Raw genomic sequence first — 137,278 nt, forward strand, 5'->3', positions numbered from 1 at the left:
ATGATCCTTGGGTCCTGGATAGAATCCTGCATTGGGCTCCCTGCTCAGCAATGAATCTGCTTCTCCCTCTCTCTCTGCCTCTCCTTCTGCTTGCTCTCTCTCTCTCTCTCTCTCGCTCTCTCAAATAAATAAATAAAATCTTTTTTAAAAAGTGCCTGGATCCAATGTTGTGTCTGTTAAATCATTGTACTAGGACTTACTTCCAACAATTTGCTACACTTCCCACACATTGACTACGTTTTGAAATGCTCATGCTTCATCTTAATCTAGGATCAAGTAAAATTGACCCTCTGCTCTAATTCATGGTTAACCATTTTCTTACTCAACCGGACCACTAGTTCCCAAAGACTAGGGATTGACAGGTGAGGAAAAGAACAAACAGAAGAAAATGAACTAGAGAAAAAGCCAGCATACCTAAATAAAACGCCAACACAATGAAGAAAACTTTACACAATGTTTGTCTACACTCTTCACATAGACTGGCTTCCAGGGCTGCAGATTGAAAGCTGACACCTAGGACTCACTCTGATCTCATTAAACAGGTGCTCCCTTTTGATTTTTTTTTAAGCAGGCTCCACACCCAGTGCAGGGTTCAAACTGGACTCAAACTCACAAATGTGAGATCCAGACCTGAGCCAAGATCAAGAGTTGGGACAATCAATAGACTGAGACACCCAGGTGCCCTTCCCTTTTGACTTCTGGCTTAGAGGTATTTCAATTAGAAAATCCTGGCCATAGAGCAGCCCCGATGACTTAGCGGTTTAGCGCCACCTTCAGCCCAGGGCGGGATCCTGGAGACCTGGGATCGAATCCCATGTCAGGCTCCCTGAATGGAGCCTGCTTCTCCCTTTGCCTATGTCTCTGCCTCTCTTTCTCTCTGTGTCTCTCATGAATAAATAAAATATTTTTTTAAAAAAAGGAAGATTCCTTTTGTAGCTACTTGGGACACTGAAGTAGATCAAGAATGGAACTGAAAGGGTGCCGGGGTGGCTCAGTGGCTGAGTGTCTGCCTTCGGCTCAGGGAGTGGTCCCAGGATCCTACGATAGTTTCACATCAGGCTCCTTACAGAGAGCCTGCTTCTCCCTCTGCTATGTTTCTGCCATTCTCTCTGTCTCTCATGAATAAATAATAAAAAAAAGAACGTAACTTGAACGTTCTTTTTTTTTATTATTTATTCACCACAACATCATTTACAACAGCCAAGATATGGAAGTAACACAAAGTGCCCATCAACAGACAACTGTATGAAGAAGATATGGCATACAGGGGCACCTGGCTGTCTCAGTCAGAAGAGTATGCAATTCTTGATCTCAGGGTCATGAGTTCAAGCCCCATACTAAGTGTAGGGCCCACTTAAAAAAAAAAGTAAGATGTGGTGGGTTGTACACATAATGGACTATTACTCAACTACAAAAAAGAATGAGACCTTGCTATTTGTGACAACATGGATGGATGTAGGAGGTATTATGTTAAGTGAATTACGTCAGAGAGAGAAAGAGAAATATAATATGATTTCACTTATATGTGGGATGTAAGAGACAAAACAAATGAACAAACAAAAACAGACTCATAAAAAACAGAGAACTGGTGATTGCCAGAATAAGAAGGTGGAGGGCATGGGTGAAATTGGTAAGGGGATTAAGAGGTACAAATTTCTAGTTATAAAATAAGTAACTCATGAGGATGAAAAGTACAGTATAAGGAATATAGCCAATCATATTGTAATAACATATGGCAACAGACGGTAACTACACTTACCATAGTGAACATTGAGTAATATGTAGAATTGTTGAATCACTATGTTATATACCTGAAACTAATATACTACTATAAAAACTAATATAATATTGTATGTCTACTATAATTCAATTTAAAAAAAAGAGTGGAACAGGAAAGCCACTTTGAGGCTGTTGAAGTGTTCCATACCTGGACCAGGATTGTGCCAAAGGTAAGTGGCAAAGGAGGACAGATTCAGGATATATCTTAGATAAAGAAAGTACTAGACTCTCCTGTAGGGGTGTGGGTGGCTCAGTTGCCTAAATATCTACCTTCAGCTCAGGCTGAGATCTCAGGGTCCTGGGATCAGCCCTGTGTCAGGCTACCTACTCAGCAGGGAGTCTGCTTCTCCCTCTGCCTCTGCCCCTCCCCCTGCTTGTGCTCTCTCTCTGGCAAATAAATAAAATTTTTTAAAAAGGTGGGGGATGTGGGCAGCCCCGGTGGTGCAGCAGTTTAGTGCCGCCTTCAGCCCAGGGCCTGATCCTGGAAACCCCGGACCAAGTACCACGTCAGGCTCCCTGCATGGAGCCTGCTTCTCCCTCTGCCTGTGTCTCAGCCTCTTCTCTCTCTCTTTCTCTCTCACTCTCTCTCTCGTTCTCTCTCTCTCTCATGAATAAATAAATAAAATTTTTTAAAAAGGGGGGGTGCCTGGGTGGCCCAGTCGGTTGGGTGTCTGCCTTCCACTCAGGTTCCTGGAATCAAGCCCCACATCTTTCCCTCTCCCTCTGCTATTCCCCTAGCTTGTGCTCTCTTTCTCTTGCTACCAAATAAATAAATAAAAGCTAAAAAATAAATTAAATTTAAAAAAAGACTCTCCTGTGGACTAACATGTATGGGCTGAGAGAAAGAAGGAGACTTAAAAACAACTCCTAGCTTTGACTTGAATAATAGGGTCAACAGGATCATCATTATAAACCAAAGGTTTTTAAATTTTTTATTTAATTTTTTCAAGATTTTTCTTCTTGCTCACTCTTAAAAATAAAGGTATGTGTCTTTGGGTTTCAAACTCTGATATGCATTGGAATCCCCTGTGGCTTATTTTTTTCTTTACTTAAAATACAGATGCCAGGGCCCCACCCCTCTTGAATCACAATGAGGGAGCATAGGGCCCAGGCATATGCTTTTATAACAACCTTGGCAGGGCTCAGATGTATAAGTGTGAGACCCACTGGTTTAAGGCGAAAAACATGACATGCGGGGTCACAGCAAGTTCTTTAAGAATAGATAGTGAATCAGATTTACCGACAAGTTCATGGAAGCCACTATTTCTAATTACCATAAAAATGGTATTCAGGTAACAGTGAACTCATGAATAGTCTCACAAAACAAAATGTGTTTCTAAAAGATAAGTTGGAGGACATGGGGAAGGGGCAGGTGAATAGCAGTTTCTAAAGGAATTATCTACTCCCGAGATGCTGTCTGCACACATTTGTTTTGTGTAAGTAAGGATTTCTCAGGTAGTATAATTATACACAGACACACACACACACACACACACACACACACACAAACCTGAGTAATTTGGTTACTCAATGACTATTTCTGATCCCGCCAAAGTTTGTAGAGCTCCAAAGTGTTATCAATATCATTAAAAAAATAAGAATAGGGGATGTCTAGGTGGCTCAGTGGTTGAGCATCTGCCTTTGGTTCAGGTCATGATCCTGGGGTCCTGGGATGAAGTCCCTCAACAGGCTCCTGGTGGGGAGCCTCCTTCTTCCTCTGCCTGTGTCTCTACACCGCTCTCTGTGTCTCTCATGAATAAATAAATAAAATATTTTTAAAAAATAAGAATACATTCAAGGGGGTGCCTGGCTGACTCAGTCAGAAGAGCACTCTGGATCTCGAGGTCCTAAGTTCAAGCCCCACGTTGCATGTAGAGATTACTAAAACTAACTAAATAAATAAATAAATAATTTAAAAAAATAAATTCAGTAAATATTCACTGTGAAACACTACACTCAGTACCATGAAATGTTAGAGAATGGGAATAAGAGGCACGGCGATGGTTTACAACGATGGCTAAATGTGGGAAAAAGGAAAGAGTGCCCACCGTGTCACAGATTGTTAGCATCAATTATTTCACTGAGCCCTTACAAGTCTACTGTGAAACAAACATCACTGTGTTCTTTTTCGTGATGAGAAAACCAAAGCTTAAAGACATATGTTACTGCGTCTGAGTATTGCTTCTAGTAAAGCAGCAGAACCAGAATCTCAGCCCATATCTGCCTGGTTCCAAAGCCTGTCTGTTCCATGAAGCCCATGAGGAACTTAAACCAGTGAGGGTGTTCAAATCTTAGCATAAAAGTCTATCTTTATGCCACCAAGTTTTAGAAGTGCTATAAAATGGCCCTTTCCCCTGGTGGGCAGCATGGAGGCCGCATAATGTCTGGAATTACTGCAAAAGATGTGAACCAGCAGGAGTTCGTCAGAGCTCTGGCAGCCTTCCTCAGAAAGTCTGGGAAGCTGAGGGATGCCTAGGTGGCTCAGTCGGTCATGGGTTTGCCTTTGGCTCAGGTCATGGTCCCAGGGTCCTGGGATGGAGCCCCCATCAGGCTCTGGCTTAGCAGGGAATCTCCTTCTCCTTCTGCCTCCTCCCCACCCCCCACCCCACCCCACCCCTCCCACTGCTCATGATAGTGTGCTCTCGCGCTTGCTGGCTCACTGTCTCTCTATCCTTCTCTCTCTCTCTCTCTCTCTGATAAATGAATACAATCTTTGGGGAAAAAAGAAATGTCTGGGAGTCTGGAAATCCCTGAATGGGTGGACATTGTCAAGCTGGCCAAGCATAAAGAACTCGCTTCCTATGACAAGAACTGGCTGTACACACAAGCTGCTTCCACAGCACAGCATCTGTACTTCCGGGGTGGTGCTGGGGTCACCTCCGTGACCAAGATCTACAGGGGATGTCAGAGAAATGGGGTCATGTCCAGCCACTTTAGCGGAGGCTCTAAGAGCGTGGCCTGCAGAGTTCTCCAAGCCCTGGAGGGGTTGATAATGGTGGGAAAGGACCAGGATGAGGTCCGCAATCTTACATCTGAGGGACATAGAGAGGTCTGGATAGAATCATTGGACAGGTGGTAACTGCCAACAAGAAGCATTAGAACAAATGCTAGGTTAATAAATTGCCTCATTTGTTTAAAAAAAAAGGTAAAATAAAACGTACTAACAGATTTCTAAAACAACCCAAATCATGTGGGTACATCACTGGGGGAAAAAAAAAAAGCATACCAGACACCTTCTCTTAAAATTTTCAGCTACTCCTTGATGGAAAGGTAGGATTGTGAAAGAGTTGTGGAAAGCCAGTCCTTCTTCCTCCCCAACATCTTAGACCTTTTGTCACATCTGCCAGGAAAAAATAGGACTTCGGCATTACCACAAGATAGACAGAGCACGCTAACAAGAAGCACATATACTCAATTGTGTGGGACTCAATTGTGTGGCAATTTGCTGCAAGAATTGAATCTTTCAGGTTCCCTGAATCTTGACGTAAACCTAATACTAAAATAAGTAAATATATGATTTCCATGGGAAAGCAGGGGTAGGTTTGGGTCTTGTCATGTCAAATACAATTTTAGGTTAAGTACAAATTTGAGGACAATAAGGTATTAAATACATAGGAGGTTTTTGCCTCTGGTGAGGCATGGACTCCCTAGGGGATACTATTTATCATTCAAACACAGAAAGGGCAAAAGCAAATTTTTCCAAGCTTTTTTAATATCATGAAGGTGGCAGAGCCTTATGAAAATCAAACTATTTGAAATGCAGAGTTTCCAGCAATTCCACAACCTGAAAAGGTTAATTCTTTATTCTCTATGAATTATTGCTGGTTTCCTTGCTCTCTCTGTGTCACAAGATAAAGTCAGACTGTTGGAAGGACACGAAGGAGCCCTCTCTCATGAATATTCATATGTAAGAACCCCTCATCCACAGCAACCCATCATAGTGGATCATTGTATTAGTTACCTAGGGCTGAATAACAACTCACCCCAAACCTTGATGGCCTAAAACAACAAATATTTAAAAGTTTCTGTGGGTCAAAAATTTGAGAGTGGCCTGGTGGGTAGTTCTGATTCAGTGAATGCCCTGAGGTCATAATCAAGATGTTGGCCAGGGATACAATCATCCTACACTGAAAGGGAAGGAAAGTCTGTGGCTGGAGGATCCAATTCCAAGCTCACTCATGCAGCTGTTGGCCAAAGGCCTCAGTTCCTACCATATGGGTCATACCAGAGGGTGGCTTGAGTGTCCTCACAACATGGCAGCTGGTTTACCCAAGAGGCCATGATCCAAGACAGTGAGAAGCAAAGAGGAAACCACAGTGCCATTATGACTTAGTCTTGGAAGTTAGCATCGCTTCTGCCACGCTATTCATTAGAAGTGAATCTCTAAGTCAAGCCCACACTCAAGAAGAGGAAATCCAACTCCACACTCTGAAAGGAGCACCAAAGAATTTGTGGACCTATTTTAAAACCACCATTAACTACCTGAAGCAAAAACAAGTGTGCTTCCCTGTGAAGCAGAGGAAGTTCTTATTAAATATTAGTGGTGTTCTCTTGTGATTCTCAGTGAAGAGTAGGGAGTTGCTTGGTAAGAAAACAAAATAATGCCTGGGTGGTTCAGTGGTTGAGTGTCTGCCTTTGGCTCAGAGTGTGATCCCGGGGTCCTGGGAATGAGTCCCATGTCAGGCTCCCCACAGGGAGACTGCTTCTCCTTCTGCATGTGTCTCTGCCTCTCTCTCTGTATCTCTCATAAATAAATAAATAAATAAATGAAAGAAAGAAAGAAAGAAAGAAAGAAAGAAAGAAAGAAAGAAAGAAAACAAAATAATGGTGACTTACTCTATCATGTGGGAAATCATTTTGATGCAATCATGGCCATCATCACTATCAGGCAAGGTATCCCCAAACCCCAGAGGTTACAGAACAGAAAGATTCACAAAGCAAATTAAGATACAAATAATTAATACAGAATTTATTGAATCAGTTTAAAATACAGTGAGGAACAAGAGAGAAGATATGGGGTAGCTTAATACACTTAGAAGAGGATACAAGCAGGGTGGAAGGGCCACACACTTAAATCCTTAGAATGATCTCCTTTTCTCTTCTCTCCCTCTCTCCCTCAATATTTCTCTCTCTCTCCCCTACATCAGCCTTCCCCCTCTGATGGTGTAGTTATAAACTATGTACTGTGGTCCCTAAGCCCACAACTTGAAGATTCCTGAGACCAATGGTATACACTTGCTCAGCTGGAGAGACACAGGGACAAGCACCCCTGGACATGGATACAGCTTGTCAATAAGCCTGCTCAACAGCTATGAGATTCATTTGTTTTTCTTGGGAAGAACACATGTGAAGCCATCATTTTACCCTATCGGGTCTGTTACCAATGGGTGGCCAATTTAGAGGTGACGTAACTGTCAACCAGAGGTAACATGATCATGCTTCGGTCTTGATCTTTCCATCATCACCCTCTATTCATAAGAACAGTCTTGTCTGTTCCATTATAAATTCCATTTATTCTATCTTTCTTTAAAAAATATTTTATTCATTTATTTGAGAGAGAGAGAGAGAGTGAGCACAAGCAGTGGGGCAGAGAGAAAGAGGGAGAAGCAGGCACTCTGCAGGGCAGGGAACCTGATGCAGGGCTCGAGCCCAGGACCCTAAGATCATGACCTGAGCTGAAGGCAGACACTTAACTGACTGAGCCATTCAGGTGCCCCCATGTATTCTATCTTTTAACATCTTTTAGATGACTTACTACCTAAATTTAAAACCTCTTGCATATTCTGCCTCTTTCACATGATCACTCATTATCTATACTTAACACATCCTATGAATTTTGCCTATATCCTATGAGTTTGTAGCTTTACTATTTATGCCTAACACTTATGACTTTCATCTATCCCAATTAATTTCTTTTCTACAGCAGAACTCAATCACAGAAATAGAGTACAAATATGAATGATAGCAGTTGTATTATTCTCCAATAATAACCCCAAGCCCCACATTTTCCACTGTCTCAAAAAGCAGACAGCCAGGGCAGCCCAGGTGGCTCAGCGGTTTAGCGCCGCCTTCAGTCCAGGTTGTGATCCTGGAGACCCGGGATCAAGTCCCACGTTGGGCTCCGGGCATGGAGCCTGCTTCCGTCTCTGCCTCTCTCTCTCTGTCTCTCTCTCTCTCGCTCTCGCTCTGTGTCTCTCATGAATAAATAAAAAAAATAATTTAAAAAAAAGGCAGACAGCCCTTTATTAACTGGGGGAATCTTTTTTTCCCACTATGGATTTGGATTGTGTGATTTCTTTTTTTTAAGATTTTATTTATTTATTCATGAGAGACACTCAGAGAGAGGCAGAGACATAGGCAGAGGGAGAAGCAGGCTCCCTGCAGGGAGCTCGATGCAGGAATCGATCCCAGGACCCTGTGATCACCACCTGAGCCAAAGGCAGGCACTCAATCATTGAGCCACCCAGGCGTCCCTGGATTGTATGATTTCTAAAAGAAGTGAATGCACTTAGGAGAGGCACTTAGGTCGGAGCTGTTAAGGCTGACAGCTCTCTTGGACAACAGGAGGTCTGTAACCCATTCACATACCCTAGCCGCACTACTGCCTGCTGACCAACCAGTGACAAACATCAAGGTCTGCCCAGAAAAATGCAGGATACTTAGTGGATGATTTCAGGAACCAGACAGGATCCCCTCGCATCATACAGGATGAGTTCTCTGGAAACAGATGCTGTGACAGAGCTTGGGGTGCAAGATGCTTATTAGCAACCAACATGTTTGAAAGAAAGGCAGAACAGAAGAAGCAGCTGAGCTAGAGAGGAGGCTCGATACAGCCTAGTCCAATCCAAAGGGAATCTCTGAAGATAGAATTGCCCAGCAAGGAGCACCTGGCTGGCTCAGTCATAGAACATGCAACTTTTGAACTCGGGGTTGTGAGTTCTAGCCCCGTATTCCAAAGAGAGACTACCTAAAAAGAAAATCTACCAAAAAAAGCTGTCTGCCAGAGTTGTCTCCCATCTGGCCAAAACAGCAGGCCTTTTAGACCATTGTCTCCCTCAGCCATTGGATGTGGGCTGCCCTGGAAGGACATGACCCCCTACAAGGCTGCTCTCTGCACATCAGGCAGACCCTGGAAGCTCTGAGAGCTGGAGGCTGCCTGCTGATTGCACTCTTTACCCCTGGGTAGCAGATCTTTCCTTGGAGAAGGATCTGGGTGGTACATCTCTGTGTTGAATATGGAGACAGATCTTTCCCCATGAAATGGGATGTGGTCTTCTTGACAAGGAGGAGAGAGGATTCAGACAGATCCCAAACAAAGGGTACTTGGGAAGCAGAGGCCAAACCTAAGGGTAGAAAAGCCAAGTGGCAGTGAGGGGAAGCTGATGAAGGGTGGCCTGTTTTCCAAGGGAAGACCAAGGTCTCTGGGTACATCTCTCAGGAAATGGAAAGTCAAATGAAGTGAGAACTTTAATTTCTATCTCTGCTCTCTGTTCCTCTTTTCTTTTTTTAAGATTTTATTTATTTATTCATGAGAGATACAGAGAGAGAGAGAGAGGCAGAGACATAGGCAGAGGGAGAAGCAGGCTCCCTGCAGGGAGCCCAATGTGGGACTCATCCGAGGACAATGGGATCACATGCTGAGCCAAAGGTAGATGCTTAACTACTGAGCCACCCAGGTATCCCCTCTGTTCCTCTTTTCTGAAACTGCTTTATCCCTTTAGGGACAGGAGAGCCAGGGGATATCCCTCAAATCTCCAAGAGAGGAAATAGCGGTGATTTCTGGCCCTGGAAATCTTCCCATACCTAAGCCAGATGCCGCAGGCAGCACTAAGCTTCTCGAAAAAATGTTTTGGAGAAAACATGCAAAAAATAAGACCAAGCCTTCTGGTTATATTTACAAATAAGCAGATGATCCCTCTTCAGAAAGGGAGAGATCCCAGCAGATCCTGGTTTACTTAACAAACTTTCCACCCCATGGAGTAAAGTAGCTTTTTCTGAAATGTTTGCCAAGGAACCAGATTATAATCCAAACTTAAGTTCTAAATTTTCAGTTCAGTCAGAGATTCCTATCCATGGTGATTGGATTAGTTAGGAAACAGTAGCAAATAAACCCTGACCTCTCAGAAGCCTAACACAACAAAAGATTATTCTTCACTCAAATGAGAAGATCCGTAACACTCAGTGGGAGACTATGCTACACATGTAAGTGACCCATGGCATAGGAGCCCCACCATCTTGAACCTATACCATTCAGAAAATACATCTTCCACTCAGTTCCACATGCGACTCATTATCTGGAATCCAGTCACCTAACTGAAACCTAAACACAATGGAATTTCGGGAGTGTAGCCTTCCTGTGTATCCAGATACTGAAAACTGAAAGGGGATATGGTGAGCACATAGCATGGCCTCTGACTCAATGAGAACAGCTGGCTGTCGGGTTCTGCACAAGAGCCTGGCGAACTGTCAAACCCACTGGTCAGGCACTCTTACTTTTATCTGGATTAAATAATCTCAGACTTGGAACTACATACTGACAACACAGAATAATTGCTTTTGGAAAGAGGACATTAAATTATACTTTTGAGACAAACTGGTACCCAGGGACTACTGCCTTAGCTTACCTATAAACCTTGAAATTACTGAGGTATAAAAATGCTGAGCACAACTCAAAATCTCTGTTAATATGTTCAGGCTGAAATAATATTTTAGAAATAGTCTTAACAATTTCAAGAAAACCAGAATCAACAGAGGACTGGTGATCTGTCAAAATACCAAGAAGCAAGATAATCATTTCCCCAGAAGACAAGGTAGCTCCTTGTAGTTTCTGTGAATTATCTCCTTTAAAACTATGGATAAATAGAATGTTTCCAGAACATTCATGTTATCTGAACACATGGATAAACACAGTATCTGAATATCTTTTATTCTCTCAGTTCAATAAGACCATGATAAAAAGTTGAATCAATCACTGCGCTATACTCTTGAAAGTAATATAACACTGTGTGTCAACTATACTCAAAAAAAATTTTTTTAGGGCAGCCCGGGTAGCTCAGAGGTTTAGCACCGCCTTCAGCCGAGGGCCTGATCCTGGAGACCGTGGATCGAGTCCCACATCAGGCTCCCTGCATGGAGGCTGCTTCTCCCTCTGCCTGCGTCTGTGTGTGTGTGTGTGTGTGTGTGTGTGTGTATGTGTGTGTGTGTCTCCCATGAATAAATAAAATCTTAAAAATATATTTTTTTAAGATTTTATTTAGGGACACCTGGGTGGCTCAGTGGCTGAGCGTCTACCTTTGGCTCTGGTCATGATCCTAGGGTCCTGGGATCAAGTCCCGCATCAGGCTCCCCGCACAGAGCCTGCTTCTCCCTCTGCGTATCTCTCTGCCTCTCTCTCTGTGTCTCTCATGAATAAATTAATGAAATCTTTTTTTAAAAAAGATTTTATTTATTTATTTTATCAGAGAGAGAACACATGAGCAAGAATGGGGAGGAGGGCAGAGAGAAAGAGAATTTCAAGTAGACTCCACACTAACCATGGAGCCCAACTCAGGGCTCAATCCCACGACCCACGAGATCATGACCTGAGCCAAAACCAGCGTTGGACACTCAGCCGATTGAGCCACCCAGGTGCTCTGAAAAAAAAAAAAAAAAAACCCAAAATATAAATAAATAAAACCATAATAGATAGCCACCAGCAGGTTTCATCACAGAAACAAGTAGATGATTTACTTTCATTCTGCAAATATTCTAGGGCTTGAACACCTGCAACTTGCTATAGTGAGAGATTTTGCTTAGTGGTTGCCATAGCAACCAATTATATTCTGGCAAGACTAGTTTTCTGCCAACTATGCAATAAAAAATTCTTTAACAACATATACAATATTCCCTTTTTGCTTTAAAAAAAATCCTGACTTTTGCTCCCTTAGTGGGACACCATATAGGTTACTACCCAAATCTCTGTACCTCGAATTGCAATTCTTTGATCCCAAATAAACATTCTTGATAAATTATTGCCTCCTGACAACTTTAGATTGACAAGTTCATGCACTCATGAACCTTACATTGTACAGAAGGATATAGGTAATTAAATAAATGGCTGTATCAAATCGTGTGCATGCCATTACTGAAAAAAAAAATTAAAGAAATACACGGCAGGGAGACCTAAACTAGAAAAGACAATCAAGGAAAGCTTCTTGAAGGAAGTGATTTTTCAGCCTGGTAAAAGATGCTGTAGATCAAGATAATAAAGGAGAAGGGGCAGTTATGGTGGGGGAAAAAAGGACAATTTTATTCTAGACCTCTTCAGTGAACTTCTAGGGCCTACACATAAGTGATAACATTTTGGTGACAATCGGATGACTCTTGTCTGGAGAGCACATAGAAAGATCTGAACTTGGGAGTCTTCACCCTGTGTTTGGTAAAGGAAGCCAGATGAGAAAATGAGCTCATGCACTCAGAGGACACATAGTAAGAATAAAGGATGCCAAGAGCAATCTCATGAAAGATAAGAAATAGCCAGAAACAGGTAGAAGAAAAGGAGTCAGAAAGAGAGCTGCCAGAAAAGCAGGTAGAAATCCAAGAGTGTGGTGCCCCAGAAGCAAAAGGGAGACAGGCAACAATGACTGCTGTTGAAAGCCACAGAAAATGAGAGAACAAGGAAATGGGAAAGAACTGAATAAGCAAGAGGTGAAGCAGGACAAGACTAAAAGAGATTTTTTTTTTTTTTTTTTTGCTATTGCTTTGGTCGACACAAAATGAACAAACCTCTTAGAATCTCTAAAACTAACAGAGTTTTATTGGAGCCTAAGTTAGGACAGCTGCCCAGGAAGCATGCTGCTCCGGAGATGTAACAGTTACAGGCTTACATGCTTTTTTTCATCTCGTAAAAGCTCGGGAGAGTATAGATTGACATACAGGCAGGACTCAGAGGAGTTTTTAACATCATGGAATGCGGAGAGTAGGGGCATTGATGGATATCTCAAGGACAAGATGGTTTTCCTTAGGCTATTCAGTCACAAAGCTGGTGCGCAAGGTATGCGTGGTGGGCCATATATCAGGCTTTTGGTTTAAACAAATTTTATGTACAGTCATGCTGACTTAGAAGGAAATCTATGGGCCACCTGGGTGGCTCAGTGGGTTAAGCGCCTGCCTGGGCTCAGGTCATGATACAGGCAGGGGTCCTGGGACCGCATCAGGCTCCCTGCTCAGCGGGGAATCTGCTTCTCCCTCTCCCTCTGCCCCTCCTCCTACTCCTGCTTTCTTTCTCTCTCTCTCATATAAATGAATAAAATCTTTAAAAAAGAAAAAGAAGGAAATCTAAAATGGCTTCCCTCCTATCTCAGGCCATCAGGAGTTTTTTTTTTTCCGCATTCATTCTTTAACAGGAGAACCTCTTGCCTCACTCTTTGACGGGAGAAATTTTGATGGAGAGCATTAAAAAGAAAGAGTTAAAAATACTGGGGAGGGAATGCAGAAATAGAGAGGAAGATAATAAAAATACCCAGAAATAATAGTAATTTAAAAAGAAACAAGCCCAACCTGGACCGATTAAAAAAAAAAAAGTCATTTGCCTCCCAAGACAGCAAACCAAGACTGTATTTCAGCTTTAACCTCTCCCAAGAATGACACCTTGTGACGGTGGATCTGAAATTCCCGGATCAGCACTAGGGAGGTATAATCTGCCGGTTAAAACCCGGTTTCCTTAAAAAAAAAAAAAAAAAAAAAAAAAAAAAACTGTTACCTGCCCCATCCCACCCCCACCCCCAAAAGCAGCCGCCCAGGACTGAAACAATCCTTTCTTTTCTTTTGCTAATAACTTCCTTGTCTCGCCCTCCTGCCTATAAAAACCTTCCATTCTGTACAACTCCTCAGAGCATATTTCCACTTGTAGGATGGGATGCTGCCAGAGTCCTGAACAGTTTAATAAAGCCAAGTCAATCTCCCAGGTTTATTCGGTTGAGTTTTATTGTTCCACAATACTAAAGGAGATAGGATCCAGGCTACAGGTTCTACTAGAACAAGAAGGAAGGAGGGGTGCCTGGCTGGCTCAGATGGGAGAGCGTGTAACTCTTGATCTTGGAGTTGTGAGTTTGAGCGCCACATGGGGCATAAAGATTACTTAAAAATGAAAACTTAAAAGAAAGAAAGAACCACAGGTGCCTGGGTGGCTCAGTTGCCTAAGCATCTGCCTTTGGCTCAAGGCATGATCTCAGGGTCCTGGGATCAGGATCCCCCCAATCAGGTTCTCTGCTCAACAGGGAATCTGCTTCTCCCTCTCTCTCAAATAAATAAATAAGATATTTTAAGAGAAAAAAAAGAACGAACGAACTGGAAGGAATGAGAAGACTGGAGGAATGCTGATAAAGATTTGTAGATTTAATCACAGGGAGTTGACAGGACTTGTTACCTCAGTCCAGGCCTCACAAGATTAAAAACAAGAAATTTGAATGTGTGGACTTTGGGGCAAGTTCACTGACTGTAAAAGTAACAGTGAACCTTAGGGGATGCCTGGCTGGCTCAGTCTGAGGAGTGTGCAATCCTTGATCTCAAAGTGTGAGTTCGAGTCCAACCTTGGGTGTAGAAATTACTTAAAAATAAATAAACTTTTTAAAAAGAATATTTGTTTATTTATTCATTAAAGACACACAGAGAGGGGTAAAGACATAGGCAGAGCGAAAAGTAGACTCCTCACTGAGCTGCACTCAATCTTAGGACCCTGGGATCACACCCTGAGCCAAAGGCAGACAGACGCTCAACCACTGAGCCCCCCAGGCATTCTAAATAAATAAGTTTTTAAAAGAAAGTAACAGTAGATCTTAGAGGATCTTCAATTGATTTATTTAACAAACATTCACCTAGTACTAGAGTAGCTTTTATGAGGATACGTCAGTGAAAAACATACTGCCTTAATCTTATGAACAAATGAAAAAAAAAAAAGAGCTTCTCCCCTCTTCAGTAAATGGTAGCTCTACCGTTCCACCATTGATCTAGTTGCTCCTAGGAGAAACCAGGAGCCAACCTGAACTCCTGCCTTTCCCTCAGCTAGCCTCTGCCTCCTGCCTCCCCTCTGCATGCACATATGCACCTGTGCACCTATGCACGTAGACACACAAATACGCACACGCACGCCACAGCCAACTCATTGGGAAGGGCTGTCAATTCTAATTCCAAAACAAGTCTGGAATGTGCTATTTCCAACTCCACTGCCTCAACCTTGATCCCAGCCATTAGCACTTTCCACATGCACTACAGCCATAGCCTCTGTTAAAGAATTTATTTTTTTTTAAGATTTTATTTATTTATTCCTGAGAGACACACAGAGAGAGGCAGAGACACAGGCAGAGGGAGAAGCAGGCTCCATGTAGGAAGCCCAATATGGGACTCGATCCAGGGGCTCCAGGATCACGCCCTGAGCCAAAGGCAGCTGCTCAACCGTTGAGCCACCCAGACATTCCTCAGTTAAAGAATTTCAAAAAAAAAAAAATCAACTGAGTAAATGTTAAAGGACTTATTGGCTTTATCCAGCTATTCATGAATCAGGCGGCATCCAGTCTAGATAACAGAAAGTTCTAAAGAACTATACCGGCAAGAGATTTTACAAGCAGAAGGAGCAGGAACAAGGAAATTATACTAGGCAAAAGTCAGATTGGTTATTGAAAGACTACTTTCCTTACAGGGGATGGTAGGGATTTATCAAGCTGATTACCTAACTCATGTTGGTCAGGCAATTCCTGGTTAACTGGTTTAAGATTCCACCTCGGGCACAGGAAAAACTCTCCGTTTCAGTTTGGTGACACAGGGTTTAAGAATGAGCAACTCCATTCCTGCTGTGTAGTCTTTAACATCCCCTAACTTGTCTTCTCTTCATATGCGTTCCTAGCTCTTTCCATCCGCTCTCCACACAGGGACTAGAACATAGATTACATCACTTTTATGACCCTACATACAATCTTGTAATCGCTTCCAACTGCTCAGAAAATAAAATCCAAAATCCTCACCATGCCCTGAAAGACTCAACATGACTCTTCTGTTCACCTTTCCAAATTCATCTTAGTACATTTTTCCCTTCTTCAAAACATCTCCTCCACATGGGCCCCGTCTAAGTTTCTAGAATATGCTAAACTCTATATCAACTCCGAGCCTCTGAGCTTCCTGTTCCTCTGCATAGAGCATATTTCCCCTGGCTTTTTGCCTGACTGCCTCTTATTTAATTTCTATCTGACTCCTGAAAAACACGTTTGTGCGACTCCATCAACAGTGTCTCACTTTGGGGCCACTGGGTGGCTCAGTGGTTGAGCATCTGCTTTCGGCTCAGGGCATGATCCCGGGGTCCTGGGATGGCTCAGGGTGTGATCCTGGGGTCCTAGGATTGAGTCCGGAACCAGAATCTCTGCAGGGAGCCTGCTTCTCCCTCTGCTTGTGTCTCTGCCTCTCTCTCTGTGTATCTCATTAATAAATGAGTAAAATCTTAAAAAAAAAATGTCTCACTTTACTCCTTAGGGGCACCTGACTGGTAGAGTATGCAACTCTTGATCTGGGGATTGTGAGTTTGAGCCCCATGTTGGGTGTAGAGATGACTTAAACATTTTTTAAAGATTTAGGAGTGCCTAGCTGGCTCTGTAGGAGGAGCATGCAACTCTTGATCTCAGGGTCGTGAGTTTGAGCCCCATGTGGGATGTAAAGATTATTTAAATAAATAAAACTTTAAAAAAATAAAATTGAAAAATAAATTTAACTGTCTCACTTTAATCCCTCTCTTCATTTTAAAGATTCCTATCCTAAACCCTAGGACAATCTGTAGTACTTTCGTGTGTTTACTTTTGTTGTCCGTCTTCCCCATGTAGATTCCATGAGGGCAAGGACTATATGTGTCTTGTCTTCAGTTCTTAGAACAGTGCCTGGAATACAGCAAGTACTAAAAAAATGTAGCTTGAATAAATGAATTGATGAAAAACAATTAGCCAATGAACAACAGAGCAGAGTCAAAATGGACTGAATTACGTAAAAGTTGTGAGAGAGTAAGAAGAGATAATAAATTCTCCTTGTCAAATAAAAATAATTATGGGGCGCCTGGGTGGTTCAGTCAATTAACCGTCTGCCTTTGGCTCAGGTCATGATCCAGGGGTCCTGGGATCAAGCCCCACATCAGGCTCCCTGCTCAGCAGGGAGTCTGCTTCTCCCTCTCCCTTTGCCCTTCTCCCTGCTTGTGGTCCCTCTCTTTTTCTCTCAAATAAATAAAATCGTTAAAAAAATAATAAATAATTATAATGAGGTAACATTTAAGGCAAAACTCATCTATGTTACTAGAAGTCAGGATGATGGTTTCTCTTAAGGGAGGGTATGTAATGACTATAAGGGAGCATGAGTCAGCCTTCTGGAGTGATGTTAATGTTCTGTTTCTTTATTTGAACACACCTGGTTGTGTTCAGTTTGTGCAATTTTCTGGATACACAGTGTATTTCAACAGAAAGTTAAAATGGAGAAAAAACACACAGTTTATATGGAGCACATGATATCAAAGTACAATGGTGGATATTCACAATGGTGCCTAAGTCACCAAAAAGATTATGTTTATTGTGAACTACTTTCAAAAACTTCCATGTATTATGTATCGTGTAGTTTCTGAAAGATGTATAATGTATAACAATAAAATGTATAATGTAGTTTCTAAAAGATTTCCACTCAAAATAGGTTACATTAGGCAATATAGTAGATGGTTCTGTTACCTGAAAAACTGACTCAAGTGGAACACCTTGTGTTTTAATGATATTCAAGAACTAAGATATTTAAAAAAAACTAAGATATTAATACACTGAAACCATTAGAACAATCGCAAGAACCAGGCTAGGATACTGCTCCCATTTTATAGAAGAAAACACTAAGGTTCAAGGACATTACCTGATTTCTTTACAGTTGCACATGGAAAAAGTCCAGTCAAGTTCCTCCAACTCCAGGAGCAATGCAGTATGCTTCTTACTACTCTTGGTGTGAGTCCATGGAATTCTGGAAGAGAAGAGGTAGAGTCAGTAGGGTTGGGCCATCTCAGGGAGAAAGGTCTGTTAAGATGCTTTGTAGGTGGCCCTCATCTTCAACACTTGCCTTAACATCTTCCATGACTCCAACTCCCACTTACCTCCTATGAGTGGCACTTGGCATACTTTTGAACAATAAATAGGATCCTTCAACAGGCATTCACTGAGTCTTACCATAGATATAGCTAAGCTCTCAGAAGAACCATCTTTTATTTCTAGGAGCCTCTGGTATATCTATCTGTTCCCTGGTTGAAAATAGTAACAAATACAAACAGAAAGGACCTTGCAAAATGACTACCTTCTGTTGGGGCCTAGAAATTTCACCCAAAGCTGACAGAAACATTTAAGCCAATGCTTGGGTAGCAACTCCTTCAAATTCCAAGTCCAAGACTGATTGATTTATGATCTGATCAAAAACTGTCAGGTCTAGGTTAAGGGAAGATGTGGGATGTCAGAGGAAAAGGAAGATGTGAGGCCCACTTTGGTATATAGAGGTCCTGGGAAGATCAGTTTTCCCAGGATCCTATCAGATTTGGATGGCTTGGTGCAGACCTCTTCTCAGGGCAATGAGATGAGTATGTATAGTTCACATAAAACATAGCCACAGAACCCCAACATGAGCTTCAGAAATTGTGATCCTAAGTCCCAGGAAGAACCTGAACTCCATCCAAAGTTCTAAGGTAAAGCACTGGATAGGACCCAGAATGCAAAGAAGACCTGAGAGCAGATTAGGTTTAACAAAGCCACAGTCAACCCCTCTCAGGCCTGTGGAAGACCATATACTGCAGAGAAGAAGTTCCTTGTTCCCCCCCAAAACTGTGGGTCTTGCCAGCGTTTTCAAGCCTGTTATGATCCATCATCCCAGATTCCACCTTGAGGACTGAGACATTTATTATCCCAGCTGCCAGGAACATTGGTGGCTGGTATATCTCAGTTTAGACCTGCCCAGGAGTTGCCAAAAGCCAAAAAGAATCAACTGCCTCAAGGTCATGCTCCTTTTCTTGGAGTGGACCTCAACCACTGACTGGACAAGGTTAGAGTGGAAAGCCTGGTCCCCTCATCTCAGGGTCAGTAGCAGCTCCGAAGGGACATCCCAGCTTCAGAGCTCCCTGGGGGATGAGCTGAGTCCTTTGCTATTTCTCTAGCACAGTTCACCTCCACCAAGCCTTCCTCCTTCACTTCCTCAGATGTGGATCCTAAGAACGATCCTGAATACACTTCCTATACACTAAGACATACACTAAGCTCTGGCTCAGGATCAACTTTCTGGGGACAGGGCTTCTGACCTCACACAAGCCCTTACAAAATGTAAAAAGTATTTTAAGTTGGGGGAACAGAAAGGGCATGGGTGCAAATAGCTAAAATATGAATGGAGTAAGGGCACCTGGGTGGATCAGTGGTTGAACGTCTGCCTTTGGCTCAGGGTGTGATCCGGGGATCCTGGGATCAAGTCCCGCATTGGGCTCCTTGCACGGAGCCTGCTTCTCCCTCTGCCTATGTCTCTGCCTCTCTCTCTCTGTGTCTCATGGATAAATTTAAAAAAATGTTCTTAAAAAAATGAATGCAGCAGAAGGTATCTTCCTTAGAACATTGTTTTTAGGAGTGGTAATGTGAGAAACTGAAAAGTGGTCAATAGGATGCTGCAATTTACAAAATAATGTAGCTTCAACTTAGTTTTAGTTTTAGGTTTGTTTCAGTCTAGGGTTATTTTACAACTGGAGTCCCAGGCAGAAGTGCTGAGTTTCCATTTGTGGTAAATTTTTCATGGGTAGACCAAGGGTTGATATTTTTAATGTCTAAGAAGCTCATATACATCAATAAATAAAAGCATGGATACTTCAAAAGATATAAATGTTTAATGGCATGAGTAGATAACTCAAAAGCAAGCAAATATTAAGAATGAATCACCTCGGGATGCCTGGGTGGCTCAGCAGCTGAGTGTCTGCTTTTGGCTTAGGGTGTGATCCCAAAATCCGGGGATCGAGTCCCACATCCGGTTCCCTGCAAGGAGCCTGCTTCTTTTTTAAGGTAATTTATACCCCCAATACAGGGCTCAAAACCACATCCCCAAGATCGAGACCTGGATGCTCTATCAACTGAGCCAGCCAGGTGCCTACACTCGAACTTTACCGTCTTATTTATTTCAATGTGGGATATGGTTTTCTTTAAAGGGTAAGAGGAATTTGGATTTTAAGAACAGGTAACATTTGTTAGAACATTATTATTTGTCTCAAACACACATGTACTATAGTACTCCTATACAAAAAAAAAAAAAAAAGCTTTCTCTTTATTATAGTAATCACACCAAGGACATTTTGCCAAGATTGACACTCCTAATATTCAATAGAATATATGTTTTAAGATTTTTATTTATTTATTCATGAGAGACACAGCAAGAGAGAGAGGCAGAGACACAGGCCGAGGGAGAAGCAGGCTCCCTGCAAGGAGCCTGATGTAGGACTCAATCCTGGATCCTGGGATCACGCCCTGGGCCAAAGGCAGACACTCAACCACTGAGCCACTCAGGTGTCCCAATAGAATATTACAAAAATATGGAAGCACTAGAGCCCTTGTATACTGCTGGCAGGATGTAGAATAGTACAATCACTTGGAAAAAAGTTTGACAGTTTCTTAAAGAACTGAAACATGGAATGCCAGGGTGGCTCAGTGGGTTAGGCATCTGCCTTCGGCTCAGGTCATGGTCGTGGGGTTCTGGGATCGAGCCCCACATAGGTTCCCTGCTCATCAGGAAGTCTGCTTCTCCCTCTCCCTCTTCCTGCTGCTCCCCCTGCTTGTCATCTCTCTCTCTCTCTGCCAAATAAATAAATAAAATCTTAAAAAAAAAAGAGTTGAAACATACTACAACTGTAAGATCCAGGTATTCCACTTGCAAACATTACTCAAGAGAAATGAAAGCACAAGTCCATACGAAGACTTGTATGCAGATGTTCACAGCAGCTCTATTTGTAATAACCAAAGCTATAATCAACCCACAATTCAAAAGCTGAATGGATAAACAAATTGTAGATCTATAATTGCCCAATATCAACAAATACCCAACATCAGTAATAAAATGGAATAAGGGATGCCTAGGTGGCTCAGTCAGCTGAGCATCTGCCTTTGGCTCAGATCATGATCTCAAGGTCCTGGGATGAGCCCCCATCAGGCTCCCTGCTGAGCAGGGGAGCCTTCTTCTCCCTCTTGCCTCAGTCCCTCCCTCCTGCTCATGCTCTCTCTCTTTCTCTCAAATAAATAAATAAAATCTTTTCTAAAAATACAAAAATAAACAGAATCAGCTGAGATACATACAACAACATGTATGAACTTCAAAATAATAAGCTGAGAAAAGAAGCCAGATTAAGGAAAAACAGTATATTCTGTTTGAAGTCAGTGTATACAACATTCTAGAAAAAGCAAACCAATTTAGAGTGACAGAAAGCAATATCAGTGGCTGCCTGGGAGTTACATGTGGGAGGGATGATGAAGCCCATCAAGGAAACTTTGGGGCTGATGGAGATGTTCATTTTCTTAACCATGGTGATGATTTTTGCATGCATACATATGCTAGAACACATCAAATTATACTCTTCGATGTGTGTGTTTTATGTCAATTACACCTCAATAAATCCCTTAAAATCAATAAATATAAATAAGATAGAAGGAATAACATTCCATAGAATGTGGTCATAAAAAAGTAAGAGATTGGGGCACCCAGATGGTTCAGTTGGTAGAGCACACAATTCTCGATCTCGGGGTTGTATGTTGGAGCCCCACGTTGGGTGTAGATATTACTAAAAAATAAAAATCTTCAGGGGCGTCTGGGTGGCTCAGCAGTTGAGCGTCTGCCTTCAGCTCAGGGCATGATCCCGGGGTCCTGGGATCGAGTCTCACATTGGGCTCCCCGCTGAGAGCCTGCTTCTCCTTCTGCCTACATCTCTGCCTCTCTCTGTGTGTCTCATGAATAAATACATAAAATCTTTAAAAAAAAAAATCTTTAAAAAAAAATCTTCAAGAACATAAAAGAGATGGGAGGGAGATAGATGAAACAGGTGATGGGGATTAAGGAGTATACTTGTGGTGACACCTGGGTGGCTCAGCGATTGAACGCCTGCCTTCACCCAAGGATGTGATCCTGGAGTGCCGGGATCAAGTCCTCCATCGGGCTCCCTGCATGGAGCCTGCTTCTCCCTCTGCCTGTGTCTCTGCCTCTCCCTCTTTCTGTGTCCCTCATGAATAAATAAATAAAATATTTTTAAAAAGGGAGTTCAAAAAAGAGCTTTATACATCCTAATTTTTCAAGAAGTGCATGGGGAGCTACATAAGGAATAGTGATAGAGCTGAAGAATCCTGTGGAAGGGACAGTTACTAAGTGACTTTCTATTCACTAGGTCACCAGCTCCGTAATGCCCCTGGGAGAGACCGAGGCTATTGAAATTCCAACCATGACACAATAATCAAAGGACACAATGATCTAAAATTTGGGAAGAGCCAAGTAAAATACCAAGCACATATGATCCTGCTTCAAATATAATCTAAAGTTCATCCACCCAAGAGAGAGGGATATGAAAAATCAAGAGGCTCCTAGACAACCTAGTGGGAAGTCATCTGACAAATCACGGCCTATTATGTAGACAAGGAAAGGTGGCGAGGAAGTACATGTGAGGGCCCATAACATCCTGTGGAATCTGTCCTTTTAATGTAAGCACACCTGTGGACAATTTTCCCAAGCATCCATTAATATTTTAAACTTAAACCTAATTGAAAGATTTTTAGTGTTTCACTTTGGTACAAGCCAAGGAGAGTGAGCAAGAAAAAGAGAGAGAGAGATAACAAAGAAATGCGAGAGGCCTGGGGGCATGCTGTCTCTGATTTAATGCACCAGTCACGGAAGCAGATAGCCTAAACTAGTTAGGAAGATTGGATCTGCCTCCCTCCTCAATGCAAAGGATTAATCCTACTCAATGTATCCTCCTTCTGAGGCTGCTCTGAAACTGCTGTTTCACATCTTCTCTGGATGCTCTTGGCAAATGGCTTGGAGATGACATAATGAAAATAAGCTTTGGGACGCCTGGATGGCTCAGTGGTTGAGCATCTGCCTTCGGCTCAGGGCATTGATCCCGGGGTCCTGGGATCAGGTTCTGTATGGAGTTCCCTGCAGGGAGCCTGCTTCTCCCTCTGCCTATGTCTCTGCCTCTCTCTGTGTCTCTCATGAATGAATAAACAAAATCTTTTTTAAAAAAGAAAATGAGCTTTGGGTCTTGTTAAATGATGTTCACATACACAGGAAGAATAGGCTCACATTTGTAAATTCTGACTCAGCCAGTGGCAAGTGTGAGAAGTAACACAATTGTGCAACAGGCAAGATGAGAAGGATGAAGGGGACAAGAAGAGAGGAGAGAAGACCTTTATTTGGGCATAGGAGAAGGAAAGGAAACTGGATGGCCTATAATGGCAGACCCTTAAAACAACTGGGACCCTGCATTTATTGGAAGATATAGCTTCATAAGGAGATAATGATTAATTTAGCCTAGATTAATAGAGACCATCCAGGCAGAAGTTCATATAGAGAATTAAGCCTAGCCTGCAGCACAAATAAAGGGATGACATCATGAACGTGCACAGAGGCAGCAGGCAGGAGGGCAGGCAGAGAGGGCCAAGCCGGGAAACTGACATTGGATATACAATTAAACTAGACTACAGCTCTATTACTCAGATTTTTTTTGACGATTTTATTTTTGTATTCAGGAAAGACACAGATAGAGAGGCAGAGACACAGGCAGAGGGAGAAACAGGCTCCCTGCAGGGAAGCCCGATGTGGGACTTGATCCCAGGATTCCAGGATCATGACCTGAGCCGAAGGCAGACACTCAACCACTGAGCCACCCAGGCATTCCTCTGTTACTCAGGTTTTACCAAATAATGATGCTTTAAAACTGAAGTGTTAGGGACGCCTGGGTGGCTCAGTCAGTTTCGCATCTGCTTTCGGCTCAGGTCACGATCCTGGGGTCCTGAGATGGAGCCCTACTTCAGGCTCCCTACTCAGTGGGGAGCCTGCTTCTCCCCCTCCCTCTGCCTGGGACTCCCCCTGCTTGTACTTTCTCTCTCTCTGCCAAATAAATAAATAAAATCTTTTTAAAAAATAAAATTGAAGTGTTAGCATTTCTTTTTTTCTTTTTTTAAAGATTTATCTATTTATTTTAGAAAGAGAGAAGAGTGAGGAGAAGCAGAGAAAGAGAGCAAGAGAGAAGTGGAGTCCCTGCTGAGCACGGTGCATGACACAGGCTCAATCTTACAACCCTGAGATCATAACCTGAGCCAAAATCAAGAGTTGGACACTCAACTCACTGAGCCATCCAGACATCCCTGAAGTGTTAGCATTTCAGGAGTGTTATATGTATAAAGTACGACTACCAATAGCTTCTGTAGACCATCCTTCAGAAATAATGCAGTGGTGCTGCTGAACATGTACCAACCTACAACATAAGAACATTTCCTGGTATAAGATACAGATAGGGGATCCCTGGGTGGCGCAGCAGTTTGGCGCCTGCCTTTGGCCCAGGGCGCGATCCTGGAGACCCGGGATCGAATCCCACGTCGGGCTCCTGGTGCCTGGAGCCTGCTTCTCCCTCTGCCTATGTCTCTGCCTCTCTCTCTCTCTCTGTGACTATCATAAATAAATAAAAAATTAAAAAAAAAAAGATACAGATAGCACCTGTGACATAGAAGTTTGCAATCAAATTGGGAAGCTGAACAATGTAAACAGAGATGAATAAAGTTGTTAATGTAAGTTCAAGGCAGAAGCCATCTTGTTGGAACAACTGGACACTTGCCTGCAGTGGTAACTCTGTGTAACCCAAAAATAATAGGGCAGGGAAATTTTAGCCGAAGTGTTGGAAGGGCTATCTATGCCATTTCTGCTGGGACAGCAAGTATTTATAAGCAAACCATGACTATTAAATATAGCAGTTTTGTCCTTTGCTCTTCAATTGTGAGCAAGAGAGGCTTCCAAAATGGTGTAGAAGAACCAATTTTTTCCTCTACCCATCTTGGGTTCTCAACAAGTGAAAAACAAGCAGAAGTATGTTAACATATGCATCATGCATACACCTGGGAGAACTCAGTGACAAATAACTCAAAAAAGTTGTTAGAACTTGGGCTTAAGCAGCATCTTCACAAAGAGCAATCTATCCATAGAGATGTGAAAAGATGAAAGAAAAGGATTTTAAGCTTCCAAGCAGAGCAAACTGGGAAGGTCAATAGATGGTGAAAATTAATGGAAGGTTCTCTGTGGAGGTCCATTTTGGTGCTGACTTTCCATCTTCATGGCCATAAATCCTGCCTAGGGGAGGGGATTTATAGCAGTCCTCATTCCCAGAAGTTTCTGCTTTACTCAGATAAGGAAAGCTCCAGGAAGGCTTCATTTTGCACCTATGAATTCTCATTTGCCTCTAGCTCAAAATAATCTCATACCAATATGGCATATATTTTTTTATTTATTTATGATAGTCACAGAGAGAGAGAGAGGCAGAGACACAGGCAGAGGGAGAAGCAGGCTCCATGCACCGGGAGCCTGATGTGGGATTCGATCCCAGGTCTCCAGGATCGCGCCCTGGGCCAAAGGCAGGCGCCAAACCGCTGCGCCACCCAGGGATCCCCAATATGGCATATTTTGATTGCAGCATATTCTGCTGACTTTCAGTGGAAACAGGAAAAGTAATGGAGAATGGACTCCTCTCTCTGTCCCTGGGGGACAGTGTTCCTAGGAAGACTTTCCATGGTAGTTACTCTCTCCTGGACTCAACAGAAGCCAAATATCTATTCCAATCATTCAAGACGTAATGACTGTGGGGACCTGAGTGGCTCGGTTGGTTGAGACTCCAGCTCTTGGTTTCGCCTCAGGTCATGATCTGGGTGTCATGGAATTGAGCCTGATGTCAGGCTCTGCGTTCAGTGGGGAGTCGACTTGAGACTCTCTCCTTCTCCCTCTGTCCCTCCCCACTCCCTTGCTCGCAAACACACTTTCACGCTCTTGCGCTCTCTCAAATAAATCAATCTTTAAAAGGTAATGACTGAAGTTGTCATTGAGACTTAGAAATCAATGGACTAGAAAACTTTCAATGATTTTCTAAGTCAGAGCTGGTTGTCTAAGGGCAGATCTTTGTGCCATGGACCCTTCTGCAGTCTGGATAATACTGTTTCTAAATTAATAAAGGAAAAGACCTAAGATTACAAAGGAAACAATTACATTGAAACACAGTTACCAAAGTATTAAAATTTTATAATACAATAATATGTGTGATTCTTCTTTTTGAGAATCTTTATTAGTGTATTAAATAGCAAGATCTAGCAGAGCTTTATGACTAATTTTGAATTACTGTGATGAGTATAAAGAACTTTTGAGATAGCTGCAAAAAGTGTGTGATAGAACAATGCATGCCTATGATTCTTATTGGTGACAAAGTCCCAGGAACTGCTACTACTACCGTGGTTTGTTACCTACATGCATAATTGAAGGAAATGCTAATCTTAGCTAGAGGTTAGTAAAAATGCAAATGAACGGTTTTTTTCCCCTTTTGAGATCACAGATCCTCCTGAACTCTATGAGTTGACCTTAAGTTAACAACCCTTAGTCTTGGGACCCCTGGGTGGCTCAACGGTTGAGCACCTGCCTTCCACTCAGGCCAGGACATGATGCTGGAGTTCTCCGATGGAGTCTTGCCTTGGGCTCCTGCATGGAGCCTGCTTCTCCTCCCTTTGCCTATGTCTCTGCCTCTCTCTTTCTTTGTCTTTCATGAATAAATAAAATCTTTTTTTTTTAAAAAAAAAGAACCCTTAGTCTAAAAACCTGTGGTCTTAATATACACACAAACACACACACACACTGGGTCTGTTAGTGTGTCCTGAGAAAGTACCCATTATATACCAAACTACACTCTCAGAGACAATAGCCAGTCTTTCTAGACTCCTTCCCTCCTCAAATCATGGAGAACGGCTCAAGAGACAATGCAATGCCTGGCAATCCTGCTACCTGCACTGTAGGTCTATTCATGTCTATTCATGTCTTTTTATCTATAACTCTCTCTGCTTGCCCTGTGTCCAACACCTTCAGATTACTCTCATCTTTTAAAAAAAAATTTACTGCAGAAACACTTGGCTGCCTTACTTGGTAGAGTATGCAACTAACTCTCTCTCTCTCTCTCTCTCTAAACTAATCTCTGCCCCCCAAATGGGGCTCGAACTCATGACCTGGAGATCAAGAGTCAGAGGCTCTACCAATTGAACCAGACATGTGCCGCATGCATGGGACTCTTGATCTTGGGATAGTGAGTTAAAGCCTCAAGCTGGGCATAAAGCTTACTTAAAATAATTTTTTTGCAATAATCATTTCAGATTTTATTAGTTCCCTCTGGGGAAATCTTTAATCGTAATATATCAGCTATAAACTAGAAGGATTTTTGCAAACACAGGTTCTCTGCACTTAAACCAAGAGCTGTGAACTCCAAGTTTTTTATTCAGAACATGAAGCAATTGAAAATAATGAGGCTGACTCATGCTCACACCTACCAATCTAAACTTCTAAAGAACTTTCACCCTCACGCAAAAGATCACGGTGACTGATAAGAGAAATCAAGTCACCTCTTTTTAAACATTCTTTTTCCAGCTCAGCTGATTTAGAATGGCATATTTACTGTGCATATATACTGTGATTACTGCCTCATTTTTTGAAATATTTTTTAAGTTGTATGTGGAGCCCAATGCGGGGCTTAAATTAAGGATCCTGAGATCTGAGATCAAGAGTCAGACACTTAACCGACTGAGCCACACAGGTGCCCCATCACTTTTGAAGTATTTTTAAGGGACTCGTTTTTTAAAAATATTTTATTTATTTATTTGACAGAGAGAGAGAGAGAGCAGGGGCAGGAGGAGCAGTAAAGGGAGATGCAGGCTCCCCACTAAGAAGGGAGCTGGATATGAGGCTCGATCCCAGGACCCTGAGATCATGACCTGAGCCCAAGGCAGACACTTAACCACCTGAGCTACCCAGGTGCCCCAGGACTCATTTAAAAATAGAACACAGGGATCCCTGGGTGGCGCAGCGGTTTGGCGCCTGCCTTTGGCCCAGGGCGCGATCCTGGAGACCCGGGATCGAATCCCACATCGGGCTCCCTGCATGGAGCCTGCTTCTCCCTCTGCCTATGTCTCTGCCTCTCTCTCTCTCTGTGTGACTATCATGAATAAATAAATAAAATCTTTAAAAAAAAAAAAAAAAAATAAAAATAAAAATAGAACACAGAGGGACCCCTGGCAGGCTCAGTCCATAGGGCATGTGATTCTTGATTTGGGGGTTATAAGTCTGAGCCCCACCTTGAGTGTAGAGATTATTTTAAAATATTTTTTAAAAATTAAGAATCAAAAATAAAGGGCCGCCTGGGTGGTTAAGTCAGTGAAGTATCTGCCACTGGCTCACATCATGATCCCAGGATCCAGGGATCCAGTCTTGCCTCGGGCTGCCTGCTCTGAGGGGAATCTGCCTCTCCCACACACATTCTCTTTCTCCATCTCTCTCACTCGCTGGCTCTCTCAAATAAATAGAGAAAATCTTAAAAAAATCAAAAATAAAAATTAGGGACTCCTGGGTGGCTCAGCAGTTGAGCGTCAGCCTTCAGCTCAGGGTGTGATCCTGGAGTTCCGGGATCGAGTCCCACATTGGGATCCCTGCATGGAGCCTGCTTCTCCGTCTGCCTGTGTCTCTCCCTCTCTCTTTCTGCGTCTCTCATGAATAAGTAAATAAAATCTTTTAAAAAAATAAATAAAAATTAGACGGTGGAAAGTAAACACAGCTCCAAAGTCTTTCTTTCCCTATCAGCAGTTGACCATTAATCAGGGTCCTGATAAGAAACAGGACAAACTCAGTTGGCATCCTTAAATGGACTTTTTCAGAAGGGAGTGTTTGCAAAGGCATGTGCTGGGTTAAGGAAACCGGCAAGGGATGCTGGAGCCTTCAAAGAGACTCGCAGGGTGGGGAGCCGGCCATTGCTCAGGGAGGATATGGTGTTAAGGGAACCCGGCGGAGAGCTGGAGCAGCAACACAGAAGGAGAGAAGTGATTATGACCATGACCTCATCTAAGTGGAGGATGGGAAGAGATAGTGATGCTGATGGTGATGCAATGCACCCCGACCTTTCTCACCAGCCCCTTGGCCTCTTGCTAACCCCCACCCCTAATGGCCCAACCCAAGCAGAAGCTAAAAGGTAGGGTGTCCAGGCCATGCCTTCCAGGGGGGTCAGAGCAAGGCAGAGTTAAGTGGAAAATCAGTGTGCAAGAGGGAGAAAGGCAGAGGAGCCAGCACATGCCCTCAGCCCTTTTCAAGTGTTTATACAAAAACAATTTGAGAAGATTAATGGCAGTTATCTGGTTTATAATTCAAGTCCCTCTTGAGATGATGCTTTTAAGGAAGGTCTTGTTTGCCTGGTGTTCCAGTTCCATATTGATCAAATTGTGTAGATAATTGTTTGTTTACTTGACCATTTCACTTGGCCTCCCTGGTCCCAGTCAGTGGGAATGCCTGGAGCTGCATTTCTTAAGTGATGCCCATTTGAGCTTAATTGTTTATCCACTCTAAAGGGAGCCCTGGCTGGGTGGGTTGTTGTTTTTTGCTTTTTTTTTTTTTTTAATCACTCCTGTTCAAATTCTGTCTCGAAATATTGAAAGTTAAAGGGATGATTTAAGGAAGAGCCTGGACTTTCCATTGCCTACAGCCACATGATTCAGAGGGTTCTTCCAACTATTGTCTATTTAGGCGAAAGAAAGAGTAAACACGTTTATAAATGTCAGACGTGGCCCCCGTAGGGGCGATTGATGCAGACAGCCAGAGCCAGCATTTAAAAAATTATCCAGAGGGCTTGATTCAATATCATGGCTGGCCAGAAGTCTGGCAAAGAACTGATCCTGATGTGCTTGGAAAGCCTTACCTTTCCCCGATCCCCTGTCACAGGGCATAAGAATCTTTAAAGGAACCAGCAGCTCTGGTGGTCTGAGTAGTGAAACTTCATTGTCAACCATGGAGCAGCTGGGAAAATGTGATTCCCACCATCCTGCTCTACCACCCAGGGCCTCACTCTGAACTGAAGTCACCTGTCACGTTTTAAGAAACTCATTCACATACCTTTATATTTCTTCTCGTATCCGGGAGACTCCTCCGAGACTTTTGTTCAGTCTACATAGAGCCTATCTCAGGGATAGCCTCACTGTCACCAGTGTGGCTCCTTCCCAGAACAGGGCTGTGTTTCAAAATATTATTTCTGGTTGTAATCTGTTTTTTTCCTGTACCTCTGTACTCCCATGGGTGCTCTAAGGGCCGATTCCACTCTTCCAGTCTACACTGAAGGTGAAGTTAAGGTACATATTAAAAACCATCAAAGAAACTTCTAACTTGGGATGCCTGGGTGGCTCAGTGGTTGAGCATCTGCCTTCAGCTCAGGTCGTGATCCTGGGGTCCTGGGATTGAGTCCCGCATCGGCCTCCCGCCATGAAGCCTATTTCTTCTCCCTCTGCCTGTGTCTCTGCCTCTCTCTCTCTCTCTCTCTCATGAATAAATAAAATCTTTTTTAAAAAATTTAAAAATAAAAATGTTTTTTAAAAAATTGAAAGAAGTCTTTCATGTTGCAAACCACCTCAGAACTACTCTCTACTAGATGGGGTGCTGCCTGAATCATGAGTTATTTAATAAAGCCAATGAGATTTTCAAGTTTACTTGGATGAATTTTGTCTTTTGAGCACACATGAACATCAGCTGGGGCATTTCTCCGATACTCAGGCTTAGTCCTTTACAAGCAGCCTCAATTTTGATGACAGCAACTTTAGAAGGTAAGAGAGCAGCAGTAAGAAGATTGTCTACCTGTTGGCCTTTTTTGATTGCGATCCCAGAGGACATACAACATTTTAGGATAGTAACTCGAATTACAGTGATGACATTCTACCAGGATGTATCAGATTTTGAGGAGTTTCATGTAATTTCTAGAACAGGTATATACCTATACCTATACAAATACAACATACGGCTTAGTATTACTTCTTTTTTGACAATGCTTCCCATGTAATTTAACATATCAAATAAGCCTAACAAATCCATTGAAGTGTTGCCAGAAAGGTCTGGAAAAATGCTGAAGTTTCTTCCTGGCCAAAAAGGCTTCATTTAGAATTTGCCTTGGGAAGAGGCCACCTGGGTGGCTCAGGTGGTAAAGCATGTGACCCTTGGTCTCGGGGTCATGAGTTCAAGCCCCACCTTGGGCGTGGAGCTTGCTTTCAAGAAAAGGTTGGGTGGATTTGCTTTGGGAATATTGGTCAAAAGTACCAAAAAAGCTTTTAAAGCCATTATCTAATGGGATCACAGAGTATTATAAAACTTAATAATAATTACCTATTAACAAAACGTCACTCTCTTAATGTTAAGACTCGGTTTTCCTAAGCATTCAAAGATCTGATAAAGAGAGCAAACATAGGAAATTATTTTGATAAAATGCAGAATCTTTGTTTTCTAGGAAGAGCACTGTAAAAGTAAAGAACTTTCACAATCTGTTATCAAAAGTAGGCCAAAAGCCAAAAACAATTTATCCTTTTAACAGAGAAAACCAAATTCTAATTTTGCACCAGCTTACTTTTGCAGCCAGGGCGTAGTGGTGTAAGAGCATCTGGCTCCTGGGATCCCAAACAGAACAGGTTCAGCCACTGGCCACTCACAAAACCTGAAGGCAGAGAAAGGAGTGGAAGTCAAATAAGAAAGTAATTTATTTTGGTGAGGTCACCACAGGGCAGACAGCGGACTACTGACTCAAAATACTGTCTCCAAAGTGCTTAAACTTCTCAGTTTCTGTAAGGAAAAAGCGGGACAAAGGGTCAGGGGTACGTGCAGGTGGCCAGAGCATCATTATCATGGGTGGAGTCTTGTTGGCTCAAGATGGTCCTTATTGCTTGTAAGAGACAAGGTTCTGGGTAGTTCCTGTTCCCATCAGGGGGGTACTTTGCCCATAGGGTCTTATACCTGAGTTAAGAGATAGGCTGGAAGGAACTTAATTAGAAAGTTTGAGGTCAAAATGGAGGTAGCTGAAGTCCTCTTTCACTTTTGATATTAAAATATATTCAAATAAATATATGGGAGGCCTGGGTGGCTCACTGGTTGAGCGTCTGCCTTTGGCTCAGGGCATGATACCAGGGGTCCTGGGATCGAGTCCCACACTGGGCTCCTTGCGGGGAGCCTGCTTCTCCCTGTGCCTATGTCTCTGCCTCTCTGCGTCTCTCATCAATAAATAAATAAAATCATAAATAAATAAATAAATCTTCATTTCAACCTTAGTCCTGAACCCACATAAAATTCCTTTCCAAAGATTCCTTCTTCACAAACTTTCCATTTTCTTTTTCCTCATAAAATGCATCTCCATTCTGCATATCTTCTTTTCCCGAAAATATAGCTTATTTCCTTTGCATTTCAAGATTCTCCCCTTACTATTTCTAGTAGCTTTAATTACATATATGAATGAGAATTCTTATTAAGCCTTAGAAACCTTAATTTCTAGTGAAAAGTAAGAAGTAAATGATTATGAATGATATTAGCATTCTGTGGTTTGACAGACTCATAAATACTTTTTATAATTTCTGGAAGCATATGCTTTCTCATGGTAAATGTCTCAGTGTGGCACAAAGCGTGTTTACTAACAGGCAAAAAAATCTTTAGCTTCTCTGTAATATGCTAAATGTGGATAAACCTATGTTCAGTAATGAATTTCTCCATATTTTATACTTAATTTGGAAATGATCTAAATATTCAATAAATTTCCATCACTTAATTTAACTTCACAAAACTGAAATTTCAAGCTACCAGAGATTTAAGAAGCTATTTCTAAGTACATATACCATAAAATATATTATTCCTAAAGATTTGATCTATAAGCTCTTTTTCCCCTTACGTGGAAATCATTTTCTTCCGACAATTACATTTAAATTACCCATGAAAAACATCGTGAGACATTAGACAAAAATCAGCCATCATTCTAAGTTCTTTCTGCTGCCAATTTTCCAAAAGGGATAACATAAATTAAACTAGTAAACTCAGGTAGAATAAAAGCTGTTTACTTGCATTGTATTCAATGTTGATAATAATACTAAAGAAATGTCTGCTTCTATTCCATCAACAAACTTAAACTAGCTTTTATTTACTGGAGATGATCCCCAGATGATGTGAACTGGAAAATCATTTGGGTTAGTTTCTATCTTTCCGAGAGTTTTATAATGTCCAATCCTTACAAGCGCTTGCCTTCAAACCAACTGAATAGGGAGGACTCTTTTACAAATTATTTTTAGCAATACCATCCAGAGGTAGAAAAATATCTCGCATTTTAACACATATACAGTAAACACACACAAACAAACCCAAAGATCTTATAGCTCTTGCCTTTACCAGTTATTTGTGGAGATGTCATAATAAGCCCAATTTCAAAATACCAGTCTCTTTTTTTTCCTTCCTGAGAAACTTCTCCCTAACGTTTACACTTCAAAGAACGGCCCAGGTCCTTGAGAAAATGGGAATACAAAATTTCACAAAGGGACACATTAAGTGCAGGACGATTCCATTTCCAATGTCTTGATTTTTTCCAGCAGTTTCAGAATAAGGTTTGGGGAAATTGGCAAAAGGCTAAGTGAATTTCTGAACTAGAGCCATACCTTTGGCTCTGTAAAGAGTCACAAGACAAAGACAGTTGTGTACAATTCTCCAAAGAATTAGGTTGTGACTTGCTTTAGGTACTTTCTAGCTTTTTGTTGTTAATACTTTTGCAATGAATCACCCAATGAAGCTATTTTGGAACCTGGAAACCTGTTAGAGCCTTCAGTACACTAATTAAAATAGGCAAGAAAACAAAGACAAAACAAAACAAAAACTAGGCATCCCATTCTGTTTCATTTGGAAGCCCTTGCTTTTATTTTTTATTTGGGATTGGGGATCCCTTGCTTTTCAAGTACAGTTTTACTTACTTTTTTCTTAAGTACACTTTTAAAATGATCTTATCTAGGGGTGCCTGGCTGGCTTAGTCAGTAGAGCATACAACTCTTAATCTTGGGGTTGTGAGTTAAAACCCTACCTTAGATGGAGAGATTACTTAAAAAATAGAATCTTTAGGGACACCTGGGTGGCTCAGTGGTTGAGCGTCGGCCTTTGCTCAGGTCTGCCTTTGGCTCAGGTTGTGATCCTGGGGTCCTGGGATCCAGTCCTGCCTATGGCTCCACGCAGGGAGCCTGCCTCTCCCTCTGCCTTGTCTCTGCCTCTCTCTCTCTGTTGTCTCTCATAAATAAAATCTTTAATAATAAAATAAAATAAACCAAAGCCTGATTTATGGCCCACCAAGCATATCTTTGCACACCTGCTTTGTGACTGAGTAGCCTAATAGAAAACCACCTTGTCCTTGAGATATCCATCAATGCCCGTACTCCCTGCATTCCTTGATGTTAAAAACTCCTGAGTCCTGCTTATATGCCAACCTATAATCTCCCAAGCTTTTACAATATATAAAAAAGTGAATAAGCCTGTTACTGTTCTCCGGAGCACCTTCTTCCCTGTGAAAAGTGCGCTTCCCGGGCAGCTGGACTGGAATAACACTCAAATCAAACCCTCTTTACTTTTAGAGATGCCAAAAGGTTTGTTCATTTTCTGCCAACAGGACAAACCAAAAGGCCAGGGTTTCTTTCTGGCTTCCGTGATACACACGTAGCATTAACTTTATCTACACAAATCAAGACAAACACATTCACCTTCACATATCAACAGTAACTAAGAGAGCTGCCTCCTGGCTCCAAGAAGGCCCCCTGTGCACAGCCACCAATGCCGTAGAATATTGGGGGAAGGCCTGGACCAGCAGAGCCCAAGGAAAGGAGACTGCAGACCAATTCCAAACAAATGTGGAACTGCAAGCTAAATCATCAGCAGTTGCCAACATGGAATCCAGAAATGGAGCGAGGGCATCGGGTTTTCCACCGGGGAATTGCAGTCTGAAAGGCTAGAGGCTTGGCTCCACGCAGACCCACCCGGCAGCCAATTGGGCTCCTACTGGAGATGTCTGCCAGGTCAAGCTGACCCGCCCTTTTAAAGAAAGCCAATTAGATCCGAGCCTGAATGCAAAAAAAAAAAAAGCCAAGTTGACCAAGAGGCACTTACCATGGCCCTCGGAAACGGCCAGTAAGACAGTGAACCCAAGAGTTCTGGGGGCGCCACGCACGATTCTCCTTGTCCCCAGATGCCAACAGAGGCTAGCTTCTAATCCCGTTGCTGACACCATATTCGTTAGAAAGCAAAATTCAGCCAAGTAAACTTGAAGATTTCATTGGCATTATTCAGTCATGAAATTCAGAGCAGCACTCCAGCTAGCAAGTAGAGGAATTAAACAAAATGGAAGCCTCTTACAGGAAAAGAGGGAGGGTATAGCAACAAAGTTTAATAACTTTTTAATAACTTTTTTTTAAAATAACTTTTCCTTAATAGGAAAGAGAACAAAGGGTTACTTCATCTTTGTGGGAGGAAGCCCCCCCTCCCCGCCCCCGCAGGGTTTCTAACCAATGCAGATTACTTTACTAGAGCCAATCAGAGAATTTCAGCTTGACTATTTCAAGGTCACATTCCTGGGAGAGTTGACCCTGTAATTAAGTCTTTGGTTTGCCGTGGTGGAGGGCAAATGACTCCATTTTGTGCTTCTTCTTTCTTTTTGAACAATTGAATAGAGAATATCCAAGCAAAAATTCGTATAGAGGGAGAATTTAGGTCAAGAAGCAGCACAGTATAAAAAGTAATGAAACATTTGTGTGGCTCTTGCTTAGAACCTGTGCGTGTTGGGGAGCTGGGGATGTGGAGTGCAATTAGGAAATTGACAATGCAATTAACTAGATGACAACTCTTACTTGGATTTGACCAAATAACAAAATTTTATAAATTGAAGTGTTGGTATTTCAACAATGATATGTACATACATGAAGTATATTTGCTAATGGCTTATATGGACTATTACCCAGAAATAACTTCAGTGATGCTGGTGAGCATAGGTAAGTACATTTCCTAGTCTTGATATTGTACTATGGTTTTATAAGTTGTTATTGTTGGGGGAAGCTAGGTGAAGGGTACATGGCACCTTTCTGTGCTGTTTTTGCAACTTTCTGTTACAAAAACCTTAAATTTTTGTATTAATGTTTCAGTGACTCTTTATCCTATATATTCTGCTTTACATAACTGAGAGCACACCCCAGTTAAATTTTTATCATACTTTTTCATTCAATCTTATATCATAATTTTCTCATGCCATGAAAAAAGTCCTTGTAAACATAATTTTGTTTGGCTGCATGATCTTCAATATTTGTAACATATTCCTATCCATTTCCTTATTGTTGCATGTTCAGTTATTCTGAGCTGTAAGTGTTCTTTTTTGGAAAGGGTTATTATAATAAAAATTATTGAAATAAAGTCTTTATACATAAATCTTTTCTCTGTGTTTATATTTTTATGAACAATTCACAGAAGTAGAACAGTTCAATCAGTAGGAGTGAATATTATTAAGGCTTTTGATACATATCAGGAAATTGTTTTTCTAATAAGTTTGTACCAATCCACTTTCCCAAGAGTTAGTTGTGAAAAAACTTTTGGTCACAGCTAGACCCCAAGACCCAAAATTACTGCTCACCTGCTTGTACGCATAGAACTTTGTCCCATATTTTTCCTTAAGCCCTTCTTTCCAGCTCATCTCTTCAACTCGGGGAAAAGACCTAAGGGGCATAGCATCCCTTGATGGGAATCATACTACCACTCAAGTGACAACAGCTGCCTCTAGGAAGGGCTTTTCCGGCCCAGAACACCCTGACTAGTTTTAGCTAAACTCTCAACTCATGCCTGCTCTGACCCATGGAGTGACTGGCAGTTATCTTTAACTTATTATAATACTAAATCTTGCCCAAGGAGGAACGCAAGCCTCATTTACATCCTACACAAGGTATGGATAAGCATGTTTTTTAAGGAGCATGTGTGACTTTAAGCCAGCCTCTACAGACCATGACAAAGCTCCCCTTTCTAAATATTCATCCTAACCCTAAATAAAAGGAACCCATCCACCCTTGCTTGGGGAGTCACAGCTTTGGATGTCCTTATTTGCTGCAAATAAAGTTTCCTTTGTGCAACAACTCCACCTGGTGTAGTTTCTATCTGCGACTTACCAAGGAGCGAACTCATGTTAGTTTGGTTACACTTTCTCCACACTCAAATTGCCATTTCTGAAAGAACACATCAAGAAACAGTTCAGGCAGCAGATTCCTGAGACTTTGCTGACCTCCAGTTCTAGAAGACACCACTTGAATACATCTCAAAATTTTGATTTTGCCAACTAAGCCTGTTTAGAGTGGATGAATGGCAGAGACTAGGGTTGCTTGCAAGTTAAAATATATTTTTTAAAAGAGCCTTAAGGGGCACCTGGCTGGCTCAGTCGGTAGAGCACATGACTCTTGATTTTGGGGTTTTAAATTCAAGCCTCATACTGGGTGTAGAGATTACTTAAAAATCAAATCTTAGGGATCCCTGGGTGGCTCAGCTGTTGAGTGTCTGCCTTCCGCCCAGGGCGTGATCCTGGAGTCCAAGGATCGAGTCCCACATAGGGCTCCCTGCGTGGAGCCTGCTTCTCTCTCTGTCTGTGTGTGTCTCTGCCTCTCTCTGTGTGTCTCTCATGAATAAATAAATAAAATCTTTTTAAAAATCAAGTTTTAAAACACATTCAGTCCTTAAAATGACTTTATAAAAATTTTTTTAACTAAAAGAACCATAAATTTTGTAAACCTGAAACTAATGTAACGCTGTGTGCTAACTATACTTCAATTAAAAAAAAAAGGCATATACTCTGCATACTAGGCCTGAAAGTGACAAAGATGATGTTTTGTTGTGAAAAAGAAGGTATCTCATTCATAGTATTGGTTTCATTGAAGGCTATCTGTGCTGAATACCTTCTGGTTACCCCTCAAGATCTACTTTCCTCTCTTCCACACCACTTTCTGCATTGAAAGCTGTCTCCTTTTCCCATATGCTCTGGCTTCTTGTTGAGTTCATCCAATGGATAGATTATAGGAAAGGGTAAGTTTGGGTTATTTATCCCATCACTCCTTCCCTGTGAGCTCTTCAGGGGCTACTTGTGTGCCTCAACCAGTGCTCACTGCTCCTCCTGGGGTAATCCTCTCCCTATGACTTCTTACTTCCAGATTCCATGTCTTTCTGGCCCTTCCCAGTGGTGATAACAGCTCTGCTATCACTTCCTCAGGGGTACCTCACTGTCCTTCGCAGTCTTCCTATACCCTGCCCACACGTTGGTAAATATTCTAGTTACTAAATCTTCTTCAAATTATCTCTTAATTTGTGCGTGCCTTCTTTTCCAGGTGGGGTCCTCCTTGAAAGAATGACTAGCTGTGGTGGTCTAAGGGAGTGAGGGTCCCATATTACTTTCAGAGATGTGGTGGGTGCTGTGACTGTGGGTGCTGTGCTTCTGTTGGGAGGGATTAAGTACCAGCTGGATGACAGTGGGCAGGTGCAAGTCTCTGAGGTAGATTTGACATCTATCAACCTTGTGCTCAATGTTTTAGGCAGGTAACTACCTCTACAAAAGGACACAAAGATACTGAGTTTGCAAGCCATCAGCTTCCAAATGGTTCTTTTTTTTTTTTAAAGATTTATTTATTTATTCATGATAGACATAGAGAGAGAGAGAAAGAGGCAGAGACACAGGAGGAGGGAGAAGCAGGCTCCATGCTGGGAGCCCAACGCAGGACTCGATCCCGGGACTCCAGGATCACACCCTGGGCCAAAGGCAGGCGCCAAACCGCTGAACCACCCAGGGATCCCTTCCAAATGGTTCTTATGTCTCATGTAAGCACTCTGGATAACAGGGGGAGGATCAGTAGAGAAATCTAAGAAGAATGTCCCATGGACCCCAGTGACCTGAACAGAGTGACCCATATGCATCTTCTACTTGCTGAGATGAGCAAAACCAATGAACAGCATATGGGGAACACCCAGGAGCAGTGTTGTGCCTAGCAAAAGGAAAACTCAGAATTACTAATCCTGTCTTTATTTAAAATTTGGATATTTTGTTCATGGTTAATTTTGACATTAGCAATTTAAAAAAAAAACTACACTAAAATATTTATCTTGATTACTCAGTATTTGGCGCTCCCTAAACTTTGCACCAGAAGAAAGTGCCTCATCTTCCTCACCCTAGTTTGCTAGCCCAGCTATAAGGAGTTAGCTTTGACTCTTCTCTTTCCCCTCAGAGCCTGTACTTGGCTCTCCTTTCCAAATACTTCCAGAATCTGATCACATCTGGCCACCTCCACGTCTACCACCCAGGCTCAAGCCACTGTCATCCTTCACATGGTATTCTGCTTACTATTCATGCATCACACATTACCCCCCAAAAGGTACTAGTATACAATAACCACTTAATTTTGCTCACGGTTTTGTGGGTCAGGACTTCAGGAAGGGCTCAGCCGGGCAGCTCTTGCTTGGAGTTCATTATGTTGTTGTAGCCAGGTGTCAAACTAGGGCTGTAGTCATCTGAAGGCTCAACTGGGTTGACTGTCCAAGATGGCTCACTCATGGACCTAACAGCTGATGGTGGCTGCCAACTGTGAGAGCTCATCTTGGACTGTTCAATGAGGCACCTAACACACAACCTCTCCAGCATGGGGGTCTCTTAGATGGGGGCCAACTTCCACTGGGGCAAGCATCCTGAGAGAATCAAGGGGAAACTTCATGACATTTTACGACCTAGCCTCAAAGTCACATGTCATCACTTCCACCAAACTCTATTCCTTTAAGTAGTCTTAAGATCACTCAGATTCCAGAACAAGGGCCCTAATTGTCTATCCATCACAAAGTAGCCAGAATTATCCTTCTAAAATGAAAGTCCAATTATTTGACTCTTCTGCTCAAAACTTTGAATGGCTTCCCATCACACAGGAAAAATAACCCAAAGTCTTTAGCATAGAGGCACCTTACTGGCTCCATCACCGGAGCATGCAATTCTTGATCTTGGGGTTGTTAAGTTCAAGCCCCATGTCAGGTGTAGAGATTACTTAAAAATAAAAAAAATTTAAAGATTTTATTTATTTGTTCATGAGAGACACACAGAGAGAGAGGCAGAGATATAGGCAGAGGGAGAGGCAGGCTCCCTGTGGGGAGTCCAATGTGGGACTCAATCCCAGGACCCCAGGATCATGACCTGAGCCAAAGGCAGACGTTCTACCACTGAGCCCCCACATGCCCAAATAAAGTATTTTTTAAAAAAACTCCTTAGCAAAAAAAAATTTTAAAATTAAAATAAAAAAAACACTCCTTAGCATAGTCTACAAGGTCCTATAAGATCTGCTACCCTTACACCACACAATCTTCCACTATTCCCTGAATTGCACACTCCACTCCAACATTCCTAGTCTCCTACCTGTTCCTCAAACAAGATAAGCATATTTCTAGACTTAGATATTTGTACTTGCTGTTCTTCTGCCTGGAGTGCTCTTTCTCGGATATCTTCTTAGCTTTGCCTCTTAATTTGTTGTCATGGTTACTTAAATGTCACCAGATGGAAGAATCCTTCCCTGTCCACCTTATACAAAATATTAAACCCTCCCCTATTACTCTCCTTGTCCTTGCTGTGTCTGATTTTTCTTCAGAGCACCTTTACCACCTGCCATCCTATATAGCTAGTTATTTATTTGTTTATTGTATCCTCTTCTTTTCCTTTTCTAACCTCGTTAGAATCTAAGCTCTATGAGGGCAGAGACATTATCTGTTTTGTCCCCTGATGTGTCCATACCATCTAGACCAGTTCCTAGCACATAACGAGTGCTTAATAAATATTCTTTTTAAAATATTTTATTTATTTATTTGTGTGTGAGAGAGAGAGCATGTATGAGCGAGTGGGGGAGTGGCAGAGGGAGAGGGAGAGAAAGAATCCCAAGCAGAATCTCCGATGAGTGTGGAGCCCACCACGAGGCTCCATCCCACCACCCTGAGACCATGACCTGAGCCAAAATCAAGTCAGATGCTTAACAGAGTCACCCAAGTGCCCCAATAAATATTTCTTAATGAATCAATGAAAGGACATAGCTGTGATTACTCCTGAATGGAATATACATCATTATCGTTAATGGTTATAATCGTCCATTTTATAATCATCCAATTATTTCCTTAGGATAATTCTCTCAAGTAGAATTACTAAGTGAGGGATCCCTGGGTGGTGCAGTGGTTTGGTGCCTGCCTTTGGCCCAGGGCGCGATCCTGGAGACCCGGGATTGAATCCCACGTCGGGCTCCCGGTGCATGGAGCCTGCTTCTCCCTCTGCCTGTGTCTCTGCCTCTCTCTCTCTCTGTGTGTGACTATCATAAATAAATAAAAATTAAAAAAAAAAGAATTACTAAGTGAAAGAGTATCCAAATTTTTAAGGTTTTTAATACATATTATCCTCAAATATACTGCTGAGATTCACAATTCTATCAGCAGTATACAGGAGTGCTTTTCTCCCACAATCCCCCACAATCCCAGCTCAAGGCACTATTTCTTCATTTGTCTACTTCCGACATTGTATATTGACTTCCCTGTATTTTAGGTGTGAATTTAATTCAGTTACACCACTCCCACATTCTATCCTCACTCCCATTATTGCTTGTTGGCTCATTAAATTAGTTTCTCCTTGTATCTTTGAATAAAATACTTAAACCTTTATTTCAGTTTCTACCAATTTTCTATAGTATCTTTTGATACTTGATAAGTATTGTGACACTTCTACACTTTTCTCTACTCCTTTCTTCCCATCGTCTGTCAGCTGTTCCTTTATTTTTTATTATCAAGATCGGTAGCATATTATTTTTTGCCACTGTAACTAAGTGTTCTAAAAGTAGAATAATCAATAAAACTCTTATAGAATAACACAGTCAATTGTAGAGCTGAGTTATATGGCATAATTATATAGTGTTTTCTTCTCTCTAGTTCCATGGTCATGATCCTCATGTCAAACAAAGGAGAATTTGCATCGTGTCAAGATCAAATGGATTTGCTTTTTTAAAATGCAACAAATTGCTCACTAATGCCACTTTTTTGTTTGTTTCTTTGTCTTTCCTTAATTGAGAGGATAATAATAGGTTTTCATTACAATACTCCTAATATGTTCCAATTTATTCATTTCATATCTCCTTTGAGACTATAGTCTTAGAGCTCACTGAATTCTTATTTGGTCCATTTGCTTTCTAGACTACCAACCTATGGTCACTGATATTTAACTGGATTTCCAGTTGGTTCCTTGCCATTGGATAGCCCTCTTTCTTCGTTTTCAGCCTTATTTTTCTGGAGTGCACACTAAAAAAATGTACTTTCAGAAAGAGAGGTAAACTTTTTTTTTGCTTATTTGATGAATTTCTTCTGCCTTCATAATGATTAATAACTTACCTCAGTAAAGAATTTGGGCTCAAAATAATTTTTCTTCAAAACAATTTTCTTCCCAACACTTAATATTGAAAAATTTTCAAACCTACATAAAATTTAAAAGAATATTTTCATCAACAGGGTGCCTGGGTGACCCAGTCAAACATCATACTCAATTTTGGCTCTAGTCATGTCCTCAGAGTCCTGAGATGAAGCTCTGCCTCGGGCTCTGTGGAGCCTGCTTAAGATTCTCTCACACCCTATCCTTCTGACCTCCCCTCCGCTCATGGGAACACACTCTGTGTGTGCGCTATCTCTCTCTAATAAAAAAAAGAATATTTTAATCAACACTAATACATGCTTCACTAGATCCACCAATTGTTGTGCATATCACCACATTTTAACACATTTTCAGTATTTTTTCTAAATTATTTGAAAAGAAGTTGAAACACTCATAATATTCACCTCGAAGAACTTCTGCCTGCATCTCCTAAGAGCAAGAAAGTTCTAGAAAACCACAGTACCATGATCACATCCAAGACCACACTAATGAATAACATCATCAAATAGATAGCCTATATTTGAATCTTCTCAATTGTCACCATGTCTATAGATTTTTTATTTTCCTATACAGAATCCAATCAGATTTCTCACAGTGTTCAGTCTTTGTCTTTTTATTCTCTTCGTCTTCAATAGTGCAAGAGCACTTTCTTTTAGTTTCTAACAAAGACTTTTAAAAAATATTTTATTTATTTATTCCTGAGCAACACACAGAGAGAGGCAGAGAAACAGGCAGAAGGAGAAGCAGGCTCCATACAAGGAGCCCAATGCGGGACTCAGTCCCGGGACTCCAGGATCACGCCCTGAGTCAAGGGCAGATGCTCAAGGAGTCCTGTAACAAAGACTTTAAAAAAAAAAAAAAGATCCAGGCCAGTTGTTTTGTAAAATATCCTTTGTCTGGATTTGTGTTATTGTTTCTTCATGATTGGATTCAAGTTAGACATTTTTGGTAAGAATATTGCACATATGATGGGGCACCTGGGTGGCTCAGTGATTGAGTCCCGGGGTCCTGGGGTCGAGTCCTGCATCAGGCTCCCCCCTGCAGGGAGCCTGTTTCCCTCTCTGCCGCTCTCTGTGTGTCTCTCAAGAATAAATAAATAAAATCTTTTTTAAAAAGAATATTGTGCATATGAGATTGTGTACTTACTATATCACATCAAAGGACATTTTCTATTAGATTCTTTTTTGAGTGAGTGAGCTCTACACCCAATGTGGACCTGAAACTCATGACCCTGGGATCAAGAGTTGCATGCCTTGGGATGCCTGGGTAGCTCAACGGTTGAGTGTCTGCCTTCAGTTCAGGTCGTGATCCCAGGGTTCGGGATCGAGTACCACATCAGGCTCCCCATAGGGAGCCTGCTTCTCTCTATGTCTCTGCCTTTCGCTCTGTGTCTCTCATGAATAAATAAATAAAATCTTAAAAAAAAAGAGTAGCATGCCTTACCGACTGAGTCAGCCAGGCACCCCTATATTAGATTATAAGTGGTGATTTTAGGTTTGATCAGTTGGTTAAGGTGATAACTACTGGATCTCTTAACCACAAAATAATGTTTTTCCTTTAGAGTTAATAAAATAATCTGTGGAATACTACTTGGAAACCATGTAAATATACTGTTTCCTAATAATCTTTCACTCAAGATTTTTAACATCTGCTGAGATCCTTGCTTGAACCAATTATCACAAGAGTTGAAATGGTGTTATTACAAATAAATATTTTCTGGATTTACAGCCTGATAGTTTCTGTAAAGAGTAACTTTACTTTTTAAAACTTCTTTCTCCCAATATTTTATTAATTTATGTTGTCATAACACAATGGACTAATGCATTTTGATTAATCTTTTATTAACATCAAAGTACTTTTGATGTTCTAACTGTTCCAGTTTGATTAGGCAACATTACTTATGGCAAAGCTAAGTGCCCTCTGGTCAGTAAATAGCATGTGGACTGATAGAAACTATGAATGAACTCTAAATACTGGATGTAAATACCATAATTTGGGGTTTCCCTAAATGTGGTGACTGTTGCAGTTGGGTATGTCCCATGTGAGGAACCCTGGATATTATGCCTGTGAGTGAGTAAGTTATTGGCTCCTATGGGGCTTAAGGCTGTTACTCCAGGCTAGATTCTGTACTGGAACTGGAGGGGTATCATTAGGGAGAATTCCTAGAAATAAGAATTCAGTGTCAAAGGGTAAATGCATACATGATTTTGTTAGGCATCATCAAATTCCTCTCTCTCCACAGGAGTTGTAGTATTTTGTGCATGAGCTAGCAATAATTGAGAGTGCACTTGTAGTCTGCAAAGAAGAACATTTTCAGACTCAGTTGATGTTGTCTTCAGACAATGCATAAAACTAGGTCTCTGTGAAATAAAATTAGGAAGCCCTAAGAAGATACAATGAGGGCTGCCTGGGTGGCTCAGTGGTTGAGCATCTGCCTTTGGCTCAGGTTGTGATTTGAGTGTCCTAGGATCGAGTCCCACATCAGGCTCCGAGGAGGGAACCTGCTTCTCCCTCTGCCTGTGGTCTCTGCCTCTCTCTGTGTGTTTCTCATGAATAAATAAATAAAATCTTTAAACAAAGAAGATAGATACAAGCACAAAAACTTTAAATTTCTGCTTATCTAAAATGCCATAAATAATACCAAAATATACATTGGAATAAACTATCAGCAGTGAAAATACCAAACACAAGGTTAATATTTTAAGATACAAATCACTTACAGAAACTAACTACAAAAAGGCATGAACTAATCATTCACAGCAGAAGAAATTGCAATGGATAGTAAATATCTGAAGAAAGCATTTGATCAGTAATCAAAGAAATGCCATTGCAAATAGCAATGCCATGCTGATTTTTCTCCTTTCAAGTTAAGAAAGGTTAACAATGGCTTAATGTGAGAAAGGGGGCGGTGAGAACCTAGGCATTTTTTTTTTTTTTTTTGTGAAGGAGCATTGAGAGTTTTGTTCAGACTCCAGGAAACTAGACAGCCATTCTTAGACATTATTGATGAAGTATAAATTTGTAGGATCTCTTGGGCAAGTGATTTGGCAACTTCAAAGAGCTTTAGGGATGCCTGGGTGGCTCAGTGGTTGAGCGTTTGCCTTCAGCTCATGGTGCATCCCGGGGTCCTGGGATCAAGTCCCACACTGGGCTCCAGAGGGATCCTGCTTCTCCCTCTATGTCTTTGCCTCTCTCTCTGCTTCTCATGAATAAATAAATGAAATATTTTTTAAGAGCTTTATTAAAGTTCCTATTCTTACACCATACTTTTAATTTTAGGACTCGATCTCAAGGAAATTCTTAAAAAGTATGTACAATATGTTATGCACAAAAAGATTCATCCCTTGGGACACCTGGGTAGCTCAGCGGTTGAGCGTCTGCCTTCGGCTCAGGGTGTGATCCCGGGGTCCTGGGATGGAGTCCCATATCGGGATCCCTGCATGGAGCCTGCTTCTCCCTCTGCCTGTGTCTCTGCCTCTCTCTGTGTCTCTCATGAATAAATAAATAAAATCTTTAAAAAACAATCTCTTTTAAAAAAAATCCATCCCCATGCTATCTATTATATTTAAAAATTAGAAAGTATTACATGCATAATGGTAGAGGATACCAGTTCAGTAAAGTACAGTCCATGACATGAATATAACATAGCTTTTAGAAATTAAAATGTGAGTATGTATTGAGTAGTTATCTAAGTATTTTGCATTTGCTCACTGAATTCTCACTATAAGAATACTGTATATATCCTCCTTTGGCCCTTCCAGTGCACCCACCACTCTTCTCTAGCTTCTAACTGGTAACCCAGGGCTGCATCAACAGGATCCCTTGCCTTCAAGCTTCTGGTTGGGATAGGTCAATGGAGAGGTGGGGAGGTAGGCAAGGAAGCTTGGGTATTATTTGTTCTGGCTCCCTCTCTGGGAGTTTCCTGTGGGCTGAAAGCCTCCTTGAACTAAATGCTGAGACTTGTGTCAGGCAGCCCCTACCAAACACCACTGTCACCAAGTTCTGATAACTGCTCTCTCCCTTTACCTCTTCACAGTCATGCCTTCTTGCTGTAACCAGCCTGGAGGTACTGCATGATTCCTTGTGTTTTCTCTTCATCTTGCCCACATCTCTTAAAAAATTTCCTTTATGATAATCTCTTCAAATGAACTAATTAGTTTGCTGTTTCCTAGTGGAACCCTGACAGATACAATGCCTGGGGAGATTCTGTATTTGAGGAGACAGGCACAGAGAAGTTAAGTAATTTGCCCAAGGTCACACAAGGGAGGAAATAATAATTGTAGGGCATGTCGAAATTGTTCCTTTATCTATTTGAAAATAACTTTCATTGTTTTTAATACAAAAGGTATACAAAATACACAATACAAACAAATAAAATGAAGAGAGGAAAATACCCGTATTTCCACTCTTCTAACCCATCCATTATTTATTTAATAAGACTCCCACATTTTTTTGGCCAGCCAAACTCCTACTTCTGATCTTGGGCTTTATGTTCAATTGTCTCCTCTATAAACTTCATCTGGATGTCTCAAAGGCACATGAAACTGAATATGTCCAAAAATAGGCTCATGACCTTCCAAATTCTAGCCACAACCAAGCTCTGTCAATTTTACATGTAAATGTCTCTCATGTGTCCACAGCTCTCCAGCTGCCACCACCTACCTTAGTCCAAGGCACCATCGCCTTCTTTCTTTGAAGAATTCCAAGCTTTGGTCTCCCTGTACCTATCTACTCTTGTGTCCTTCAACCCATTATTTATGCAGCAGGCAGACAGAAGGTTTCAAAACGCAATCTAGTTGTATTGCCCCTTGCTTAAAATCTTGCAGTGGCTCCCACTGCTTCAGAATATAGACCAAGAGTTTTCCTTTGGCTCAGCTAACCTCAGCAGTTTTGCCTCCCATGCTCCTTTCCTTCTCTTGCTTAACTCCACTGTCTCTGGCTTTCACCTTCGCCAAGGAACCATCCTTCTCTCTAACACAGGGCCTTTGCCTACATTGTTCCCTCTTTCTGGGACACTTTTACACACCTTCTCAAAGTTAACCTCCGGAGTGGTCAAAACACCAAAACACTTTCTTATCACTAGGAACTTTTCCAACCTAACATTTATCAGAGCTTACTCGAACACCTCAAGAATGTGGTTGCCAATCTCCTTTACTAGCTCCTCTAGCAGACCATACAATGAAGGTCTTTGGCTGTCTTGTGTTGCCTGCACATCCCTAGTACTTTGCTCTGTGCCCAACACATAATAAGAAATCAAATATTTGAATGAAAAGAAATAAATGCAACAGGGATAAGGAAAAGTTGGAGGAATCATATTAGAAAGGTCTGACTTCTTTATATCTATTATTTCCTCTTTCTTTGCTTCAAAGTCTTACAAGATAAAAATGATACTGATTTAGTCATAAGTCTCAACTACTTTTCTAGAAAGTAAATGTTACTAAAACTGGATAAAGAAGAGTACTTGTGTAGTTCAGTGGGCTAAGCATCTGCCTTCAGTTCAGGGCAAGATCTCAGGGTCCTGGGATAGAGCCTGCCTGGGCTCCCTGCTCAGTGGGGGAGCCTGCTTCTCCCTCTCCCTCTACACCCCTCCCCACAAGCTCTCTCTCAAATAAATTATTTAAAAAACTTTAAAACTAAATAAAGAAAATACTATATTCCCTTAGTTTCTTTCTTTTTTTTTTTAAAGATTTTATTTATTTATTCAGGAAAGACACAGAGAGGCAGATACAGAGGCAGAGGGAGGAGAGCAGGCTCCATGCAACCCTTATAGTTTCAACAAGATTGTTTGATACAGAATTGGGGGGGGGGTGCCGGGAGAAATCTTTATAGGTGGGCATGGGTTATTTCTTTATTTATTTGAGAGAGAGAGAATACAAACAGGGAGGAGGGGCAGAGGGCCAGGGAGAAGCAGACCACTGCCTCCCCCCCAACAACAGAGAGCGCTGAGAAAGGGGAACAATGTGGCTAGACCCCAAGAGCCAGCAAACATGACCCTTAGCCGGAGGCAGACACTTAACTGAGCTGCTCAAGTGGCACAGATTCTAGTTAACTTCCTGCAGATCTCATCACTTACTCTAGATGTTATATCTATTTTGAGGGCTCTAGTGATGACAAAAACAGCTCTAGGAAGACAAAGTGGAACAGTAAAGGGATAAAGCTAGTAAAAGGCTGGTTACACAGCAAGATATGTACACTAAATATCTCCCTTTTTGGTAGGGTGGGGAAACACGGTTTTTTTCTTTTGTTTCTGTACCTTCACCTTCACTTTTCAAGTGCAGGTCCCACTTAATCCGTGATAACTGAGAAGTTTTTTCGTTTTTTTCTTTTTTGTTTTTAAGATTTTATTTGAGAGAGCGAGCACGGATGGGGAGAGACAGAAGGCGGGAGAAGCAGGCTGAGCACGGACCCTGACGAGGGGAGCTGGGTCCCAAGCCCTGAGGATCCTGAACAGAGCCCAAGGCAGAAGCTTAACCCACTGAGGGACCCAGGAGCCCCTAATATCTGAGTTCTTGATTTTCTCGCCTACTTGCTTCGTTTGGGTCAAGCACCTCAGCTCGGACAACCCCACCGAGGACCAACAATGGCCAAGTAGGCCCCAAGTGGCGGTCCCCACTTCACCCCGCCCTCTCCCCAGGGAGGGGGTCCGCGGCTGCGCAGACCTCTCCCGGCCCCTCGTGACGTCACAAAGGAGCCTACCGTTGTGTGGCGTGGCCCTGTGACCCTGCCGGCCCGGTCCCTTCAGTACCCGCTTCCTCGGCCACCTGGCTCAGTCCTCTGTCAGTTAAGGCATGGGCTGAAACCCCCACGCGGCCGCCACTCGGGGTAGGCGAAGTAGGCGGAGCCAAGCTGCGGTCAACCGGGGCTCCCGGGGGCGGTTGGGAGCGCGCTGGGCCCCGACCCGGTGAGGCTGGGAGGGGCGGACGTAGGACGTCACCTGACGCCCCCCGCGCTGGAGAACTATGAGCTCACACAGCTCGGCCCCCGCCCCAGGCAGCGGCCGCGGGAAGGGCGGCGAGGCGGAGCTTGCCCCTGGAGCAGGGGGCACAGCTTCCCGGATCTCGGACCCGCACTCCAACTTGGGCGCGGCCACATTCTCCGCGTCCGGGTCCAGCATCCATTCAGAGTGGCGCACCTTGTCCAGTCCGTTTTCCAGCTTCCAGTCAAATGCATCCGTAGAGGACTCGGAACACCAGAAGAGCTCCAGCGTGCCGGCCCAACTCGGCTACATTCCCGACCCGAGGACTAACACAGACTCTAAGATCGGCCTTTGGGGCTTTGGCGCCCCACCTGGCCAGAACCACCAGATCTCCATGTCTGCCACCCGCCCGCCCACCGCGGAGGGGGCCGCTCCGGCCTCCAACCCGGACGCCGACCTCCCCGGGGTCCCGGTACAAGGATCTGTCCCACCCTCAGGCTCCCCCCGAGTGTCGACAGCTGACTCCACCCCATCCGCAGGGCTCGAGTACCCCCGAGTAGCAGTACCAGGACGTCCTACAACCACCAACTCTTCCGGAGAGTCAGCGCAAGGGTCTGTCCCGCCCACGGTGCCCGACTTCCTCCGGGTATCGATGCCAGCACCACCTCCACCCAGTAACACTTCCCAGTTGTCAGCACACGGGTTCGCCGTGCTCTCAGTGATCGGCTCCCCCCCGAGCTCGGTGCAAGGACCACCTACACCCAATAACTCCCCCCTAGTGTCACTGCAAGGGTCCCGGCAGTTCTCAGTACCCGGCTCCTCCCGACTATCAGTGCACGGATCGGCCCTGCCCTCGGACTCCTCCCGAGTGTCGATACCAGGGTCCGCCCCGCCCTCCGTGCTCAGCTCCGCCCGGAGTTCGCTGTCAGGATCTGCACCCTCCTCAGAGTACTCCCGAGTGTCGATACAAGGGTCCGCCCCACCCTCCGTGCTCAGCTCCGCCCGGAATTCGCTGTCAGGACCTGCACCTTCCTCAGAGTACTCCCAAGTGTGGGTGCAAGGGTCCGCCGAGCCCTCAGAGGTCAGCTCCCTCCAAGGTTCGCCTCAAGGATCGGTCCTGCTCTCAAGCTCCTCCGGAGCGTCGGGAAAAGGGTCCATCCTGCCCTCAATGTCCGGCTTCCCCTGGGATTCGGTACAAAAATATCTTACGCTTCTGAACTCCTCCCAAGTGACACAAGAGTCCACCCAGCCCTCAGTGCCAGGTACCCCCCAAACATCCGTGGAAGGATCGGCTCCGCCCCCGGGCTCCCCTGGAGAAGCAGTACCAGGGACCGCCCCGCCCTCCGTCCGGGGCTCCGCCGGGGTGTGGACGGAAGAATCAGCTCCGCCCCCGGACTCCCCCCCAGAGTCTGTAGAAGGGTCCGCCCCGCCCTTGGCCGCCTCCACTCCTGTACCTACGCCCAGCGAGAGTCTCTACCAGACCATGGCGAGTAGAGAGAAGACGAGTATCGAGGGCCACATGTTTGACGTAGTCGTGATAGGAGGCGGCATCTCAGGTCAGTGTGGACCGTAGTGGCAACCTGGGGGCCCTGGCCGGCCCGGGGTGGGGAGCTTGCAGTAGCGCCGCGGCATTTGGGGGTCTGTCGTGCGTGCTGGAGTGCAACAGTACCCGGCCCCGGATCCTGCAAGACGACAGTGGGGGGTTGGGCCGGTTTGGCTGGTGGTGGGAACTGGGGGGGGGGGGGGTAGAACAATAATAGTACTACTAGTACTATTAAATACTAGCATTTAATTAGCTCTCACTGTGCAGTTATATTCAGTGCTTTACTTGCATTTTCTCAGTCCTCTGCAGTCCGGTGAGATGGGTATTATATTTGCTCCCACTTTACAAAACCAAGTAACTGAGGTCTAGAGACTTTCAATAACTTTCCAGAGGTCAAACCACTTATCCAGAAAGTGGCTGAACGATTTTTTTCCATTTAAGACCTTCACTTCTAATCCCTAAGGTGGCTGCTTTGGCTCACTGACTTCGCGTTTCTTTGCCCTAAACAGAACATCAGTGTTGGGATTTTTGTAGTGTCGAGGTAGTAATAGTGTTATTCTGGTCCTGCTTTTCTCCAAGCACTTTTCCTTAGAAAATTTGGTAAGTGAAGACAAAGTAAGAATCGTTTAGTAAAAGATTTTTTTTTTAAAGGAGAGACGGGGGGCTCTCATTTTTAACCTACGCCTCCTGTGTTTTAGAACTTGCAGGAATGTGTAGGCATTTATTGCCCAAAGCGAATCACTTTTGAAGCAGAGGTCCATAGCCCCTCAGAGAATGCCCTGCTGTGTCCTTCCATAAGAGCTCCCTGGGACCAAATCCTGTCCTGTGTGGAGCTGGTGAGCCTGGGTTCTCCTGGCCCCTGTCTTAGGCTTGCAGCTGACCAAGTGTGTGAGGCTTGCCAGTATCTTCCTGGAAACCTTATCAATTATGATTGATATAGTAAATCAATCATGATTGATATATTAAATTGTCACTTAGGCTGTCATAACTGCTAAACTTTCAAATTTAGGAATGGTGTTTCAGCCCTAGCTAGAATCCCACATGAATCTGCCCAAGACCTGGGAGGGTGTTAATTTCTGAAATATATCTGCAGGATCTGATTTAGAAAGAGGGAGAAAGAAAGTGGAAGGGATGAAGTAGGATGGCCCCACAGTAGCCATTTCTATGTATAATTTGGTGGTGGTGGGACTCTGATAATGCTTAAAAATTAATTTTGAGTGGAGATGGCTTTTGACTTAGTCTTTTGAGGATCAACAGTCTGAATCACCAGAGAAGAGGTTGGCCTGAGCTGTTACTTTGAAACTCCAGCCAGTGCCAGCAAAAACATACATGTATGTCGGAGCATCGGACGAGAGCAGATCCTGGCGGAGAGTAAGAAAAAGAAGTATATTTCTCTTGTTTCCATTCATTCATTCATCCATTCATTCAACAAACACTTGCTGAGTACCTGCAATGAAGAGAATTGGTGTTTCCCAAAACCTAATCCTCCCATGCAAGCCTCCTAGAAGGAATGTGATTGTGGATCACTGGGAAATAAATGTTCCCATAGCGTAATATAAATAAATAGATTAGTTCTCTCTCTTCCTCCCATCTCCATACCATCCATACTTCACAATTTGGGGTTCTTTCTGGGATTTTGTCTTTTTCTGTTCTTGTTCAGTGCTCCAGTATTCCTTAAGGAGTGTTTTGTCTTTTATTTTCCCTCTGCCTGATTACCTGCTCTTTCTCCCTTTCCAAACCTTATTCCCAGTGGTTGGTGGTGAGCAGAGGTGGATTTACTGTGTAGCTTGCAACCCTCATGCTTTATGGCTTACAGTTGCAGGTGCCTTCTGCTTGTCATTCTGAATAAATAGCTTTATACTGTGTCCTGTATTGGTAATTTTGCATTCTTTTTTCTTAAGGAAGGCACCCAGATTATATTATCTTCAGACCCCTTGAAACCTGGATCTATTATCACTATGAATTATTAATTTATTTGTTTCATTTGGGGAGAAGTAGAAGGCCTTTCTTGCACAGTAGTTCACATATCTGTTCCAGCAGCCAGCTATTAGTGACAGTGGATCTTCCTCTAAAATCATCTCTATCACTCAGATTTGAGAGATTTTAACACCAAAACTGACCAAAACATTGCATTTTGGCTATGGTGCTTTCCCAGACACTTCACAACTAAAATTAAAAGTAGATGCAAGTCTGGCTCAGGATAAACCCTGCACAAAACTGGGTATTTCATGAGCAGGTGAGAGGCATTACTTCTCAAGGGTTCTTGAGGACCAGAAACACATTATCTTTGCATGTGCTCATCAAAGTGCCGTGAGCTACTTAATCCCTATATCAGTTTTAAATGCTTTAGGGTATTTCTTCTAACTTTTGTTGCAACTTGCATATATATCCAAACACTATACTATCCAAACACTTTTAATATATGGCCAATATCCAACATCTGCAGGGGCATTCCTTTTATATGACAAAGTAGCTCCCAGAAGAGTACAAATTCCAAATAGTATTCCTCAAGATCAATCCATAGTAACAGAAATGTCTTTCATTTTTGATAACTATCTTGGCTGCACAGAAAATGGCAGCATCTTAATATACTTCCCTCTTGTCATTAAAAAACCCCATAGAGACGCCTGGGTGGCTCAGCACTTGAGCGTCTGCTTCAGCTAAGGCCGGGATCCTGGTCTGGGGATCAAGTCCGGCATCGGGCTCCCTGCGAGGAGCCTGCTTCTCTCTCTGCCTATGTCTCTGCCTCTTTCTGTGTCTCTCGTGAATAAATAAAATCTTAACCAAAAAAACAAAACAACCCAAAACCCCTCTAAAACAGGGGCACCTGGGTAGCTCAGGGGGTTATGCATCTGACTCTTAGTTTCGGCTCAGGTCATAATTTCACAGGTCCTGAGATCAAGTCCTGAGTGGGGCATCATCCTCAGTGGGGAGTCTGCTTAAACCTTTCCCTCTGCCCCTCCTCCAATCGTGCAGACACCCGTGTGCGCTCTCGATCTCTCTCTCCAAAATAAATAATCTTTAAAAAAAAACATAAAACAGAGCCACAAACCCCCCTTTTCTGTTCACTAGTCAATTACATAATTGTGTATACTGTGTCAGTGGAGAGGGGGAAACCCCCTGCTCATTTTTAAGTAATATAATATCTTTAACATGCTCTGGTTCTTAACCTGTCATCCATCATCTATCACCAAGTCCTTCTTGAAACTGCTTTTTTTTTCTTTAAGATTTATTTATTTATTTATTTATTTATTCATGATAGACATAGAGAGAGAGAGGCAGAGAAACAGGAGGAGGGAGAAGCAGGCTCCATGCCAGGAGCCCAATGTGGGACTCGATCCCGGGACTCCAGGATCACACCCTGGGCCAAAGGCGGGCACTAAACCGCTGAGCCACCCAGGGATCCCCGAAACTTCTTTTTTAAAAAAATATTTTATTTATTTATTCATGAGAGAACAGAGAGAGGTAGAGACATAGGCAGAGGACTCGATGCAGGACTCGATCCCAAGACCCCGGGATCATGACCTGAGCCAAAGGCAGACGCTCAACCACTGAGCCACCCAGGTGCCCCTTGAAACTTTTTCCATTCTATGACAGTTGGATCCTGAATCTTTATTCCACACTGATGGCTCCTTTTCTGTTCTTTTCATTGTGCCCATATTCTTGTGAACTTCGAGGTTTCAAGTGGCCTCGAGGTTCAGTTGTTGATCACTGTTGTGCTCTTAGACGCTTTTCCCCCTCTTTTTTCTCATTCTGGGACTTCAGAGTTCCTTTATCAATAGAAAGCTCTTAAGTTTCTTTTTTTTAATTTTTTTTAAAATTTATTTATGATAGTCACAGAGAGAGAGAGGCAGAGACACAGGCAGAGGGAGAAGCAGGCTCCATGCACCGGGAGCCCGACGTGGGATTCGAACCCGGGTCTCCAGGATCACACCCTGGGCCAAAGGCAGGCGCCAAACCGCTGCGCCACCCAGGGATCCCAATAGAAAGCTCTTAAGTTTCGAGTTTGGATCTCAGAGTTTCTTTCTCCGAGATGCTGTTCTATAGCTCCTCTGCTCCTGGATATTTCACACTTTAACGTTCTGTTCTTTGTATTCACCATGTCCAAAAGCTTCGTTGCCCTCCAACCCAACTTGTTTTCCTTACTTCCTTGGCTCCATTCTTGGCACTACCATCCTTTACATCCAGTCAACAGATCCTTGTAATTCCTCGTTTGGGCTCTTTTTTTTCTCCATTCCCAGTGACCCCGGGCCCCTTTGGCTCACCAAGTTATGACCTCCTTTCCAGTGGCCTCCCTTTACTTTGGGTTCTCCCTTCATGTCCATCCTGCAGTGTTCTCTAGAGCCGATTTTTTTTTTCAATTTGAGCATAGTTGACACATAATGTTACCTTCGTTTCAGATATACAATGCAGTGATTGGATAACTCTGTATGTTATTCTGTGCTCACCACAAGGGTAGCTACCATGTGTCCTGTTATGCTGCTATCACAGTAGTATTGATTATATATTCCATATGCTGTACCTTTCATCCCTGTGGCTTATTCATCCCATAACCAGACTTGATTTTTTTAAAGATTTTATTTATTCATGAGAGACACATAGAGAGAGGCAGAGACACAGGCAGAGGGAGAAGCAGGCTCCTCGCAGGGAGCCTGATGCGGGACTTGGTCCCAGGACCCTGGGAACACACCCTGAGCAGAAGGCAGATGCTTAACCACTGAGCCACCCAGGTGCCCCAAGACTTGATTTTTTAAAACACTTATTTCATCACCATCTTCTTCTACCCAAGACCTTCCTTCACTGGTCTGTTAGCAGCCCCTTGAGCTTCCGTCCATACCCCCAATTATCTAGCCCTACTCTGTTGGACGAGTAGTGTCCCCCACTCCCCCCAGCTTGGAGTCACACTGCTGTCTTGTCATCAGTGCCACACCATGTTTATTTTGTCCCTTCACTTCTTCCTTGTTTTCTTCTGTCTTAACATGGGAGTGCTTCTCTCTGACCGTTTGTTTACATTTTATCCATTCTTCAACACCTGATTAATGATCTTTTTAAAAAATATTTTATTCATTTGGGAGAGAGAGAACACACATGAGCTGGGGTGGGGAGGGTGGGACGTGAAGAGTGGGGAGTGGGACAGTGTGGCAGAGGGAGAGGGAGAAGCAGACTCCCCTCTGAGCAGGGAGCCCAACGTGGGACTCAGTCCCAGGACCCCGACACCATGACCTGAGCCGAATGTAGATGCCTTATGATCTGAGCCACCCAGGTGCCCCTGATGACCCTTTCCTTAATCACTCAGGCTACCCTTGATTTTTCTGTTAGTTCTTGTCATCTCTATCTAGCAATCCACACTTTCTGTGTCTAATTCTTGATGTTATATTAAAACTATAGCAATTCAATCATTGACCATAGATGCTGACAAAGATATAACAAATGACAGAAACCCAATGGCATACGATTTTAAAATCTGCCCTGAACCGAGAATTTAGAAATTGGCCCTCTCTAGGGGGAGGAAAAAAAGGAAAAGAAAAGTAAAGGGGAAAAAAAGCACACCTCAGGGGGAAATGTATACTTCAGGGTCTTTGGGCCAAAGGGGTTTTTGCAAGGCAGTCCCATCCAGTCACCTAAGATTTTAATCCTCTCAACGGCATCTCCTTGGTGAAGATCTGGCTGTAGGTTTGAAAACACCTAAGGAAGCAGAATGCTCTGCCTCTCAAAGCATCTCATTATGAGCAGAGATGGCTCTGGTACCTGGACTCATTCAAGACCTTTGAGAGCCTCTACCATATGCCAGGCAGTAGCTAGATCACGGGGAAAAAGGCATGATGAGTAAGTCGTTTCCCTGCCTATAAGGTACCCCATCCTCTTGGAAGAAGTAATCAACTAAGAGAATAATTGATATTCATACCGTGAGAAAAATATTATTGTTATGAATGTGAATGAGGTGCTGGGACCTTGTAAGATAAGTTTCTAAGTGAAAACAGTTCAATCATAATACTGGATAGTCCTGGGTAGTAAGAGCATTTTTCCATCGTTTTTGCAATTTTTTAGTGCCATGTGGAAAGAGATACTTCTAACTAGCGTCTAGGTAGCGGAACTCCCCCATATTTTTATCCACAAGCTAAGCTCTACTGAAAGAACTGAGAGCACCAGCCACTCAGACTTGGTGCTGTATAAAATCAGTGGAGATTGAATCCTTTTCATCCTCTGAGACAGAAAAGCTATTTTGCAAGAAGATTGACTGATGTTCTGAATTCCAACAATTGAGTTCACAACATACCACAATTTCCCTTTTTGCCTGAAGATTCATTTCTGCTGAAAGCATTTTTGGCATTTTAACCCAGAACTTGGCGGCACACACTTGTGGTTCTGTAATGATAAAGAAAAACGTTTTAAAAATGCTGCTTATTTTTGGCGCCTTAGTTATTTAGGTATTCTGAGGTTCAGTGCAGAAGAGGCATTAATGTTCTGCTTTTTAGGACACTTCTTTGCCTCTGTTCTGTATTTTCTCTCTCTCTCTCTCTTTTTTTTAGGTTTTATTAATTCCTGAGAGAGAGAGATAGGCAGAGACACAGACAGAGGGAGAAGCAGGCTCTATGCTGGGAGCCCAAGGCGGGACTTGATCCCAGGTCTCTGGGATCACTCCCTGGGCCAAAGACAGACGCTCAACCGCTGAGCCACCCAGGCATCCCTGTATTTTTTTTTCTCAAACCAGGATGCCTTCACTTTAGAAACCTTTTTGATGTTGAACAAAGACAACAAGAATATTTGGGTTCTGATTTTTTTGGTATCTTCATGGTTGAATGAGATTTGGGCTTTAGCTGACATTTAATGGGCCATTTTCACATTTAGCCAATACTAATTAATTTGACTCAATACATAATTCTCAGTGTGAAAAATATATTTAACAACAGGTCAAAGTACAGTCTAATTATGTAAGTATAGTATAACTATAGTATAATTGTACCACAGAGACTCATAATGGAGAAAGAGAAAGGTAGAAGCTTGTTATTGGCGTATATGGGTCATACAATCTTTGTGCAGGTGTGACATATACTTATTTTATATATAAGCAATCTTGCCAGTATTTGGATTCAGGTGTACCCAGGAAGACTGAGGTCCTGTTGTAGTTTTACAGCACACACAGGGGTTTGCAAAAGTATAGCTATCCAGTCAGCACTTGTTTGAGGACTATGCTTGCATGTACAAGATGGGTAGATTTTGTAATGACAGCTCCTTTCTGTTAGGTTTGAGTGATCAGAACTGCACAAAATAAGCCAAAAGAACTTTAGTCACATTTTTCACTCTCATAAGGTTTGAGACAAATTGATTGTTAGGACTTTTTTTTGCCTTTATGGTAAAAAATATTTTATAGTTTTGCCAGGGATTTGTATTCTTTTCTGGATGATCCGTTCCTTATTATGTTGTCATTTGGCATTATAAATTAGGGCAGTTTAAAATTTTTTTTAAATATTGAAACAAATTTTTTTTTTATAAATTTTTATTTATTTATGATAGTCACACAGAGAGAGAGAGAGAGAGGCAGAGACACAAGCAGAGGGAGAAGCAGGCTCCATGCTGGGAGCCCGACGTGGGATTCGATCCCGGGTTTCCAGGATCACGCCCTGGGCCAAAGGCAGGCGCCAAACCGCTGCGCCACCCAGGGATCCCTGAAACAAATTTTTTAAAGTAATTTCTACACCCATTGTGGGGCTCGAACTCACGACCCCAAGGTCAAGAGTTGCATGCTCCACTGACAACCAGCCAGGCTTCCCCAGGGCAACTTAAAATCTCTAAACTATGGTTTTGTCATCTATAAAATCAGAGATTGGGTACGTTGGATTATGTTCTCTGTGATGTGTCTTCCAGCATCTCTTTCAGTAATTAGTAGTCTTCCTGCTGTCTGTCTCTTCAGCTTTCTCTCTTGGGACCCTCCCCCCAACATGTTTTTCCTTCCATTTTGTATTCTGGAAATGTCTCATATTGACATCCTACATTAAGTTAAGTCAGAGTCTGCGGCTTTCTTACACAGGTTCATTCGCCTTGCCCGTGAATTCTCTGAGCCTTCGTTTATAAGCCCTTTTATATGGGATCCCTGAGTGGCTCAGTGGTTTAGCGCCTGCCTTCGGCCCAGGGCGTGATCCTGGAGTCCTGGGATCGAGTCCCACATCGGGCTCCCTGAATGGATCCTGCTCCTCCCTCTGCCTGTGTGTCTGCACCCCCCCCCCCATGTCTCTCATGAATAAATAAACAAAATCCTTTAAAAAAATAAAAGCCCCTTTGTAGTTGTTGCTAAGCCAAAGTAAATAAAACCCCACTTTATAGCAATAATTAATCAATTGATTAGGGAAAAGTGTCAATAAGAACATAAAAATCAAATGATAAGCTTTGAGAGTTGAGTTTATTACATATTAACCATGTTCAAAGGTCACAGAATTGTAACCTGTAAGGGCTCACAGGGACCAATGCAGAGGCTCAGAAGGATCAAGTGAATTACCAAATGCCACAAAGTTCTTAGCAGCATAGCTTGACTTGGACTCCTACAATGTTGACCACCAGCACTGCTGCTTCTATACCCTGCCTCACTGGGCTTGCTGTATAGGCTTATTCTTAGAACTGCAGTAAACTTTATTTTTGCTTTACTTTGACACTTGATGCTCTAAAACCTAATGACTATTTTTCACAGTAATTCATATTCTAGAATATATTACACTACATGTTACTGCTTCATGGACATTCATACTTAAAAATATGGGATACTCCATTAAGGCCAGATGACTTTCATATGAAGAATTTATTTCCTTTTTTGATAAGTCCATACCTGGTGTGTTTAGGATAATGTGTAGCAATTGTTTGAGTAGTCCATCAGCAGTTCTTAACCTTTTGGATCATATGTCCCTTTGAATATCTGTTGAAAGCTATTGAACCTTTCCACCAAAAAAAAAAAAAAATGCATATTTTTACTCACAGAATTTTTCCCCTTGCCCCGGGCCAGCATCAGATGTTATGGAAACGTCTTCAGTGTTACTGTCTCTGTAGTATAAATATTTGGGGCTGAGACTGAAACTTCGTAGAAATGGCAACAAATAAGAATTCAAAGGATTCACTAGGTCACTAGACAGTTACAAGTAATGAATATGTAAACAGACAATGATAAAGACAGTCAAGACATCTAGGCTGAAAAATAAGGCACATGCATCTCCTGTATTAAGTGCATGATAAATTGTGCAAGGAACCGGACATGTTTTGGAAAGAGAGAATTCAGATAGACAACACAGGTGAAGAAAATGGAAGGCTGTGGTGGTTGATATGATTTTTTAAAATAATTTTCCAAGATTGGTATTTACAGATTTTAGGTATTGGAATGAAGCCACTGATATTAAATACTACATTTGTCATGGTTTACAATTCTCGGTCATTGAAGGCACTTGACAAAATTTGGACCCAAGTACAAGAGTTAAATTCTCTAGTTTCTCTGAGAGTCCACTTGTCTCTCCAGTGACCCTATGAGGCCCAGGAACCTTCCGTGCCATTCCTACTAGAAATCTCCAATGCTTTTGGTATTTGAGGTTGGTTTGGGGGGGGGGGGTGTTCAGTGGTGGCTTGACAAAGAAAGCAGGAAATGACAGACAAACAAAGGATTTCATGGAGGAAGTAATACTTGACAGAAGTACTGTGGGTTTTGGATAGATTCTAAAATGCAATTAAAAAAAAGCTTTCTTTCTTTCTTTCTCCCTTTATCAGTAAATCATTTCTTTTGTTTTTAAAATTAGCAACATTGTTTTAAATTGAAGTATAGTAGACATATCAAAGATGACCTTGAAATGTCCAGATTAAATGGGTTTGCTTTGAGCCATGTCTTAAATTCCAGACCTTTTTCCCACATGCCTGCTTGTACTTGTTCATTCATTCGTTCATTCATTCATTCATTTGATAAATATCCATTGATTGAGAGCTCACTGTGTGGTTTGAGCAAAATTGGTGTTTTCCTGCTTTGGGAACGTAACTTCTAAACCTTCAGTATGAGCTGTTGTTTGACTATACTTTTTATTGTCCTCGGAGTCTGGAGTCCAAGAGTCCAGACATGCAGTTAGGCAAGAACTCTGTTGACCAGATATCACATTGCTGAATAATAGAAAGTTAACTTGAAAAACTTAATATGTGATGCACACTCGATGCATTCCTAGGTGGTGATAAATGCCAAAGTTGAAGAAAAATGTCACTTTTAGGAATTAAGAGGAAGTACTAGGAGAGCCAGCCGAGAATAAGCTGTAGCTGCACTACAGTTGTGCTTCAGAGCTCTTATCTTGTGCTCTAAGCATTGTTCACCTGGGTCCCTGCCCAGGAGAGTTTATTACTGTCAATATTTGATCAATCTTAGAAGAGATGAAACCAGCTTTCCCAAAGTGTGTTTTGAGGAGTAGTTTTTTTGAAAAGGCAAAAGGTGGAGAAATGCTGAGTTGAACAGGTCTCTTCACTACAGGACTTAGAAAGATCCTTTAATATGCCAGTGTGTGCCATACATTTCTCAGAAGAAATGGCATTTGTCACAACGGCCATGAACACCAACACTTTCCCCATGAGCATCTTGAATACTAGTATTCCTAAAACATTTGGAATTTATTGCTTTAAACCACACAGCATCCTAGTGTGCAGAATCTAGGGCCAGCAGTGTGGAGGGCCCTTGGTGTATTTTTAAAAAATTTATTAATTTATTTGAGAGAGAAAGCATGAGCGAGGAGAGGGAGAAGCAGACTCCCCACAGAGCAGGGATCCTGATGCGGAACTCAATCCCAGGACCTGGGGATCATGACCTGAGCCAAAGGTAGACGCTTAACCGACTGAGCTACCCAGGAGCTCCGCTCCCCCACCCTCCTTGGTGTATTTTTAAAGTTTCAGTGAAAGAATGGGGAGGATCATGAATTAAGGAGTAATTGCATTCCCCAACTTGGGTGAGATCCATTTATCTAAAGTGAAGATGAATGCTGAACTATAATCAAATAAATTAGGACTGTCTAGACAACCAGTCTGTCGAATTCAGGGCAAATTGAAGTTAATTGTTAGCTTTCATCTGTTTGTCATTTGAGACAGCACTGTCTTTTTAGCTTATCAAAGGGATTAGAAAATTTGGCATTTGTAAAAGCAGAGAATTATTTCTTTGAAAGGAAGCACAAAATACTGATGGATATAGGGATGGATAGATAGATATGAATGGTTCTATGTATCAGGGACAAGTTTGTGTGTATTGATACTCTGTTCTCTTTTGCTAAAAAGTATAATACTGGATCAGAGACCAGAGAAAAATGTACTAGTAGTACAGACGCTGCTGACTTAGGTAGCCATAAAGGTTAAAATGATGCAGTGCCTTTTCCCTATCAGTTTTTCTTAGTTGCTCAAGATAAATATAATCTAAGCATTAGAAACTTCCCTGTTGCCCTCATCCAGGTGAGCATGGTTTTGTTTTCTCGGTATTTGGTTATTCTATTCATTGCAACAAGCATTTAAGCACCCACAACATGGCAGGACCTGTTCTAGGGATGCAAATATGTACAGCACTTTTCTGTTCTCAAAAAGGTCATAACACACTAGTTAAGAGTCAGCTCTCTGGGCAAGGGGTCATGGTGCCTTGGACGAGCGCAAAAGGCCGCTATGGCTTGGACAAGAGTGGCTGTCGTGGCAGGGGGAAGCAGGAAGATTCAGAACAAATTCTGAGGCTACAGCTAAGAGGACTTGCTACTTGAAGGGATGAGGTATATGACAACGGAGAAGAGTCAGAAACGGCTTCAAGAGTTTTGACCTGAGCATCTGACTGAATGGTGGTGACATTTACTAAGGTGCAAAGGGCCAGGGGAGGAATGAGTTGTGGGGAAGTATCAAGTGTCCTGTTTTAGATGTATTGAGCTTGAGATGCATCAAGTCAATGACCCCACTTTCTTGAGGGCTTCCTTCTAGTGCAGGTAACATAAACGCTGTATGTCTGGTGCCAGGTGGTGCTGAGTGCTAAGAAGAAAAATCGAACAGGCTGACAGGGACAGAGTGGGACAGAAGATTAAAACACTTCCCTGTATTTATTGAACACTGGGGTCACTGGAAATTTTTCATGAGGAATATGCTACGTTTCAAGGTGTGTTCTGGAGTGGAGATACCACATCACTTGTTGTAGAAGGAAAATCAGAAATCGAACTGGAAAGGGTAGCTTGAGTCAAATGGATGGATTTCTTTTTTCCTAAAATAGAAGAATATGAATGTACTTGAAGAAGGGAAGTGTGAGAAGGGCCCTTGGCAATGTCGAGGAGGCAGGGGTAAGCGTGAAACTAGGTGTCGCAGTAACAAGTGAAGGATCATTTCTTCGAAGGCTTCACTGCGGAGATTATTAATTCCTTCTCCAGGTGCGCTATGTGGGTTAAATCATTCCCTGTACTGTTTCAATGGGGAGGTTAGCCATCTCAGGACATTGGAAGCAGTGCAGATTCCATGGGAACCCAGTTTCCACGGGCAGTGGCTTTAAGAAGCTGGAGCTTGGTTTGAGGTTGCCATAGCAGCGCCGCTGCTGCCTGCATACATCATTCATCCAGGCCCTCCTGATCTAATAACCAGCATTAACAAAAAGAAGAAAAGAAAAGATGAGCCAAGTATTTTGCTTCTATATTCTGTATAGTATTTCAGATTGAACGTGATTTCTTAGTAGCATTATATAAAAAACAAACAAAAGAAACCAATTGCCTGAACTCTCAAATGAGGTGAGCCTTTAGCAGACTTGCTTGCTTTTTTAAAAGCCTAATACATCCTTTAACCTATTTTAGTTTAGTTTAAGTGAAACCTAAATGATGGAAGAAAAATCAGAAAAGGAATTGCATTGTTTTAAAATCATTCTTATTTAAAATATTTAATTGCGAAGTGATTAAAGATTTGCTTGTGCCCTGATCCTCTGATTTTCCTGTTTTTCAGATTTTTTTCTTTTTTCTTTTTTTTCTTTTTCTTTTCTTTTCTTTTCTTTTTCTTTTTCTTTTTTCTTTTTTTTTTTTTTTTTTTTTTTTTTTTTTTGCATTTTGCAAGTGATTGGATCCTTTGGATCCTTATTTACACAATAAGTCCTTATCAAACTCTTTGCCAGTGTAGCTTCTCCGGGCTCTCTACTCTCATAGAAAACCACAGGACATTTGGGAGTCCTGAGTTCTTTTCCTTCTAAGGAGTTGGATTTGCCATGATTTGGGAGAGGAACAGCTCTCCGTGCAGATGCAAGGAATGGTAGATTTTGCCAGTGCTCACTTAGACCTCTTCCCTTAAATGGACCCATGGGAGAACCATAGACTTTAGACACAAGGACACCTGAGAGTCTAGGACACCTTTCCAGGGCTGTCCTTCATTCCTTACAAGCCAATGAATCTCATACACTTGCTGATTTATTTTTTTTATTTTTATTTTTATTTTATTTTTTTCACCTGCTGATTTAATACACACTCTTGCCTCCCTGACTTTGTCACTCTCATCACAGATCTGAGGCCAAGAGTTTATACTTCTAACAGTGCATATGGGAGCTTGCTTCTACTGGCTGGAAAGGCCTCTTTCCAATTCCACACTCAGTGATACCTCATTGGTAGCTTGAAATAAGTAGTTTGAAATCAGATATCACTGGAATGTCTATACACCACAGAAATCAAAATGGTGCAAATCAGATGCCCTCTCCACAGCCCAGAGATGATCGTTAACCATTTAGCAGCATACCACTATATCAAGCCCTTTCCTTATTTTGCAGGGGAATGGTGCATACCAGGGGGGCTATATGGGGGGCAGGTCTCTTCTATCACTCAAAATTCCACGTGGCAATGAAATGATGGAAAATGAATAAAAGGAGGAGCTATAGTGTACACTGCTCTATGTTTTGGCTAATCTGTATTTCTTTGGACAAAAATAATTAGATTTAATATGAGATTTTCTCTTTTCATAACAAATAGGAAAATAAAAAATATTTGCTTATAAATTCTTTTCATGGAAGGAATAAGTCACAGAGATGATAAGTCCAGAGTAGGGATTATAGTCAATGGTATTGTAATAGTGGTATATGGTGACAGACAGTAGCTACCCTTTGGTGAGCACTATACTTCGACTAAAAAAATAATAAAATAAATAAAATAAAACCCATTTTGTAGTACCTACATTATATTTTGTGGCTTGCCTTTAGACTTAAAAGCTTTTTCTTTTCTAATAATTTTATCCCATTTACCAAAGAAAAGCACTAAATAAATATTTTGAAAGATAAAGGCAGAAACCCTTAAGGTAATTTGTGGAGTTGACAATTGAGATTTGATCTTTTTCTGCAAATGATTATTGAGTTTTGTGGTGATGAGAAAAGGGTAGAATACATAGTGATACACAGAATAAGAATAAAATAGGAGTTAAGGAGTGTAATCTAAGGCTTACATCTTGAAGCAGACATTGTCTTCATTTGTTTCATTCAAATCAACAGCCACATTTGTTGAAAAACTTCCTGGACTGTAAGTATTTGCCTGTGCTTTACTTTCAACTTACTGACTTATTTATTCAAAATTAGTTATTATTATTCAAAAATAAATTTCTGGGGTGCCTGGGTGGCTTAGTCGGTTAAGCATCTGACTTGATTTCAGTTCTGGTCATGATCTCAGAGTTGTGGGATCGAGCCCTGCATGGGGCTCCATACTTGGCAGGAGTCTATTGGAGATTCTCCTTCCTCTGCTCCTCCCCACTTACTCTCTCTTTAAAATAAATAAATCTTTAAATAACTTTTTCAAAAAATGGCACTTTGCTTTTTTTTCCATATTTGGTATTTTCTAGTCTTCCAGTTATTGTGGAAGTTCCTTACGAGTTTTTTCACAATAAGCACACAAACTGAAACATTGGAACCCTATTTACTCAGTATTGTAAAAGAAATAGTTTTCCTAAATAGCTTATATCTTCCCTCCTCAAATTCCAAGATCTTTTTAAAGATTTTATTTATTTATTTGAGAGAGAGAGTCAGTGTGGGAGTGTGCTGGAGTCAGGGGTGGGGGGGGTGGGGACAGAGGGAGAGAATCCCAAGCAGGCTCCATGTTGAGCATGGAGCCCTACCCTGGTGTGATCTCAGGACCCCAAGATCATGACCTGAGCTGAAATCAAGAGTTGGATGCTCAACTGACTGAGCCAGCCAGGCCTCCAAGACCTTTTTAAAACCATTTTTTTTTTGAAATCCTAAATGCTTTAAACATATTCCTTATTTCTTAAACTAAGAGTTGAAACTGTCCTTGCTGAGATAGGGCCAATCATTTTCCTGGAATGTAGAAACAACCCTTGTGGTCCAGTTTTTAATTTTGTTTATATCCTTCAATATCCAATTGCAAAATGACCTTTGTTACTGGTGTGATCATTGTCTGGACCCAGCTCGCCCTGCTCCCTGCCCCCACTCGCCAGCTCTTAAGTGGTACTTATTCATTATTGGCCCTGAATGCCATTCCCTAAACTTGTTTAGAGCTACACATTAGATTTGATTTTGTACAGGCTCAAAGCGAGGGTGTGGGAAGTCAAATCCTTCACTTTTCAAGAGACTTTGTTGTGGTCTTTTTGGGTGCTTTGCTTTCTCATCTGGAATATGGGGATAATGAAATTGACTCCAAGGGATGATTGTGAGAGGTATCAGGAAAGGCACAGAAACCTGATCTGTATATGTAGCTCCAAACCAACTGCTAAGTTGCTTCAGGGCAGCCAAGGGGGAGCCAGGAGCCGATGCTGTGGGACTCACTGCTGCTGGAGGTCAGAGCCACCTCTGCTTCTTCATAGGCAGCATGCAGAGGGTGACTTTCTCCTCCTTTAGAAGAGGAGCTACCAATTAATTCTTGTAAACTGTTGGCTGTATTTTTCTAATCGGTTTATAGTTCTATTGATTAAGGTGAACTGGGAAAAACGTAACCTTTTTGTATCTGAGTGTCTCTGCTTTTATATATAGACTGGTACTTTGACATAAGAACAAAGATTTGTGCATAAGTATGCTTTTAATAACAAGTTCGTCCTTTTTTTTAATGACCCTCAGCAGGAGTAGCCTTTGGCTCTGTCCCAGAGAACACATTGCACCAAGGTTTCCAGACATTGGCTTGAATTTATTTAAATGTCATGGGATGAATGCTTTCTTTGTGAGCAGATTCCAAAGATTTGTTGCATACCTAAATCTTTGATGAATGTCAGCCACAGAAGGGTACACTGTACACAAATGAGCAGATAGCAGTGCTGGATATTATGGTTTAGCCTCCTCGCATTCTAGATCTTCTGGACCCGAATTCATCCTTGATTCTTTATAGGAACAAAATGCTGTGTTGGTCTGGGTCCTCTGAGAGCAGACATCAAGACATAACTAGCCATGTGAGAGATTTAGTGTAGGAAAAGCCTGCAAAAGATAAAGAGGAGAGAGAATGGGAGCAGGCAAGTTGTTAATAATGAAAACCAAAACCAGGGTAGTCCTGTATGATTTCATACGATCTGGATTTTGTTGATCGAATGCCAGTAGTACCGTTTAAACATGTTCCTCTGGCCCTGAGTATAAGCTCTAGAGGCTTGATCACATCAGAATTTAGTGTTTGCTCCTTGTCTCCCTCCCCTTCCTTCCTCCCTAACTACTTCACAGGTGCTGGTGTATTCTTCCATTGGGAGGCAGATAGCATCTGGTTATCTCTCTGTGTGTGATGTTAGCAGATGTTGATGCCTCTTACACTAGGTCCATCAATTTATTAGGCATTGCAACATTCTGATATTCTAATTTGATCTATCCTCACTTACTCACTAGCATACTTTTACACAGCAGAACCTCCCTCCCCCTTTGTTAGTTCTTTGGTTGTTTTGAGGTTCACTGCAAATAGGAAAGGTAGGATGAAGGCCAGATCCTTTTCGTTTCCTTTAGTCATTTTCAAAATGGTAAGGTGGTTCCTTAGTGTTCTCCAGAGAACCTATGAGGGTTTTTATGTGTTTAGTATGATTATGAATTCATGGAATTAAGCCATTGCTGCTGTTATTTTGCCCCGCCCCTGCCCCCCGCCCCATCTCCCTCTTGCAGTTGTTATTTTGATTTGATACTTAAACTTCCATCTTTGGCCAATGGGAGTTTCTATAGGTAGGGTTCCTGAGCCTCTTGGTCACAGTCTCTGAAAGCCTTCTTGCTTTGTGGTATGACCTCATGTTCATACTTTTTTTGTAATGGGAGTTTAAAGATAACTAGGTATAAGATAGCACTAACAGTACAAATAAAAGTAGATTTAAAAATAAATGTGTGCACACATATATTTCCTTATTCTGTGAGCTGAGAGATCCCAGAAGCAATGACACCCCAGTAGCAAGGAGCACACCTACTGCCCAGATCTTGGTTTCTTTCTTTTTTAAAAAAAACGATTTTATTCTTATTTATGTATTTGAGAGAGAGAGACAGAGCATGAGTGGGAGAGAAGAGGGAGAGGGAGAAGCAGATTCCCCGCTGAACAGGGAGCCCGAGGCAAGGCTCAATCCCAGGACCCCGGGATCTGACCTGAGCCGAATGCAGATGCTTACTGACTGAGCCACCCAGGCACCCCCAGATCTTGGTTTCTAATACTGTTCTTCAGGGCCACTGGGAGTGCGCAGTTGGTTAAGTGTTTCTCCTCAGGTTGTGATCTCAGGGTCCTTAGATGAGCCCCATGTTGGACTCTGCACTCATTGTAGGTCTGCTTGTCTCTCTCCTTCCCCCTCTGCCTCTCCTCCTGTGCACTCTCTCTCTCTCTCAAATAAATAGATCTTAAAAAAATACTGTTCTCCAATAAAGGAGCCAAGGCTCATTGGAGACATGGCTGATTCTAGGCGTGAACAGTGAAAAACAAGGTGAGCCTGAAACATCTTGTAATATCAGAAAGTAAGGAATTGGCCGAAGCACACACGCATGCACACACACACACACACACACAATGATTGGGATGCGTCAGAAGGACACAGAAGCCAACTGAAAGAACTCCCAGTGACCAAAGTTGGAACAGTTTGAGCAAAAAAGCAAATAACATAATATCAGATTATAACCCCAAGCATAAAACCACTATTTTTATGGGTCCATAGTGATACAAATAAATGATTGAATAAGGAAATAAACAGAGGAGAAGAGAGAAATCTCCTTTCGGAAGGATTCCTAATAATTTATGTAGATAGTTCACCCTCAAGGAAGCAGAACATAACTTCCTGTTCCTTGAGTGTGGGCTGTGCATAGACTTCCTTCCAAAGCACATAGGAGGGAAAGGGAGAAGAGAAAGTAGCTTTATCGTGAAGAAACCTGGCAAGCACCACTTCAACCAGATGATCAGGATTAACATCAGTGAAAATCCACATCGATAGCATGCATTCTTGATGTAATGGTAATCCACAACATTTTCTCTACTTTTCCAATATTACTTTACTGAGTTTTAAATCTATCTTTTGTGATAGTTTTTATTTACATGTAAAAACCTGCTCTAAGCTTTGAGCCAACTAATAAAGTGTGATGCATGGTTCCGACCTTTGGTAACTTTGAATCTAGTGGGGAAAACAACATCTAGCAAGAATATAAGTCATAGGATGTGATTTATAAGGGCTTTGTTTTAAGTAGGCTTCACGCCCAACGTGGAGCCCAACATGGGGCTTGAACCCACCTGAGCTGAGTTCAAGAGTCAGGCGCTTAGCTGACCAAGCCACCCAGATGGCCCTGTGAGGGGTTTTTCAGTTGAGAAAAGTACTGAGGACTGGTGTAGCCAGGACAGGTTTCCAGGAAAACATACTCTTCTGTTTATGCAATCAGGTTTTCTGGAAGAAGGGCACAATAAGGGTGGATTTAGGGGTTCAATACATTCTCTTAAATAGGATTTCATTACCACCATATACAGTTTGTCAACCAACCTTACGATAGTGAAATGATTATAATGTAATATAAGATGAGTTCCAAAATTGGTGCCTTAATTAATCACAGTGTGGTCAGACTTTATTAGAAAGATAGCAAAATCAGTGGGTTATGTATAAGGTCCTGCGTTCATTTGATGTGTAGATCTGGCTAAGTCTTGGATGTCTCATGTTTGGGTCTTAATATGGCCCTTGATTTTGTGTTTGTTTGTTTGTTTGTTTGTTTGTTTCCTTACAGGATTGTCTGCTGCCAAACTCTTAGCCGAACATGAAGTTGATGTCTTAGTTTTAGAAGCACGAGATAGAGTTGGAGGAAGAACATACACCGTGAGGGTAAGTGATTTTAATACTTACATATAATCTCTCACTCAAACTAGAAATGGGGACGCTGGAAGTCACAGAGCTAGAGGTGATCTCAAGAGCTCATGCAGTTAAGCCATTTGTCCTGCAGAGCCCTAAACTGCTCCAACAAACACTCTTTTCAACACTCACTGAAGAGTGACAGCCCCTGACCTTCAGTAACTTGTATTCTAGTGATGAAAACAAGCGGGAACAAATAACTTCAGTGCACTGTCAGAATTTCCATACTAGAGACCTAACTAGAGTATGCAACGTCTCAGGTGTGGTTACAGTTTGGCTGGACTTGAAGTGACTATACATCTATGGCATGTGTGCACATGTGCACGTGTGTGCACACACAGTATAGGTTTCTTGTTTATTTGTCCAAGGATGCACAACTTAAAAGTAAGTGGGGCTACAGTAAGCAGAAGCAAATATAGCATATTTTTGTGCAATTTTGTCCTTAGTCTTTGTTCCCTAAGAGGAATGTTGCTGCCAGAGACACTCTTCAGGTTGGCTGGACATGAGGAGGGAGGTCAGTTCTTGCTGCATCAACTGCGTTTTTATTCTTTGGCTAATGTCCCATTCTAGAAAAATGCATGCTAACTATTGTTTACTGTTATTCAAGGACATGGTCGCAGGCAGTCAAGACTGTGGGAGCTGTTGAGAGTGCACAGGGAGATGACATGGGGTGGGGAGGATAGGGCCAAACATGGAGGCTTGGGTAGCACAGAGCTTTAATGAGGGCAGCAGCAGAGGAGCCAGAGAAAAGCAGCAGAGGCAGAACAGTGCCATGCAGATCAGTGGAGGAAAGAGAAAGGGAGGATGAATAGAGCCAGCTGCCAAGGGCATTTGACATAGGATGAGGGCTGAAAAGAGGTCCCTGTGCTTGGCAGTTAGATCATGAATGAGAGCCTTTTCTAGAGCACACAAATGGAGTGTTTTAAAGGCTGGGGACTGAAAGGACAAAACTAAACAGTTGCAGTGATTGGAAAGAGAGGAAGCCATCTATCTAATTAGAAGATGAATCAGACTTATGGCAAAATGGTTTATATGGTGCTCATTACAACGGCTTGAGCAATACAGACATTCATTTATTTTGCGTTAAGAAATCTGGTGTTGGGGAGTCCAGGCTGGTGCAGAGGCTCAACTTTTTCATCAAGGCTCTAGTCTCTTTGTGTCTTTCCTGCTTAGCCATTCTTTGCATGTTGGCTTACTGCCTAGTGGTAACCAGATGGCTGCCGTGACTCTAAGCACTGAGTCCTCATTTAAGATAAGAAAGAGCATGAAGAGGCAGCCCCAGTTTTCCTTTTACGTTTTTATTTAAATTCCTTAGTTAACATGCAGTGTAGTATCAGTTTCCGATGTACAATACAGTGATTCAACACTTCGTACAACACGCAGTGCTCCTCACAACAAGCGCTCTCCTGAATCCCCATCCCCTGTTTCCCCCATCCCGCCCCCACCTCCCCTCTGGTAACCATCTGTTTGTTCTCTAGAGTTAAGAATCTGGTTCTTCTCTGGGAAACGAACTAGGGGTGGTGGAAGGGGAGGGGGGGCGGGGGGTGGGGGTGAGTGGGTGGCGGGCACTGAGGGGGACACTTGACGGGATGAGCACTGGGTGTTATTCTGTATGTTGGTAAATTGAACACCAATAAAAATTATTTTATTAAAAAAATGGGGGAAAAAAAAGAATCTGGTTCTTGGTGAGGCGGCCCCAGCTTTATCTGCAACAAAACTTTCCCTGTACCAGAAGATCCTGGCAGACATCCGCTAGTCTCCTTGGCCAGAGTTGGGGCAGAGAGCTACCCTTAGCTGCTAGGGAGCCTGGCAAAGCAAGTATTTAACATTTCCAGGCTGCATCATAGAAGCAGGCATGGGCAAGGCCGTATGAACAGAAATGGAATAGCCAACCAACATCTGAACTAGAATGTTGTACAAGCTTTCACTGATAGCACACTACGTTCCCCCTGTCATTTGCTTCCTACCTTTTTAGATGTATAGGGATGTACCATAGATCTGTTTTCACTTTGCTCTAGCCTTGCGACTCAAAGTGTGGTCCATGGCCCAGCAGCCTCAGAGTCACCCAGGAGCTTGACAGGGAACTTGACAGAAATGCAGTCTTTTTTTTTTAAGATTTTTTTTTGGGGGGTGGATCCCTGGGTGGCACAGCAGTTTAGCGCCTGCCTTTGGCCCAGGGCGTGATCCTGGAGACCCTGGATCGAATCCCACGTCGGGCTCCCAGTGCATGGAGCCTGCTTCTCCCTCTGCCTATGTCTCTGCCTCTCTCTCTGTGTGACTATCATAAATAAATAAAAATTAAAAAAAAGATTTTTTTAAATTCATGAGACACAGAGGGAGAGGCAGAGACACAGGTAGAGGGAGAAGTAGGCCCCTCACAGGGAGCCCGATGTAGCATTTGATTCCAGGACCCCAGGATCACACCCTGAGCCAAAGGCAGATGCTCAACCAGTGAGCCACCCAGGTGTCCCAGAAATGCAGAGTCTTAAGCCTTGTCCCAGACCCACTGCATCCGAATCTGCATTTCACCAAGTTCCCCAGGGGATGTTACAGAAGTGTTGCTCTATGGTGTATGTTTGCTTGCTTGCTTGAAATTAATGTAAATGCAGATAAATTGTATCTAGTGAATTTCCGAGTACTTCTTCAGACATAGTCCACTGGGAGGCTGCTGGTCTGGAAGTGAGGAGACAGGATTCTGGCCCCTGTACTGTCTGACACTCTTCCCTTGGGGAAAGTCCTGTTGGCTCTTTGCATCTCCATTTTCCCATTTGGGCAGTGAGATACAGTCCACATGTACTTGAAGCTCCCTTGCAACTTCAAGTTCTAGTTGAAGACAGTGTATTGTAGAGCAAAAGGAGGATTGCGTACCTCACATGTCTGACTTAATTAGATAAAATTCTCCTGTCATTTTCTGAAAATTATTTCTTCACTTTGGAGATTGTTATTAAATGATTCCTTAGCCCTATGTTTCTTATCTCTCAAATCTTGTGGATATTAAATAGGAGCATCAGTCATGTTGCAGTTTCTCAGTTAAGAACAGGTTTCTTGCTATAAGGGAAATGAGAATTTCAGCATGCCTGTCCCCATCTGTGTTATTGCCCCAGGCTGATTTTCCATGCTGCATCATTTATATATGTTAGCACCATACAGACACTATTGTGTATTGAGCATGATATTGTAACTCATCAGGTATATGAGGAAGGAACTTTGAAATGCTTACAAACTAGACTTACCTTTTATAAGGTTTCCAGTGAATAAAGGAGAAAAAAAGGGCTTTGCGAAAAAGGGACAGAAATGCTATTTAATAAGAAACTGAATTGAATATTGTTAGAATTGCTTCTTAGAGTATAGTCAATTAGGATAATTTGGAGTGGAGATGCCTTAAGAGTTCCTCTTTAAGTTCTGATCTTTAAGTTCAGATCTTTAAGTTCTGAAATGTTAAATTTGGTATTGTAGTTGACAGCTATTCAGATAGATCTCCTATGAGCTCAGAACTTCCCAATTTTTCAGGGTGCCTGGTTGGCTCGGTTGGTGGAGTGTATGACTTTTGATCTCTGGGTTGTAGGTGTGAGCCCTACGTTGGGTGTAAAGATTGCTTAAAAATAAAATCTTTAGGGGCACCTGGGTGGCTCAGTCAGTTAAGCATCTGCCTTTGGCTCAGGTCATGATTCCAGGCTCCTGGGATCAAGCCCTGCATTGGGTTCTCTGCTCAGTGGGGAGCCTGCTTCTCCCTCTCCCTCCCCTCCTCCTGCTCTCTCTTTTAAAAAAAAATAAAATCTTTTTTTTAAAAAAGAAAGAGGTAGAGAGAGAGAAAGATGCAGAGACACAGGCTGAGGGAGAAGCAGGCTCCCTGCAAGGAGCCCGATGTGGGACTTGATCTCGAATCCTGAGATCACACCATTGGCCAAAGGTAGATGCTCAACCGCTGAGCCACTCAGGCATCCCTAAATAAAGTCTTTAAAAAAAATAAAATCTTTAGGGGTGCCTGGCTGGCTCAATTGATAGAACATGTGACTTTTGATCTTAGGGTTGTGAGTTCAAGTGCCATGTTGGGTGTGGAGCTTACCTAAAATAAATTTAAAAAGAAAGAAAGAACTCCCCAATTTTTTCTTAGTGCAGTTCCTTTATAATTCTTCAGGACCAAATTTATGAAGTCGAAATGCCTGCATGGGTATCATAGGGATGGTGTATTTGTTTCTATATTGTTGCATGTTTGTGGCCAGGGATGGTGTATTTGTTTCTATATAGTTGCATGTTTGTGGCCTCTTCAGAGTCTGAGAAATAAGATCAAAAGCAAGACCCTCAAGGTGCAGGTACAACAGAGCAGAATATGGTAATACAGTTCTGATATCTTCATGCTGAACCTGATGCACCTCCTTTAGAGTCTTTCACCTTTGTAAAGAAACATTCTGTAAAAGAAAACAAATGAACACAAAGACAACAAACAAACAAGAAGCCAAATAAGTATAGAGAACAAACTAGTGGTTGCTAGAGGGGTGGTACCTGGGTGGGGAGGGGGTGGACGAAATAGGTAAAGTGGATTAAGAGGTACAAACTTCCAGTTATAAAATAAGTAAGCGAACTTTTCCCAGGGTTGAAAAGTACAGCATAGGGAGTATAGTTGATAATATTGTAATAGGCTATATGGTAAAAATAGGAGTATTCCGTAAAATGCCTCACACGTTTTACTACTTCACTTAGGATTATTTGCTTTAAAGATAGTTTCAGTACTCTAAAGGCATCATGTGTGGAGGTTCCCATGAGTTCTCTTGCTGTCTTTATTAAAGCCTAGAAATTTATTGGAGTACTGACTCCAGTTTTGTTTTATATTTAAAAGGGGTGCTGGAGATGAGAGAAGGTTTAGAGAACAGTACCAGGAGTTAGTAAAAGACAATGTAAGGATTATATAAGGGACAGGTGAAAGAAGTCAAAAGCACAAGTCATTTCTGGTATTATGACAGAATGGAAGCCCTGATTAACTGCCTCCATTGAAATAAGTAGAATGCTGAATAAAATATACTCTGCCGCCTTGACATGGAAATCAGAAATTTGCAGACCTCCTGGATGTTGAACGGACATCTCAAATTTCACACACCCTACCTGAACTTCTGATCTTATCCATCAAGAACTCCATTCCAGCAGCCTTCCTTGTATCAAAGGATGGCAACTCCAAAAAACTCGAGAGTCACACTGAAAACTCTCAGGCCTCACATTTACTCTGTTGACTCTGCCTTCAGATATATCCAGAATTCACTGCTTTGCACCACTTCCATGGCTACCACCTGTTGGGAGCCACCATCATCTCTACGCCAGATTGCTGCAATGATCTCCCTGCTTTTACCCTTGCCTCCTAGAATCTATTCTTAGTGCAGCAGCCAGAGTGAGCCTGTCAAACCTAAGTCAGGTCTTTGGCACATCTCTGCTCAAAAGCTTCCAAAGGCTTTCCTTCGCACTCAGAGGCCAACTGGTGTCCTTACAATGCCCTGTGAGGCTTTCCATGACCTGCCCCCTAATAACATTTCTAACCTCATGTCACATTCTCTTTTCTTTTCTTTTTTCTTTTTTTTTTTTGAGAGGAGAGAAGAGTAGAGGGAGAAAGAGGGAAAGAGAATCTCCCAAGAAGGTTCCACATCAGCACAGAGCCTGACGTGAAGTTTGATCTCACAACCCTGAGATCATGACCTGACCTGAAATCAAGAGTTGGACTCTTAACCGACTGAGCCACCTGGGTGCCCCTCCAGTTCTCTTTTCCTTGCTCACTCTGTTCTAGCCAACTGGCCTCCTCTTTCTTGAGCACGCTAGTCACCCTTCCACCTTAGAATCTGCACTGGTTGTACTTTCTGCCAGGAATGCTCTTCTCTTGGCATACGGACAATTCCTTCATTTCCTTCAAGGCTTTATGTAAATATTCCCTCTTCAAGGAGGCCTACATATGCATTGTATCTTAAATTGGAATCTTTCCTCTGCAGTTTCAGTCCCCCTGTCATATTGTTATTCTTTGTTTTTTTCTTGTTCTTGTCAGCCTGAGATAGTTACTATGTTTGGGGTTCACTCCCAACGGGTCTCTTTCCACTTAGTGTAAGTTCCTTCAGAGGAGGAATCTTTGCTTTGTTTGCTGATGCAACAGAAGCTCTTTGAAGAGTACCTGGCACCTTGTAGGAGAGCATGATCTATTTGTGGAATAAACAAGTGCATCCCCAAAGCAGAAATAGACTCAAATCCTTTACACCCAGGCCTCAGATTATTTACACAGAGAAAGTTCCAAAGAAAATAAGTAATTCATAGTTAAAAATGAGAAAGCACACAAGGAAACAAGGCACCACAGAAGGATAAGCATAAAAAAAATGATCCAGAAAGATTTTGTAACAGTCAAATAAGATGAAGAGTAAAAAATTACTGTTCAGCATGGTTTTGTTTTATTTATTTATTTATTTATTTATTTACTTATTTATTTGGTTTTGTTTTATTTTCAAATTTGTAAATTAATTTATTTTTTAACCTTTGGTTTTTCTGTTTGGCATGTTTTAAAGAAGAGAAGTACTTAGGGGCCAGGCCCCTGGGTGGCTCAGTCAGTTGGTTGGGTGTCTGCCTTCAGCTTGGGTCATGATCTCAGGGTCATGGGATCAAGCCTCCAGACTCTGCTCAGCAAGGGTCGCTTCTCCCTCTGCCTCTGCCTGCTGCTCCCCCTGCTTGTGCTCTCCCTCTCTCTGTCAAATAAATAAATAAAATCTTTTTTTTTTAAAGAAAAGAAGTGCTTAAAACTAGGAGCAGGGTAAAGAAACTAAAAAAATGATCAAGTAAATTAAAAAATAATTTCTAGAAATGAAAATATACTAATTAAAATGAAAAACTTCAGCAGGCATATTTAATAGTATATTAGACACAGCTGAAGACAGTGAATGAACTGCTAGAACTGAAAGAATTATCTAGCATGCAGCTCAGAAGCAAAGATTGGAAAATATATTTTCAGAGGTGGCAGGCAGTTAAGACACGAAAGATAGAATTATGATGGTATAAAGAAATAATAGCTGATGATTCTCAGCATTGTTGAAAGACACGAGGAAACCTATCAGGTCCGACACATGATAAATGAAAAGAAATTCTCACTCAGGCACAGAGAAGCTGTAGTATACCAAAGAAATAGATCTCACAAGCAATTATTTCTTAAAAGACAAAAAAGACAAATCATACATACATACTCTTAAAAAATCAACAATTAGATTTATAAGTGACCCTTGGAACAACAAAAACAGATGCCAGAAGATATCTTCCGTGTTCTGAGATAGAGAGAAAGAGGAACTAAACTGAATTCATCACCTGCTTGAACTGTCTTTTTGCCAGACTGACAAAAACAGAGACTTTAGGAACCAGTTTGGAGGAAATTATAAAGAAAAATGTATTTCAAGCAGAGGGAAAACAATTACAAGCAAAAGGTCTGAGATTCAAGAGGGGACAGTGAGCAAAGATGTTGGTAAATATTTAAATAAAATTCAGCAGCATCAAAACCATAAAACAAAGTAATGTCAAATTTGTTTGGAGACAAACCCAAACCAAAGTACTTTTATAGCTTACAGATTGGAAAAAGGATGATAACAATTGAAGTATAAAGATTTTTGTATTTTTCAGTAGGAAGATAATCTACTGATAAACTTTAGACTATATTAAGTATGCATGTTAATATTGTTAGGAAAATGTCTAAAATAGGCCTGTCTGTATAACTTCCAAACAAGTACAAGAAAAAACTAAGAGAAAAAAAGAGAGCCTTCAATCCAAAAGACAGAAAGAAATCAGGGCAAAAACTATTTGAAAAAACATAATAAAATAAGTAAGTTAAGACATTTAAAAAGGAATAATAATAAATATAAATGCTAAATTCATCAATTAAAGGAAAACAATTGTCAGATTTAAACTCTAACTGAAAGACAGAGAAAGAGATAGACAAAGGGACTCCTGGATAGCTCAGTGGTTGAGTGTCTGCCTTTGACTTGTGATCCAGGGTCTTGGGATGGAGTCCCACATTAGGCTCCCTGTGAGGACCCTGCATCTCCCTCTGCCTATGTCTCTGCCTCTCTCTGTGTGTCTCTCATGAATAAATAAATAAAATCTTAAGAAAAAGAGATAGACAGTATTAACTATATTAATATCAGACAAAGTAAACTTTGAGCAAAAGTTTGAAGTAAGTGTCTGTACATAATGATAAAAGACCCAGAAAATCAAACAATTCTGAACTTGTATACAGTGAATAAAGTGCCCCAAAATATAAAGCAAAAATTAACAGGAATCAAAGATAAATGCCCAATGAAGTAGGGGATTTTTTTTTTACATAATTTTCTAAGTTAATGATAGATTAAGCAAACGAAAAAGCTCATTTTTTTTAAGCTTATTCTAATGGACATATATGAACTATGCATATCACTTGAAATTGGTTTTTTTCGGGCAAATATGAAAAGTCTTTGAAAATTGATCATGTATGAGTGCATAACATGAGCCTCAAGAATTGTCATAAAATCCACATTCTTTGAGTACACTGCAGTTATGACAAAAAGATAAAAAAAATCCCAGCTGTAGACGTTAAAACCCAACAAAGTTTATAGAAACATGAATCTAAAGAGAAATTGTAATGGAAGTGTGAAAATACTTAAAACTGTACAAAGGAAATATTAAACTAAAGTTGTGTATATAGCTAAAGCAGTATTTAGAGGAAGGTTTATAGTCTGAATTCTTCCATTGAGAAAGAAAAAAGGCTCAGTATGAATGAATTAAGCATAAAAGGAGTTAGAAAATTAAGAATATAATAAATCTAAAAGAGACAGTGAAATTGCATAAATCAGTGATACAGAAAATAAACATTCAGTAAAGAGGATCAATGAAACAAAGGTTGATTCTTTGAAGAGACTAAGAATAGAGAAGTGTCTGGTAAGATTTTTCAAGAAAAAGAAAAAAGGGACATCTCAAATAAACAGTAAAAGGGATGAAAACATAAATATAACTACTGATTCAGTAAAGAGTAAATGAAAAATTGATGTCATGAACTTTAAACCAACAGTTTTGAAACATACGTGAAATGTATAAGGAAAAATATGCTTATCAAAATTAACACTGATTTAAAAAGAAACAGAAAATATGGGTCCTGCTTTAGCCTCGAAGTAAATTGAATCTCATAGTTTAAGATTTTCCCAAAATTGGGCAGTCCCGGTGGCTTAGCGGTTTAGCGCCGCCTTCAGCCCAGGGCGTGATCCTGGAGACCCTGGATGAGTTCCACATCGGGCTCTCTGCATGGAGCCTGCTTCTCCCTCTGCCTTCTCCCTCTCTCTCTCTCTCTCTCTCTCTCTCTCTCTCTATTAAATAAATAAAATCGTACAAAAAAAAGATTTTCCCAAAATGAAAACGGCATGCCTGGATAGCTCTAGAGGTATGTTCTACCTAATGTTCAAAGAATAAATCATTCTATTTATATACAGACCCTTCCAAAGGATAGAAGAAAATATGATCATTGATTTATGAGATTGGCAATACTGTAATGCAAAAGACAGATGAGGATGAGGTAGAAGAGAGGAGAATCTCAATTTCACTCATGCATTTGGCTACAAAAATCCTAAATAAAATGTTAGCAAAGCTTATCCTGCAATGGAAAGATAATATCAGGTTGGGTTTCACCAGGAAGGCAAGGCTGAATAATATTTGACAATCAGTTTTCTGGAAATAACACTTGAGGTGAGTTGTCCCAATTCTGAATACACAGAGATTGGACAAATTGCACTGTACACACACCCACAGATCTCTGAAGCATCAGAGAACTAAGAATGTGGTAAAGAATCACTGGGCCATCATCTGGAAAGGATTGACCTACTTTTCCCCTGGAGGTGGGGAGTGGGAGTTTACTGACCACCGAAGAAGCAAGTGAGAGGCTGAGTAGTACTTTCAGAAGTCATACAAAGCTAGAGCAACTGAAGGTCAAGTCCAGAACCCACCAAAGTGGGTGCATATGGAATATGGAGGGAGGTATTGGTAAAGTCCTCATACTTTGGGTTGGCCTGTGTCCTTGGACTAAGGGTGAACTTTAAGAAGAATAGAGCAGGTGTGCATTGCAGCCCAGCTTCAAATCGTCTCAGGCACAGGAAATGCAATAAAGTTACCTGGTATCATAAGGGTCCCCAGGTGCTAGGCAGAAACAGACAAATCCTCTCTGAGAAAGATGATCATCCTCCTAGGATTCAGATTCTTTCCGTATTTTTTCAAATTCAATGAGTGGCATGCCACAGAAAATCATCAGGCAAACAAGAAACAAAGGCAACATGGATAAGAACGGGTATAAACAACAAAATAGAAACAGACCCAGAAGTTATTACAAACACAGGGAGGGGGTGGAAGTCACCAGTATGTCAGTCTATTGCTTAAATTACCAGGAAATGTGTTAATAAAAAAGCTGGGGAAGGGATCCCTGGGTGGCGCAGCGGTTTGGCGCCTGCCTTTGGCCCAGGGCGCGATCCTGGAGACCCGGGATCGAATCCCACGTCGGGCTCCCGGTGCGTGGAGCCTGCTTCTCCCTCTGCCTGTGTCTCTGCCTCTCTCTCTCTCTGTGACTATCATAAATAAATAAAAATTGAAAAAAAAAAAGCTGGGGAAAATAGAGAACTGCACACAAGAGGAGAAAGTAAATTTCAGTTTATGAAGGAAGGATGGTGCTATTTGTAAAATAATTTGTTAGGTATATGAATCTTTTTATACTTTGTGTACCTTTTTCTGTGATATATTTTTCCCAGCTAGTATTTTTTTTAAGATTTATTTATTCGACAGAGAGAAGAGAGTATGTGATCATGAGCAGGAGAGAGCATAAGCAGGGAGAGGGGCGGAGGTAGAGGAAGAAGCAGACTCCCTGCTGAGCAGGTAGCCCAACATGGGACTCGATCCCAGGACCCCAGGATCATAACCTGAGCCAAAGGCAGACACTTAACCAACCGAGCCACCCAGGAGCCTCATTCTGTTTTTTTTTCTTTTTATTATTATTATTTTTAAAGATTTTATTTATTTATTCATGAGAGAGACACAGAGAGAGAGAGAGAGGCAGAGACACAGGCAGAGGGAGAATCAGGCTCCATGCAGGGAGCCCGACGTGGGACTCCATCCCAGGTCTCAAGGATCACACCCTGGACTGAAGGCGGCGCTAAACCGCTGACCCACCCAGGCTGCCCGATTTTATTTATTTGAGAACGAACACGAATGGAGTGGGGAAGGGCAAGAGAGAAGCTGACTTCCCACTGAGCAGGGAGCCTAATGCGGGGCTCCATCCCAGGACCCCGGGATCATGACCTAGGCGAAGGCAAATGCTTAACCAACTGAGCAATCCAAGGGCTCCCGCCCCCTCCCGCTCCAGCTGGTATTTTAAAATAAGATCAAGAGTCCATCATTGTGGGCTGATTTAAAACTTCATCTGTTGGAAATCGGAGAATTAGGCCTATACCAACAACCGCAGAGAAAAGCATAGATAAAAACTTTAATTCTTTGAAAAAGATCTAGATTGGCACAATGTACGATAGCATTCTTTATGTGTAATACATGTTATTGTTGAATTGCCTCACTAGTAGCTGTACAAATGGGATTGTTTAGTGATGAGTGTCATACAGGGTTGTGTCCCAAATCCTTGGGTGGAGGAGAAAGACTTGCTGCTTTCTTAGGAGAAAGTGAGACATTCGTTAGTTGTAAAGAATAAATGTTTTTGTCTTTAAGACCTAGAAACCTTTTTTTTTTTTTTTCCTGAGTTTTAACTAAAGTCTCCTGGTCACTTTTTCTCTTTCTACAGAATGAACATGTCGATTACGTAGATGTTGGTGGGGCTTATGTAGGACCAACTCAGAACAGAATCTTACGACTATCTAAGGAGCTGGGTCTAGAGACTTACAAAGTGAACGTAAATGAGCGTCTTGTACAGTATGTCAAGGTAAGTCTGACATTTTACTCAACCCGTGGGAGAGCATCGTATTTGAGAAAACATTTTTTTAAGATTTTATTTATTTATTCATGAGAGGCAGAGAGAGAAAGAGGCAGAGACACAGGGTCTCCGCAGGAGCCAGATGTGGGACTCAATCCCAGAGCCCGGGATCATGCCCTGAGTCAAAGACAGACACTCAACTGCTGAGCCACCCAGGCGTCCCTGGTTTTGTTTTTAATTGTTTTTTCCTCAAAACAACTGTACCAATAGGCTCTCAACTTTACAGCAATTATTCCACCTTTTCTTTTTCTTTTCCTTTAAAAAAGCATCCTTGTGGACTCTGGGAATCGCTGCCCCGGGTCAGGCCTCAGCTTGGTTCTCCTCTACATCATCCACTGTTGCCCTTAGAGGCTGCACTCTCACCCCCAGTCCAACTGGAGTGGGGGTAGGAGGCTCTCAGCTGTTTTTCTGCTTCATCCTTGATGGGGAATGGTGGGAGGCAGGAGTCACCTGTTGCAGACACCCACAGACACAGAGCCCCAGGCAGCCCCTGAAGCACCTATGAGGCAATTCTAAGGCCCTAAGGAACACAGTAGTCTGAGACCACGTCTTAAGACTGAACACATATTCATTCTCATTCTTACCTGACATTTTTTTTAAGATTTTATTTATTTATTAATGAAAAAGAGAGAGAGGCACAGACAGGCAGAAGCAGGCTCCATGCAGGGAGCCCGACGCAGGACTCGATCCCAGATCTCCAGGATCACACCTTGGGCTGAAGGCGGTGCTAAACCACTGAGCCACCCAGACTGTCCTTACCAGACATTTCTTTGCACACTTTGATAATTTCCTCTGTATTGGGCCTGGACTCTTGGGAGGTCTAGCTGGGTTGTGTAGTTTCATGCTGTTGAAACGAGATTGTTTAAACTCTGCTGTTATCCATGCAAGAAATGGCAGCTGTTGCCAGTGTTTTTCTGTCTTACTGAAGCCAAACGTGGAGCAGCTGGGGTCTGGAAATGTGCCTTGGGAGGTCAAGTTTTGTGATCTGCCCCTGAGGCCCACTTCCTGGAACTAGCATCACGAGGGCAGGCATAATTGACTAATTTTTTTGAAGATTTATGTATTAATTAGAGCGAGCACATGGGAGGAAGGGGCATAGGGAGAGAGAGTCTTAAGCAGACTCCGCACTGAATGGGAAGCCTGACACAGGGCTTGATCCCATGACCTTGAGATCACCACCTGAGCCAAAACCAAGAGTTGGGCACTTAACTGAGCCACTCAGGTGCCCCTCATTTACTCATTCTAATGCCAAGATTGCCACACCAGTAACTGCATCATTTCTCAAGAGCTCTACCCCAGGCAATCACGTGGGTCTGGAGCCTCCAGGGACTTTTGGGCTTCAAGTTAAGGGTACTTGTGATGTATGCACACTGACACACAATCAGGGGATTGTGGGAAATTCTGATAGCTGGTTTGGGATGATTCGGGATGCTTAGGGGAAGTGTCTGGCCAAATTAGGTTCAGAGGTCAAGGGAGGAATGAAGAAAGTATAAAAGTATAAAAAATTATACAAAGTGTTGATGAACACTGGCTTCCATAGGCTTCACAATAAAAAAGAGAAAAATCCCTTTGCTTCCCCACTATATCTTTTCTGCACGATATGGTGTTTCCCTGGACTAGTCAATAATAACAACAGTGAGAATGATAGCAACTAACATTTACTGAGCACTTTTATGTGAATTAGCATATTTAATGTATTCACACTCAACTACTCGTTAAACGGTCATGCAAATTCACTGTCCAGTCCAACTGGAAAGCAAGCGAGTCTGATGATTGTTCTGGAATCCGAGCAGACTCATGCTTATAATCTCTTACTCTCTAACATTCAGGTGCTGAGAGATTTTTATTTTCCCTGGAGGCTCACAGTAAACAAGGAAGTGCTTTTTTGTTCTTGAACTCATGACATCCACCTTTTTAGGCAGGCACAGTTACCCGCATTTTACAGAGGAGAAAGTTGAGGTTCAGAGAAGTAAAGCCAATTGACAAGTAATGGTCTACCTACCCTGTGAGCTTATACTGTTAATGAATTTTAAGACTGACAAGGTAAACTAAAGATCACTCTTTTTATTTAAGACATAATCTCATTTAAAGAAAAGATGGTCTTTAGAAATACTATTAAACTATCCTCTCACATACTTTAACCTGCCAAAGAACACATATTTCCCCCCCAAGGTAGACAGCAATGTGAAGATAAAACAAATAGTGGGTCAGTTAGAGGTTAACTTATTTTATCTGAAAGAGTGCCATTCTGCTAGTGTTTCTAATAAATCATATCATTTCTGCAATGAGAAATAATCAGTGTAGTAGATGTTTTTATAATAACTAGGGAGCTATAAAGTGAGGAGGCCAGATTAGGGAAATTTTATATTCCATGTAAGATTATTAATAAACCATGTAACAAAACATAATTCTACTTCTTTAAAAATATCTCAGCTCTCACTGTTCCATCCACTTTTGGGGAGACACATGGACTTTTCCCCATCACCGTAGTGTATCGGGTTAATATTCCAAATTATCTTTGTGGAACTCTCTGTATCAGCTCTCATGACAACCTCAGCTTCTATAATCTACCATAGTGCATTCTTTTCAGTAAGTAATACCAAAGTGGTGGTGGGTGAATCACCAGAAGATTGCCATTGTGTAGTTAAAACAGAGCCATATTCTTTGTGGCTCAGATTGCTTCAGCTTTTAAATTTTCCCAGTATGCAGCCTTAAAGAATGCCTCAATTATTTCTTCTGTCAGCAGACTGACAGTCCTCCAGTTTCAGTTTATTCCAGGATGATTTTTAGTATTCACCAAAGAATTATTCTTGACCTTTGGTAGATTGCATTTACAGTGCAAATTCTGACTTGACAATGTGGAGTTTCAAGCCTGAACCTCTGAGCTGAGCAATGGGGGTAAACGTTCAGTGGTATTTTGCACCCTGTAGCATTTCCCAGGGAGTCTATTTACTTCATGCATAGAAGGTTCACATCGTTATTGCCAAATTCATTCATTGGTTCAATAAATAGTTACTGGATAGTCTCTTCTGTACAAGACATTGTTCCAGGCTGGAAATACAGTGGTGGACAGACAATCAAAGTTTCTGCTTGCATGGAGCTTACCATTAGCTAACATTTCTGCCTGTATCCTTGGATCTTATGAATAGAATACGTATTCTAATTCTAGTTTGGTAGATCCTGATTCTTTTTTCTTTTTTAAGTTTGTTTGTTTCTGCTTGGTTGGCTTTAGTAGTCTCTACACCCGATGTGGGGCTTGAACCCACAACCCCAGGATCGAGAGTCACATGCTTTACTGACTGAGCTGGTCAGGTGTCCTAGTAGATCCTGATTCTTATACAAAAGGTTTTTGAACAGGTTTTTTAAAGTAGTAAATTTGATATGGGTCTATTTAGGAGACTCTGATTTGTGAAATTAAATCAACCATGTTGTCTTTAACTTAAAAGGTGGATTTGAAGTGGCATCAGCTAGGTGTGTTTAAAACATTCTCTTTAGGGCACCTGGGTGGCTCAGTTGGTTAAACGTCTGCCTTTGGCTCAGGTCATGATCCCAGAGTTCCAGGACTGAGCCCCTGGTCAGGCTCCCTGATCAGTGGGGAGTCTGCTTCTCCCTTTCGCTCTGCTCCCCGCTCCCTCCGGGGGTACTCTTTCGCACGCTCTCCCTCTCAAGTAAATAAATAAAGTCTTTGAAAAAGATTCTTAAAAATTCTCTTTATTTCTTCTTTTCCTTTGAATGATATAAGGGAAGCAGGTGGATTTGAATGCTTCTTGGATTGATCCATAACTTGCATTAGTAAATTAGATGCACCATTATGATTATTTTATGAGTAAGTTTCATTGAGTTGCGGAGACTTTTTGTTAAGTTTTGCAGTGCTAAGTCTTGGAGAGGAAGGAAGAAACGCTTGATTTCTTTATTTTTCTTTTAATGGGATCTTCCAGATCTTAATAATGCAGGTAGGGTGTAGAGAGGGCGAACACTGCCTCCAGAGATGGAGCAAGGCATTTTGCAGGCACTGCTTTGAGGGAGAAATCAGCACATTTCTGCATTCCCACTTTCTCCTAGCTTTCACACCCTAAATGAAAATCGAGACTATAAATATATACCACACATTTCTTTTTAGAGAATAGTGTGATGAAGATTTATTTGAAACAACACAGGCTTTCCTGATAGTAACAGCTCACCAAGCAAGTTTTCCTAGTATTGTTTCTGTTCTTCCCACAGCCATTTACTTCAGGTTTCTATGCCAACAACTGAAATCAGAGGCTTTGCAGAATGTGTGTGCTCTGGAATACTAAGTAAAAATTTTTCTGTCGTTGCTAAGAGGTGAACTTTGTTTTAGCCAGTAGGCCATGCTGAAAGCAGAGGATTTATTTTTTCATAGTTTGTCTTTATGCTCGCCAGAAATAGCTGCGTCTTTGACCCCTTGATTTATAACAGAGTGTTTCTTTTGGATTAGGGACATGTATTTTTAAGCTGCTTTCAACACCTTTCCATACCAACTCACAGAAAGTGTATCTTTTGTGTTCAAAGAAAGTTATGCTTTCACTTTCAACTCTGCTCTGTAGGAACAGCAAGAAACCAAAGGCATTAGGCTTCTTGTGGGGATGTTACTTGTTGTGTTTTGGTCTCCTTTCTTTTAATCACGTAAATCCATCCCTCCTCACCCCGTGCATAGGTATTGCCTTCCATCTGTAATGTGCCTATACTTGTGTCACCTCGTTTGAGTTGCCGAGTGATCCTATGAGGTAATAAGCATTTCCTCCCATCTTACAGATGAGAAAACTGAGGCTCAGAAATCTTAGGTGTGCCAGAGTAAGGCTTTCTAGGTCTTGAGCCCAGGGTTCTACGGATCACATCACATCATTCCTTATCCCAGGCATAAAGTCAACTTGTAAATCCTTTTAATAAACTACTGTGAGGTATGACAAAAATCACCTTACCCTAGAAGGTTCTGAAGTCCTAACATGCAACTCAGGTGGGAGGGGCTCCTGTGGACCTGGCCTCCTGTGGACACAGGCACATCCTGGGGATGTGCCGGGGAGCCATATGTGATGCCATTCACCAGGGTGGCTTCTTCTCTTGCATCCTGAGCCATAAATCTGGAGTCCCTCTGGCCTTCAGTGAGCAACTGACTCCTGAGCAACCCCCAGGCCATCCCAGTCAGGCACAGCAGGCTGAGGACTACAGATGAGTTCTATTACTGTTAAAATACGAAGTCCAGAAGTCTAGGGCATGGTTTGGAATTGTTGGTTATGTATTCTTTTTGCTAAGTGATTTATGTGAACTCATTAGTCAAAGTATGATTGAGATAAGAGTATTTTATTTTATGTCATATCCTGCTTGATTTAAAAAGAAAAAATAATAAAAAGAAAAAAAGGGTAGGGTGCTTGGGTGGCTCAGTCGGTTGAGTGTCTGACTCTTGATTTTGGCTCAGGTCATGATCTCATGAGTTGTGGCAGGAGCCCTGCATTGGGCTCCATGCTCAGTGAGGAATCTACTTGAAGATCCTCTCTTTCCATCTCCCTCTGCCCTTTCCCTCCCCTCTAAAAATAAACAAACAAGTCTTTTAAAGAAAAGAGAAAGAGAGGATTTAAAATAATTTATAAAAGTCAGGGTAGAGATGAAAAAAAACCATTTAGGTAAGAACAAGCACATGGTGATGGGAAGGTACTCATGATAAGAAATTCTGTTTGATCATAGAAATGAAGTAATATAAGAGGGATTATTTGCTTTCTTCTCTAAATTACAGTTATATATGGGTTCTTAAAAGCAAAGACTAACCATGTTCATATATTTTCACTTTGATCTATCATTTAGTACAAAGATATATGGATGTCACTTGTAAAAAATAGTTTTTAGTAACTTCTATTCTTTTCCACCATCCATTTTAAAAAGACTTCATTTCTTTCTTTTTTTTTCATTTATTTCTTGTGTTTACAGGAGAGTGTAGACAGAAATTACTCTTGAAGCCTTATACTGTTTAGAAAGCTAGGTTAGGATCACCTGTGTGGCTCAGTTGGTTAAGCATCTGCCCTTCTCATGTCATGATCCCAGAGTCACAGGATAAAGCCCTGCATTGCACACCTAATGGTTAAGATAAATTTTTATATTATGTGCATTTTAACACAAGTTTTTTTTTTTGAGAGAGAGAGAGAGTGAGTGAGAGAGAGAGCCTGTACATGTGGGGTGGGGAGGGGCAGAGAGAAAGAGAGAGAGAGAATCTTAAGCAGGCTCCATGGTCAGTGTGGAGTCTGAGATCCCATGACCCAAGATCATGACCTGAGCTGAAAAAAGTTGGATGATTGACCAACTGAGCCACTGAGGTACCCCTACAATTTTTTTTAAAAAGGAAAAAAAAAACAGAAGGAAAAAAAAACATAGCAACTAACCTGACTTTTCTATATATTGGGCTGTCACTTCAACCAAGTAGAAGCTTTATGCTCTACAAACTAAATCAGACATTTCTCCCTGAAAATTTATAGGAAAAAAAGAAGGCTTTGAGAGAAAGTGGCTAATGTTGACCTAGCTCTCTTTTTTTATTTTTAAGATTTTTTAATGTATTTATTTGAGAGAGAGCGCGAGAGCACACGTGTGCATAAGCAAGGTGTATAATTCAGTGACATTAGATATATTCACACGATTGTGCACCCATCATCCGTTCACTCTTTTCATCTTCTTGCTATTCATTTTTATTTTTTATTTATAAAAAATATTTATTTATTTATTTATTTATTTATTTATTTATTTATTTATTTGAGAGAGCACGAACAGAAGGTGGGGAGAGGGAGAAGCAGACTCTCCACTGAGCTGGGAGCCCAATGTGGGGCTGGATCCCAGGATCATGGGATCATGATCCGAGCCGAAGGCAGAGGCTTACCTGACTTAGCCACCCAGGGACCCCTTGCTATTCATTTTTAATAGTTCATCACAGCAGTCCTTTTCTAACTATTCCTTGAGAAGTAGTCTAGAGTCACCCTCTGTGACTCAGTGAACTGGCTTTCAGTGGCAGCACAGAAAGGGCATTCGGTCAGACACAAAGGATTTTTCTTAAGGCTGTGGAGCTTTGCAGTCACCTCCTCAAGTGGGGCCTGGGCATTGTGGTTAATGGCAAAAAGAACCTTATTGGTGGAATGAAACATCACATAAGCAGCTTCCTTAAGAGAAATTGCTCTAGGCTCCATGATAACCCAACTGCTGGAGGTTCTGAGTTTTCAGATTAGAATGTAGTTGCCAGTTTGAGATCACAATCTCCTTTTTCCTCCCCCTATTTTCTACTCCCTCCCTATTCCGACTTTCTCCCTATTTGCCCCCTCTGCAGCCCCTACCTTGCCCCCACAGTACACACCCACTATCCCAGCCCAAAGACTTAATCATTGGTCTTGAAGTTTCAAACTTTTGTAGAATAGCCTAACAGTTGAAACCTGAAACACCCTTGAATGTCTTTTTTTTAAGATTTTATTTATTTATTCATGAGAGAAACAGAGAGAGAGAGAGAGAGAGAGAGAGAGGCAGAGAGACACAGGCAGAGGGAGAAGCAGGCTCCATGTAGGGAGCCTGACGTGGGACTCAATCCTGGGTCTCCAGGATCACGCCCTGGGCCAAAGGTGGCGCTAAACCGCTGAGCCACCCAGGCTGCCCTAAACGTCTTTATAAATCCCATACCTGGTCCATTCTGGGCACTTCCTGAAGAAGGGAAGTTCCGGTGTCCCAGGAGCACACATTGACCCAGCCAGAAAGTCTTTGGTGTCCTTGCCTTGTCCTGCCATTTAATGGGATTGATGCTGCCATATGTAGCCCTGTATTTCAGGCCTGGACTCTAATAAGCTTTTTCACTTCTATGTCAAGTTCATTGAATGAATACCTTTTGAAGACGGGGTGGACTGCAGAGTTTTAGTAAGTGGCAGTTTCCCCTACTTTAGAGGTAGAAGAATGCCATAAGAATGCACATATTTGGTTCAAGGTCCTACAGAAGTGAGTGAGAGAGACAGACAGATATGGAAGTGGAATTGATAACTAAATTCAGCACACATAGAACTTGAATCTGAAGGGACAGATAATGATCACAATGTGGATACCTTCTATTTGAGCAGTCTAGTATTGTTTGCATAACACTTCATTTTGCTGTTTGCTTTGTGTTTGGATTTTATGCTACCAGAAGAAGAAAATTCTGGGTGGAGTCACAGAAAATGTGAGTGTTAATTATAGTTAAGTGTAATGATCACTTTGATCCCGAAAACTGTTGAACTGAGTCCTTTTCATATAAAGGACTTTACTCATGGCAGGCTCTCCAAGCAGAGGGATCGATTCCTGGACTCCTAGTCTATTTCCTTTGATTCTGACAGTGCTTGTGTCATTTGTCAGACTCAAATGATACGCTGGAAACCTCAGTCTGAGATTTAATTTTGTGTGTTTGCCAAAGTACCCAATGGCCTAGTTTCCACAGCCAGATCCAGCAGATAAATCTCTCTGTAAAAAATCTCAGGCTTCCGACACGATGGGCAGAAATCACCACCGGCCCACATTTGGTGCCCAGGGGGAGTCATAAAAGTGGACTCTGAGGCACAGATATGGGCACAGTCGCTCATTTACATAATTATTTGGGCCAAAAAAGTCCTGAGTGTCCCTGACTTTTCCCAACTTGTAGATTTTTAAAAACTCCTCTGATGTTCAAATGTAGGAAAGATTGTGCGGAGGATTTAATCGCTCCTGGTCCCCTCTCCCTCCCACATCTCCACCGTCGTGATCACAGGAGCCACTGCTGAAGCAAGTCCATGCAGTAGAGTGGCAGGGCTGCATCTGCCCAATCACTGGGTGACGCAAGGTGAATGCACTCAGTTCATAGCCAATCTGGCAAGAAGCTCTGCTTTGACCTTGACCCTCTCTACTTGCTCTGACGTACTTTCTCATTGTACTGCCTGGTTTCCAGGGGCAGAGTCCCAGCCTCGATACTCAGCACAGAGCACTTGCAATTTTAGCTCGACATACAAGTGATTTCATTTGATTTCTCCTGTTTGACTCAGTGTTGTGGGATGACATACATTCTTGTTCAGGAGACGTTCACATGAGACTGTATTCCCATTAGGGTCCTTTGGAAAATAAGTCCTTTGGTTATCAGGACTCCTCTTTCTAGTCCCTGTTCTTTGTGTTCCCTCAGGACCCTGCGAGCATCAGCCAGAATAGGAAGAAAGCATACCTAAGGGAATATTTTCTAAGCAACACTAATTCCAAAAGTGTTTTGCCAAAGAGGGAGTTTCCTGGTCAGATGTATTCTGGAAATGCTCCATGTTCTGCCCCTATCGTTGAGTGCCAAGATGTCTGTTAGCATATTAGGAGTCCTATGAGAACTGGCAGAAGAAAATTAAACAGAAAGACTTTAACTATAAGCTGAGATGTCCTAGATCCATGACCATGGAGCCCATTTTCGGGGGTTCATCCGTAAAGAATAAAGTGAGAAATACTCACACAGGAAATGGTTTTTGAGATTTTCATCTTTTTCTCTTTCCTTCAACACCTGACACATAAGGAGTTCGAGTAAATTTGATGGTAGTATTGATGATGGCTGTTTTAGAAAAGGTATGTATGTGGAGTTGATCTTTAAAAATCAGCGCTAAATTGGTGTTCATTAGAAGATCTTGTCTGAGGTGGGAAAAGAGGGTGTCATTTTGCATAGAAAGAGGCTGGACCCTTTCTGGAACCTGGAGGAGCTAGATGTGATATGAGATGGGCTCTACATGCAAGGCTTGTATCCCCCCACCCTTTAAAAAAAAGGTTTTATTTATCCATTTGAGGGAGAGAGCAAGAGAGAGCACAAGCAGGGAGCAGGGCAGAGGGAGAAGCAGACTCCCTGCTGAGGGGGGAGCCCGATGAGGGGCTCCATCCCAGGACCTTGGGATCATGACATAGCTGAAGGCAGATGCTCAGCCAACTGAGCCATCCAGGTACCTCTGTATTTCCCCCTTGTATTCCTCCATTTAACGAGTATTTCTTGGAACATTGGTATATACAAGGCAGTGTAGGAGATATAAATATGTGTGAGGTATAGCCCTTGTCGGGTGCATTGAAACTAGTTGGGTAAGTTCTTACATAAGTCAGTTTAATAGTATAGAAAATAGTGAGGTGCTATGAGCAACAAACAAAGTGCTCTAGTGTGTCAGAGGCAGCAGAAGTCATTTCCAGCTTCGGCAGCTAGGTAGGATCTTTGGGACCATGTTTCTCCCAGAGCTGTATTTACTCATGCCAACAACCTCTAGACCTAGAAAGCACATCCTCTTTTTTAAAAATTTTATTTATTTATTCATGAGAGACACAGAGTGAGGCAGAGGGAGAAGCAAACTCCATGCAGGGAGCCCGATGTGGGACTTGATCTCCGGCCCCCAGGATCACGCCCTGGGCTGAAGGCAGTGCTAAACTGCTGAGCCACCCAGGCTGCCCCTAGAAAGCACATCCTAATAGGCTCCCAATGAAGGATTCAGCTCAGGGTCACTGCAGGTCCAATCTTCCTAACATGTTAATAAAGCTGTTCTGGAAAAACAGCCACTCATCCTCACAGTATAACACGTCCATCTTTTTTTCAAACTGCCTGTTTCTCCTGAGTTAATGGCATTTGTGAAAGAGGAAAATGCTCTGTCAATGATCTTTGCTTACCCAAGAGCCTCCAGAAAAGCTCATATTGTTGCTATCCTAATTGCTTTGTTTATAATGTCTGGATAGAACTAGAATCCCTTTGGAAAGGTGGCATGAATATTCATTTGAAACCTTGCATTCTTGATACCATGGCATCATTTGTACCTGAGCTAATTTTTTAAAAATATTTTATTTATTTATTCATGAGAGACATAGAGACAGAAGCAGAGACATAGGCAGAGGGAGAAGCAGGCTCCCTGCAGGGAGTCTGATGTGGGACTTGGTACCAGCACCCTGGGATCACGCCCTGATCCAAAGGCAGATGCTCAGCCACTGAGCCACCCAGGTGCCCCAGTACCTGAGCTTTTTCGTTGTCTTTTTCCTGAGATGAGACTGTACAGCTCCAGTGCTGCTGCATTGATGGATAGCCATGCTGGTCCTGAGAGAGGAACTGATAATAAGATGAAGTACCAGGTCCTGAGCAAACACCTAGGAATGTGCTGCCAGCCCTTGAAAGTTGTGTGAGAAGTTGTACATAGCAGTTTGGAAGTTCTCTTCAATACAGAGGAAGCAGAGGCATGAAAAATGCAAACCATAACGCTGTGCACATAGAAGAACAAACCCAGATGTTGGCTGAGTTCCCCAGGGACGTGGGTGGGCAGAGGAAAAGGCTGAAGATCGGATCCTGGGGAGTCAGTGGATGGAGGAAAGGAGGATTTTGCAAATAAAGCTGGACACTAGTTGGAGACTTGGCGCAAGCCGTGCGGTATGATGAGATAGATGTTTCCGTATCAGTTAGGATGGCTTGTATTTGGTAGAGTGGAATGATTTAGGTTTGAAGAGAGCTTGGCTACCTGCATTTGGAAAGAGGAATAAAATGAGTTTTTCAAACTATGAATACGACATAGTACCACCATCCTATTGAGTGGGTGTCTTTTTTGATAATATCTTTATTTAAAGCATCATATGTACTGTAGAAAAGAAACCACCAAAAGATTTCTCTTAGAGACTTGTCAAAACAGTGAGACAAGGATGCCAAGGAATTCATATGAGTTGGGTAGACTTGTTCCTAAACCAGTCTAGAACATATCTGTTTATCTTCAAGATGATTAAAAAAATATTTGGCAGCTCTCCTCGATGGCCTATGATACTCTTTAATAACACACACTTCCTTTTGTTTAACTAAAACAGAAAAGTACAGAGAGATGAAGCTCTCCAACATGCCGGTCAGTAAATGTTACTAGCTTACTCAGTACTTGGTATATTTTATTGGACCAACAAGAAAGAACGATGTGGGAGCTGTAAACTCTCAACTCCTGGCAATAGTCTCTTGTTATTACGAACTTCAGTACATTGAGGATGTGGTTTCTCAAAGGGATTTAAGTATTTTGGGCACAGTTCCAGGGACATTGTGTTCTACTCGACCTCAACCATTTCTACTGTGTCAGAGACACTATGCTTTAGAGATTAAAGGCCACTTTGGAAGGCTTGGAAGGCTTCAGAGTATAGGTACAAAATGAACTTGACCTTTACCCAAGATTTTGTTCCTTTTATTTTTCAAGAGCAGTAGCCATTTGGAAATATTGAGGAAGTCCTGACTCTTTTGTGAGAAAATGATACAATCATATTTAAGAGATTGAGAAGGTCTGGGTTTGCAGGCTGTTCTCACTCCATCAGGAGGCAGCTCCAGGCCCTGCTACTACACTAATTTAGGGATTCACGCACATAAAAAGTAGTCTTGAGTTCTCTAGTTTAGAAGCAGGCCACGGAGGAAATAAATCTCCAGGGGTTTCTGAGAAAGGAAGAGGTGACATATAGGTGCTGCCTATTTCCACATATATCCATTTCTTTAGCAAACTTAAGTTTTCTTCTTTTTTTAAGATTTATTTATTCATTTTAGAGAGAGAAGGATCACGAGTGGGAGGGGCAGAGGGGGAGAGGGAGAGAGAATCTCAAGCAGACTCTCCACCAAGTGTGGAACCCGGCATGGGGCTCAATCTCACTACCCTAAGATCATGACCTGAGCTGAAACCAAGAGTCAGATGCTTAACCAACTATGCCACCAGGGATCCCAGATTTAGGTTTTCTATGGAATGAGAGCAGAGAACCTGAACATGAAGAGTGAAACTAATTAATGAAATCCCTTTATCAACTTGATACCCCTGTCAATAGGATAAAAATTAATGTCCTAATGGGTCTTTATGATCATCTTTTAGAATTGCCATGGCTCCTGTTTGTCAAATGATTGCCAGGCTGGACTCCTCTCTCTTTGAATTGTTTAATTTTCCTGCCACCTCTTTGTTTATCAAGGCTCAGATCATGGGGTCTTTAGGCCGTGTGTGAAATAAGACTCTGGTTGGCATCATCCTGAGGAGAACTTGATTAGAAATGTGGGACACATTTGTTGAATTATATTTATGATACTTAATGCCCCCAGATGATTGAGCATGTTTGGTTTTATAAAAAAATACTTTTTTTTTCAAAGCAAAGATCGATTTTGTATGAGACTGTTCCTTGAGGATGAACACATTTTACAGAGGAAAATGTAGATTTCCCCCAATTTCAATTAAGGGAAGAACTGTAACAAGAACCAGCTGCTCTGAAGGCTGCCCATGAGCTGTTAACCCCAGTTGTCCTCCTCTCCAGAGCTAGCATAGCCTTCTGGGTAAAATGTCTGCCCATTTTTCTCCAGACATGCTTCCTCATTTTCTTTGGTTGACCCTGTTTTCTCAACTTCCAGCTTATACCCCAGAGCTTCTTTGTCTCCATTTTTATTCCTTTTAAACATAAAAGATTTGTGTGGAAGATTTCTACATTTCACATTTCCACACTCTGCTTTATCCAGTTGGGAAGGTTCAGATATCTCTAGAACAAACCTATCTCTACATTCTATCAACCCTATAGGAGGGACAGAAAGCTTAATGTTTATGAGCAAAGGCTTTGGAAACAGGAAAATTTCCGTTCTACTGTTTTCCAGCTAATATCCCTGGGCTTTAGTTTCCTCCTTTATAGGATGGAAATATTAATAGTGCTTGCCTCCACAGGGTTGCGGGGAGAGAATGCGTATGGAGAGCTTAGTCAGGGCCAGGCATGGAGAAAGATCTCAATAAATGTTAGTAATAATGGTAGTGATAGTGGTGGTGGTGATGATAAAGGTTTGGAGTCTCAGATAGTCCTATTGCAGCATTACAACATCACATTTTTCAAATAAGAAATCAGATCACATAATCTGCCAAGGTTATTTGAATTTGCTACTGTGGCAGGCAAAATTAGTTGTCACTTAATGGCTGCCGTATAGCGTTACTCAGTTGAAGAGTGCATGGGTGCATGCATGCGTGTGTAAGTGTGTGCACATGAATGCAAATACTTTTAGGTCTTATGTCCCTACCTTGATGGTCAGGAGTTTTGCTTTAGCTCTCTTCCCACGTTTTTTTTTTAATCTGACACAGTAGTTAATACTGTGCAGTGCACACAGTAGGCTTTCTGCGAATATTGAGTATGTTTTTATTTAATAGAAAATAAGTCTTGTGCAAAATTGAATAAATAGACAATATTTTGATCTTATGAATGTTTTATTTTTAGAGGAACTACATTAGGAATAAAACCTTAGAAAATACCTAGACCTGGTCTTTCTTCTCAAGGATTCACTTCCTCCTCACTCTGGTGTTTGCATAGCACAAGACTTGTCCCACAATGGAAATGAAGTCAATGGTGGCAAATAATTAGCTATCTTTATGTTAGATGTCTCGGTACCAAGCAATAGAAAGCCAACCTTGGCTGACGAGAGATTTATTTTTTTTTAATTTTTTAAAAAGATTTTATTTATTTATTCATGAAAGACACAGAGAGGCAGAGACCTAAGCAGAGGGAGAAGCAAGCTCTCTGTGGGGAGCCTGATGTGGGACTTGATCCCCAGGACACAGGGATCACAATCTGAGCCAAAGGCAGGTGTCCCTAATAAGACGGATATAGTGAACGGTTATTAAAGAGCCCAGAGAATCAACAGGAGGCTGGAGGGCCAAGTTTAGGAATAGGCAGTAATCAGGGGAGCTTTGGCAAGTTAGGGGCAGGAACCACAGCCATGGTCTTTAGAGCTGGAAGCATCGTGCAGCATGCTGCCATGGGGAAGGAGAACCCAGAGTTAGCTTTCTTCTGTTGTTGGGTGACTCATTCGAGGATTAGAAGTCAGAGGGGGTAGAGAAAGGATCTAGCCCATCACCTGCGATAATGGGAGATGATACCCAAGACCCTCTTCCCTATACATCTATCCACAAAGGAGGAGAGACAGTTCCCCAAAAAGAAACCAGGATAATAATTGGGAAAGAAACATGGATGCTGGGCAACCAAAAAATGTCAAATGCCCATTATTCTCTTTCTCATATGTTGAGTCATGACGTTAGGCATGGTCGGTCGTCCAGCCGATCTTTATTTAGCCCGTGTGAACCCTAAAACACAGTCTGAGATGTTCTGCTTTGTTGTTCCGGTCTTCTGGGTGGTTCAAGGATAGTCTTCCATGTCATCATCCTGCTCTCATCTGAGTGGGAAGCATCCCTTCCAAAGAGATTAGATAGGAACTTGAGGGTTGAGAATATTGTGGCATCAGCATTAGATATTAGGATGAACTACCTTTATTTATTTTCTCTATGTAAGTAGGAGTAAGTTCACAGCTATTTTTTACTGTTAATCAAATACAGGTAACACAACACCAGAGGACTTTTTGCTAATCTAACTGAAGTTTGGGGCCTATATAAGTAAAATATATTTACTTTCTATCAAAGGCAATGCTTTTGCAACAGGAGAGGATACTGTTAGTTTGAAAATGGCCTTTATGTTGGCTGGGTTTTGTTTTTTAGAATGCCATTCTCATTTAAGGTATTATCCTTTGCTTCTATGTTGTAGGGGAAAACTTACCCATTCCGAGGAGCCTTTCCTCCGGTATGGAATCCTATCGCATATTTGGATTACAACAACCTGTGGCGGACAATGGATAACATGGGGAAGGAGGTAAAGTGTGTGTTCAGCTTACATGTGACCTGTTACTAATAACAACAGCAACTGTTTAACATCCTTCAGTTCAGGGAACATTGCTCTGGACATTAACACATATCATTTCCAACGCACCCAGATCCTCTGCGAAGTCGATAGTATTTCCCCTTACAAGGAAAATGAGTGCAATGAGGATTATAGGGTAATTTCCCCAACACCACACAGCAAGGGAACCAGGATTCAAACCCACATCTCTCTGATTGTAATGCCTATGTGCTTTCAACTTTATGCCACTGAGAATTTGTGTGGTGTATTTTTGCCAGGTATCCTACTCATAGTTGCCTTATCCATGTGTGATGCTCCTTTCGATAGTAAAATAAAGAGGATTGTTCCCCCACAGTTTTTGTACCTAGTGCCAGGCTCCATAAGATCACTCTCACACACTTAAATTGGGGACTTAAAATGGGCATTGGCTTTCAATAATAATGATCATCATCATCACATATTAATTTACATACACATTTATTCCCCCCCTTTTGCATGACCATCATCATAATTATTATAATCATTATTATTATTATGGAAACATCATTAAGGCATAGAATCCAGAGATCTATACATCCCAAACCCATCACTATCTATATTAGAATTCTGTGCCAATCACACATTCCAACACAGACACAGAGACTGCTTTTCAGAGTTTGTCCTGAAGGCCTCTTGGCAAGATAGTGGGCAGTAACCATTACACCTGAATGTGGGCCCTTCTTCCTCCACAGATTCCAGCAGATGCACCATGGGAGGCCCCACATGCCGAGGAATGGGACAAGATGACTATGAAGGATCTTATCGATAAAATCTGCTGGACAAAGTAATCTTGACTATTTAGAATTGACTTACTATCTTTCCTTTGGATCTTTCTGTCCTATCTTGAACTACAATGGGGTTTTTCTCTTTTCTTTTTTTTAAGATTTTTATTTTTAAAGTATTCTCTACATCTGACACAGGGCTTGAACTCACAGCCCCAAGATCAGGAGTTGCATGCTCCACCTACTGAGCCAGCTAGGCACCCCTGCAGTGTTTTTTTTCAATAAGTTATAGGAAAGAAGGTTAGAGGAAACCTAATGATCAGTCAGTAGCAACTTTGAGGTAACTTTAGACACTTCAGAGTGGGTTTGAACATAGAATGAATCTAAAACATAAGAAAAAGAGGAGGTGAATTAAGTGGAATTTTTTTTAATGAAAGCGCTGTATGATTTGCAATAAAACAAGTAATTGTGTATTCAAATTATATAGCAGTCAGCTACAGAAGCAATTTGAGAAGATATTAAAGTAATTCCATACAGATGTAGAAAAATGTGGAACAGAAGGCAAGCTAGTCTATTTTAATGAAAAATATAAATTTTATGATGTTTTCAATGAGAACCTGTGTAATGAGTTGAGTTACTTATAGATTGTTTAGTCAGCTTTTTGGGGCTGCTATGTGAAAGCATTGTACCAGTCAGTGAGGAATGGTGGTGAAAGCATTAGGCATGGCCTCTAAACTCATGGAGTTAATATTATTCTAGCAGGAGAGACTGACATTATCCACATAATTCCATAATGTTACCAGAGTGACTGTAACAGGGCTTTTGATCTGAGGGGAAGGAAGAGATTCTTGGATGCAGCAATCTTTAAACATAAACCAAGGACTTAGTGCATCAACTAAAAATTAATCACAGAAGATGGGAGGAGATAGGAAAGGGTGGACAGTGTGGAGGACATGGTATTTTCCAGGAATACCATATAGTGAATGAAAGAGAGAGAGAGCAGAAAGATGATGGTGTGGAGGGAAATGTTTTCTAGAAACGAGCCATAGTATTTGGGTATAGACAAGAAGGGAAGATGATGTGGGAATATCAAATCTACAAGGAATGTGCCACAGTGGATGAGGGGAGGCCAGATGTATAGATAGTATGGAGATGACATGTTCCAGGAGTGAGCCTTAGCAGATAGGGAGAGAAAGGAAGAGTGGATGGTGTGGGGGAATGGTATCTTCAAGGAATGAGCCACAGTGGAAGGGGTGAAAAATGAAAGTTGGATGATGTATGCATGCAGATGGTATCATCCATGAATGAGCCACAGTGTATGCTGGTAGACAAAAAAGCTGGATGTTGTATAGGGAGAAGTTATCTTTCAAGAATGATCCAATTGATGGGGTAGAGAATAAGGATGAAATGTATGAAGGGATGGTATTTTCTAGGTATGAAACCAAGTGGATTGGGGAAGGCAAGAATGGATATTTGGTGGGATGTATCTTCCATGAATGAGCTTAATCATGGAGAGAGACAGGAAAGTTTGACCATGTGGGGGAATGCTGCCTTCCAGGAATGAGCCACTGATGGGGGAGACAAGAAGAATGGAATGTGTGAGAGGATTGTATCTTCCAGGAATGAGCTACAGTGGATAGGGGTAGATAGGAAAGATGGATGATGTGAATAGATTTTATCTTCCAAGAATGAGCCACTTGGATGGGGGGGGTGGGATATAGGAAAGCTGGATATATGGGGGTGATGGTATCTTCCAGGAAGGAACCAAATGGATGAGGGGGACAAAGGAAGAGAGGATGGTGTAGGAGAATGGTTTCTCCCAAGAATGAACCATAATTGACGGGGGAAATAGGAAGGCTGTAAGGCAATGGTAACTTCCAGGAATGAGCCACATGAATAAGGGGAGCCAGGAAAGCTGGATGGTGTAGAACGATGGTTTCTTCCAGGAATGAGCTACACAGATGGGAGGAGAGAGGAAGGATGGATGGTGTGGGTAGATTTTATCTTCCAGGAATGAGCAACATGGATGAGGGGTGGATAGAAAAGAAGATGGTATCTTCATGGATAGAAAAGGTGACAGTATCTTCCTGGAAGGGGATAGACTGGAAGAGTTGATGGTGTGACCAGATGGAATGAGCCCTGATGGATGGGGGGGAAGAAAGGATGGTACCTTCCAGGAATAGGCCATGGTGGACAGAGTGGGGGAAAGATAGTAAGGATGAATGGTGGGATGGCTTCTTCCTGGAAGAGCAGTTTATGGAGGTAGACAAGAAGAGTGGATGGTGTTGAGGGGATGGTATCTTCCAGGAATGAGCCACAGTGGGGGAGATAAGGAAGGGAGGATGGTATGAAATGATGGTATCATCAAGGAAAAAGCTACAGTGACTCTGGGTGGGGGACAGGAAGGGTAGACGATATGGAAACAAGGTATCTTCCAAGAATGAGCCAGTTGGCGAGACTGAAAGGATGGTTGATGTGGTGGATAGTATCTTTGAGGAATGCATCAATTGATGGGGGACATAGGAAGAGTAGAAATAGTTGAGGGGATAGTATCTTCCAGAAATGCACCACTGTAGGGGGACAGAGGAAGGGTGGATGGCTGGAGGGGAAATTTATTTTTCAGGAAAGAATAATAGTGATGGAGGTAGGGGCGGAGGACTGGGAGACTGGATGATGTAGTCCAGCTATCCTCTTAGAAACAACACAGTGGATGTAGGAGGGAAGATGGAGGTTGGGAGATGGTATCTTCCAGGAATGAGCCACAGGCTATAGGGGGACATGTGAGGGTTGTACTGGAGAGAGGGGAATGGTATCTTCTAGAAATGAGCCATATAGATGAGGGAGATAGGAAGACTGGGTAGTGAGGGTAGATGGTATATTTTAGGAATGAACTACATGGATGGGGAGACAAGAAGACTGGGTAATGAGGGTGGATGGTATCCTCTAGGAATGAACCACATGGATGGGGGAGTCAGCAAAGACGGATGTGGTGGGAAATGTTACCTTCCAGGAATGAGCCATAATCCATGGAGGTAGACAGGAAGGATGTGGAGGTGGGGGGGAGCGGCGGGCAATGATATCTTCCAGGAATGAGCCACAGTAAATCGGGAAGATGGGAAAGCTGGATGGTATGGAGGAATGGTATCACTCAGGAATGAGCTACAGTGACTGTGAGGGGAGGTAGGAAGGGTAGATCAAGTAGGAACATAGTATCTTCCAGAAATGAGCCTCAGTGGATAGGAAAGACAGGAAGGATGGATGGTATGGGGAGTTGATACATTCTAGAAGTACACAGTAATGGTTGGCAGTGGAGAGGATGAGTGGATAGTGTGGTGGGATGGTATCTTCTGGGAATGAGCCACTGTGGATGGGGGAGGCAGGAAAGTTGGAAGGTGTGGGAAGATGGTATGTTCCAGGAATGAGCCATTGTAGAATGGGAGGAGACTGGAGGTGTGGTTGGTGTGTTGGGAAGGTTTCTTGCAGAAATGAGCTACAGGGTTGAGGGTGGATGGGGAAGGGGAGATGATGTGGGATGGTAGTCTTTTCCAAGAATGAACCACAGTGCATGTGGGAAGACAATAAGGATTTGTGGCTTGGTAGGATGGTATCTTCCAGGAATGAGCCATAGTAGATGTTGGGGAATAGGAAGGGTGGATGGCCTGTTGTGAGTTGGTATCTTCCCGGAAGGAACCACAGTGACTCAGGTATTGGGGTGAGGTGGGGGGGAGATAGTAGCTACAGGAAGGATGCATGGTTTAGGGGATGGTATTTTCTGGTCGTGAACTACAGTGACTGTGGATTGGCAGACCAGAATACAGATGATGTTTGGACCCAGTATCTTCCAGGAATGAGCCATAGTGGATGGAGGAGACAGGAAAAGAGAATGTTGTGAGGGGATGATACTATCCAGGAATGAGCCACAGTGACTGAGGGAGGAAACTGGAAGGGTGAATGATATGGCAGGTAACTTCCAGGAATGAGGTGTAGTAGATGAGTGTAGACAGTATAGAGGAGTGATGCTGGGGGATGGTATCACAGGAATGAGCCAGGCATAGGGGAGATATAAAGTGAATGTTGTTAGGGGAATGGTACCTTCCGGTAACGGACCACTGGATGGGGGAGGCTGGAGGCGCGAATAGTGTGATTGGTGGTATCTTCCAGGAATGAGCTTTGTGAATGGTGGGAGATAGAAAGGGTGGATGGTGTGGGAGATGGCATTTTCCACGTAGAGAGAACAGAAAACAGCTCTTGAAGGCCTTGAGATGGGAAATTGATATGTTTTTGTTATGATATGACAGTGTGCCTGGACTCTTAAGGATATCATGAGAAAGTAATGTAATTAGCTGGCAGAGAGTTGGTTGAGAGGCTGATGGTGGAAGATAGAACAGCCGCATTCAAGATTTTTGCGTCTTGCCATGAATGCCATTGAAGGGTTTTGTGGCAAGTGGTTTTTGTTTTGTTTTGCATTGTCAAAAGACATCATTGGCTGTAAATGGCAAAGAATCAAAAGGGGCTGTAGTCATAATAAACCAGATAGGGATTTACCAGGAGGAGCCATCACTTTTATAACCCAGGTAAGGGACGTTAGACTAGACCAGGGTGAGGACAGTTGTTCAAATAAATGAGAACTGTATCCTTAATGATCCCTCATAAGCATATTGACTGTTTTTAGACTGTACCAAAATTAATATATTTGGAGCTAACCTGTAACTGCCTCAAAGCAGAGGAAAAGTTTATTTTCACCAGGAGTTAAAATATGTATTCCTTCAGAGATTTGTTTTTTTCCCCCAGATGCAGTACACATGCTGTTTAACCACACTAAATTGTGTTTTAAAAACATGCTGTCCGGGGTGTGTGGGTGGCTCAGTCAGTTAAGCATCTGCCTTCCGCTCAGGTCATGATCCCAAGGTTCTGGGATCCAGTCCCGCTTTGGGCTTCCTGCTCACTGGGGAGCCTGCCTCTCCCTCTCCCGCTGCTGCTCCTCCTGTTTGGGCTATCTCTGTCTCAAATAAATAAAATCTTTAAAAGAAGAAAAAGATGCTGTTCTGGGCAGCATGTCTGTATTTACACCTGACTGCCACTTTTGTTGCGTGACCAGGACTGCTAGGAGGTTTGCATCCCTCTTTGTGAATATCAATGTGACCTCTGAGCCCCACGAGGTGTCTGCGCTCTGGTTCCTGTGGTATGTGAAGCAGTGCGGAGGTACCACTCGGATATTCTCGGTGACCAATGGAGGCCAGGTATGGAGTTCGTTTGCACCCTCTAACTTCATTTGTGGTTTTGCCCTCACCCAATGTGGCATCTTAATAACCACTCCCGTGTTTGGAAACGTGAGTGAATTTGAACTGTGAATTTTTGAAATAGTATCAACAGACTTGTCTGAAACCAAAAGTTCTCCTTTCCTTTTTCTCGTTCCTGGAGATGAGTTCACAGCTAAAGAATGTTTCATTTTGAAATAATTAGGTTTCGGGAATTGGGTTCCTTCCTTTTGTGGGGAGGTGGGTAAAATTAGTCTAGCTCTGTGGGAGGAGCTTAGTGACTCCGACCAACTGATTTTCAAAAACTTCCAGAACCAGTAAAATCACTGTACTTAAAGTCGGCTCGGTCCAGACAGGCTCTTGTCCCATAGTGCAAGGTGTAGAGTCTTTCTCCACTAAGTGAATAATTCCTCTCCTCAGGAGGTCTCCAGAACTCCCTAAATTCTTGTGGCCACAAGAGTTATTGGCCATTTAACCCTTAGCTTTAGCCAGTGTGGACCAGTTGCATCTTGGAAGTGTGTTTATACTTAGAAATTCCCCATTGCTTCTTTTGACCTGTGTTTTGCTTTCTGACCTATTGACGACCAATATTTGGTGATTTGGTGTTTCTAGTCCTCATTGCCTCCCTTCTTCTATAGGAACGGAAGTTTGTGGGAGGATCCGGTCAAGTGAGTGAACGGATAATGGAGCGCCTTGGGGACAGAGTCAAGCTGAAGCGCCCTGTCACCTATGTTGACCAGTCAGATGACAACATCATCATAGAGACACTGAATCATGAACTTTATGAGGTAATTCAGCCTAGTCAGAAGGAGCACATACTAGATAGGCCTCGTGTCTTTGGCGGCTTCTAACCAAAATATAATCCAAGCAGTGGTATAATTTGTGCTGGTAGGTTTTCAGCTCCATCTTCCAAATTACCATTTATGATTCGCCTGCCCTGTCTGTGAGTGTGGCCTCAGTTTGTATTGTGGTTACTGCTCAGGGTCATTCTAAATGATCACCATGATGTTTCTCACCATCTGTACAGACTGAGACTCACAGGTCTGAGGGTGGTATTCTATGTCTGTTTTTCAGTGCAAATACGTGATTAGTGCCATCCCTCCAACTTTGACTGCCAAGATCCACTTCAGACCAGAGCTTCCATCAGAGAGAAATCAGTTAATTCAGCGTCTTCCAATGGGAGCTATCATCAAGTGTATGATGTATTACAAGGAGGCCTTTTGGAAGAAGAAGGGTAGGCTGTGCTTCCTCCTGTTTAAATTGCGTTAAGTGAAGGGACCCCACTCTTTTTAGGGACCTTCAATTCTAGTAGACGTTGATAGTAGACATTGAACGGGAAAAAAGACTACAAAGATAAATATTTTTAAATTTGTAGAGAAAGGGCCAGAAATCTCAGTCTGTCCATCTCTTCACAGCCCCAGGCTACGAATGACCTCAAGAGCACTTACTGTCAATGAAAGGGAGGGAAGGAAAAGATCCTACCAAGTGGCGGAGGCACCATTGCCCTGCTTCCTGGCATGTGTCCTGCCACTTACTCTAAGTGAGCAGAGTGACTCAAAGGGGTACTGTGGGAAGAGTACCCACACTCTTGGGCTTCACTTGCTTACTTAGCTGAGTGGCCTTGGGTGTGATACTACCTCTCAGCGTCAGTCTTCTTGTGTAGAATAGTAACAGCAAGACCTGCTGTCAGGAAGTTGCGAGAATTAGCTGAGGCAGGGCCTGGGTGGATATGGTGGCTCTTGTTGGTAAACCTGCTCCTATTCAAAGGATTCTGTCTCCCACCTTCTTCCATGGGTTCCTAAGGGTGATTCCCTCTGATGCAGACCTCTATTAACTGTGTATTCTGGGTCTCCGGGGCCACATTACAACTTGAGCCCTGCATTGGTCATACAATGACTTTTATCTAAAAGTCATTGGGATGGGTCATTTTCTACGTCTCTGAGTCAACAGACATCCTTGTATAGTTAATGTGTGTATTTAGTAAGGAAATATCTTCTAGAGTTGGGGCAAATATTTGAAATTTGCCTTCCTTTTAGCAAAAGAGTTTATGTTTGGGTATGTATATGTGTGTATAGGTATATATACACAATTTTTTCCCTATATTTTTCTTGAGGTCAGTTTTAATCTCCTATGGATTTTCTCCTTATTAAGATTACTGTGGCTGTATGATCATTGAAGACGAGGAAGCTCCAATTTCAATAACCCTGGATGACACCAAGCCAGATGGATCACTGCCCGCTATCATGGGGTAAGTTAGAGCTGGATGCTTTGCGTTTTCTAAATCGTGTTGGTGTCTTGGTGTGGATGCTGGCAGAGCATATGGAATTGAGCTCAAGTGATCATAAATAACACGACAGAAATATATCATTTCCATGTTTTAAAATATTAATGTTTTGTATGTGGCACAAAACACTGGGGAAATTTTACAAAAACACTATTTTGAACTCGTGCTCATTTCTTTCTTTCCCCCATGAAGCTATTGAGGACAGAGCGAAGGAAGCAGCTAGACAGGCGGATGGTAGACAGCCCCGCCCAGAGGTAGAATGTCCACAGTCATCTAGAATGAGAATTGACTATTTTACTGTGTAAAACCTTTCAAAGTTTGGGTTTCTGGGCTGTAGCCTTTTCTGCACTCCAAACATCGTTACACAGCAAACGTTAGTATGTTAATTGTTACCCAGGGATATAATACCGATCAGCAGTGAGGAAATGCAGTTTGAGGAAGAGCCAGGCCTTGAGTGGGTGTCACTCTTTGTGATAGGTCACTCCACAGCTGTCCGTCACTAGGGATCGTCCAGGGTTTGGTTCTGTGTCTGGAAGAGGAGAGCTTTCCTCTTCTCTGCCCAGCACCCCTCCCCCACCTGCTCTGCTCTTGGGGGGCTGGGAGTCCAGAGAATGAAGCAGTGCTTTCACAAAGGAATTGGCTAAGGAGTCCTCCGCCTTCCCCGCTGTCCTGCCTTTGACCCTTCCTCAAAGCTCCACATATAAAAGAGCTGTTTATTCTAGCACATTACAACGGAAGAGCTCGGCTTCTATAACAGCCAAGTGACTTCCAGAGACCAGCGCTTTTCCCCCTCACCCTTGGGAGAGTCGAACTCACGCACATTGCATCACTGCAGGGAAATTACAAAACCAGAAGGCGACCCATGACCCCAGCCAGACTTAGCAGGCTCTGCTCCTGGACTGCCCACAAGACATTTTTTTTCCACAAGACATTTTGTAACCGCTTCTCTGGCTGCAAAATACCAGAACTAGCACCAGCCTCCCTGGGAAGGGCGGGTGCCCACAACCTAATAATCAGAGGAACAGCACATCCTCTTCAACTCTAACCCCACTGGACAAGAAAGGATACAGGCTGTGGGCAGGTTGCCATCACCTTCTGTGTGCCAGAAGAAAACCGAGGGTTGATGTAATAGATTCAGGAGACACTCAGGACCAATCCAACTGTGGATGATGGAAGGACATGGATGTTCTTCTTGCCCTGGGAGTTAGATATTGTGGCATCTGCCTTCCTGGGCTGTCTTCAGCTTTTTTTAGCCAGAACATGTATGGCAGCAGCTTTCCAGATAGGAATGGGGTTATTTAGGCAGTTCCTAAAAAGTGATACTCTAATCTTTTTTTTTTTTTATCTAGACAGTTGCCTACGCCCTGCTCTTGCCTTGACACTGCATTGTCTCCACCCTGCTCTTTGCTCTGGGCAATGAAACCCTTAACGACGGGGTGGTAATTGTCCAATGCTGTGTTTGTGATACTAGTACCTTTTGGCAACTAGAAAGGACCTTGTACTTTTGAGCCATGAAATGTCCCCAGCCCAAAGCCAGTATGTTTAATTTCCTCAATAAAACCTCACTCACCGGAATGGCCAACACTAACTGCCCTTTAGAAAAGGAGTTGTAAGAAGCACCCAGGATCTAAAAAGGTTTTCAGGGAAATCATTTAATGTTTCATCTGATACTGATGGTTTTCACTCAAGTCCTGTGTAATCCTCAAATGACTGATTCTTACATAAACTTAAAATTTAACCAGAATCATTACTAGCAAGCCATAACATAAGTGTTAAATCAAGCAAAGTTATGACTATGTCCCATAAAGTTCATTAGTTCAAATGTCTCAAGTAGTCCACAGATTCCTCTGAAATGCTGTTCTCTAGATTAACGCAAATACATTTTGTAATCTTTGCTTCCTGTAATGATCTCGAATAACAGCTCCGAAGGAATTGCCAATCAAATTTTGGAGCAGTTTAATTTGAGGGTGAGGGAGAAGTCGAAGTATCTGTTTTTGGCTCTTGCATTCTCAGTCCTTATCTACTTGTCTTTTTTGGTCTGGAACAAAAGAAATCAAAGTGTAGTACTTGTTTTTAAATGCAAAAGTAATTTCCTTGTCCTTTAGCTCATTTGGATTTTTGAGCACTTTCTACTAATAGCATATGGAAGGACTTCTGGTCATAATTCAATTCTTTAAAACATACATGTTTAAAGATTCAGTAATATATCACTATTTGTAGATAAATTATAACTGAGTTTTACTGAGTTACTGAATTTGGGGACTGGGCTAGGTCAGTTTCCCAGAAGCGAACTTGGAGATGGAGATTTGGGTACAAGGGGTTCCTCAGTGTGCGCTGGGGTTGCTCCCTGTGGGGAAAGGGAATGAATCAGGATCGCGCAGAGGGAGAGTTTGGGCTCCAGTGTTGTCCCCAGCGGAAGGTCTCAGAGCTCTAGAACTGTGATGGCCCTTCAGAGATGTCATGCACTGAGTGGACTTTCATACCCACTGCACTCCAGAGCCTGTCACCCTGGGGAGGAGTGGGACCTTGAGCCAGGCAGCCCTCTACTATAGAATGCAGTGGATGGGGGAAGGGTCTAGCCCTGAGCTGAGGGTAATGAGTGTTTAGTCATAAAGAGGGATCTGGGGGGCCCACCATGGCATCTACTACAACTGCTTTTTTAGATTTGGTTTTGCAGCTTTTATCAAGTATTTGGCAGAAGGCAGCAGTCAATTACCAGGATATCATTTAACACAACATTAATTCAACTAACATTTGATTTCCAACTATATACCAAGAACCACGCTGAACTTTGGGGGTAAAACATTGAGTGGGAGGTGACCAGTTACTTAGGAGCCCACAGTTTAGAGGGGTTTTGGAGCAAGGCAGATGGAAGACAGTCTGGCATTTGCTCTAATAGAGGGAAATAATGGGAGTGCGTGGGAGAGTTCATCAATGCTGAGTAGGCGGAGGCAGGAACATTTTAAAAAGAGGAGGCAACTCTCCTGTCACCTAATCGTTCAAATGTACCCTCTCTCTCCAGCTTCATACTTGCCAGAAAAGCTGACCGACTTGCCAAGCTCCATAAAGAAATAAGGTAAGAAGTGACATCTGAAACATACGTAAAAGCTTAGCTTTATATTGGGCTTGTGCACCAACAAGTATGATGGCATCAATGAAAACACCACAATTCACCAATAGGCTTAAAATCCCAAAATATCAACCTTTTGTCACCATAGCAACCTTTTTGTGACAGTCCCCTGGACTCAGCGCTGGCCCATAGGGGTAATTAATTTAGTTTTATATATTTGTGTTTATTTTACAGGGGTTGAGAGGTAGAGTTTCCCTGTAGGGTAGATGGAGAAAAGTTATAGGAAATAGTTGTTCAAAAAGCTTTAGAGGCTGAAACCTGATCACCCTGCAAGACCATTATCCCTTTTCCAAGGTTCTCTGAGTGTACTTTTTCTGAAAAGCAAATCCATGCATGTGGGTCAACTTGTATACATAAAATGATCCCCCTTTGATTATCTAGGATACAGCTCTGATGTTCCCTTCTCCTAGCTTCCTCGTATGAAACCATCATTTTAGAGGACAGTGGCTTTTTTTCTCCTTTCTCCCTTTCTCTTTCTGGCTTGTTGTATTTGTTATGTTTTGCCTTGGAATCCTTTCCTTTGTTCAGATAAAATCTTACTGGGAACTCTTATCTGGAAACAGTCATTTTGCTGTTGGGGGAGTTGGAGGGTTGCCTCTGGAATTTCTGGGCTTCCTTTCTTGAGGGTAGACCTAAATCCTTTGTAGAGGACCAGGACGCGCACACGCCTGCACACACACACACACACACACACACAAAATTAAGCAGGAAATCCCCAAGCAGCCCTTGGTTTGAGAGTTACTCTGATGACTTTGGGATGCAGGCTGCAGAAGTTCTCCCATTTGCACACGAATTTGTTCACTTGAGCTACTGTGAGGTCTGATTTCAGGAAGGGAACCACTAGCTCAAAGAGGAAGAATGGGGCTCCAGCAATAGGGAATGGTTTGTCCAAGTTTCTCAAGCTAGCTTGTGACAAAGACAGGCCTAGGCTCCAATGCATACTTTTTTCCATTATGCCGCCCTAGCTTGACATTTTCTTTTGGATTTCCTGCTTTCCTTCTTTATTAATAGTAAAATAAATAACAGCCTGGATGTAGACGTTTGGTTATGATTCCACATGGTGGCTGAACTTCTCGAAAGTTTTTGTAAGGCAAAAAACACTTAGAACTCTGAATGTGTCTTTGACTGGAGCAAGATTCCCAGAACTGACTGTGTCAAAAATCTGCCAGAGAATGTTTGTAAAATACATTTTTTTCTGAGGCTGATAGATTATTTGGTAGGTTAGGAGTGGGGCCTGAGTATTTTGTATTTTTTAACAAGCTTTTCAAATGATTATGACGAGCAGCCAGGTTTAGAAACCAGTGCGTAAATACAGCTATAAGCAATTTGCACAGTGACATCTTTTGGCCATCATTTAAAATATGTTCTATTATTTTTAGAGCCGAACTAACAGATCAGCAGGCTCTAACATTTTTGACTTCTATTACCTTCCCCAAAATTTTACATTTTAATGGGAAGAAGGGATGGAGAAGATAATTTCCTGATGGATTTGTATGAACTCATCCTTGACTCATCTAATACTGTGAAATACAGTAAATAATGACTTCATTTCTATTATAAGTGATTTACTGTCCATGAGTGAAAAATTAACTGCAAGGTAGGTTATTAGATTTTAGATTTCATTCTGTTTATCTATTTATTTTTTTAAGATTTATTTATTTATTTATTTATTTATTTATTTATTTATTTATTTATGAGACAGAGAATCAGCAGGGAGAGTGACAGAGGGAGAGGGAGAGGCAGACTCCCCACTGAGCAGGGAGCCTGATGTGGGATTCAGTACCAGGACCTCAGGATCACGACCTGAACCGAAGGCAGACCTTCAACTGACTGAGCCACCCAGGCACCCCCTTCTGTTGGGTTTTTTTTTGAAGATTTTATTTATTTGAGAGAGAACAGGCACAAGCAGGGTGGGGAAGGGCAGAAGCGCCACTCAGGCGCCCCCTCATTCAGCGTTTTTTTAAAAAAGATTTTATTTATCTATTCATGAGAGACAGAGAGAGAAAGTGGCAGAGACACAGGCAGAGGGAGAAGCAGGCTCCATGCAGGGAGCCTGACGTGGGACTCGATCCCGGGACTCCAGATCACATCCTGGGCTGAAAGCAGGCACTAAACCGCTAAGCCACCCAGGCGTCCCCTTAAAAATGTTTTCTAATGAAATTGGTGACATAAAATTTTCATTAAAAAAAATTCCTGTTTCTTTTGTTACTAGTAAGCATATAACCTTCTCTCCCATCCTTTTCCCCTCCTCTCATTTTTGGCCATTTTTCTCTTCAGCTTTCAGTACTTGACTTTCAGATTTGAATTAAACTCTTGGCCACATTTTGTAGCAAATTTTTTTCCAGTTGTTTATTAGTGCATAACAAGTATTTTGGAGCAGTTTCAATGTTTAAACTCTATAAAGACTAAAGAAAGTAAATACCAAAGCACATAACTGGTTCAATGTGAACCTGGTCAAACAAATCCTGAAATTGAACCATTCATTTATAAAAGGAGTGATTTTAGTAAATTAGCACTTTTTAATTTCACCAAGAGTGATTGTGACTTTAAAAATACATGTTTCAAGAAGTGCTTAGATCATTTAAGTTACTGATTTTTAAAAATTTTAATTTATTTATTCATGAGAGACACACACACACACAGAGGCAGAGACACAGGCAGAGGGAGAGGCAGGCTCCATGCAAGGAGCCCGACGCAGCCCAGGGCATGAGCCCCAGGATCATGCCCTGGGCCGAAGGCGGCGCCAAACCGCTGAGCCAAGCTACTGATTTTTAAGACCTACCGCATGTCATGTTCTGTGAGAATCATTTATATAATGAATTATGAAGGCAGCCAAAGACTGTCTGAAGTAGCATCATGTAGCACATCATGCCACTCCTGGATACCCCTGTACACAGACCATTATGTCAAGTTACCGACAATGACTACAGTAGAACGATGATAGGCCTCTCATGGTTTAGCATATTTTTATTTTATTTATTATTATTATTTTTTAATTATCTGAGAGAGAGTGTGTGTGCGCAGAAGTGGGAGGAGGGGCAGGGGGAGAGTTCTGAAGAAGCAGGCTCAGCAGGGAGCCTGCAGTCTGACACCGACACACCGACACCGGACTTAATCCCTAGGACCAGAGAGCATGACCTGAGCTGAAATCAGAGAGCATGACCTGAGCTGAAATCAGACACTTAACTGACTGAGCCACCCAGGCTCCCCTATTTTATTTTTAAAGATTTTATTTATTTATTTATGTATTTATTTATTTATTTATTTGAGAGAGATTGCAAGAGGATGCTCATAGATCTTAAAACATAAATAGAGGATAGTTAAAAAACACTGTCCTAAACATTATATGGTCTCATTCATTTGGGGAATATAAAAAATAGTGAAAGGGAATAAAAAAGGGGAAAGGAGAAAAAATGAGTGGGAAATATCAGAAAGGGAGACAACATGAGAAACTCCTAACTCTGGGAAACGAACTAGGGGTGGTAGAAGGGGAGGTGGGCGGGGGGTGGGGGTGGCTGAGTGACGGGCACTGAGGGGGGCACCTGATGGGATGAGCACTGGGTGTTATTCTATATGTTGGTAAATTGAACACCAATAAAAATATAAACTTATAAGAAAACACTGTCCTATGGTCCATAGACATAACAGGGAATATTCTAGAAATCTACATATTCTAGGAAAGTGATTTAACATCATTTCCTGCACTTAATCTAATCTTACTTTCCTCATTTGAATCTTGAACATATATGATATTGGGCAGTAAAAGAGGCAAAAATGTAAAAGGAAAATTCTGATGCATTTTCAAGTCAAATGACTATATTGAGGCATAGAAGGTTAATCTGAGTGCAAAGATTCATGGAACTGTTCGTGTTGTATAGTTACCAGTGATTTTAGTTTCCCCTTAATACATCTGGTTCATTGGTGAAAGCCCTGGAACTCACTGTGTTTATTCTATACTCCTCAGTTATTACTTCCTTAACTTTTTTAAAAATTCTTCTTTATAGGAAGAGGAAAATCTGTGAGCTCTATGCCAAAGTGCTAGGATCCCAAGAAGCTTTACAAGTAAGAAACCCTCAGCTTTAATCCCTAGAAGGTTCTGCTCTGTTTGCTCTAAGTGGTAAAGCAAAGCAGAGTCTGGTTTCCTGACAGTCTTATGAAGAGAGTCTTATGAAGGGATATGCTTACTGGAGGATTAACTTCAGTCACAAAAAGGCCAATGAAGGCTGCCGTCAGGTGCATGCAATTTCTGATGCAGCAGTTCTTGGGCTGTTTCACTATTCCCTGGATAACTGGTAGCCAATTGCAATCAGGGCCTGGAGTCACAGGTATTATCTCTGGAGTGAGTGAGATCAGTTCCCAGAACAGAGTTCCTGCCCTCCTGTCAAAACCAACTGACTGCTTTGAGGTAAAATCCTAAATACATCCTCATTTGTTGGTGAGGGTGCACTAGTGTATACTTGACAGGATGGGTGGAATCTAGACTCTCTCAGGTCAAAGCCACACTAATTGATTTTTCCATCTGTAGACTCAATTCGCAGCTCATGTAGGGATTTCGGTGCTTTCAATCTGCCACTGAAAGTGATGATGGGAATGAAATTCTGTCTGAAGATCCTATTAGCTAGCTGGAGGCTATTTCAGGGGATTATCTCTGAACTGTTCAAATAATAAACTTGCAGACTCTGTTAAGGAAAAACTCAGAGAAAGTTCTCCCATGTCTCTTGGAAACCATTGCTCATCTTTAATTGTCTTCATTTTAGCAGGATTCCCATTATTCACTTTCCTGAACCTGATTGTTTTTTTTGTTTTTATTTTTTTTTCTGAACTTGATTGTTGAGGGGGTTTCCCCAAAGACTTAGTCTAAAGATTTCAGAGTCTGCACGGCAACACCCTGTCTCCCAGATATTGGAATATTCCATGTCTCCCCTCGTCAATAGGTTGAAAAAGTCAAAGTACACATGTTTTGTCACTTGCTATCTTACCACAGGCCATTTACTTGGTCCTGTCAGGTTTCCCCTTAAATGAAACAGAAAGAACCAGGGGCACCTTTTTTTTTTTTTAAACATAAACTTGTTAAGGTAAAATATACGAGAGCCTTCGTGGTTGGCTGGTAGCATTTCAACTTTGTCTTCTCTTTGGAATTCTCTCCCCCACTGAATGCAGCCCGTACACTATGAAGAGAAGAACTGGTGCGAGGAGCAGTACTCCGGGGGCTGCTATACCGCCTACTTCCCCCCTGGGATCATGACTCACTACGGAAGGTACTGGCCAGACACTGTCCCCATTCATCGAAGCCATGCACTGACCTTAAACCCATAAGCGAAATTGGATGGGAATTTTAGAAATAGTAGCATTCTGACTGTGAGTGCCCCGGGTAGTTAGTATGTGTATTTCTGGATATCTGTACATAGAACAATTGCTCTCAGTGCCCAGAACGGTAGCAGAACACCTGTGAGGAATTCAGGTGTCAATGATCTGTGTGAGAACAGCAAGCTGCAGTTGCTTGAGCTCAATTAGACATTCAGTTTCACATGAGTCCCCTGGGCTTCTGGGTAGCAGCTATACCTAAGGACGTTGGGCTAAAGACATCTTGCTGCAGCCACTCCTCTTCGAGGGGGTGGGGGGCATCCCTGGCGTGGACAGCTAAAATGTGAGCAGAAGGTGATCCTGGCATAGATTACAGGAAGCCCACCTTGGCTTCGAAGCCCCCTGCCCCAGAGGAGCCATTGTCTCTTGTAACAGCCTCATCGGCACGGTGTCTGTCCAGGAACATGCCTGGCTGCACAAGGCAGGACACTCAGGGAAGCCCAAAGGGAGAGCCTCCTGCTGGGTATTTGCAATGCAAGACATTCTTCCTGGCCCAGATGCAATTACCAGTGTGGCAGGAGGCATTTTGGCATAACTAGTGTCTCCTGGTACCCTCCCTGGCATGATACCTTCCGTCAGGTTCTCAGGGGAACCGAGCTAGAAAGTTAACTCCAGGTAACACATGTCCACAGAGAAAGAGGGCCTTCTTAACCCTTTCCTTACGTGAGCTTTTTCTTTGTGTTTATTTCATGAAATCAAATAGTCTTTGTCAGTGATAAGAGGGATTGATTAACTGGGGTAGTTCTGAGGGCAAAGTAGAAGCCTAGAAGTAGAAACCAGGGTCAGGAACAGATGAAACCAAAGATGTCTGAGTTGGAAAAAGGTGTGGAGGCCTTTGAGGGTGGAAGGTGTGCCACTCAGGAGACTGTATGAAAGTGGCTGCAGATATGGTAGGGGTCAAAGCCGACAAGCTGGGAGGGGACACTTGCCCATTCAGCTCAGCCCTTCCATGGCTTTCTTTGCTGAGACCCCTTTGTAAGAGAAGGCCCATTTCCCTGTCCTCAGATAAATCCACAGAAGCTAACTGTGTCCAGAGGTGGTTATTTTGAGACAGATGTATAATCCCTTGGCTCCATCCTTTGCTAGAAAGCAGTTCATCTCTGTCTTCCCACTTGCCACTGTGGTTCCTCCTGATACCCTGGGAGTGCCCGCATGGCTGGTGTCTGCTGCCAGATACCCTCTTGTGAAGAATGCACCCCTTTGAAAAGATGGTGTAGGGAGCAGGATCGACCACAGATAGGAAACCTAGTACAGAGAAATCCGATTGTGGGTTTCATGCGTGTGCTTGTATTCTAATCCTGGCTGGCTCGGAAAAGGCCAGCATCACCTTTAGTGATTGATGATCTGACAGCCTGATTCTCTCTGGCTTGAAAGTTCAGATCCTTGGGCACAGGCCCAGGGAACAGGGAAGAGCCTTTCTCCTTTGGCAGAGCCAAATGGGAGTTTTGGGAATGATTGGGGCTGGGCTCTGTTCTCTGGGATTAATGAGGGCAGCAGCGATGGGCTCATTTACCCTCGCTGCCTTCCCAGGTAACTCATGACCTCTCTGTTCTCTCAAAGGGTGATCCGCCAGCCATTTGGCAGGATTTACTTTGCTGGCACTGAGACGGCAACACACTGGAGCGGTTATATGGAAGGAGCTGTAGAGGCTGGGGAACGGACAGCTAGAGAGGTAAGGGAGGGAGCCACGTCACCCTCCAGTGGTGTTTTTGGCATCTGGATCTTTCTGCATCTTGACACTGATCAATTTGTACATCCACTTCGCAGCTCACTACACTTCTGGGTGTGGGGGCTCCTCTATGGCTAGCAGGGGCCTTGGCATCCCTCGGAACTATAGAAGCTCACTTCATAATCATACCATGGCCACTTTCTTGCAGGTCTTAAATGCTCTCGGGAGGGTGGCAGAGAAAGACCTGAAGACCCAGGAACCTGAATCAAAGGTGAGTTTAGTGGCTTCTTCTCCATGGATTGGTAACTGAATGTAAAAGTCTTGCCTCTCACCTTCTCGCCTATGAGGTCATTGTCGATGCCACCCTAGGGCAGGCGCGTGCACTGACATGGCAGACGTGTTCTCCCCACCTTTGTCAGTACGAGTAAGAATGCTCTGCTAACGATCTCTGCTCATCCATCCAGGATGTTCCAGCTATGGAAATCACCCACACCTTCTGGGAGAGGAACCTGCCATCGGTGACAGGCCTGCTGAAGCTCATTGGATTTACCACATCAGTAACTGCCCTGTGGATTGTGGCGTACAAATTCAGGCTGCTGAGACGATCCTGAGTCTTCAGCCCCACACTCTCTGCTTACTCTTCCCCAGCACCATCAAAAGCAAAATGTCGACAAAGGCTGTGTCATTGGACCATCTTTAAATGCACTGATTTAAGTTTAGTCTCAGTCAGTGTCATAAGTAAAATCAACCCAAAGAATCACCTCATTAATTTCAATAAGATCAAGCTCCATCATGTTATTTGCCTGGGTAGACTAACTTGTATTGGTTGGTAGAATAAAACCTGTGATTAAGTCCTTGATTTCAAGATGTCTAATTGAAGTGCTGATCAGAAACCATTTCTGTGTCCTGTTTGTCTCCTCTAACACAAAATGCCTGGTTGATAGCAGAAATGAAGCATTTCGCTTTCTGTGTGTAGTGGTTGAGTAGGTGAAGGCCCAGACTGTGGCTGTCCTTTCCAGTCCTTAGGAAATAGAGAAGTGTAGGTCCAGGGCCCAGGGGCTCGCAGCTTCCTGGGGGTGAGCAGCTCCCCCTTTGGATGAGGAGTAGTACTTTAAAGCAGTGGAGGTGTAGACCATTGAGGGATGTCTTCCGGACTGCGCCTCAGAGGTCTCTTGGCCACTTCTAAGTCCTGTGAAGTTTCTAGACAGCTAATCCAATGTTTCGTTTGACTTGCTGTGATTTGTGTGTAGCTCTCCAGGGGAGCAGAGTAAATTAGTGGCAGGACTATTTGCGAGGAGGCCTCCTGATGAGCTCCACATGACACCAACTGCAAGAGGCATCTTCTCCTCCTCCTGGAGGATGGCTAGACATGCCTTCTCTCGCTATGGTCGATAACCTTCTCTGCCAATTTCAAGAAAGCACTTTCCTCCTTTCAGGTAGACCTTGTCTGTCTGAAGGCCCCTAGTGGCATATTTTTTTTTCTTTTTCCTTAGGACCAGAGTAGAATTAGGCAGATCTGTTAACTAAAATGACAGGGTTACCTTTGAGTAAATATTAGCATGCTGATCTCTCTCAAATAGGAACTGAAATACACATGATGAATTTCTGATTGCTATTTGTTGAGACTATCAAATAGAGAAAGGAAAGCGGGGCTTTATATTATAACCTCACTGGCTTCAATTAAGTTTATAACAGACATGAAATTGAGTGATTTTAATATGAAGACTGAGTTCTCTATTTGAGGAATAAAGCAGGCCCAGAACAGTGCCCGCATCTTTCTGGCCTTTCCCATTTTAAAAACTCAGATTTTTTAAAGCTCCTTTCAGAGGTTTCAGCCATAAAAGACTACTTTTTTTTCATATAAGCGTCTGGGGGAAAAAACACCAATGTGATCAAATAAAGCAGTTGATAAGATTCAGTGGATCTGGGTACACAGGTGGATAGTAGTAACACCCTATCCCACATCATGGATGAATGAGGCATTTCATTTTAGATAGCTATACTAAAAATTGTAAATAAAAATTTTGATGGGCATACATCCACACATTCAACAAGCTACATTCAGATTCACCTTTTTAAAATCATCAGGTCAATCCTTATGTGTCTTGATTATTTTATGTTTTATAAGAAAGTGATACCATTGTGTTTGCCTCTCTGCTGAATGTCATATGATTGTTTTATAGCTGATGAATTTCTCTTATACTGCTCCCATATTAAAATTTTTGTTTCATACCCTTATTATCTCCTAATGCCTCTTAACCTAATCTGTCTTCTGTTGAATGGGAATGATAGATTGCCAGAGAAGATCAACCCAAGTTTATTACATAATTAACCTTACAAATTCACAAGTCACTGGATCCTGATAATGAGGGCTTAGTATGATTTTTCTGCCAGTGTTTACTTTTTAATTGAAAAGTGTTTTAGCTAACGTAGGAGTTTGGGCAATGTCTTGGATATGCTCCAGTCCATAAGGAGTTGCCACATATTATATCAAACTGCTCGGAGAAATCACATCCCTGATCTATGTCAGTTGTTTCTGTTCACTTACTGATTAACTTGTTTCTGACACACCTTTTGGGAAATGCTGATTTAAACTTTTTAACTGGCAACAGTTTTAACAGTAAGGAGGTTGTTAACAGATCTAAGTCTCTAATGTTGAAGGACTCTTGATTTACCCTCTTCTCAAACTTTTTTGGAAAACCAATTAATTTACCCTAATGAGATCAGCCCTGTTAAACTATAGATTAAGCTTAAAAATGGATGTTAGTTTGGGTGTGCCTAGATAGGAAATCAGAACTGAGAACTCCCACCATTTTATTTGTCCAGCACCAAGATAATCCCATAGGTCTTTTCTTCCCACCCTAAGAAACTAAAGGCAGTTGAAGCAGTTGAGAGAACCTGGCACCTCCTTCACAGTCCTGAAAGCAGCATTGGCCTCACTCCACGGGAAGGTCAAGAATTAGACTTAAAAAGGTAATCTTTTTGTCACAACTGTTCGATGAGGATCTGAACCACCCTGAAGAGAAAATACCGAAGGATTGATTGTAAACTGTGTTTAGTTTGATTGTGAACTTGGTGCTGGATGTTCTGTCTGAAATGTGCCCAAATGCTACATGTGGGAGTACACATCTGTGCGTGTGTTGCCATTGAAGTGATGATTTTTCTGTATGGTACTGTTTTATTTGTTAATAAAGTGCACTACCATCCCTGATTCAGACCTGGCTCCTCTTTTGAGTTAATGGGGGGTAGGCTTAAAAGGCTGCTTTGTACTGACTCCCCAAGTTCCCCCGGTTCCCTTGGACTCATGTTCCATCACGGTTTCCTGGGAGCTGATTAACTGCTAGTGTATTGTGTTCCTGACTGGGTCACAATCAGTGTGGAGTCCAATGGAAGCTTTCTCTAATAAGCTTATGATACCTTGAGCATATCCCTGTGGTTCTCTGCTTCAGTCTCACCATTTGGAAGAGAGTGGGTTGCACTTGAAGGCTTCTAAGAATTCTTTTCATCGCTGCACAACGGAATTTATACATTTGCCGCCAGCACTCCTGTCTATTTTGGCCTCTATTGGTATGGCGGGGGCAAGTCACTCAGCCTTCCTGTATCTTGCTTCATTCCTTGTCTTAGGTTGGATTCCCTGGAAACAAATAGATGTAGAATCGGGGCAGAAATTTTTCTGGGGACGGCTCTCAAGAAGCAAGCAAGGCAGGAGTGGGCAGGAGTTGACCTACAAAGGAACTGCAGCTGAGGCCTCAGCAGATCCTAAAGGGGAGCTGGGAAGGCCCTTCAGAATTGATTCCCATTAAAATAGGGGATCTGGCTTCTCTGCCTTCATTAGCTGCCTTCTTGGGTTGGGTGAGGCAGGTCCAAGAACCATTCCTAGTGAGGAACTGTAGTGAACTGAGCTAGCCTGCATTCCCAGTAGCTGGTGGATCCAGAGAGAGGCACCCAGAGTATCCACTTTACACCCCACGAGAATACAGTTGCCCTTTGTCTTGTAGAAGATGTTGTGAACTTGAGCTTTGGTTTTACAGATAGAATGGTGCTATCTCTGTGAGCCTATCCCTGTTAGATAAAGAAATTGCTTTTAGAAGGTTGTACCTCTGTACTAGTTATGTAGAAGAAAAAACTCGTAAGTGGAAGAAACTCTGGAAGTGAGTCAACCTCTATCTCATTGAAGAAACCCCTTCAGCAGGTTACTAACAACACATCAAATGCAGGGGTGAGAGAGGGATGTGCATTTATAAGCAGGGGCCCAAAATCTGATGTTTTGGGGAGTTAGGCAGCTGAAAATGAACTGTAGCAGGTATGATACATTAGGGAGTAGTAGGGATTGTGGCTGACCTGGTGAGTATCTGCCTCTCTCAACAGTATCTATATTCAAATTCCTAAGAGATTGTTAACCAATGAAAAGCATTTGAAAGCTTTGCTCACACATCACAATTGTTCCGAAGTCTCTGATAAGTAAAACAAGCTTTGGTCTTATATCATTTTAAAAAATGACAGATTCTTTTAGGGCGCCTTTGATTTTCTGTGAAATGGCACCAAGACCAGCAACCATTTTGTATAACTATTTAGAACAGGTAAGAGAGGCCTGTGTTGGAAGGGCAAAAAGACCAGGGTGGGGAAAGAACCCCTTCAAAGCCCCTCTTAGACCAGAAATCTCCCTCAAGAACTAACCCCCCAGCCCAGCCTGGGCAATGCTTATCTGCCACCATGTCAATGTCATGGTTGACAAGACCAGTGCCAAACTTTATCGGAACAAACCCATCCTCTTAGTGGGATTGAACTCACAGCTCTTTTGTCAGTGTTCAATCTGTGCTGACTACAGTGTAATTCTAGTAAACAGGGCATCAGCATTGGATGGATTTTTAAAACTATGAAGCTACTATCTGCTTTATACCAAGGTGGTGGTAAAATGCAAGGTATGTCCCTTAGCCTGAAGGGGCTGGCTGGGACATTGGAAGAACAGACAGTCATTCAACACACGCTTACTGAGCACTGACTATGTGCTGCTAGGCACCGTGCTGGGATTCAGCAGTGAGCAAGACACTGAATCGTGGTGCACAAGGTCTAGTGTAGACACCAAGGAACACATTCACTATGGCTCTGGTCAGTGCCATGACAGAAAAGCATAGCATAGATGAATGCAGGGGAAGTGCTCGGGGTGTGTGGGGGGGAACATGAGATTTAACAGGAAGTTTCTAGAGTTTGTCCTCAAGCCTCCATGAGCATCACCATGTGGCAAATCAGTGAGAATACTTCACTGGGTAGAGAAAGGAAGTTACAAAATAACAAGATGTCTTAGTCTGATGGGGCTGTTAACAAAATGGGGTAAACTGGGTGGCTTATATACAGCAGAAATTAGTCTCACAGTTCTGAAGGCTAGAAGTCCAGGATCAAGTCCAAGGACTCCATTGAGCATTGTTTGCCTTTAAGTCTTTTTACTGTTCTCCACTGGGCCCTCTTCTGGGCCCTCTTCTGCGCCTGGAGATCTGTATCGCCAAAGACTATCTTCCGGCCCCCTGTATGGAGGGGCCGCCTAAATTTGTTTTAAAAGAGTGCCATCTTCTGGCCAAATACTGCTGATTCAATGGAAAGCCTAAAGTATCCAAAAGTCGTTCTTGGGGGAAACTAACAGGTGTCACCTCCATCCAGAATTTCCTCCAAACACATGTCTGTTCTCTCTTACTTCCCATTTGCTGCATGGATCAAAAACATTTAATGTTTAATATCCACAGCCTTTCCTCTGCCCAAATTCCCCAGGAAGAATTTTTTGTTGTTGTTAGAAAAAATTCTGGGCTTGGTTGCTCAGCTTCTATTGTGTCCATCTGGATCCTGGGAGAGGAAAATTGGTGGGAGGTGGGAGAAGTGGAAGGGATTGCTTTTACCTTAGATAGGGCAGGGAACTAATCCAGGAAAAGCAGGAGAGAGGGGCTAGGGGGGAGAGAAAGTTCTAGAAAACCAACTTGGGGCTATGGAGTGCAGCTGGAGAGAAGGGAGGTTTGCAAAAGCTGCCTTGACCACCTAGGAACACAGGAAGTGAGGAAGGCTTTTAGGAAGTCTGGCTAAGAGTCCTGTGGTGCAGTAAGGATCTACATTAGCCATTATACCTTGAAGGTCTAAATTGTGTTTCTTTTAGATAATGTGTTGCACTGGGACCACTTTAGAGGCCCCCCAAACAGCCTATGTTATTCTGGGCTATATAAATTCAGAAAGCATATGGTTAATAGTGCCCGGCATCCTGAAGTGTGTCTATGAGTCCTGTGGGTTCAGTTAATGGGATCTCAGATGAACTAAACAGAAGAACCTCAGAAAATGTGCCCTGGAAAGACCACATCTAAGCTGGTAAACTGTGCACCCCAGACTGGATAGACACGAAATAGGTCTCACAATGAATTAGATTTATATTAAGGAAAATGAGATCTTCTTGCCCATAATGTGTTTTCAACTGACTCCCATGGACCATTATATTGGCATCAACCAGTAAACGTGGGAGGGGCAGATGTGGGGCCCCTGTGTGGGCATAAAGAGGCTGCCAGTGTCCAATAGGCTTTGTATTTAGACAGCGCAGAGCAGGCTGGAGTATGCATCCTAAAGACAAGTTGGGTGTTGGGGTCCATTGAGACAGGCTAAAGGCAGATGAGCTTTTCCAACAAACCAACCACCAATGGCCATTTTAACTCTATGGGCTGTATTGGTTTCCTATTGGTCCTATCCCAAATGACCACAAACTCAGCGGCTTAAAACAACATGAACTTAATATCTTACAGTTCTGGAGCTCAAAAGTTTGAAATGAGTCTTCCAGGGTTAAAATCAAGGTGAATCCATTCCTTTCCTCTTCCAACTTCTAGAGGTTGCCAATTTCTTTGGCTGGTGCCATATCACTCCACTCTCTTGCTACCATGGACACATCACCTCCTCCTCCTGACTCCTTTCTATGAGACCCATGTTAATAATTGTGCCCACCTCAACAATCCTGGGTAATCGCCCTATTTTACAATCCTTAATCCTATCTGCAAAGTCCCTTTGCCATGTAAGGTAATATATTCATAGTTCTGGGGTTAGGACGTGAACATCTTTGTTAGGGTCAATATTCAACCCACCCCCTGGGCCATAATGCTCTTGAAAGCCAAGGATTAAAAGCCAGCATTGGTCTGTCCTCAAATTCCTGCTATTTCAGGCACCTGAATCTGGAGCAGCAAGCAGAACATTTAATGACTTAAAAGCAGATGAGCTCGCTCCCACTTCCACAAATGCCGCCCCTCCCTGCTCCACCACACACACATCTGAATATAGCCATTTCTTGCTTTTGTCCTCTAGATAGAAAAACGCTGGAATCTGTGATCCTCAGAAGCAAATGTATTTGTTCTACATAAGCACAGAACCAGACTCTAGTTTTGTACCTTCCATAAATGAGAGAACAGAAATTTTTATTCTAACCCAACTTCCTTCAGCCTTTGCTCATGACTGAGTCCTGTGCTCTTACAGGAACCTTCTCGGTCCTCACTTCAAGTAGCAGAGCCTCAAAGTAAAAGTACCCTACCAGGCACCTGTCAACAAGCGTTGATCACCCAAGAGACGAGGCAACATGCTGATTGAGCAAAGCTAAGTTTATTAGACTCGCTGCGGTGAAGAATATCCCATTGGCAGTGTTAGCAGTGTCTCAAAGTGGAGAAATCAGGGCAGAGTTTTTAGGTTTGTAGGGTTTTCGACTTGGGCTCGGTGATTTGCAGGGCTGATCTTGCAAAGCAGAAAACTGGTTGGGGTTGGCAGAGTCTATGACATAGTCGTTCAGGATTGCTAGGCACAGTGAGGTTGGGGTCTTTGAAGTGAGCCTCGGTAGGTAAAGCCATTTTTGGCAGTTCGAAGTTTCGTGTGCCAGGAACGAGTATGTCCTGGGACAAGTAGCCAAGTTATTTTGACTGGTTCCTGTATTGTTCAGCTCAGGGACAGGAAAGCAAGTTGGTTTCAGTTCTTAGAACTGAGAATACTTAGGATTGTGACATGCACATTTTAATTTTTTAAAAGATTTTATTTATTCATGAGAGACACACAGAGAGAGGCAGAGGGAGAAACAGGCTTCCTGGGGGAGCCCCATATGGGACTCAATCCAAGGACTCTGGGATCACGCCCTGAGCCGAAGGCAGACACTCAACCGCTGAGCCACTCAGGTGCCCTGCGTGTTTTGATTTCTTAGCCTTAAGAACACTTTAGAAACAGATTCCTTGAGGCACCTGTGTGGCTCAGTCAGTTAAGTGTCTGCCTTCGGCTCAGGTCATGATCCTGGGGTGCTGGGATGGAGCCCCACATTGGGCTCCCTGCTCAGCAGGGGGGTCGGCTTCTCCTTCTCCCTCTCTCCCTTCCCCTGCTCATGCTCTCTTAGATAAATAAATAAAATCCCAAAACAACAACAACAGATTCCTTGTAAAGTCATCTTCCTTTTCAGATAAGCATATGTGCTAAGAGCTTGGGTTTATGGAGGCAGCTGGGCCTGGGTTTGAATCTTGATATCGAGCATGCTTTTTCTCATCTGCTAAATGGAGCTCGTCAGTTATTCTGAGAATTCAGTGGGATGATGTTGGTGAAAGTTGTTAGTAATGATAAATGTTAGCCTTAAGAAAAAAAAAAAAAGAAGATTCGGGATCACAGTTTGTGGTCTCTTATGACTCCTACTTCTAAAATACACCTAGAATGACTTCTTTCCTCTGCTATCATCTCTCTGGTCATCTCCTGCCCAAATGTCTGGGTGTCTCTTTTACCATACCACCGGAGTAGCCTGAGTGATCTTTTTAAAAATGCAAGTCTGGTCCTGTCAATTGGGGCTCAAGGCCCTCCGTAGCTGCTGGTTGCACTTTGGGTAAGAGCCTGTCTGGCGGCTTGGAAGGCCTTGTCTGCTCTGTTCCCTGCCTGCTTCCCTAAGCATGCCTCAAGCCACTCTTCTATCTCAGAATATTCTGGCCATCTAGAGCTGCTTATAAATCCTCAGACATATCCAGATCTTTTCTGTCTTCAGCTACCTTCTCTTTAGAAGGTTCTTTTCCCTATTCTTCACTTGGCTAAACCCTTTGGGGCGCAGATGATATATCATTTCCTCAGTGATGCCTTTCCTGATAATGCCTTTCCCACAATTAATTCTCCATTATAATCTCTTATTATTGTCTCTGCTTTTCCTCCCTAAAGCTTTGAGGTTGCCCGTTTATTTAAATGATGTTTAAAAATATTAAAAAATAAATGACATTTAATCGCTCCCCAACTGGTAGCTCCCACCACGAATGGGGTGCATGTGTGCAGATATCTGGGGGCCACCAGACCTCCGGGCAGAGGGACAGGGTCTTGGGTGGCCAGAGCCCGCAAGCTGATCATTTCCCGGCATGAGGTGACCTTGGCCATTTACCCGATATGCCATACAAATAGGATCATTTTTTCCCCCTGTGTGATTTGTGAAAAGCACTGACTTCAGCCAGTATTTTTGGCACACATCAAGATATAAGCAAATAAGGATCAAGAAACATCATTAATATTCACATTTTCCTAAGCAATATCACTTGCAAGAGAAAAAAAAAAACACCAAAAAACCTAAAACCCACTGTCATTTTCCTGAACCCACAATTTCATATGGTTCCTGGCATCGTAATGGTAATGACATAGCTTCAAACGTACCCAGCCACAAATTTAAGTTTGCTGCTCTTTAATTATTTTACTTCCATTGCAACATGTCCTCAAAAGAAGGAATTTAAATGAGCCAATTAGTTACCGGAGGTCAGTCTGGAAGAAATAATTGACAGGAGTAGTCCTCAGATCTCACCAGGGCTCCTTGGATTTAAATTGGAATCTGAGAGAGAGGCATTTATTCATTATTTATTTCGCTCGATCATTTATGACATGCCTGGTCTTGGGGGGAAGCTGGGTATCTGGCTGAAATACAAAATTAACAAATTAAAACTAACAAGCACAGAGAGGAATGAATCCAGTCTCACCCCCGCTCACTTCAAGGGCTGGGACTGACCCTGGGTGCAGCCGGGAAGGGTGCCCCTGGCTTCTTAAAGTTTGGCCAACCTTCTCCTCTGGGTGCCCCCCACACAGCTGCCCCCCACACCCCCCCTGCACTCCCAACTCCCAGCAACATGCAAGAATCTGTCCATGGTGGAAATTTCTGGTCAGGTAAAGAAAGAAGACAGTATTGGGACAATATGAGGGTTGTTTAGCATTAGGCGAGTGCTTTCAAGCATTCTGCAGAGAACAATCCTCAGGATTGTTGGATGAACGTCTAGGAAAACCGGCTCTGCATGGCCAGTCCCTCTGAGACAGCAAGGAGCCCATGCCCGGTGCAACGTCGTGTCCCCGTGGACTGGCCAGGATGAGCAAAGGGCAGCAGCCTTGGTGGCTGAGGAATGTTCAGAGAGAAAGGTGGGCTTTCCATGCAAGTGTCCAGCCATTCTCAGTCCAGGCTTCCAGGGTGTCCTGGGAGGTTGGCAGAAGGCACCAGTAGGAAATCGGAATCCAGAGCCGGGCGTGCTTTGGAGCTCAGGCAGGAGGGCCCCACATACATAAGGCAACAGAGACCCGTCCTCTCGCAGAATTCCCAGGGGGCTGCTGGTGGTTATGGGACACAGAGCCTCAGTCCTGGTCCCTGAGGCACACCCATCTTTGCCAGAGGATGGGGTCTGGACCCAGTCTTAGGCCAGCGGTCTGCACCAGGCACTTTAATTTCCCTGTTCTCACCACATCCCCCTACGAGGCAGGGGTGTAGCTGGAACCCCCGTGCTTCCAATCTCCCACCCTCGTCTCCCAGCTCTGTATGACTCTTCATCCCCTTCTGAGGGCTGGACCTCTGAGTCCACCTGCCCTAGTCTCCAGGGACTTTGACTCACCCCCCTGCCAGCACAACCCCCCACCCCGGGATCCTGCCGTTCCACTCTGCTCACCTGTCCAGGTGACTCTCCCAAAGCAGGGGTACTGTGTGATGGCCGCTGCAAGCCTCCATGGGTTGGGATGGGGGCTACAGCCTCACTGGCCCGGCCGACTCTCCTGCCCTTGGCTTCCTGAAGGAGGACATTCTGGAGTCAAGCAACTGAAGACAAAAGGTAGGAGTCCTCCAGGCTGACAACAGGGGAGGCAGCCCAAGACAGGGGAAATAGTACTGTCTACAGGTAGAAGTCCCAAGGGACGGTTCTCAGGCCACAGTCTGCTGGGTGGACAAGAGGCCGACAGAACTTACTAGGGCCTTCCCCTGTCACCCATCTTTATTCTAGCTCACCCACCTGCTTTTTTACTGAGCTCATTTATTCTTTCTCTTTTTCTTTCTTTCTTTTTCTTTTTCTTTCTTTATTTCCTTTTCTCTCTTTTTTTAAAGAATTATATTTATTTATTTATTTATTTATTTATTTATTTATTTATTTACTCATGAGAGGCACAGAGGAAGAGAGAGGCAGAGACACAGGCAGAGGGAGAAGCAGGCTCCATGCAGGGAGCCCCATGCAGAACTCGATCCCAGAACTCCGGGATCACGACCTGAGCCGAAGGCAAATGCTCAACCGCTGAGCCACCCAGGTGTCCCTCTTTCTTTCTTTCTTTTGAATATTTATTCATTTTATTTAGAGAGAGAAAGAGAAAGCCAGGGGGAGAGGCAGAAGGAGAGAGAATCCCAAGCCGACTTTGCACTGAGCACAGAGCTCAATGTGGGCCTGATCCTACGACCCAAGATCATGACCTGAACCAAAACCAAGATTCAGACGCTCAACTGACTGAGCCCCCCAGGCACCTCTCACTGAGCTCTTTCAAACAGGGAACACAGGTCCGAGGTCAAGCCATGAAAAGTATCTTTCAGCATCCCCCTCCTGACCCCTGAGAAGCATGGGGCACATTTGGGGCCCTCCTTGCTCTGTCAGCAGGACCCTGGAGAAGAAGGGGGTGGCCCACTGGAAGCACACCAGGAGGAAGCCAGGCAGGGGCTGGGGGAAAGGGTCATGACTTTCAAGGAGGAGCCTAGGAAGTGAGGGGGAGGGAGAGATCACAGGCCTCTGGACATCACTCACCTCGTGCGGACGCTGCTCAGAAGACCCCTGTTCAGAGTGGATTTTATTTCTAGGTTGACCACAGCAGGATGACGCTTATTCACACCAGGGTAAGACGGCCAGAATCCACTTGCTGGGCTGGATGTGCATTTCGAGAAACCTCCTCTCCACGAGGTTGTCTGATGTAATATTTCAGACGGTGTGAAAAAATAAAATAGGGACCCTTCAGGCCTTGGTCACTCTGTCCCCGCTGGAGTCCCTCAGATTCCCCACCCGGACAGTCCTTGCCCTTCCCTTTCCCGTGTCCAAATGCTTGTCTACGATCTCCTCCATCCTCTGCTTACCTGCCATCTTTTTTTGGGGGGCGGGGGGCGGCAGGGGACACAGGTCTTGATTTTCCATTTTGTTTTATTGACTTGATATTTACACATATAGCTGTATGTTGCCTCAAATCCTTTGGGAAGTAACAGACAACAAGCAAATACATAAATAACAGGAGCGGATTGTCTAGCCAGGTTTCTGGACACCGGAAATCTGGAACAGAAATGTTTTCAGGAGACTAAGAAATAACTACTCACCTTTTAACACCAGGTTATTAACATCATTGAAAAGCTATAACAATGTAGCTTATAGTGGATGATCAGAGTGGAGTCACAGTGGTTCCTCTGAGCACACCAGACAGGTTTCTTTTTTTTAAAAAAAGATTTTATTTATTTATTAATGAGAGAGAGAGAGAGAGAGAGAGGAGAGAGAGAGGCAGAGACACAGGCAGAGGGAGAAGCAGGCTCCATGCAGGGAGTCCGACGTGGGACTCAATCCCGGGTCTCCAGGATCACGCCCTGGGCCGAAGGCGGCGCTAAACCACTGAGCCACCCAGGGATCCCACCAGATATGTTTCTTATAGGGATCACAGCTATTTGTAATGAGGAAATACGTATGGAACGTGTACACAAAATGTTTGCATGTCTCAGGGTTCATCTCCAGACATTTCTCTATCTGTACTCAATCCTGCCCCCCCAAATTATATCAACAGCCCCAATCTCTCCCCTTAACTCTAACAAGTATGGTCAACAGTCTACCTGACGTCCTGCTTGGATGTTCACGCATACGTAATAGATCTCTCCAGTGTATCTCAAGCGGCCCAGAGTCTCTGGCTTGGACAAAGCCGCCCCGGCCTCCTAACTAGCCTCCTGCTCCCACTCGTACTGCATGACAGCCTGCTTTCCACATTGCAAAGTGAGTCACAGGCTGAAGTCCCCAGGAAGCTGACTCCAGGTTGGAGATTTGCGTGCAGGGAGTATTCTGGAGGATGCCCTGGGGATCCATACCTGTGAGGGAGCGAGGGAAACAGGATTGGGCAGAAGGTGAGGTTCAACTATGCCCAGCTTGCTGGAGAGCTGTCCGCTGATCCCATGAGAGCTCTGGAGCTGGGATAGTCTTCTGTCCCTGCTCCATGCCCAGTCATTGGATGTGGGCTACCCCTAGGAAGGGGCAGATCTTTGGGCCAGGGTGTTTCCTCAGCCTACAGAAATGGGCACAGCCACGAGCTATCAGCTTCCCAACTTCCAGGGAGACTGGGTGCCCTCAGTCCCAGAGGAGGGACCTGGGTGGCACAGCACAGTCTTCACTACCAAGCAATTCTTGTAAACATTTGCCAAACCCCCTACAAGAAACCCTTCAGTGGATGATCTTCACACTTGGAATAAAAACCAGAGCCTTACTATGGCCTAAGACTTCCTACGTGATCTGGCTCCCATCAAACTCTCCCATATTACTTCCTACTGCTAATTTCCTGTGACTATTGCTCCTGCCTCACGGGCCCCCCTGCCCTTCCTTAGATGTTCCAATCACATTCTCACCTTTGGGCCTTGCCCTTGCTGTTTCTCCTGCCTGGAATGCTCTTCCCCCAGAGAGCAGAATGCTCCCTTTCTTTATTTAGGACTCCGTCTAAACATCACTTTCTCAGTGAGGCCTAAGCTGACCACCCAGTCTACTATAGTCACCCTCTCCCCACATCACAACATTTTCCTTGCTTCTGCTTACACTTTCTTGATGACATTTCTCTCCACTGACAGTGCATCACAGTCTTGGTTGATGGATCATCTACCCATTAGCAGTTAAGTTCCATGAAGAGAGGGTCTTCTTCAGTTTTGTTCACAACTATGCTCCCAGAACCTAGGAAAAGACCTGGGATAGACAGTATTTGACGTATGTCTGCTCACTTAGAGCTGAATGGTGATCATTCCTTAATCCGTCTAATGCAATGGGCAAAGAATACATCAGGAAGATGTTGGGGTTAGACTGAGTAGTAAGGGAGCAAGCACAAAAGAAGCTGTCTAAGCTTTGGAAATACCAGCAACTCAGAAAGATCAGGCCCTTGGTGTTCTGGATAACTTCTTATAAGGCTGGCTCAAGGAGTCAAGAGAATACTCAGAGGTTTGGAACAACTTCCAGGTGGGTTTGTAACTGATTTTTTAAAAAGGATTTTTAAAATTTATTTATTTATTTACTTATTTATTTATTTATTTATTTATTTGAAAGAGAGATTGGGAGAGAGAACACAGAGGGAGAGGGAAAAGCAGGCTCCCCCACTGAGCAGGGGCCCTACTATGGGGCTCGATCCCAGGACCCTGAGATCACGACCTGAGCTGAGCCACCCAGGTGCCCCTCCCAGGTGGGTTTGAAACCCATGGCCACCTCTTACTGATTCTAGACCTTTGCCTTGTAACATCTTTGAGACTCAGACTCCTCATCTGTAAAATGAAGATGATAGGGATGATTTCAGGATTAAAAGAGATGATGTACAGTGTCTTGTAAATAATACATGTTTAAAGGAAGTAACTGTTATTATAATACAATTAATAATAAGCATGATTATTATCCAAAGACAATCTTATAAGAAGTTCTTAAATTATGTCAAGTTGGGTGGGTCTTTTAGGATGCTTTGGACTGTAAGTACCAGAAAACACATATTCAAACTTGTTGAACTTATTTCTCATATGGGCCAGCCATCCTGAGACAGGACAGGCTGTAAGTAGGTGCATCAGGGATGCAACTCTGTACCTCTGTGACTATTTTGGCCCTGATCTGTTCTGTGTATGGGACTCATCCTTGGCTTGAAAGCCAGATAGCTATAGAGATGATAGCTATCTCATCCAGACACTTGCAATGTCCACATGAAGGATGGCATGGGGCTTTTTATTTCATGGGTCTGTTTTTTTCTAGATTTTATTTACTTATTAGAGACACAGAGAGGCAGAGACATAGGCAGAGACACAGGCAGAGGGAGAAGCAGGTTCTCTGTGGGGAGCCCAATGTGGGACTTGATCCCAGGACCCCGAGTTCACACCCTGAGCTGAAGGCATATGCTCAGCCACTGAGGCACCAAGGCACTCCTCATGGGTCTGTTTTTAAAATGAGGGACCCTGGGGTGCCTGACTGGTTCAGCCAGTAGAGCATGTGACTTAAGATTGTAAGCTTGTGCCCCATGTTGGGTGTAAAGATTACTTAAAAACAAAATCTTAAAAAAAAAAACCTCAGTTTCCTAGAGGCTCCAGCCTACCCACCCTCCACCCCCACACACACCCAAGAAGACTGCTTTTGTTCCATTAGTCAGAGTTGCACAACATAGTCAGGCTTAAGTCAACCATTGACGAAGGAAACAGGCCCACCACCATTGGTGTAGACTAAACAATACCCACACCTTGGGGCTGAAGATGTGGCCAGCTTACCTATCCCACAGCATAGCAGTGGGTGAATAGCTGAACAAAATCAAGATTATATTAGGAAGAGAGTGGAAGGATGCATATTGAGTAAGCCTAATACCCAACATTCCCCCTACCTTGTGGCTCAAAAAGATGGCCATTGACAATGGACATGGCCTGTAAATCTAGAGCCCCCTCTTTGAGCCCTGTTCCTATATTGCTCTTTTCTATGGCAGGTTTCATCGCCTATACTGCCCTTTGCTTAAGTGGCAACTTTGGCTTTGGGTGCCTAAAATAAAGGGGGCTCGAGGATGCAGGGAGTTGGCAGGAAGGCTCTTATATTACTTAAGGACACAATTTACTTTCCGATTTTAACATTCTAAGCAGCTTTCAGAAAAATGTTACTTTGAAGAAAATCCTGCCCTAGCAGTGCTTCTAAAACATAGAAATGCATAGGCCAATATCACCAGTGAGCCTCGGGCTCCAGAGGGAGTTATATTTATCTAAACCCAGCCTTGACCAGTGGACTGGAGCCCGAGCATTTGGCAGCGCTGGAGGTTATGCAGCAGAAGAGAAGAACAGCAGATGGAGGACAACGGGAGGTCAGAGAAGAGGAATGGGTCATGGGGATGAGGGGCTTGTGGCTCAAGCCAGCTCTCAACCTCTCCTGAAACACCTGCTGGTCTTTTCCCCACTACCCTCAACCCTCCGCCATAACTTCAGGACTTTCTCTTTGCTTTTCTATAACGCAGGGAAGATTCTAGTATTGAAAAGCACTTGACAGCAAGTTAGGGAAAAGAAAATATAATACAATGAAATGGCCCAGAGGGAAGATAGTTGGATATGTCAAATTCAAGTGCAAAAGCTCAGTGCCACTCAGCATTGTGCCTTGCAGGGAAGTAGATTTTCAAAGAGAATAAACTGAGCCAGAATGCTTAAGGAAGAAATGGTTGGGGATTAGAGAGGTAAGTAAAGGTGAAAGAAGAGGTCAAAAGGGGTCATGGATGGGGGCTAGAGGCTGAAATGTCATTCTGCTGGAGTGCCATATGATATTTCAGTGATTCATTGCATGGTCTCAGCAGAAATGACAAGAGCAATCACATCAGAAAGGAGCAGCCCAGAGTAAGGGCAGGGTCTGATTAGATCAGTTATTTCCGATACCGGAGCTGGGCTTGTAGTGTCCACAGACTGAAATGTCATTAAGATCACTCTCCAGGAGAATTTCCAGCTCAGATGAGTCTTCCTCATCACTTAAAAAAACCAAACCAACAGGAAACAAACAACAAGAGCAAACCCATCACATCACATCAGATTGTCTACACAGTCCCCTAGAGTCCAGAACATTCTAGAGTATTTAGTTTGGTTTTAGTTTGGTTTACAAGGTTTAATCCCTTGGGGATTTTGTTTTGTTTTTTAAACATTTTATTTATTTATTTATTTATTTATTTATTTATTTATTTATTTATTTAAGAGAGAGAGCGCGTACACACGAGCAAGGGGAGGGGCAGAGGGAGAAGGAAGAGCAAACTCCCCACTGAGCAGGGAGCCTGATGTGTGGTTATTACGATCTGTTCTTTCCAGCAGAGACTGTGTTTCTGTTCATTTTTTCATCCTCTGTATCTTGTATGGTGTGTGGGCCACCATGGTATCTCAAAAAATAAATGGACTCCTATAATTTTCATTATAGTTCTGTTATTTATAATTCTGACAATCTTGTTACATCTGTTTACTCTTTGTAAAGCAGATGTTCCTATGCCTTCTTTTGCAGAGAGTTAATTCTAATTTTTTCTCCTACTTATTTTGAAAGTATTGTCTTCTTGACTATATGTTAGTTGATGTAGCACTACTAACTGTTTGAATCCAGTTTCCTTTTTGGATAGATTGAGTCTACAGCCATGATTCTCACCTGAGGGTGCACAGCAGAATTATTGGAGTGCTTTGGAAAGAACCGCATGCCTAAACTTTACATGGAGAGTTTAATGTAGTAGGTTGGGTAGAAGGCAAGTGTCTTCATAGACCTTCTCTCTGAAGGTCTGAAACTGAGACTTTCTCATAGGACTGCTGCTCTGCCTTCATTCTCTTTTAGCTACTCAGCTATACCCGGGTGAAAAGAAGATGCTTATAAAACACTTGGAATAAAAGTAAACAGCGTTGATCCCTGAAAGATAAGCATGGATCCAACAAGTTAAAGAGTAAGACATGTTTCTGGAATCATGGGAACTACTTGACTTAAGAAAGGCTATCTTTGGTTGGGAAGCATGGTTGTCTTCAGCTGGGTCCTCCCCCAGAAGCAGAGCCTGAAGCACTGACTTTGATGTAGACAGTTCACTCCAGGAAGTGACCTTAGGGAGGAGAAGTGGGACAGGAAAGAGTGATACAGGGAAGGAAGGAATGCCAGTCCCCAGGGTGCAATATCTGGGGCTTGGTCCTGCTGGGGAGCCTCTGAGGAGCCATGCAGAATGCACCTAGGAAGAGATCACCTGAGGGAACCAAAGAAAGGAGTATTCATCTACCGTCAGTCAGAGTTTTCCCTAGAATGTTTAACTCCCCTACACTTCCAGGGTTGCCCATGGATCAGACTGGCTGCTGAGGATGGTGCTGTCAGTAACTTGTACCTCTGGTCACTGGGTGCTACAGCAACGGCTGGAGTCAAAACACAGGCTGAGAGGACATGGTGGTGCCCAAGAGGTGTCCTATACACAGTGGCCAATATACAACTTAAAAGAGAAGCTAAGAGAGGCACAGTATGGCTTTTTTTTTTTTTTTTGTCCACAGCTGAATGGCATGTGGTTCTTTCCAAAGCACTCTTTCTCTTCCACTGTTCATTTAAAGCTGCAGGGTGAGAGACTTTCCTTCCCTTCTTGTGTTCAAACACGCTGGCAGGCCTATGGTTCTACTAACCACTCTTAAATTAGAGGCAATCCGAAGGTTTCTTTAAGTCACAAATCACAGTTTCAATTCAATAATTTGAATGCCCCATATTGTAGAACAAGCAAATCTCTGAACTCAATTTATTTTTTATTTTATTATTTATTTATTTATTTATTTATTTATTTATTTATTTATTTATTTTTAAAGATTTTATTTATTTATTCATGAGAGACACACAAAGAGAGGCAGAGACACAGGCAGAGGGAGAAGCAGGCTCCCTGTGGGGAGCCCGATGTGGGACTCGATCCTTGGACCCAGGATCATTCCCTGAGCTGGAGGCAGACGCTCAACCGCTGAGCAACCCAGGTGCCCCAACAGTTGTGGGGTTTTACTGGGAGACTTTCATGCTGGCCCTTTCTGACTTTGACTACCCCAACACAGGCAGTGCCTTCCTTGGGGTTTATTTTATTTTATTTTATTTTATTTTATTACTATTTTATAGATTTTTTTTTAATTGGAGTTCAATCTGCCAACATATAGCATAACACCCTGTGCTTATCCCGCCTTGGGGTCAATTTTAGTACCCATTCAACTTCTGTTCCTCAGCCATCTCTGTGACAGTCATCCCTTGCTTGCTGGTTGGAAGCATCCTGAGTGTAGTCCAGGGCTTCAGATTCCTCAGGGCTGTGTCAAGCTCTCAAAGGAAACAAATCCCTCTCACTAGGCTGGAGATGAGAAGGTAGCACGCCTCTCCTTCCTCCTTGGGGTGCATTGGATTCAGAGCATGGCGGCTCTCTCCAGAGAGAGCTTGTCACTAATTTAACCTTCACAAACCCCTCCCTATTCTTTTGGTACCCTCAAAACGGGTGGGGAGTTTCAACAGAGGAGAAGCTGACTTTTAGATCTTTCCTGTAAAGTGTCCCATTTTTGTTCATCTCAAGATTTACCTTGGTAACTGATACCTAACCTGACTGGGCATCTCCGTCACATCATATAAGTTAACAAGATAGCACAACTGCCATACTACGTGGTGAGTGCAGGGCATGAGGTCTGTGCATGTGGCCATCAGGAGAACAAAGAAAAGGGACCACATCACCCAAATGGAGGGCAAATGGTCCAGGGGATCCTGGAAAAGGTAACTCCTGATTTGATTCTTCCTTCGTGAAAATTCAATAAATCTCTTTCCCTCAGTTATATCAAGATATCATTGACATGCAGCACACTGTTAAGTTTAGGGTATACATTGCAATGATATGACTTCTAGATACTGTGAAATGATTACTATAGTTAAGTTTCATGGGCATCCATCATCTCATACAGATATAGAAAAAGGCAAAAGAAAAAATATCTTTTTTCCAGGTGATGAGAACTCGTAGGATTTACTCTCTTAACAATTGTCTGTCCCATCCCTGGGACTTATTTATCTTTTAACTGGTCCTTTGTACCTTTTGACCCCCTCCTGCTAAGTCCCCTCCCCCTCCATCCTGCCTCTGGAAACCACAAGTATGGCCTTTTTTTCTGTGAGTTTGGGTTTTGTTGTTTTGTTTTTAGAATCCACATATAAGTGAGATCATACAGTATTTGTCTTTTTCTGTCTGATTTATTTCTCTTAGCATAATGTCCTCAAAGTCCAGCCGTGTCACAAATACCAAGATTTCCCCCTTTTCTAGGGCTGAATCATATTCCATTGTGTATACAAATGCCAGCACTTCTTTATCTATTCAGCCATCAGTGGGCACTTAGCTTGTTTCCATGCCTTGGCTATTGTCAATAATGCTGCAGTCAACATGGGGGTGCAGATATCTCTTCGACGTGGTGTTTTCATTTTCTTTGGGTATATTCCCAGAAGTGGCATTGCTGGATCATATGGCAGTTCTATTTTTAATTTTTTGAGGAGCATCCATACTGTTCTCCATGTTGGCTGCACCAATTCACATTCCCACCAAAGGTGCACAAAGGTTCCCTTTCCTCCATATCCTCACCAATATTTGTTATCTCTTGTCTTTTTTTTTTAAGAGAGAAAGAGAGAGCACATGTGCATAAGCGAGTCTTGGTGAAGCTAGGGGCGGGGCAGAGTAAGAGGGAGAGAGAGAATCTCAAGCAGGCTCCACACTCAGCACAGAGCCATACATGGGGTTCGATTCCATGACCCTGAGATCATGATCTGAGCCAAAATCAAGAGCTGGACGCTTAACCAACTGAGCTACCCAAGCACCGCATCTCTTGTCTTTTTGATGGTAAGTCATTTTAACAGACATGAGGTGATATCTCATGTGGTTTTGATTTGCATTTCCCTATTTGATTCTTTCTTAATGGATATACTGGAGTTATTAATGTGACAAATTTGGGGGGGAACTTTTTTGGAAGGAAGCATACTCAAGAAGATATCTCTATGCCAAGTACATTACATTTTTTGACAGATTCAAAAACCAAGATGATCACATACAAAGTCTTAGTGGGTTCTTTAACTTCCTCATTTAGTCTCTAAAGTTCCTATAAACTCATGAATGTAAATGTCACTGTAAAATCA

At 42.7% G+C, this 137,278-nt stretch overlaps 2 protein-coding genes across 2 annotated transcripts; both read left to right on the forward strand.

Moving 5' to 3' along the window:
- Positions 1-4,159: 4,159 nt before the first annotated feature.
- On the forward strand, positions 4,160-4,858 carry LOC100683927 (40S ribosomal protein S19-like). Its single transcript, XM_038587225.1, has 2 exons — positions 4,160-4,239; positions 4,519-4,858. The coding sequence occupies exons 1-2, from the start codon at positions 4,160-4,162 to the stop codon at positions 4,856-4,858; spliced, it is 420 nt and encodes a 139-aa protein (XP_038443153.1).
- Positions 4,859-50,748: 45,890 nt separating this feature from the next.
- On the forward strand, positions 50,749-116,899 carry MAOA (monoamine oxidase A). The gene is given in 15 exon segments (NM_001002969.1): positions 50,749-50,821; positions 69,929-70,023; positions 81,851-81,988; positions 97,562-97,666; positions 98,425-98,516; positions 103,553-103,694; positions 104,351-104,500; positions 104,787-104,946; positions 105,864-105,960; positions 109,019-109,072; positions 113,131-113,188; positions 114,287-114,384; positions 116,051-116,162; positions 116,368-116,430; positions 116,624-116,899. Coding segments are annotated over 15 exon segments (1,584 nt in total). The 3' UTR covers positions 116,771-116,899.
- The last annotated feature ends 20,379 nt before the right edge of the window (positions 116,900-137,278 follow it).

This window comes from Canis lupus, chromosome X (assembly GCF_011100685.1).
Source record: "Canis lupus familiaris isolate Mischka breed German Shepherd chromosome X, alternate assembly UU_Cfam_GSD_1.0, whole genome shotgun sequence".
NCBI lineage: Eukaryota > Metazoa > Chordata > Mammalia > Carnivora > Canidae > Canis > Canis lupus.

Excerpts from the sequence above, each read along its gene's own strand:
- LOC100683927 (XM_038587225.1), top strand. The coding sequence starts at position 4,160 with ATGTCTGGAATTACTGCAAAAGATGTGAACCAGCAGGAGTTCGTCAGA. Across the intron at positions 4,240-4,518 it reads TTCCTCAGAAAGTCTGGGAA|TCTGGAAATCCCTGAATGGG; the intron begins GCTGAGGGATGC and ends AATGTCTGGGAG.